The sequence below is a fragment of the Ochlerotatus camptorhynchus genome, unplaced genomic scaffold (genome assembly GCF_037179485.1).
Source record: "Ochlerotatus camptorhynchus isolate MF236.1 unplaced genomic scaffold, CSIRO-AGI_Acam_v1.1 ptg000276l, whole genome shotgun sequence".
In the NCBI taxonomy this organism is placed as follows: domain Eukaryota; kingdom Metazoa; phylum Arthropoda; class Insecta; order Diptera; family Culicidae; genus Ochlerotatus; species Ochlerotatus camptorhynchus.
In genome coordinates this window covers 95,450-239,628 of record NW_027040765.1, presented here as the reverse complement: position 1 = coordinate 239,628, position 144,179 = coordinate 95,450, and the positions used below count along the sequence as shown (strand labels likewise).

Here is a 144,179-nt window from a genome sequence, read left to right as displayed (position 1 = left end):
ATGTCGGCGCTGCGTTTATTCCGAACATCAAGAAGGCTCCGTCTCCATTTTCGGCTGATGCAGATGTGGTCGATCTGATTTTCGGTATGTCCATCACGGGAAACCCACGTGACTTTGTGCACTGGCCGATGGGGGAAGAGCGAGCCCCCGATCACCAAGTCGTTATTGCCACAAAATTCTGCAAACAGCTCACCGTTCTCGCTCATTTCGCCGAGACCATGGCGTCCCATGACACGCTCATAGTCCGTGTTGTCGGAGCCGATCTTCGCATTGAAGTCGCCAGTGTAGATCTTGATGTCACCCCGTTGTTTTGCGCTAAAAGTCGTTGCCGTTATATCAGTTCGATGTATTTCTCTGTTGGTTTCTGTAACAATTGAAATTTTCAGAGACAGTAGGTGGTTGGCCTAAGGTCTCCTATCCGCCGTGATGGGGCTGCCATCTTAGGTGTAGCTTCCGGGGAAGAGCATTTCTTATTCAGCCGCTGGATGCCAGTCAGACGCTGTTTGAGCCGCACCTCCATGATGAACAGACGCTCGGGTTGGCGAAGCATTTCTTCTATCACCGTGCTATGGTTACCGCGCCAGTGTTCGCGTCGCACCTCCTCACTCTGCTATTGTCGGATTGACAACATTGCCCAGGCTACGCCAACCAGCTGTGTCCATGTTTCAGCTGGCAGTCTTTTGTGATCATATGACTCGTGGAGGCGTGAGGTAGGAACTTGTGAGGACCGGAGCTAGGTATATCGCTCTTTTCAGATTGTCACTCACCATTTTGTAGCCCAAGAATAATATTACATTCTTGAAATTCTTTGCAGAAAAATCAACAAAAGTCTTGGGAATAGATTATTTTCGTAGTTCGAAATGCTTAATATCAAATAGGGGAATTTACGTATTCTCGGCAACCTAAGCAGCGACCTTCTTTCTATAGCCTTTTTCTCTAAGGAACGCACACATATGCAGTATTGGTTTGTTTACAATCTTTTGCTGCCAGCTGCTCTAACAATTTCAGTCGAAAGAATTGTCAAAAACTGTTTTGAAACGCTTTTACAAAGCTCCAAGTATTGTCGGCAACCAGTTTTTCTTCGGCAACCGTTCCATTTGAACTGCATGTAAATCTGCTGTTCTATTATCGGCAACTCGAAATCAGCTACAATTTGTTGTGCGCGTGTTGCATTTCAAGAAAACCTTACTAGATTGCTTTTTCTCAGTGGTAAAAATATAGTCAAATTGAAGCTGAAAGCATAAAGAATCGTTTGCATGCATTCAGCGAAGTGTTTTCGTAAGAAAATCCAGTGAAAATAGTGTTTCAATTTCTGTTGCCGAAAATAGTCTGTCATGCCGAAGCCGTCATTACCCCTATCAATTGAAGTGGACATTTTATACGATAGATGAGATGAAATAAAGAGCTGATAGTTCCGTTATAGTAAGGCAGTGTGAAATTTGTATATAGAAAGTAGAAAGCGAACAAAGGACAATTTTGAGGACGGTGCGAATCGAGTAGAACATCTCCTTTACCAAGCTCATCCGTTAATGAGGGGTGTGTTCTCCTGCCACCACTGGCAAAAGGGATGATCGCCGATTTGCTCATGTAACTCCGATGTGCGGAAACAGTTCTATCGTATAAAGAGAGAGAGAGAGAGAAAGATTAGTAATTTCCATTTAACTCCACTACCTTACTTGCTTATCCTTGACAGATACGCGTAGTTCTATCGATTGTTTCACACTCAAGTCGCCATCTGACGTAAACAACTACCCGAATCGTACCTTCCTCAAAATTGACCTTTGCTCGCTTTCTACTTTGTATATACAATTTTCACACTGCCGCACTATAACGGAGCTATCAACTCTATAATTTAATCTCCTCATCTATCGTATAAAATCTGCACTTCAAGTCTGATTTTTAAAGTTAAGCATCTCCGACTACGTAAATCGGTAAATTTACGCATGAAGTAATAACACATGATTAGTTAAAGTAGACTATTTTCGATTTTTTTTTTATTCTTCTAGGAACTCCCTGAAGGCTCCTTCCATAATTTATTTGAATTCTCCTTAGAATTTACATGCATTTAACCACAGAAATTTCATAAATTTCTGCTTAGAATAATCTTGGACTTCTCCCCAGCACACAATTGGAAGTTCAATTCGTATTCTCCTTAGAATTCCCATAGTATTTCCTCAGAATTCTCAAAACAAAAATCAATCACAGCATAACTTTGAAACTCTTCTCAGAATTCCTTTGAAATTGAACACTCATAATTCGATTCCATTGGAATTCTTCTCGGAATTTATTTCGAACTCTTTAAAATTCTCTTGGAAGTATCTTCAGAAATCACCCCAGAATTCTTTTAGAACTATCCGTAGAGACCATCTTTGGAGTTCACGGGATTTTTATGGAATTTTCAGATCTAATTTTGAATTCTTATTGGAATTGGACAATCATCATAGAATTCTTCTCAGAACTCTCGTTAAAATGCACTCTCAATTATATTGGAATTATTTCCAAAATTGTTTCGGAGCTGAATTTTGCATCTCTAATAATTTAAACAATAATCAAAAGTGACGCCCGTGTGTGTTAAGCCAAGTTTAACTATATAGGTAAACCTGGCTTAAGATTTAAGCGGAGATGAAGAAATCGGTTCTCAGAGTACTTAATTTTACATGAGAATTTCGTAGTCTGTACTTTGGTATTCTTCTCTGATATATCTTGGTGTCATCCCTAGAATCCTTTAAAATTCTCTTAAAATTTACTTTGCATTTTTAAAGTTCATAATCATCCTTGAAAGACTTTTGAAAATCTATCACAGATAAATACCTTAGGAAAGTTTCCAAGGTTTACAATTTATTTTCTGGGAAAGAAGGTATATTTTCCCAGATTTTTAATCCAAATTGAAGTCATTTTCCAATAGTTTTCCTGGTGTTTTAAAGTTTTGCGGTTCACTGGTCACGCTGGTTAAAATTTAAAATTTTTTAACAGATATGTATATTCTGTTAAAAATACTGTAGTGCCAAGTACTCAATTTAAACATTTTGTTCATGATTTTAAATTTCACTCTATTTTAGTAGTGAAAAAGTGACTTTAGTGACTATTTTTAGGGAAATTTTGGTGTAAAAAGTGACTTTTTAGTGACTGGCTGCAAAATAGTGACCAAGTCACTAAAAAGTGACTTGCTACCAGCCCTTCCAGGGTAAGTTGAAGGAACTTCTGAGAACTTCGTAAAACTTCAAGGACTTCTAAGACGTTCAGAGAACATCGTAGAAATTGAAGAAAAGTAGTAGAAATTCTGGGAACTTCATAGACCTTCAGAAAAAAAATATCGGAGAAACAAGGAACTTGGAAAAGTTCTGAAAACTGCGTAAAAGTGGAAAATTTAGTGAAGGAAACATTATTTTATTTAAAGAAGCCCATTATTGATCGAGAACCACTATATAATTTCAGAGAACTTTTTTGAAGCCTCATAGGCATGGAATAGTTGTGGAAAATAAGTACAAATTCAAGAAATTTCGTTTGTCAAACTTCGTGGAAATCAACAAGAAACGTAGAAGTGCAACAAACTTTGTAGATGGTTTGCGAATTTCGTAGCATTTTGAGGAGCTGCGTAAAACTTCATATAAGTGTAAGGGATTTTGTAAAAGTTCATGGAATTTTGTAGAAGATCTAAAAATAGTTCACTAAACTTCTAAGAACTTCAGGGATCCTCGCTTCAGTTTGGGAGCTTCGTTAGAGTTTGTCACAGATCTTACTTCAAAAACGCCCTATGAACTTCTTGGAGATTTTGGGAACTTCGTTAAATTTCAAGAAATTTTCCAGTTGTTCAAGAATATTTGTGGAGGTCCAAAGATGTTCAGAGATCTTCGTAGGATTACGAGTTATGGAACAAATATATAATTTGGAATAAATTCAGAAAACTTCGTAGAAGTTGAGGAACACTTGTAAAGGGAGTTTTATGCAAGTTCAGGAAACGTTGCATAAGTTACAGGATATAGAATTATGACAAGTGATCTAATTTAGTTACCCTTTATTTAAATTTGTATTCATTTCATTTTCATTTTGCAGCGTTTGGTGGGGCAATGGGAGCGCAAGTCAATCCAAAGCCGAGGATAAAGGAAGGGTAATGGCTGAATAGTCTATGCGGATCACTTGAACGCTATGGGAAAAGGAAGGGATTGAACAGGTCGGTTATTGTGGTGTTTTGAGGAAATGACACATAGTACTAAATTTGTGATTCAAAATGTAAAGAAACCGAAAATCTATCTCCCACTTATTCATCCTTTCACATATATACCAAATTGATATTTTAAAGCAACCATCAAAATAAACAGACAATATATGAAAAGGCTAGTTGCCAGTTGCTTCAAAGGCTGGTTGCCTCTCTAAGTGGACAACCCGCATCCTAACTCTTTTGTTAATCTACTTAATGTGATTAGACTGGCTAAATTTTCTTATTTAAGTTCGTTTGATGATTATGATATCTCATTAGTCTAATTTAATAAATAATTGAAATCTCTAATTTACCTAATCAATCATAACTCATGCTTTATTAAGTACCTAAACTGCTATGTAATCTAAAATTTAACGTGTTTCAAGTAATTTTGACTTTGATCTATATTTATTATATCTTAGATCCTAGATTTCAAAAATTTAAGCATGTCAAACGTAAGAAAATTCCATGAATTTCGAACTAGCATTTTTTTTTAGATTTTGAATATTTCATCATCACCTAAATCTCAGACATAAGGACCAAAACTTAAAATCTAGAATTTTGAATTTTATAATTTTATAAAATGTAGGCTTAGTAAATTTCATACATTAATGACTTAGGAAAATGTGCATTATATCGGATTATTTATATAATGCACATTTTCCTTAGTCATTAATGTATGAAATTTACTAAGCCTACATTTTATAAAATTATAAAATTCAAACTTCTAGAATTTAAGTTTTGGTCCTTATGTCTGAAATTTAGGTGATGATGAAATATTCAAAATCTAAAAAAAAAATGCTAGTTCGAAATTCATGGAATTTTCTTACGTTTGACATGCTTAAATTTTTGAGATCTGGACACTATGTGATTTCATTACAAAAAGCATGAACAAACGATCATTGCTTGTTCAAAATCAGTAAGCCTTAAAACTCTCACAATCGGGGTCCCAATCGTTGTCATGAAATAAATATAATCAAATTTGTTAAACCTTTTAAATAATAGTAAGCCTTGATGTCATCACAGATCACAGAAAAAATACCCAAAAATAAGCTGCCTTGACCCAATTTGTTTGAATAGCATCTTCGCGAAATTCTCTGTAAAAATCCATGGAACTTATCCTCTGATTCTCATGGAATTTTTAATGATTCTTCCAAGAATTTACTGAAACTTCCTGATTATTTAAATTTGATTTAATTTTCCTAACAATTCCCGTGCTCAGAATTAACTCTTCTCCAAATGCCATTGGGAATGATCCTTCAAAATTCGATAAACTGGAACTCTCTTTAGAAATCACTTCAAATTACACAGTTACCTTACCTTACCAACCTGGCTAAGGCCTTGTTGTCCTCTGCTGTCCGAAGAAGTCGTCTCCACTCTACTCGATCCATAGCCACACTTCGCCTTTTACTTGGTCGATCCACCTTGCCCGCTGCGCGCCTCTTCTTCTTGTTCCGGTTGGGTCGCTTTCTAGAACCATTTTCACTGGGTCGTCGTGCGGCATTCTTACGACATGCCCAGCCCACTGTAGTCGCTCAATTTTTGCAATGTGGACGATGGATGGTTCTCCCAGCAGCTGGTGCAACTCGTGGTTCATTCGCCTCCTCCACGTTCCGTCATCCATCTGCACTCCACCGTAGATGGCACCGTTCAAAAACACCAAGGGCGCGTTGGTCCTCCACTAGCATAGTCCAGGTCTCGTGGCCGTAGAGGACCACCGGTCTAATCAGCGTCTTGTAGACAGTCAACTTCGTGCGGGGGCGAATTTTATTCGACCGGAGCGTCCTCCGGAGTCCAAAGTAGGCACCAATCCCTGTCATAATGCGTCTTTGAATTGCTCTGCTGGTATCATTTTCGGCGGTCACCAGTGAGCCCAAATACACGAACTCATCGACCACCTCGATTTCGTATCCGTCAATCTGAACTCGGGGTGGGAGGCTAACATTGTCTTCCCTAGAACCTCTTCCTTTCATGTATTTTGTCTTTGATGCGTTGATGGCAAGTCCAATCCGCCTAGCTTCAGCCTTTAGTCTGATGTATGTTTCCGCCATCGTCTCAAAGTTCCGTGCCATGATGTCAATGTACCGCCCTAAAGACGTGTATGAGATCAGCGAGCTTACCACACGGAAGTGCTGTACTTTTCCAAACAATTCCCGAAAAATTTACCAAAAATTTTGTTGCCCGGGAAATTGCTATTTGTTTAGTCATATAAATTTCCACAAAAAAATGGATCACATCTTCCCAGGAAATCAAATCAGGAAGCCAAAAAATATTTTTGATGACGTTGGGAGAAACTTCTGAGGGTAGTAGAAGGAAACTTTCGAAAGATTTCTGGGTGAAGTTTGGATATTTTTCTGGGAAAAATCGAAGCCAGAAAGACTTCTGAAGGAACTTTCAAGACAGTTCCAGGCAAAATCGCAAAAATCTTCTGAGGGACGTGGAAAGAATCTTCCGGAAGTAGTAGTTGAAAAACAAATCTGCGAGATCAAAAAAAATGCTCATTATTAGATGCTAGATAAAAGCTTCTTTTATCGAGCTGTGTGCTAAACATACCTGGGAATGTCTTTACATTGCCGTGGAGATGCAAAGAGAAAGTCGACGAAGAGATTTTGTCAATGTTACTTAGGACCTAATGCAATGTTCAGCTTGAAATTTCCTGGGATAGATTAGAAAAAGCCTATGGAAAATATCAGCTAAACAATTCATTTCAACTGAACATTGCAATAAGTCCTAAGTAGCTTTCTCTTTGCATCCCCACGGCCATGTATTTTCAGCACACAGTACGATAAAAGAAGCTTTTATCTATAGCATCTAATATGACAAACACATCAAGAAACGGTTCTGTGCTCGAGTCATTAGCTAAAAAGAAAGTCGACGAAAAGCATCGATCAATGTTACTTAGAACCTAATGCAATGTTCAGCAGTCGGGTTATTCAGTTCGACAGTGAGCATGCATAAGGGCCTATACGCGATGGTCGATTCTCTTCGTCGATTTTCTCTTTTGTTAATAACTCGCTAGATTTCAAGTTTCTCGGTGCGTTTGCTATTGCTTTTGATAGCCAATACAACCTGTTACTACTCTGCATTGAACAAATTCTAGAAAATTGTTTCGCTTATCTGTAGCAATACAAAGAGAAAGTCGATGAAGAGAATCGATCATTGCGTATTTGCCCTTATGCATGCTCACTGTCGAGTTATTCGCGAAAGAGAAAATCGATCAACAATGATACACGCTAACTTCTGCTTCCTCACCAGGTGAGTCGGTCGTACTCACTTTCGTCCGATGTATCGAGTTGTCAAAAATTGAGTAAACGAGAAATGTCAAACTGAGTAAAAGCCACTCAGTCAGCAAAATCCTGGATGCCAGTGATGTCAAAGGAAACCTCATAGAAAATGTTACTCAAAACCGGCTGAAATGCCTTCAGGTAAGTACGAATTGCTTGAGGAAACGGTGTTGAACCATTTTCTGTTCCGGTAGAATGAATCCGGTGCAGGCAATTTCTATTTCCTTGAATAAAAATCAAAACAAACACCCTCCCGCAACTGAAAATACCGGCGAGTGGACTTGACTCGATGTCAATCATACAAGGTCTGGAACAACAGGCAGCTTGCTAGTGTTAGAAGCAAAAATGTTGTAAACATTGCTGAGCAAGCGAATGCCGATGTCACGGCAGCACAACATTCCATACTGCGATTAGCAGACGTGTCGTCACAGAAAACAGCTGTTTCGTGTAAAAAGATAAACATTGCCATGAAATACGACCACCACTAGACATTTTCATATTTCACTAATACCAATAAGCCTTGTATAATTGACATCGGACTTGACTCAGTGAGTCAACATAATGCTACTCAATTTTGAGTAGCCCTACTTGCCACTGAGATGAGTACATTTGACTCAATTTTGAGTTGATCAGAATAAGCGTGTAGTCTCTTTCCTCGAATTGAGCGAGAAAATCAAAGTTTGGTCGCTCTCGCTGCCGTGTAGACAAGAAAAAAGGCATAACAAGCTGAACATTGCATTACACGGTAAGCTCAAAATACCTAATAATGACTACAAAGTAAGCATTTTTGAAGGGAGACTGGGACTACCCATTAAATGAGTAAAAATATTACCCATTTATGAGTATTTGTTACTCAAAAATGAATACCTACTACGTGTTTTTGTAGTTGTTATTACTCATAAATGGGTAAAGTTTTACTCATTTAATGGGTAGTCATTATTGGGTATTTTGCGGTTACCGTGTAGGTCATTGATCGATTCTCTGTGTCGACATTCTCTTTCGTTAATAACTTGAGCGCAAGACCGTTTCTTGTAGTGTTTGCTAGATAAAAGCTTCTTTTACAGATCAGTGTGTGCTGAAAATACCTGGGAATGTATTTACTTGGTCGTGGAAATACAAGAAAAGTCAACGAAGAGAATCTGCAGGACCCTAATGCAATGTTCAGCTCGGTATAATTAATCAATAGCAAAACGGCTGCAGTAATCAAAATCTACATATTAACACAAATTCAGTTGAACAAATTGGTTCAACCTCCAAAAAATCTGCCTACATATAGTAGTGCTAGTATCACATGCTTTTCCCACAGTCAAATCAGCACTTTTAAAAACAGTTGGCTGTCTTGTTGAAGCGATTTATAAACGATTGAGTGGTCGTTGGGTCTAGGTCTGAGTGGTCGTTAGGTCAGGGTCTGGATTATTAGTACATTACCTGATACCCCGTACAGACTATGGCTTGTAATATAGGCTGTCTTGCAATGAGCACTCATACATCTAGTTTTCACTGGAAATCCTATGTATGAGTGCCAATTGCAAGACAGCCTATATTACATGATATAAGCCATATTGGCGTCTTGCAGTGAAATTTTTCCATGCTTTCGCCACCTACATTTCGAAGTGAGAACTACTAGAAGGAGGATAGTTTCCAAATTTTCCAAGTAAAACAGACGATTTTTGGGGCAAATCGGTCCATAAAGAAAAACTAATAATTTCTCGTGGAAAATTTTGCTTGAATCGTGTAAGAAAACGTGTTTGCAAACAAACTGTTATTATTTCAGTATGGATCGGAGAGGTTTTCATGGAAAATAATGCATAACAAGTTTGCACCCACAGCGAGAGGTTACCTCCTGCGCAGCTGCATTTTTTGGAAAATGGTGAATATGTGCGATTTTCACTAAGATGAAAGTGGAAATTAAGTTAATTTACTTATGAAAGGTTGTATCATGCTGGTGGTAATGGAGAATTGGTTGTATAGGACGCCAATATTCAATAAATGTTCATTTTGGCCTTTTTTTAAGCAAATATATTGATACTCACAATTTTTGACGAAAAACGCACCGGAACTTGATTTACTCAACACGCACCATACTATAAAATGGTGCTAGATGGTCTTCAAAGTGATAACAAGATGAAAAATCATCTTTATTTTGAGTAATTGAGCAATTTACTTCTGTTTACCATCATATTTACGATGCAGCATTGATGGAGCCGTGAAATGAAATGAATATATCTTATGAAAGTTCACCTGGAAAAGTCAAAGATGCACATCAGTCTGATCGTAAAAACGTTTTCTTCTTCAATTCGAATGTTATATTGGAAGGATTTCACGCAGGCTTGATGAAAATTATGATTTAATGCTAATTTTCACGAATTTTATATGCAGTCTGTCAACATTATCATCATCATGCAGTGGCGACATCTGCGTTGAGCTTTTGCGGCAATCTTCCAATAGCGAATTCGTTTATTATCGGGGTTGGAACCAGTTCCAACCCAGTGCGAAACCGAACTTTTTGCCAGTGCGAACCTCAACCTCAGCTGGGTTTTAAAAACAAACGATCGAACTGACGTTTGTCAGAAAACAAGCAGGCCCAATCTTGATACCCGATCCAGGTTGGAACTGAATAATTGGAAGATTGCCGTAAAAGCTCGACGCAGATGTCGCCACTGCATGATGATGATAATGTTGACAGACTGCATATAAAATTCGTGAAAATTTGCATTAAATCATAATTTTCATCAAGCCTGCGTGAAATCCTTCCAATATAACATTCGAATTGAAGAAGAAAATGTTTTTACGATCAGACTGATGTGCATCTTTGACGTTTCCAGATGAAATTTCATAAGATATATTCATTTTATTTCACGGCTCCATCAATGCTGCATCGTAAATATGATGGTAAACAGAAGTAAATTGCTCAATTACTCAAAATAAAGATGATTTGTCATCTTGTTATCACTTTGAATACCATCTAGCACCATTTTATAGTATGGTACGTGTTGAGTAAAGCAAGTTCCGGTGCGTTTTCCGTCGAAAATTGTGAGTATCAATATGTTTGCTTAAAAACGGCCAAAATGAACATTTATTGAATATTGGCGTCCTATACAACCAATTCTCTATTATCACCAGCATGATACAACCTTTCCTAAGTAAATTCACTTAATTTCCACTTTCATCTTAGTGGAAATCGCACATATTCGCCTTTTTTCGAAAAATGCAGCTGCGCAGGAGGTCACCTCTCCCTGTGGGTGCAAACTTGTTATGGATAATTTGCCATGAAAACATCTCCGATCCGTACCGAAATAATAACAAATAGTTTTCAAACACGTTTTCTTACACGATTCAAGCAAATGTTTCCACGGGAAATTATTAGTTTTTCTTTATGGACCGATTTGCCCCAAAAAGCATCTGTTTTACTTGGAAAATTTGGAAACTATCCTCCTTCTAGTAGTTCTCACTTCGAAATGTAGGTGGCGAAAGCTTGGAAAAGTTTCACTGCAAGACGCCAATTGAGCAATTTACTTCTGTTGACATCATATTTACGATGCAGCATTGTTGGAGCCGCGAAATGAAATGAATATATCTTATGAAAGTTCAGCTGGAAAAGTCAAAGTTGCACATCAGTCTGATCGTAAAAACGATTTCTTCTGCAATTCGAATGTTATATTGGAAGAATTTTACGCAGGCTTGATGAAAATTATGATTTAACGCTAATTTTCACGAATTTTATAAGCAGTCTGTCAACATTATCATCATCATGCAGTGGCGACATCTGCGTTGAGCTTTTACGGCAATCTTCCAATTGGCGTTCTATAGTGAAACTTTGGCGAGCTTTCGCCACCTACAATTCGAAGTGAGAACTGTTATATGGATGATGGTAGCAAAATTAATTATATTATTTGAGTAGTAGCTATACTGAAGATCCGAGAGATGTCGCCTCTTCAGTGGTAGGAAAATCTTTTTTGCAGTATAGAGAATATAAGAAAATCCACGATTTGTGACTAAACATGCTTTCACAGAAGGAAACAAATAAACGAGTGTTTACCTTATCACCATAGTAATGTACTCGTGCAATTTTTGTGCATCTAAAACTGCCCATAAAGACGATAATGAATAAAAACTGAAAATTTTCATGCATTTCCAAATGGTTTCCTACCATTCCCATACATTCGAAAGTGACTAGCCCTCTGGATGTGGATGATGTCAAAAACAACTAAATATGATTAATTCTACATTGAGGAAAATCACTCTACAACTCAGCGTCTGAATTCAAAGCAAAGCCAAAACTGGTCATGCAACACCTAGTTTTAAGATCCGCAATTGGAAGATTGCCGTAAAAGCTCGACGCAGATGTCGCCACTGCATGATGATGATAATGTTGACAGACTGCATATAAAATTCGTGAAAATTTGCATTAAATCATAATTTTCATCAAGCCTGCGTGAAATCCTTCCAATATAACATTCGAATTGAAGAAGAAAATGTTTTTACGATCAGACTGATGTGCATCTTTGACTTTTCCAGATGAACTTTCATAAGATATATTCATTTCATTTCACGGCTCCATCAATGCTGCATCGTACGTATGATGTAAACAGAAGTAAATTGCTAAATTACTCAAAATAAAGATGATTTGTCATCTTGTTAACACTTTATAAACCATCGAGCACCATTTTATAGTATGATGCGTGTTGAGTAAATCAAGTTCCATTGCGTTTTCCGTCGAAAATTGTGAGTATCAATATGTTTACCTTAAAAAGGTCAAAATGAACATTTATTGAAAATTGGCGTCCTATACAACCATTTCTACATTATCACTAGCATGATACAATCTTTCCTAAGTAAATTCACTTAATTTCCACTTTCATCCTAGTGGAAATCGCACAAATTCACCATTTTCCGAAAAATGCTGCTGCGCAGGAGGTAACCTCTACCTGTGGGTGTAAACTTGTTGTGCCTAATTTTCCATTAAAAAAAAACCCGATCCATACCGAAATAATAACAGTTAGTTTGCAAACACATTTTCTTACACGATTCAAGCAAAAGTTTCCACTGGAAATTATTAGTTTTTTATTTATGTACCGATTTGCCCCCAAAATCGTCTGTTTTACTTGGAGAATTTGGAAACTATCCTCCTTCTAGTAGTTCTCACTTCGAAATGTAGGTGGCGAAAGCTTGGAAAAGTTTCACTGCAAGACGCCAATTACAAAAATGATGATGTACTAAAAAAATGGCATGAAATTTGACAGATATCAAAACGTCAGTACCATTTTCACCCACTCGCCATCTGAGAGTTAATCGTCACTTTGATTCTTCAATGCAGTGGCGACATCTGCGTAGAACTTTTACGGCAATTCCCAATTGCTTAATGAATACGTTCCTAGCAAACACTTTCGATCGATTAAAAATCGCTCTAAAAGGACAGTGCAACATTTATAAATATGTTAATTAATTATGAAACTGGTACCTTATTTGGGATACTTACTTCACAGAAGTAATACTTGATTTTTTGTAAGTTGGGTTGAAGATTTCGTTCGGGATCTGACCCATCTACCCCACCGATAAAAGATTTCGTACTGAATAATTCTGGAGTATTTTTATTGGCGAATCAAAACAAAACAGTGTTTGGAAATCTGTCTACATGCCATGAACTTTGAGAGAGTTGCGTGGATTTTCCATTAGTTACCGGGACTTTAGATCAATATGCAGCTGTTCTTACTAACGTTTAGAAACCTTTTCCAATCAATTAGTTGAACAAAAGTTTGTTTCTTTGGAAAACTCGAACAGCTGGTACAATTTGAATCTTTTGCATCTTAAACGTAAGAGGGACAAATGGTACAATAAGTTTTGAAGATCTAATCATTGGAATAGGTAAACGATCACGCGTAATAAATATTCACAAGCGATAAAGAAAACTCGATGTGAATATATTCAGAGGAAAATTGATCTTTAGGCTGATCATGATGAAGCCTAGTAATTTTACATCGCGGTCCATAACTTTAGATAGCATATTAGATCAGTCAGAACCAGTAATCGCTGCTTAATGGTTATTTTGTGGAGAGAGTTTCACTGATCAATCAATCTATTGAACTGGTCGATGAACCAGATGAAATAAAACAGTCGATTAATAGTAACTGTAGATTTGATGGTTTTCACCCAACTACATTAGATGAACGTAAAAATATTTGCTTTTCTTTATGAAAAACGGCTGGAGTAGATAATGTTAATGCTAGAGTTATTCAAGATTGCTTTCATGTCATTCGACACACTTTGCTGTACCTTATTAATCAATCATTGCAATCTGGGTACGTGTCAAAAATTTGGAAAGAATCTTTACTTGTTCATATTAAAAAAGGAACGATTAAAGCCGAACATGTTTTTTTATCTAGTTCGTTTATTTTCAAGGCTCAATCGCATTAGCTTTACGGAGCCGATAATTCATTGTTCTTTGTTTGTAACAAAATTCACTTTATTCTATGTCTAGTAGGTTAGAGGGGTACATTGTCGAAGGATAGGAAAAGGGGAGGAGCCAGGGCTTCGTTGTCTCATCAGAGCGATGTCGCCAGTATGAACGGTAGTGTGGTTCTAGATTCGTCTGGAGTTCGACCGACTATTGTGACCAGTGGGCGACGATGAGACTCATCGAGACGGGGGACAAGACAAACAAAAACTAATAAAGAAATACAAAAGACAAACGAAAAAGACAAAACGTATACTAGACATTTGCAGAAACACATAAATCGACTGCATATAGCAGAGATGCGGGTACCCAACACGTCTCTGATAGGCCATCATGTTGCACACATTAAGAAATTTTTAGAACTGTTGGTGGGGGCGATATTTATATACGCCACCACTGCGACACCGACGATGAGTCGACAAACCAGTCGACGAACGAGAGAGAGGAGAAAGAGTAAGTAAAGAACAGAAACGACTTTCAGTTACTTTTGTACCGACCGCGAATAAAGATGTTTTCGTACCGAGCTCCGTGTTGCATTTTCTTTTCTGGCCTCGTTACGCGTTCACCCGAGTTTCTGCCTTGTGTCGGGTTCTTTTCGCTGTGATAACCTGCTGGTCACTCCCGTTTTCCCACAGGTTATGGGCCCAGGTGAGGCTGAAGAAAAGTGGTAGTGCGATTTTCCCCCGGAACTGAACATTTTCTGCGAAGTGAAAATTCGGCGTGGGGAAGCGGAGCGTTGAGTCGCTGGCGTTGGTTTCGATAGCGTCAGTGGCGTACGGTTGGTTGCCTGTGTGCGTGTGTTGCTCGGTTGTGAGACGGGTGGACAGCAGCAGCGAGAGTGAATTCGCGTGCGTTGGTTGAGGTTATAAACGAACGTGTTCGATCGTGTCGTGTTTTGAAGAAAAAACAGTTTTTCGTCAGTGAGTTCGAGCAAAATCGAAAATGGCTGAGAAACATGTGTTATTTCCACGCCTCAATAACCAGAATTACTCGACGTGGCAACTGCGGATGGAGATGCTGTTAAAGCGGGATGAATTGTGGTTCGCGGTGCATGACGCGAAGCCGACACCAGTCACTCCCGTTTGGACGACAGCAGACCAAAAGGCGTTGGCTAACATCGTGTTGTTTTGTGAGGATAGCCAGCTAAATTTGATCAAGAACGCCAAATCGGCCAAGGATGCGTGGGCGGTGCTGAAGAAGTTTCACAACAAAGCCACGATGACATCCCGTGTGTCGCTGCTCAGAAGGATCTGTAGCCTGAATATGACGGAAGGAGGAAACGTGGAGAAGCACCTCTTCGAGCTGGAGGAGTTATTTGACCGACTGGAGTGCGCCGGTCAGAAGCTGGAAACACCACTGAAAGTAGCGATGATTTATCGCAGCCTCCCGGAATCATATGGCGGATTGGTGACGGCGATGGAAAGCCGTCCGGACGCAGATCAGACGATCGAATTCGTCAAACAGCGGCTGGTCGACGAGTATTTGCGCAGAGTCGAGCGTTCCGGTGAGTGTAGTGAAACTGCGATGAAGCTGCAAAGCAAAGGGCGGAAGGAGAAGAAGTGCTACAATTGGGGTAAGCCCGGTCACTTTCGTCGTGATTGCCGGTTGTTGCAGCAGGATAAGAAAAAAGAAGAAGATTCCAGAAGTGACAAGAAGAGAAGTGCGCGTAAAGCCAAACAGGCTGTCGAAACGGAAAGCCCGATTTGCTTCACGGTTGGAAGCAATCGGTGCAGCGGTTCGTGGTACGCGGACAGTGGCAGCTCGAGCCACATGACGAACGAGAAAGCCTTTTTTCGGGAACTGAATGAAAATGTGAAGATCGATGTTGTGGTGGCCGATGGATCTGTGACCAGATCGGCCGGAATCGGCGAAGGTGTTGTGAAGTGTGTTGACAATGACGGCCGCGTGAGAGACATTACCTTTCAAGATGTTTTGTACATACCGAACCTGGACAGTAGTTTTTGTCGGTTCGGAAGTTAACACAAAAGGGACTGAAGGTTGAATTCGGCGCGTCAAGGTGCACAGTGGTGAATATGGAAAGAGAAGTGGTTGCAGTGGCAGTTCTTAGTGGAAACCTGTACGAGCTGAGCGTGGCACAGGATGCACGGCTGAGCAAGGAGGTTCGGCATTCGGAAAGCTGCCAGTACACCTGGCACCGGCGGTTTGGACACCGCGACCCTACGGTGCTGCAGCGCATCCAAGCGGAGGAACTCAGCGATGGCTTCCAGGTGACAGACTGTGGAATTAGGCAAGTCTGTGAACGCTGCCTGCAAGGTAAACTTTCTCGTATTCCCTTTCCCAAAATGAGTAGCAACAGAACAGGTCGCATTCTGGATCTGGTACACACAGATGTGTGCGGTCCTATGAAGTCGGTCACACCCGGAGATTGTCGTTATTTGATGACCATAATTGATGACTTCAGTCGCTATACGGTGGTCTGTCTTTTAAGGCAAAAGTCTGAGGCAGCCGGGTGCATCAAGAGATTTGTGGCACATGCGAGGACAAAATTCGGAAGAGCGCCTTGCGTCATTAGATCCGACGGCGGAAGCGAATATGTGAACCAAGAGCTTAACGAGTTCTATGCCTCGGAGGGAATTCAAGCTCAGTACACGGCTGCCTACTCCCCGCAGCAGAACGGAGTTGCGGAGCGGAAGAACCGCAGCCTCCAGGAAATGGCAACCTGCATGTTGCTCGACGCAGGTCTCGGGAAGCAGTACTGGGGGGAGGCAGTGATGACTGCCGGTTACATCCAGAATCGTATGCCGTCACGATCTGTGGACAAAACGCCGTTCGAGAGATGGATCGGACGGAAGCCATCGCTGAAGCATTTTCGAGTGTTCGGGAGTGCTGGATATGTGCACATCCCGGACGTTAAACGTAGTAAATTGGACGCTAAAGCTCAGAAACTGTTATTCGTAGGATACTGCGAAGACCGTAAGGCTTATAGATTCCTCGATCTGGAGACCAACAAGATTACCATAAGCCGAGACGCTCGTTTTGTGGAGTCGGTATGGCAAGCAGGATGAAGATTGTGTGGTGCTCGACTGGGGAATGAACGATGCCAAGGTTCAGGAGGAGCAGGAAGAACAGCAGCAGATTCAGGAGGAGAATTCGGAGTCCGAAGAAGAATTTTACGGTTTCGAAACCGAGGAAGAAGATCCCGTCGGCAGAGCCGTTCAAGGCCAGAACCAGCAAACAGTTTGGACCACAAGAGGCGTACTTCCGAAGCATCTGCGAGATTATGTGGTGGACGTAGCCATGGCTGTCGAGCAAGAACCTGTGAGCTACGAGGACGCAATCGGGAGCTCTGAGCAAATGTTGTGGAAGGTTGCTATGAAGGAGGAGTTCGACTCGCTCATCCAAAACGGGACCTGGAAACTTGTGGAGCTGCCCGCTGGACGAGAACCAATAGGCTGCAAATGGGTTTTTAAAAGGAAGGAAGACAGCGTTGGCAATGTAACCCGTTTTAAGGCACGCTTAGTGGCGCAGGGGTTTTCACAACGCCCTGGTATAGACTACGACACAGTTTTCGCGCCAGTGGCTTCGCAGAATACCTTGCGGGTTCTGCTTACCGTAGCGGGACATCATCGGATGAGCGTGCATCATATTGACGTAAAGTCAGCGTATCTTCACGGGCGGTTGCAGGAAGATATATACATGCAGCAACCAAAAGGATTCGTGCAGTCAGGCAAGGAGAATCTGGTCTGCAAGCTAGAGCGCAGTCTTTATGGGTTGAAGCAAGCGGCCAAAGTGTGGAATGAAACTATCAGCGCAATATTGAAGGAGTTGGGGTTTGAACAGTCACAGGCGGACCCATGTTTGTATGTCAAGGCTTTGAGAAGCAGCGTACGGGTCTATTTATTAATATATGTGGATGATATGCTGCTTGCGAGCACCGATGTCAACGAAATGAAGCAATCCGAGAAGGAACTGGCGAATAGGATGAAGCTTTCATCTCTAGGAGAAATCTCGTTCTTCTTGGGGATACGCGTCACCAAGGACTGTGAAGGATATTATAATCTGGATCAAGAGGTGTATGTGAAGAAGGTTGCAGACCGATACGGACTTAGCGAAGCAAAAGGATCAAAACTACCGCTGGATGTTGGCTATTATCAAAGCCGGAAAGACAGCAAGAGTTTGCCGGACAATAAGCGCTACCATAGCCTGGTTGGAGCGCTGCTCTACGTCTCGGTGAACACTCGGCCGGACATCGCAGCGAGCGTAGCGATTTTGGGAAGGTGTGTTAGCAGTCCGGTAGAAGCTGATTGGACTGAACTGAAGCGCGTCGTTCGATACCTTATGAGTACAAATTGCTATAAACTGAAGTTGTCGACGAACAGAGTGGAGCCTATTAAGTTGATCGGATATTGTGACGCGGACTGGGCTAGTGATAGCTCGGACAGGAAATCCAATACGGGATATCTGTATCAAGTTGGAGATGCAACAGTGTGCTGGGCCAGCAGGAAGCAGGGAAATGTTTCTCTGTCGAGCATGGAAGCTGAGTACATCGCTCTGTCCGAAGCTTGCAAGGAGGTTGTATGGCTGCGGCGATTGCTGGCAGAGATGAATGCGGAACAACGTGGGCCGACTGTCATCTACGAGGACAATACTAGCTGAATAAGTTTCGTGGAGGTCGAGCGCCAATCAAGATTATCCAAGCATATTGATACCAGAATGCACTATACGAAGGATTTGGTGCAGAAAGGAATCGTTATCCTGAAGTACTGTGCTTCGGAGACAATGGTAGCCGATGTACTGACCAAGCCTGACGGATGCGTGAAGCAGAAGCAGTTTGCAACTGCGCTGGGCTTGACCAACGGGGACGATCGAGTCGAACGTGGTGCGTAGCTCCAATATCGAGGAGGAGTGTTGGTGGGGGCGATATTTATATACGCCACCACTGCGACACCGACGATGAGTCGACAAACCAGTCGACGAACGAGAGAGAGGAGAAAGAGTAAGTAAAGAACAGAAACGACTTTCAGTTACTTTTGTACCGACCGCGAATAAAGATGTTTTCGTACCGAGCTCCGTGTTGCATTTTCTTTTCTGGCCTCGTTGCGCGTTCACCCGAGTTTCTGCCTTGTGTCGGGTTCTTTCCGCTGTGATAACCTGCTGGTCACTCCCGTTTTCCCACAAGAACTTGTTGTTAAAAGCCAGCTATTGGAGTATTTGAATAGCAACTCTTTGTTGAAACCAGAACAATCAGGATATCGGGAAGATCATTCTAGTGAAACGTGTTAGCAAAGTGGAAAGACAACTTGAAGCGTAAAGATACGACTGTTGCTGTTTTTTTTGGATCTGAAACGCGCTTTTGAAACAATTTCTAGGCCCTTGTTGCTAAGTATAATCAAGCGCTATGGAATCACGAGTACTGCATGTAAATGGTTATCTGCTTCAAGCCCCGTGGAGAATAACCTTGGAGTAACCCAGGGAAGGGTATTAGGGCCCCTTTTATATATTATGTATATTAATGACTTTCGGCGTGTTTTTTTTTGCGATTTTGCGATATTAATCTTTTTGCAGGTGATACTGTGTATTCATTGCAGCTAAGGATTTAGATGATGCCGTTTTACACTTGAATGAAGATTTGCGTTCTCTAAGTAGATGGTTGAAGTATAAGCAGTTTAAATTGAATACAAGTAAATCTAAATGCATGGTAATTTCGCGGAATCGAGTAAATGAGAACGTCTCTGTTGTAAATTGATGATGAAACTATTGATCGCGTTCAGGAGATTAAATATCTTGGCGTGATTATTGATGACGCACTTAAGTTTAGCTCTCACATTGACAATTTCATCAAGAAATTGCCGAGTAGTATGGAATTCTATGTCAATCGACGATTTAACCACAGACATTTAACTATTGCCAGTACAATACAGCTATACAAATCCATCATCTCTCCTCATCTAGACTTTTGCCCTTCCATTTTATTTCTGGCCAGTGCAACACAAATATCGAGATTACAGCGCTTGCAGAATAAAATAATGCGTTTGATTTTGAGATGAAATAGATTCACTTCCTCAAAAAATAATGCTAGACGCCTTACAATGGTTGTCGGTGAAGCTCTTTGAATTATTCAAAATAAATTTCCTCGGAATTATCTTTGAAATTTCTTTGGGATTGTCCTCACTATAAAACATCATCCCTAAAACACCAGCGCCATCTCTGGAGTACACTGCACAGTGGTCCAGAGCGGAAAAATACATGGAAATTGGGTGTTCCGCAAAATCTACTGGATTTAGCGTTTTGATGTTCACGAAAGAGTTGTTGGTGACTTCAAACATCTAACTCTTCAGGGATTTTTTTAGGATTTTTTTCCACCTCTTAAAAGTTGTAGAGGATGCAAAACCAAGCAACTTTGTTGAAGACGTCAAATTTTTATCTCATCATCTACGCATTCTACGACCTGAAACAACTTGAAGGTTAGGGTGATTCATGAAAAAACAGTTTTTTGACCATAATCTTTTTTGCTTTGTATTTAGAGAAAACTGTTCTTGAAAACACTTTTAGAGCTTTAAAAAACACACATTTTGATCACCAGTTATGACGTTTGGATCACTGAATCAAAAGATATAGTCAAGGTAATAAACAAGTATTTTTCGAACTAATATAACTTTAAAACGCGCAAGCCAATTTAAAATCTATTGGAAGTAATGGAAAGAAGATTTTTTTAAGGAAAAAAGCCATAGAACATGAATAAAAGTGGCAATAACCGGTCATTCCTCCCAACCATATAATTTACCGATCTAGCCCTTGTTTTGACAGTTCTTTTGCATTGACTGGAAGTTTGAAGATCGTTTCCCCTATGGAGTTCCTTAGTCAAAGATGAGTCTTGTAAACTGGCTTCTTATTTTTGCTGCATATAATCGTTTTCTTGTTCTTCTTCGCGATCGCATTGAATCACATAGGCTGGTTCGCGTTTGACAGATAAGTTGTTCATTTTCGCAGACGTATTGGCAGTTCTTGGTCTTAGAGTCAAAGTTCAGCTGTATTTAAAAAATGGCAGTCGCTCGATCTGAGTTTGTGAATCTCCCGATCGCCGGGAAGAAATCGAAAGTATTACTTGATTTTGTAATACAACGTAGATGTTGAGAAAGCCCGCAAAACGATACAATTATTCATCGCAAATTTCAGAGCGAAGTGGATCAGCAGCGGAAGAAAACGCGACGTGTTGCAGTTCCGTCATGCGGAATGGTTGAAAGAAGTGGAATTGTCTCCGACGATTAAAATTCTAAGCAAGAAATCATTCTCCGCAGCATGTATACGAGCCTCAGCCGAGTTAAAGAGCTCAGATCGAAGTTTTCGGCCGAGGAAGTTAATTTCGCCGCATTAGAAATGGACCTGAACTCACAATCAACATGGAATTTCCCCCAGAACTACCTAAAACATCTACTCTGAACTCACACCGTTGACTTGGAATGCTAATAAAAAAAAAGTTCTTCTCAAAATTCCCTTGGAATTTTTGGCTGAAATACCTTTCTGTTCCGTAGAATTCATTCTAAAATTTACTCAAAATTATCTTCATAGTTCTCTAAAGTCACCTTTTTCTACTACTCTAATCTAATCTACTCCAGTCAAAGGGTCTTAACATTTTTTCAAGGTACAGAAAGGGGACGAAGTATATTTTTACCGGTTTCAAAATTCAATGGTGATTTCACATTCCTTGCGTTTTCCTGGTTTTTCCGATTTCTCGGTTTACTGGATACGTTTAAGGATACAATTCCAACAGGAATTCAGAAAAGAGCATTAAATCGTTAAAGCCCAAGCTGTTTAACCTCCGAACAATGCGCAAATTTTCCAAGAATAACCCAAGGATTATTCTCACATTATTTGTAAACAAGATGTTATGGATATTGCAAGGATCATTCTAGTGATATTGAAAACATAATTTGCGTCCCCAATTTCTTTTAAGATATGATAAAAGGCACAAAAATTCTGATCTATAAATAGATCACTGTGCGTTAATGGGTTAAGGAAACTCCTAGGTTAATACAAAGACTCTTAGAGAAGAATCTCTAGAGAATTTAAATGATAATTTGGAGAGAATTTTCTAAAGAATTTAGACGAGATCTTCAAGATAGTGTCGAGCTGGTGAGAATGGTGAAATTTTAAGTCTCTGAACAGGGTGGCCACTGTCGGGAAAAATAAGGATATAACCGGGAATTTGATTTAAACCAAAAAAATATTTTTGTTTTTGCCATTATTAACCCTTTGCTTCCCAGAAGGTTTTCCGTTGTTTTAAGATACAAACGTGAGTTTCTGAAAAAAAAATCCCAGAACAAAAGATCTTCCAAAATTAGAGTAGGGCAGCGTGAAAATTGTATATAGAGAGTAGAAAGCGAGCAAGGACAAATTTTTAGGACGGTACAAATCGGTTTGATCATCTCTCTTTACCAAACTCCCCTGTTGGAGAGGGACCACTGGCAAAAAGAGATGATCGCTGACTCGCTCATGTACCGACGATGTGTTTGAAACAGTTCTATCGATTTTACCGCACTCAAGTTGTTGTCTGAATGAAGGCATCCAGTCGTAGGTTTTGAAATTGCAGCTATTGTTACCTCTACCACGGTATGTGCTCCTGTCATCGTCGACTTGACGATCTCGAGGAGACACGGGTAGGGTAGGTGCTACTATTGTACCTTTCGACCAACGACAGTAATTGATGGTAAGCTCCCATCCAGAGTTATGTACTTTAACTATATAAGGACTTGCTCGCTTTCTACTCTCTATTTACAGTTTTCACACTGCCGTACTCTAACGGAACTATCAGCTCTATACTTTCATCTCCTCATCTATCGTATAAAAATCACCACTTTAGTCTGTTATATGAAATTAGCATCTTCAACTATGTAAATCGTTGCCTTCACGCAGAAGTAAAGGGTGATACGGTCAAAATTTGGTCAAGGGAAAACGCGTGTAAATCGGTGAAATCGTTTATTTAAAAAATCAAATTACATTTCTTTTTCAAGTTCAATTAGTATAAAATTCAGGAAAAATATTCAGTTAGGCTTCCGCTTTTCCAAATCCGAATTGCCGGGCCTTACGCTTGACCCCTGCCATCAGATTTTGTACAGCCACCTTGTCCACCTTCTTCGCCGCAGAAAGCCAGTTTGCCTTGAACTGCTGCTCGCCCTTAGCAGTTTTTTTGGTCTTCTTTAGGTTCCGCTTGACAATAGCCCAGTATTTCTCAATTGGGCGGAGCTCTGGCGTGTTGGGAGGGTTCTTGTCCTTGGGAACCACCTGCACGTTGTTGGCGGCGTACCACTCCATGGCCTTTTTACCGTAATGGCAAGATGCCAAATCCGGCCAAAACAGTACGGAACAACCGTGTTTCTTCAGGAAAGGCAGCAGACGTTTATTCAAACACTCTTTCACGTAAATTTCTTGGTTGACAGTCCCGGAAGCTATGAAAATGCTGCTTTTCAAGCCACAGGTACAGATGGCTTGCCAAACCAGATATGCGAACTTTGACAGTTTCATGTGCTTGAAAACATCTGCTACCTTTCCCCTTCCTTTTGCCGTATAAAACTCCTGTCCCGGAAGCTGCTTGTAGTCGGCTTTGACGTAGGTTTCGTCGTCCATTACCACGCAGTCAAACTTCGTCAGCATCGTCGTGTACAGCCTCCGGGATCGCGCTTTGGTCGTCGTATTTTGTTTATCATCGCGATTTGGAGTCACTACCTTCTTGTAAGTCGATAGTCCGGCTCGTTTTTTGGCTCGATGCACGGTTGTAGACGATACACCCAGCTTATTTGTGGCATCTCGGAGAGAGAGGTTAGGGTTTCGCTTGAAACTACCGGCAACTCTCTTTGTCGTCTCAGCGGCTTCCGGTTTTCGATTTCCCCCCGATCCAGACTTCCTGGCTGTCGACAAACGTTCCCCAAACACTTTAATTACATTTGTAACGGTTGATTTGGCAACTTTTAGCGATTTTGCCAACTTTGCGTGCGAGTAGCTCGGAGTTTCGCGATGCGCGAGCAAAATTTCAAAATCAAAATAGGAGCAACATTCTACACACACACACCTTCAAAATGAGGGGTGTTCAGGTTTTTTAAATGCAAAATTGAAAGAAATACGTCAAGTTGATATTGACCAAATTTTGACCGTATCACCCTTTAATACAAAACATATGGTTAAGGTAAGTACTAGCTATTTAATGGTAGATTGACAAAAATTAGACGGACCGAATGTTCTGAATCTTTTGAAGTGCTTTTTTTCTGGTAGTGCAACAACTAGACCATATTGGCACAGTGTAAAGCATGGCCGGTCTAAAAACTTATTTAAATATTAGAAGATAATTCGTCAGAAAAAGTTTGGATTACCTGTTTATAAGAGGAAACATTTTTTTTATATATTTGACACATTTGGCTTGAATGCCCTCAATGTGATCTTTAAAAGTTAATTATTGGTCTAATACTTATCCAAGATATTTCACTTGGTTTGACCAAAAAATTGGAACTCCGTTCATAGTGACTATGTAACTACTACTAGGTTTCAAAAACGAAGCTCTAGGCTTATGTGGAAATATTATAAGTTGAGTTTTGGAAGCCTTGGGAGAAATCTTCTATTTTTGTAAATAAGAAGAGAAAGTATCTAAACTTTTCTGCAGTCTGCTGAAAATAACACGAAGACTTCTTCCTTTAGCAAAAATGCCTGTGTCATCAGCGAACACAGATTTGTGGCAGTACTGAGGCAAATCAGAGAGATCCGAAGTGAAAATGTTATACAATATAGGCCCAAGAATGCTACCCTGAGGAACTCCGGCTCTAACAGGTAGTCGTTCAGATTTGGAATTTTGATAATTTACCTGCAGAGGTCTGTCAGTTAAATAATTTTGAACTAATTTCATAATATAGAGTGGAAAATAAAACTTTTTCAATTTAGCAATCAAACCTTCATGCCAAACACTGTCGAATGCTTTTTCTATGTCTAGAAGAGCAACTCCAGTTGAGTGGCCTTCCGATTTGTTTGAACGAATTAAATTGGTAACTCTTACGAGTTAATGAGTAGTTGAATACCCATGGCGAAATCCAAACTGCTCATCTGCAAAAATTGAGTTCGTATTGATGTGAAACATCATTCTATTTAAAATTATCTTTTCAAAAAGTTTACTTATTGAATAGATCAAACTTATTGGACGGTAGCTAGAAGGTTCAGCTGGATTTTTATCCGGCTTCAAAATTGGAACAACTTTTGCATTTTTCCATTTATCAGGAAAGTATGCCAAATGAAAGTATTCGTTAAATAATTTTACCAACAAAGACAAGGTACTCTCTGGGAGTTTTTTGATGAGGATATATTCCATCATCACCTGGAGCTTTCATATTTTGAAACTTTTTAGTTATAGACCTTACTTCGTCCAAATCAGTCCCCCAGGAATCGTCAAAAATATTTTCCCGAGAGAAAATATTCAGATAATCCCGAGCAACCTGATTCTCAATAGGACTAGTAAGACCCAAACTGAAATTATGGGAACTCTCGAATTGCTTTGTAATCAAAATTTTACCACCTTCTTTAAGCACTGGAATAGGCTTTTGAGGTTTTTTCAAAATTTTTGTGAGTTTCCAAAAGGGTTTGGAACTCGGGTCTAATTTAGAAACATTATTTTCAAAAGTTTTGTTCCTCAGGGCAGAGAATCGTTTTTAATTTTTTTTTTTTTTTTTGCAAATCCCGCCAGATAACTTTCATGGCAGGATCGCGTGTTCTTTAAAATTGTCTCCTACGGACATTTTTAAGACGGATCAAGAGCTGAAGATCGTCGTCTATTATAATTGAATCGAATTTAACCTCGCATTTTGGTACTGAGGCAGCTCTTGCTTCAACTATAGAAGTAGTCAGAGATTCAAGAGCATAATTCATTTCATCTTTGGTTTGCAAAGGAATGTTTGGATCTAAGTTTTATTCCATAAATGTTCGATATTGCTCCCAATCAGCTCTATGGTAATTGAAAGTAGAGCTGTTGGGTTACAAATTATTTCTTGGGATATTTCAAATGTTACTGGAAGGTAATCAGAACCGAAGTCAGCATTGAGCATTATTCCATGAGCGGTGTTTTGCATTAAAATCACCAATAATGAAGAATTTAGACCTATGACGGGTAAGTTTCTGGAGGTCACCCTTGAGAAAATTCTTTTGCTGGCCTACGCATTGGAATGGCAAATAGGCAGCTATAAACGTAAGTTGTCCAAATTTAGTTTCAACAAAAACACCCAAAGTTTCAAAAACTTTAGTTTCATATGAAGAAAGAACTTTATGTTTGATTCGTCTATGAACAATGATGGCAACGCCACCACAGGGTCCATCAAGACGATCATTTCTATAAATCAAATAATTTGCGTCCTTCTTAACCTTATGGTCAGGTTTAAGGAACGTTTCAGTTATAACGGCAATATGCACGTTATGAGTTCTCAAAAAGTTAAATAGCTCGTCTTCATTATCTTTAAGAGATCGAGCATTCCAATTTAAAATATTTAATGCTTTAAAATCCATTACTGAATTTTAAAGTCATGACAATATTATTTGCAAATTTTACCCCAGTTTGAATAGCATCAAACATGGAGTTAGATTTAAGCATATCAGAAATCATGTCAATTAATGATTTCTGTAAAAATTCCATTTTAGGAGCAGTAATGCTTCCTAAGTCAAAATTGTCAAAATTTCCGTCAGAATTACGTTGGTTAGTATTTTGATTTCTACCCGTTGCAATAGCAGCATAGGTAGCTCCATTAACTCGCTGAACATTGTTAGCAGCGAGGGGAGTAGGTATAGATGAAAAATTTGAAGCAGGGGTGATATTTGTACCTACGGGTACGAATGTAGAATTTGTTCCTCGCTAACCATTGTTAACAGCAGATGAATTTGTACATGTTCTGGAACGTGGAACGTTTCTTACCTGTCGCTTAGAACGAGATTGTGGGATCGCTATGAGAGTCTACATTCCCAAAAAAAATGGATTTGTGGTTCTCACCACAATTTGAACATTTAAATTTCTTAGGATCTTCCTTCACAGGACAGTCGTCCTTTGCGTGAGAGGAATCACCACAATTCATGCATTTAGCTGGCATGTTGCAATTTTTAGTTCCGTGACCCCATCCCTGGCACTTACGGCACTGGGTGAGGTTTTGGAAATTTCTTCCAGTCTTCCTGAAGTGTTCCCACTTCACTCGGACATGGAGCATAAGGCTAGCTTTTTCCAAGGCCTAAAGGTTGTTTAGTTCACTAGACTTGAAGTGAACTAAATAAAAATCATTAGAAATCCCGTTGCGCGAATCGCCAGGACGGGATTTCATTTTCATTTTGATTACTTGGAGTGGCACAACTCCAAGTAATTTTGCCAGTTCATCTTTGATCTGATCCAGGGATTCACCACTGGGCAGTCCTTTCATGACAACCTAGAACACACGTTCAGTTTTGGTGTCGTAAGTAAAAATTGGTGCTGCTTCTCAGTAAGATACTTGAGAAGACATTTAAATCCGTCCAAGGTTTCAGCCAATACACGGCATTCATCCCGACGTCCAATTTGCAGTGAAAACTTAAATTTCATGAAGTTCAAAAGTTCCGTGTGAAGAGCATTGAAATCGGAAGTGGTTATCACAATAGGGGGAATATTTTGCTTCTTGACATTAAGCCTGGAAAGTTTACTAGAATTTTTCCTGGATGATGGATCATTCTCATCATCCGTAAGCAAATCAAATTGATTGCTCAAATTAATTTCATCAGAAGGGGGATCAAGAGATTGCCCCTTTTTTTTTTTTTTTTTAACTCTTTATTTGTTCCAAATTCAAAATAAATTACATTTCATTTTTAACCTAGGTGCTCCAGTTACTACAGTAGCTTACCAGCCTTAATTGTTATGATATATATCTAAATGTTTTTACATTGTTCCTGTCTTGGCAATTCAGTATTTTAAACAGGTTTTTTAAACCTGCATGTCAGTATAACAATTGATATCTTAAAACTAAACACTAAAACTAAATCTTATCTAAGTATAAAGGGAATTAATCGTTGCAATTGAGGATTGTAACGATTTTTGCCGGAAATTATTCATTATTTTGTTGGACATTTGTGCTAAAGTCTCAACATTCGAAATTCTATGTACTTCGGTAGTACTGTACCAGGGAGGCAACTTCAAAATCATCTTCAGAATTTTGTTCTGAATCCTTTGAAGTGCTTTTTTCCTGGTAGTGCAACAACTAGACCATATTGGCACAGCGTAAAGCATGGCCGGTCTAAAAACTTGTTTAAATATTAGAAGTTTATTCGTCAGGCAAAGTTTGGATTTCCTGTTAATAAGAGGATACAAACATTTAATATATTTGTTACATTTGGCTTGAATGCCCTCAATGTGATCTTTAAAAGTTAATTTTTGGTCAAGAACTAATCCAAGATATTTCACTTGGTTTGACCAGGAAATTGGAACTCCGTTCATAGTGACTATGTGACTACTACTAGGTTTCAAAAAGGAAGCCCTGGGCTTTTGTGGAAATATTATAAGTTGAGTTTTGGAAGCGTTGGGAGAAATCTTCCATTTTTGTAAATACGGAGATTGCCCTTTGATTTTGCGCTTAGGCGTTAGTAACTCGTTTATCCAAATCGACTTCCAAGCAGATTACTATAAGAATCTGAAGAATTGAAGAAGAATTTTCCAAATCGTTATCCAAGCAAGATTACCACGGGTAGGGTACAAACAATGATCGAAGAGAAATAAGAGTCGAACAAGGTGAAAAATTCACAGGTATATTGAGCACTGAAAAGTGCTGTTTAAATTTGTTGTAACTTTAGGTAGCAGTAACCCTTAATTCAGCAAAAAGGCAAATAGATCCGCACGGCATGTTGTTGTTGAACGTATTGTGTAGCGATCGAAGTCCTTTTTTGTTTATTATTTTGGCTGGTTTTCCTCTATCCCTCTTCCGCACTGTTGTCAAGGATGCCAGAATACGATGAACAGTAGAAATTGATACATTCCCTGATTTGAAATGATCCACCGTAAACTTTTTCCCACGATTTTCGTGTGTTTTGAAGAACTGCACAATGCGCTCATGAAGTGCTGGGTCAGTGACCACCGATGTCATGCATTAGCTTCAACAACCAGGGTAGCTGGAAGAGACTGGACTCGGGAAACGAACTCTGCATCTATTGAATGCAAGCTGACGCATTGCTGCTTTCTAGCGATCCAGTTGATTGAACCGTTTCCGAATTTGAAAACTACACGAGAATTGGAATCGCTATCCACCATGTTATCAGTTCATTATACATCAACTAATCCTAAGGCCAACGCTTCCAGCAAGCTTAAGTTTGAACTCAATTGTTACTTTAATGAACGTACCATAGAGTTCGGTTCAATTTGATCTAATCCGTTTTGGTGGATTAACTAACTTTTATAACTAACACCCCTCATAATTGTCGCTGCAGCTAAAATATCTGCCAGTATGAAAATACAAGTACAAAGACAAAAATTTTCTCCAACTTCCTCATGTTCACGCAGATATTTGAGAAATATCGAAAAAAAGAATCCTTAAATAGTATATGCCTGTAGACCTGCATTTTTCGAGTTTGAATTAATAGACTTCAAATTTGAGATGGATTCTGCGGCTATACAGCAATGCAACATGGAGCAATGCAGAAACAAGACTTTCACCCCTATTCTGTATTTCGTTTCGAACGAAATTCTCATACAAAAAAATATTTTTTTGTATGAGAATTTCGTTCGAAACGAAACACAGAATAGGGGTGTTTAGTAGCACTAGCTAGAAAGCTTGCCTTTCTTTTGCGTTAGCGTTGTTATGGTATGATATACTTCGTAGATTGGATACTAGCGCCACTCACGACCAAGGGGCAACTCACTCTGCCACCTTGTGTTTAACACTGCAAAAACACAATTCGACACAATCCAAACACACTTCCACCAAAATTTTCTATTAATTCTGGCACCACTTGCATGACTGTTTACATTCGATTTTTATGTTTATAAACAGTTGTTTAGCGTAGAAATACACAGATAAGCGGAAGGAATGTTTTGAGCCAAATGAATTGTCAAAATCTGAGCCAATCGAACATTCCCATTAGAATTTTTCCGAGGATTTCTTATTCTTACTAGATTAATTTAGAGAGTATTGCAATCGAACAGAAATTCAATCACCTTTACTGCCGCTCTTCCCATGTCGGTCCCAAAGCAATTTTTATCAAAACTGAGTTTTACAATGCAAATGGTAGCTGATGACCCATATTTTCATAATACTGGATGAACTCATAAACTTTGATCTGAAAAAGTTTTGAAAGACAGCCAAATTGGTTGTCTCATCACATAAGAAGCAATGGTACGAATCAAGCTTAAAATGCGATTTTCTTGGTTTGCTGATTTTTGCCATGGGACCGACATGCGAAGAGCGGCCAGTTTATGTTTCGTGTGCTTCTCGTGTGCAATCAATTATTATTTTGCACGTAAATCGAATCAAAAGTAAAAGTCATGTGAAATGCTAGCTTCTAGCAAGGGTTGCAAGATTATTTAGGTACAAATCCCTGCTGCCGAATTGTATTTTGTTTTCTCCGCCCATCTCTCCCTCTGAGTATTTCTAGTTTAGCGTCTACGACAAATGTTTTACCACAAACGAAGTGACAGACGACTAACTGGCGAAGAAATCCATTAAAATAATGTGGTTCACAGTAATAGAATTTTCTTGGAAGCTTGTGCCATCATCCACCAGATGGGTTAGTTTTTTTGTTTTGATTTGAACAAAGTTGATTTTGTGTACAATGATTCTTTGACAGTGTGCAAAGAGTGCGTATCATTTTGTCATTTTTTTATGCATTTCAGTTTTGAGTAGAGTGAAAGAGATAGAACCAAAACATTCTAATACATTTGGTGAAAATGCTAGTACAATCCAGTAGTAGTGTTGCCATGTGGTACAATCCAGTAGTAGTGGTGTTGCCATGTGGTACACTGAAAAATTGAAATAGCAGGTTAGTCACCAAAGTTTTCGAGCCGCTCCATCTGTCACTTCGTTTGTGGTTTTACTCTTTACTCTTATTGGCAAATCATATAAGCAACTGATATGCGTAAATCGTTGTGGATTGTTCCTTACCTTTTCACTCTAGTGGAAAAGCCTAAAAGCAATTTTTCTGCCCCAGGCTCTGTGCATGAAAATTGTATTTTTAATAATTTACAGTATGATTATAAAACCAGCGGACTGAATTATTTTACACCAGCAGAACCTTGAATAGAACAAAACCCGTTCGTCTGCGTCCGTCCATCTGCCTTGAGTTTTTTTTCTCGAAATGGAAGAGGTAAGCTTCGATTCAGGTGATATCTGTACATATGTGTAGACCTGCGGAAAAGGACACGGAGTTTACTACGACCGAAAATGTGGATGGTGCATTCAGCAGAGAAGAAGCCACGGAGCTGATGTGTCACCACGTTCCTGACGGTACTCCTTGCACCTTCCGCCTACAACTAAATGGAACATTGCTTAATATCAGAAAATCATACGTCCTCTGGTTGCTGTCATCGGGTAAACTCAAACGATCTAGTGATCGGCTACAGGCAGTATCTTATGGGAATTTTCGGTGCAGTGAAAGGATAGTACAAAGTCCCCCGTGTATCACGCACAGTCTGACGTTTGCTATTGGACTTTAACATAGGATTAAAAAGCTACAGAGACACCGTCAACGCCAATAAACAACTACGATCGCAAAGGGGATCTGTCATTTTCAGCGTTGTGGAGGTCATGGTTGCTAGAGTCGGTGTATAATGAGTCACGCCAAGAGTAAAGCCAAGTCTACCTATTGAACCGTCAAACCGGCTACCTATCGGGCAAAGTAAACAAACATTATGATGCTATGAAAGGTCCACGAAAGGTATTGCAATAAAATATAAAATATAATCGAAGAAATGAGCATAAACACGCAGTGTGCATTAAATTGTCATGGGATACGTTCGGTAATGATCAGTAATGAGAATTTCTACTATTTTTTGTTAAGATAATTTGACAAAATCACTGATATAATGATTTTCTACACCCGCATTTTTTTTTCTCTCGCTAGAAGTCATTTGAAGTTATTGTAGAAGTCCACTGTTGCCAAGTGTAAATAATGGGAATCTTTCGAAAACCGTGATGCGAGTTCAACTGTTTTTCTCTTGGCGTGACTCATTATACACCGACTCTAATGGTTGCCAGTAAACATTGTATGGTTACCGCTTAGATAAAGTTCTGACAGCTCGTTCGACACAGAAAGACTCTGAAACACAATCAGCACAGTCACAAGGTGGCAGAGTAGTTACCCCTTGCTCACGACTCTTTTGAAATTCTCAGTCAGACTACTTTCAGGAATAATGCTGGAGATCTAATAGCGAATTCGTTTATTATCGGGGTTAACACCAGTTCCAACCCAGTGCGAAACCGAACTTTTTGTCAGTGTGAACCTCAACCTGAGCTAGGTTTTAAAAACAAACGAGCAAACTGACGTTTGTCAAAAAACAAGCAGACCCAATCTTGATACCCGATCCAGGTTGGAACTAAATAATAAACGAATTCGCTATAAAAAAGAATACCAGAAACATGGTTGTCGCTATTCCCGGCCACGCCCAACTTTACCATAACTAGAGGTAGGGAAGGAAATGTTGATGTAATACTTACTTAACGATAGCCACCGACTTAGCGACACCCTCATAAGTGCTACGGAGTTGGAGGGTTGGGTAGAGTACTCGGTTAGGATTCGCCTCAAGTTGGCGATGCAATCAAAAGTATGTATTGTTTATGTGTTGCTCATTTAATCTCTCGATAGCCGACTATCGAAAGAACACATTGATTTTGTTTAGTGATCATTAGAGTGATGCAAAATTTGAAATTTTCGCTCCACAATACTTAAACGATTCCAAATCGGATCCTGACTAACCTCTCAAAATTTGAACCCATTTGGTGAGAAACTGAGATGGCACAAACCATTTGAAGTTTGTATGGGAATTACTATGGTAAAACCAAGATTTTTGTTCATGTCTATCTTATAATTCACCATATCGGTCTGCTTTAAAAACTTTCAACTGTACTTGTAGGAAATTTTCCCAGCTACAACTTTGCTGAAGACCACTTTTCGATTAAATGCAAAAGATCGAAAGTTATCAATGGTTCAATGCACTGATGTCTTATGATCATGCTCAATCAACTGCTCAGCAGGCAACATTGGTGTTTCTGGGGCGTTGAATAGGACACAAATATCATGGATTTGATGAGATTTCCCATAGTAATTTACATGTAAACTTCAAATGGCTTGTGCGAAGTCTGTTTCTAACCAAATGAATTGTAACTTTGGGAGGCTAATCAGGACCCGATTTGAAACCATTTAAGCACTGTGGAGCGAAAAAGTCAAATTTTGCATCAGTCTAGTGATCATGAATTTTAAGAGTCATGATGGAGAGCTTGGGGTTAAATCCATGATTTTCTGTTCAGTAAGCAAAAACGATCCCTCCGGGGTCATCGGGCATCATTTCACAATAAACAGCGCTTCGCGTCAAAGTACGATTAAGTCCTTTTTAGGTATGTAACGAACGATCAAGATACGCGATAATTCGTGTTCTTTTCTACGTTGGGTAGTTAATTTAAAATATACGAATTATACTGCCAACGACGACGATAATAGCAAATTTGGAGCTTACCTTTTGCATAGGATAACAACACATTGGCACCTCCACCTCTGGAGTTTCCGCCCTATTTATGAGAGCCCCCTCTGGAACTCATACTAGGGAAAATTTCCCAAACTTTCTGACTTGGGAGGCCTCCTTAAGGGGCTTCTGGAGGAGAACCAACCCCAGGCTGAAAGCACAAACGAAGTGACAGACGACTAACTGGCGAAGAAATCCATTTAAATAATGTGGTTCACTGTAATAGAATTTTCTTCGAAGCTTGTGCCATCATCCACCAGATGGGTTAGTTTTTTTGTTTTGATTTGAACAAAGTTGATTTTCTGTACAATGATTCTTTGACAGTGTGCAAAGAGTGCGTATCATTTTGTCATTTTTTCATGCATTTTAGTTTTGAGTAGAGTGAAAGAGATAGAACCAAAACATTCTAGTACATTTGGTGAAAATGCTAGTTCAATCTAGTAGTAGTGTTGCCATGTGGTACAATCCAGTAGTAGTGGTGTTGCCATGTGGTACACTGAAAAATTGCAATAGCAGGTTAGTCACCAAAGTTTTCGAGCCGCTCCGTCTGTCACTTCGTTTGTGCTGAAAGTATCCTTAATAAAGAAAACCTAACCTAATCTAACCTTGACACCTCCACTGGATGTTCATGTGCATCTAGTTCCAATTATTGTTCTTTGTTTTGCGCTAAAGGTCCTTGCCGTAAAATCAGTTCGTAATTTGTCTCTGTTGGTTTCTGTTCTCCGCAGCCCTTAGAACGTTTGCCTTTCTTTTGGCAGCACATTCGGATGCCTAGAGTCTATGGCAATTTAATATATAGCTTCGTTTGATCCACGAAATGACCGATATAAGTCGATTGGTTCAACAAGAGACTGCGGGAACATATTTTCTTGGCAAACATGATAGTATAGTAAACGCACCAATAGTGGAGGTACGTTAGTGCAATGTGTTCCTATAGTGGCTTATGGAGACTTCACTCTAACTCCAGACTAAAGTACCTCCACTATTGCTGCGTTTACCCTACTACAGTTGTATTCCTTTAATATATATTGAGGAATTAGATTCAACAAGAATCTCATTCAATGTACTAGATCTAAGTAGTACAACTGTAGTCCAATCATATCAGACGATGGTATTACGCTCAAAATAACAAAACAAGCTATAGTGAGTAATGGGACTGGTATGCGAGTACTTTTGCGCTAGACCCAAAATGTACTCGCATATGAGTCCTATCTGATTTCATTCAAAACATCCTAACGAAAGACAACTGCTATGCATGTATTCATGTTACCAACGATAAACTTATGCCGCAATGAAGCTATTTTGACCATAAGTACTGAATATTATGACTAGATGTAGCCGAAAAACAGCAAATTTTAGGTTAGGTTATTTTCTCAAAATAATTTTTTTTCCAAATTGGATTAATGTGCGAGTACCGGCAGTATAGGAGAGAAATATTAAAAACATTTGTTATTCGAAAAAAAAAACATTTTATTGCAGTGGAGAAACCTTATAAAAGCCACCCAAATAGACGTATGATTTTGAATTTTTTTTTGCTTAGTTTTCGTTTACTTTGATCTATAGATTTTAACTTTTCTAACCAAATTAATAAAAAATACTTTACTAAAAAAAATTATTCTCCCATACCTCGCCGTGGAAAATTATTAAGCCATCATTTCTCTAGCTCTCATATTTGGCACAAGCGCTGCTTTATGTTATCGTTGGATCGCCAATCTAAGCTGAACATTGCATTAGGTTCTAAGTAACATTGATCGATTCTCTTCGTCGACTTTCTCTTTCGTTAATAACTTGATCACAGAACCGTTTTCTTGATATATTTGTTGTATTAGATGCTAGATAAAAGCTTCTTTTATCGATCTGTGTGCGGAAGATACTTGGAAATGTCTTTACATGGCCGTAGGGATGCAAAGAGAAAGTCGACGAAGAGAATCTGTCACTGTTACTTAGAACCTAATGCAATGTTCAGCTTGAATTGTTGAAACCACGAGGTGCAGGGGTCTATTTTCCTTTTATTCCTTTTTCGATAGCCCGTATGACGTAGGGTGAGGTTTGAACTAGGATATCATTCGAAGAGCTAAGCGTATTGTTGACAGGATTATGTGAAATAATTAAATGTACTATTATTCTGAAAGAATTCCCCTTTAAACAACAGATTCATAATTTAATGAATTGATTTTTTCGTTATATATTTTAAAAGACTAGAGCTCATCGACCAATCGTGTAATATTTTATAATAACCATAAACGTTCAATCCAACAAGTAATCAAAAAAACATTCCTAATAAATCGATAATAATCAGACATATTCGAATGAGGATATAGAGAAAAAGGGCACTACCACCCCCAGTTACCCATATGATAATCACGTTTCCCCACCTAAGAAATCACCTCTCCCCAGGCGAAACCCCTCTGAAATGCAACTCACGAGACAGCAGCCATATCGGATAGCTGGAAACCATACACGCCTTACCGCCTACATCCACGCGCGAACTCACGTAACACATGCTGACCGAACCCCATTGGGGGTTTTGTTCTTCGAATCAACCCATACGGGCACGCTGGTAGCTATTAGGCTCGCGAAGAACAGAAGCAACGAAACACCACAAGTTTGAAACCTTTCAAGGACACCCATCGTCCGTCCGACCGTTAGCGAGTGCAATGCGACAGGATAATCTCATTAGTGAATTGACTTATAGTTAGTGGATGGACAGAAATCGAAAGAGTCAAAGGGAAAATCATATTTCGAACATTGTAGCTTTTGAATTATTTTAACTACCTGGAAATTACACTGTGCTTTGATGTTTAAAAAAGTTGTATTTCTCTGTACAAACTGGTTCTGCTTGCAATTAACATAAATATAAAACTACTGCTTTCAGTTTCAATAAATAGACACTACGATCTACATCAATGAGAATTGAGAAAAACGAGTTTAAAACGCGCACCTTTTGCGTTCGATTACATCTTCCCGAGATTTAAAAAAAAAAACAAAAAAAAACAAAAAAACATCGGAAACAAATTAAAAATGCTCCACGAAGATCTTCTTGTAGATCCCGAGCGAGTTAATTTTGTACGTATTGATCAGCTCCTTCTTCAGGTCGACGTAGTTGTTCAGGATCTCGACGGCAAAGTCCTCCATCAGCATCTGCACGTCGGAGATGAAATCGCACGAAAGGATCGGTTCGCTCTTCTCCTTCGTCATCCGGGTGGTGCAGATCTGGCTTCGCTGGATGAGGAAATCCACCTGCTTGCTGTAGGCTTCGTCGAAGACGCGCGTTTTTAGGGGAGCCTAGGGAAAAAAGGAAATGAGAATGATTATTACGGTCGGTTATGTTAATCGAGAAATAAAGAGAAAGAGCCCGTTGGGACTGACAATTTTCTTAATTTGATTAGATGTGTTCTTTGGACGTACCTGTTCCCTGTCGAGCTTTTCGTGATATTCATCAAATTCCTTTTGTAGAGCTCCATATCGCTCTAGGCCCGGGATGATGTCTTGAAGTAATCTGCATAATATAGCGAGTTTTTTTAAAATTATTATTGATTTAAGTAACAGTTGAAGATCCTGATAAATCCGGCATTAGTTATGCCAGAGAACGTTTCGACCAATTTCGCAGCAATGGAATCGATAAACGCTGAAATATCTTCAAAACTACAAGTTTTGCAGCCATAGTATGTTCGGACGAAAGTTGTATTTTATTGTCCCCTAAGACCCACTTTGCGTAGTTTTGTTATAAAAAATATTTTTGTATGGTTTTAGCCTCCGAATATGTTGAAACTTGCTTGTAAATTATGGTGCAAGGCGGGAAACTTGCTTTCTGAGTATCTACCTTCATCAGATAAGTTATTCTATAGATCTTACAGAATCTATTAAAATATATTTGAGGTAGTTATATAGCATATTGAGTGACTTATGAGCGATCAAATTAAAAAAAAATGGGCTGAAATCAATCTTAAAAGTTTGTTTCTGACTGCTTCCGAACTCAACCCTAGGGGCACAAATTCATCCAGATTTCCTCCAACTTCATGAGGACCAGCAAATCTCGATTAGCAATTTCCCGGGTTTTTCCCGTTTCTCTCCCGGAATTTTTGATTTTTTTTTTTTTTGAATTAAGCATGTGAGCCGAATGTTATATGGGTCATTTCTAAGAAAGCAGCACCTTTGCTGGATCTTCAATTTGGTTCTGCGACACGTTCGAAGTCTTCACAATTTGTAAATGAAAATTTCGCTCAAAACTTTGCTTATTTGATTGTTCCCAAGCATTTTCTTTAGACTAGTTTCCTTTCACAAAGTTCTTTTCAGAATTCTTTTAAAATAAATTTGAAATTCTCGCTGGAAGTCCCTTGAACAGTCCAGAAATTCTCTATATAAAACTCAATAAAATTGTAAAAATTCGTCTTTAGGTTTTCTTCGAGTTCTGACGTAAGACTACGTCTGTGATTTCTATATGGGGGTACACACTTTGTGAAAACCGAAAATGGAACATGTAACATAATTATGATAGATTTTGAACGTTAATAACTCAGCTGCCCCTGGATCAATTTCAACAATTTTACTACCAATCGATCAGAAATATTTCTACGCATCTCTAAGTTTTAAGACTCTATCATTTTTCAATATGTCACTATTTAAAATTTCACGAATGTGCAACTGTTGCTATGATAATTAAAATTATCACCGATTGCCTGCGAAAATTGGTTTCCCTAACGCAGATTTCAAAGTTGAATTCCATCCGGTCTCACCCTAAGAGGAAGAGGTGACAATTGGCTTCTTCCTCTTTTATTTCTATCTCTATCTCTATCTTTATCTATCTTTACCTCTATCTTACGCACATGAAATCGGCCAATCAGCTGGTTCACGTTTGACAGAAAAGTGGTTCATTTTCGCCCCCGTATTGTCACCTCTTCTCTTAGGTCTCACCAAACGGTGTTTATACAATCACGACGTGGTGAGTGGTGGTGTTCTCCATTACACAACGAAAAGCTCCCCGCAAGCAGCTAGCTATCAAGGCTGCCCTCAACCGCTGATCGGATTCAGTCCAATCACCGTTTGGTGTCCGGTCGTCGGCATCAGCAGCAGCAGCAGTGCTTTCGGCGCGTAGCGTTCAATATTGTTCTCCAGTACACAACGAAAGGCTGCCTGCAAGCAGCGAGCTGCAGCCCACATGAGCATCCATAGAAGGAGGAAAAAGCCGCACCGCTATTGATCAGAATCAGTAGCTCTTCGTGAATCACTGTAAGCCATCTATGCCAAGCGCGTCACCCTTATTCCAAACAACATACAGCTCACCAGCCACCAGCCTTTAACACCTTAATAGCTCAGGTTCAGCATTACTCAACCATCACGACAAAACGGTCCTTGTCAGCACCACCATAAATTTGAAAAAGAGTATTTTTTGGACATTTGTCAAGGTCATCAATCGAATGTCAGTTCCCATATCAAGATAGAGCTGTAATTAGGGCGTAACAGCTTTTGTAGACAATGACTTCTTTCTATGATGTCTTGAAAGTCAAGGCTCGCCCACGCAAATTAACATCACCATCAGGTAGGGTAAGACTTCCCCTACCCGACGGTAATGTTGGTTTGCGTGGGCGTGCCTTGAATTCCTAAAAATTATCGAGAGCAGTCATTGTTTACAAAAGCGCCTAATTCCTCTATCTAGATATGTTTAAATCTAACATAGCATGTTCTTGAAGGTAACACCCAAGTAACAATTTGGGTTTTATGAAGGTTGTGTAGACCATGATTTTGATGTGTACAATGCCTTAAAACCTTAATAAAACTTGCAATTTTACTTAGGCATTGGGGGTGCAATATCAATAACCAAAGTCGGTCGCCATCGGAAACAGAGGAAATTTTCTCACCGAGAATTGTCTTCAAATTTTGCTCAGTATTATCTTATAGTTCTCCTCTATTATGGCTCCTCTATTTTTTTCTGAAAATTGCATGGACTTCTCTAAATTGACAGATGAGCGTTTTAGTAGAATAATTGTATACCTTATTACGTTCGTTTTCCTTTTAGTTCTACTACTATTGTATCACTTTCACTTTCACTAATTCACTTTCACTGTTTACTTTCACTATCACTAAAAAAAACTATAACAGATAAGAATTTCGTTTTCTATTTGCAAACTTCTTCAGTGTCTTGGAAGTCTATGACTAGACACTGAAGAAGTTTGCAAGTAATAAACGAAATACGTACCTGTTATAGTTTTTTAAGTTATAATGAAAGTGAATAGTGAAAGTGAAAGTGATACAATAGTAGTAGAATTAAAACAACAGAATAAGGTATGGAATTCTCATTAAAATTCTACAGAAATTTCATTCGAAATGCGCTTGGAATTATCGTCGGACTTTCCTTATAGATCTTCGCAGAATTATTTTGGAATTGTACCCTCAAAATTGGCTTCCCTTGGTATTTACCACGAATCCTGGAATCCTCTTCACTCTTGGGAGTTCTAGGAAAAATTCTCTTAGATGTTTTTCTAAAGCTCCCTAGAAAATATTCTCTTAAATACCTTGACGTTATCTCTAGAATTCATTCTAAAATCTGTTCAAATGTCATCTAAATTCACGGGATTTTCCCGGTGATTTCAAATTCCCATTTTTTTCCGGCTGTCCCGGTTCACTGGTTACCCTTCATTTTACATATGATACACTTGTTTTTAATCTCATTATATTAATTTGTCAAGAGCACATTTTGAGACCCAGCTCTGCAAGAAAATTATTCCGGATAATACAAAAAATAATTCCGAATAAAGCTAATATTCGCGGGCGGATTCCTCCCGGTGAGCAATCGTAAAAACAGCACTTTCACCTCCAAAATGCTGTAAATTAATTCCATCTAGCAGCAACATTACGATACTAAAACTACACTGAGAAGCTAATTTTATGAGCTGACCAGGTTTACAATGAAGACCTAGAATACTCAATAAAGCCACTCTATGCGGTCAAAGCAATGCTTGTCTACGTACATTTGAATCATTATTCAATCATAAAAGTGATACACCAAGCAATCAAAAAAAAATCCTCCCAAGCAAGACCATTATCCTAAATTCTCATTCAGTTAGTTCTCTGAGCTAATCAAGCTGTAAAGAACACAATAAGGAACAATAGAAGAATTCAGAAAGATTCATCATCTTCTCTTAAAGCTGGGTTTAGACAAGGCAAGTCAATTTATCAACTCAATTGAATTCAACTGACTTGAACGTGTAAACCATGCCATTCAACTGACTTGATCGACTCACTCGAATTGCAAAAAAGTTGAACCAGACTCAACTTTTCATGGCTATTGAATTCAACTTAATTGATCGATGACTTGCCTTGTCTAAACCCAGCATAACTCCGGAGGACTTTGAGATTTGGGTGTAATTGCTTTTGTAAACAAACACATCAATTGCTGATTTCTCGCGAATAAAAGCACAATCTGAGTATGAGCATGAGAATGATTGACCGCCCACGGTTGCTACTCTGTTATTGTCAGATCAGCTATAATAACACAGAGAACCAATAGACGATGCTTGGGACTAGCAAGCATCCTCAATGTGTAAAAACTGGTGATCTCAAACTAGGCAATACCAGCGCCGGCCGCGCCCAAACACAGGTCAAGAAAGGAACGGGTAGGAATGTGTTGACATGACACTCGCTTTGATGGAAGCCGAGAAATCCTCTGCACTTCCACGAGGAATCACTGGGATGTTGGGTAAGAGGGTAGGGTTTGCAGCAGGGTTCGTTTTGGTAAACGATAAGCTGAATTGATGTCCTAACGATCATATAACGCGAAGGAGGTTGGGATTGAACCCACGATATTCTGCTCAGTAAGCAAAAGCATTTGCCACTAGGCAAACGAGCTCCTTTGTATTCACATTAACAAATAAAGCGATTAACGAATCTTGAATGTGAATGGGCTTGAGATTAAACTCATGATGTTATACTCAGTAAGCAAAAATAGTCACTCTAAGACCACCAAGCCCCTCATCGCGATCGCGATGTTATTTCAACGATTCAAAACCGGCCCCGACGGTGACGTTAAGGGGAAGTTTACCGGCCCGAAAATAAAAAAAAATATTTTCGGTTCGTTTTTATTTTAGATTTTTGTCAAAAATTACATGCAAAAATATATTTTCTATCTCATCATAAAAAAATGGACCCTCAGAAAAACCGAAAAGTCGATGTTTTGTAGTTTTTTGAGTCCAACTTTACACTATAATGACTTGCAAAAAAAAATTTTATGTAAATTTTCTTTGAAAAATTAGAAAATATGTGATTTTTCTAGATTTTTTATACCTTTTTTCAATATTTTTAGAAAAATCAAAACGTATTTTTTTCGGAGCGGTGAAGTCCCCCTTAATGACGATGTTAAGTTTCACAAAACACACGATAATCAAGCAGTGTGACTATAAGCTTCCTGGAATTTATTCAAACTCCAACTCGACGGCGGTGCCCTTTACACAAGAATAAGCCTTTATGACCGATGATCGTTTGAACCTGGAGACAAAAAGCTACAAAAAAGCACTTATGCCTTCATTAAATTCTACATTCGTTCTACATTCTACATGACGTTCGTTGTTTCGATTTGGTCCTTACGTAAGACAGGAACAAAATCCATAAAACTTTAACATTTTGTTTTTTTGGGCTACCACCAACTAAAACCACCGAACCACATAATTAAACACGACCCGCCGTGACTACCGTCAGTCTTCATCCAGCACCCTCATGATCGTGTTAAGGACACACCTAACGACACATCAAAAAATAATCGGGCAAATACCAAGCTTGCATGTTCGATCGTGACATTTATTTTCTCAACGAATCATGCTTCAGCACGGGCGAGTGAGCCACCAGCCACACCAAACCGACCATCAAACGCGCTACCCACAAAACCAAGACACGGTCCCTCGAAAATGCAGTCGAGAAATGTATAAGAACAATCTTTAACTGGAACTTTCTCACCAAACAATACATCCGGGAGCGCATTCCCGATGCTTCCACGCATATTTTCCACTAGTCAGCCACACAATAACTAAATATCACTTTTCTTCTTCAAATCACTCTGTGCACAAAAGCAATGCACATCGCAAAAACCTAACAATAGATCAGCGCGGTCGAGTCACACCGGCAACAAATGGAAGCGAGAGCACACCAGGCACCTAAGCAACAGGGGATAAAACATCAGCACAAACCATTCCAAATCAAATTATCACGCCCGGCTTGAGCTTGAGCTTGATTGACCGCCCACGGTTGCTACTCTGTTATTGCCAGATCAACTGTAATTACACAGAGAACCAATAGACGATGCTTGGGACTAGTAGTCATCCTCAATGTGTAAAAACTGGTGATCTTAAATTAGGCAATACCAGCGCCGGCCGCGCCCGAACACAGGTCAAGAAAGGAATGGGAAGGATTGTGTTGACATGACAATCGCTTTGATGGAAGCCGAGAACACCTCTGCACTTCCACGAGGATCACTGGGATGTTGGATAAGATGGTTGGGTTTGCAGCAGGGTTCGTTTTGGTAAACGATAAGCTGAATTGATGTCCTAACGATCATATAACGCGAAGGAGCTTGGGGCTAAACCCACGGTCTTCTGCTCAGTAAGCAAAAACGTTTGCCACTAGGCAGACGAGCACCTTTTTAATCACCGAGTTGCTGTTATTACCATGTAGTCATATTAACAAATAAAACGATTGACGAATCTTGAATGTGGATGGGCCTGAGATTAGACTCATGATGTTCTGCTCAGTAAGCAAAAACGGTTGCTCTAAGGCCACCGAGCCCCTCATATCACATAATACCGTTACTCAAATTTTTGTATCCTTTCAAACCCGGAACCAACGACAACAACGAGTTTCGCAAAATACACGATACACAAGCGATTTTACCATAAATCTCTTTGATATGTAAGAACCTGGGACCGCATTTTTCTGCTCAGTAAGCAGGCCACTGTAATCGACGATCTTTCAAATCCGAAAACTAAAAACTACGAAAAAGTACTTAGGCCTTCATTAAGTTCCACTTTCACGCAACGTTCAATGACAGGGTCCTATCCAGGATTACATCTGAAAAATCCAAATCTGGCCAACGCCCACCTAAACCTGTTCTAATCCACCTGAAATGACTAACGAATGGAAGACTTTGACTACCCAGCCATGCAATAGTCTCATTCCGTGCCTTATGGCAACTTGATGATTCTATTGCGCTCATCTTCTGGCACCACCCAGGGGAGACTTGGTCCTGTACCCAATGCTTAACTTATCTCCATTCTACTCAGCTACTCGCAATTTCTTGTGATATAGTGGGCGGAATATTATTATATGAGACAATTCAATGCAGACGTCTTTCCAAATTTGGCAGATCGACAGGTAATCGCTAGGGGCATCCCACTCTAAACTTCATACCTAATATCAGTAAAATATTTGTAAATCCCGTGTAAGTATTTTTAAGTATTTTTTAGTATTTTAAACCATGGCTATAAATTTCCATCAAAGTACCACTTATTTTTTGATGACCGGTTGCTAGTGCATGTGTTTGTTGTTGTCGGTCGTCTTGTATTTATACAAATAGGAGTGTTAAGTATTTTTATTATGTGTTTAAATTAGTATTATTTAATTTATATTTTTCAGCGATTCAGCTTGTAAGTATGCTTCCAGAGCTGGTTACAAAGAATGATATTTTCAGTACAAGTTGAACCGTGTTTACCAATCGACTGAACCCAAAGTGTGTATTGGCTCACATATACCCTCTCGGTGCACAAAGATCCTGCGATGATGAATATTGGTATATTCAGATATGAGCGTGCATTAGCTGACCCGAGCAAAAACTTGCGATGGCATGAGAGAGACAACTAGTCCTTTTCTCTTTCTCTCTCTCCCTCTCGTACCGTGGACCTACCTAGCAGCGAATCATCTGACTACGATTTTGTTTTTGCAGTATCGAGGAACTGTTGCCGTGAAAACGTGCAGGCCTGAGCAAATGCAGGATGAAAAGTTTGTTTATCTACCGGGTGTTGAATGGGAATGGCCGTGTTGACTCTCCTTTTGAATAAACTACTAAAATGTTTATTTTGAAAAATTAATGCAATTATTATATCACATTGAACACAACGTTTTACTTGTTTTAATTATACGTAGGAAAACAACGAAAACTAAATCCATTCGTTTAAATAATTCTGACTATGTTGCTTATACTGTGTCCAGTGGCCTTTATGGTTTATTAGGGGAAGGAGGGACATAGTGAACAGGTAGGGCATAGTGAGCATCCCACACTTTGGCTCTGGATCTTCAGCTGCATGAAACAAATCAACAGGTAGTAGGTTCAATATCACTATGATATTGATCCTACCACTAACCAATTTGTTCCGAACGGCCGGAAGTTCAAGCTGGTGCACGGGATGCTCACTATGCCCCTCTTACCCCGATCTACTGTAATAAACATGTTCTGCGTTTAGAAGGTGGAAAGCTAAGAGATTTGCATTTCCGCATATTCTCGTTTAACATACCGTCCGGACGTAAACGAAAATATAGGTGATAGTATGGTCATATGGTTTCGTACATCCAATTATTTTCTTATCAGGCATTGTCATAGTCACACAGCCAAGAACCGAGCGGAAAAAAAGAACAACACAAAATTCACTATTAGATTGGTTATACAAATTATGGAACTCGAACGAGTAACAACAAAGGTTCCAATGCCTATCAGAATTAATTCTTTCTGGTACATGGTGAACAGATTACACCGAAAATGGTTCGGAACACCTAAAGCTGTTCACGCTCTTAATCAAATGAATGTTAATTGTTTAACAAATTAACCAATATCCACACAAAACGCCTGACATTGGATAAACAAGCAAATTAAATTGACATAGCAACCAAGCAAATAAACTAACGCTAGATATTTCTTAAGTATTTTTAAGTATTTTTGGGTATCTTAGATATCACTAAGATCTTTATATGTCTATTAGGAAAAATACAAAGTTTAGAGTGGGATGCCCCTAGGGTAATCGGTGAGTTACCACGATAGTTGCTATTCAACAACTCGACAACGTCCCATCGTCAACGCCTGCTCTGAGAATTTCCCATTGCAGACGCCAACGAAATGACGTCATCGAGCTATCGATCAACTACCCTGGTTATCGCCTGGTACCTTATAGCACGATGCTAGGAGGCGAACCGGAAGAATCGATGAGCTACCTCTCCCCATTCCAAATCAAATTATCACGCCCGGGACACAAAACTATTCAAATTCGAACACCGAAAAACTCTACGCCAGCACAAAGACAGCAAAGAATTAAATAAAAGCACGCTGCAGAGCAAAAACACTCAACCGTTCTCGAATGTTTCTCAAAGCGAACTCTCTCGCGAATAAAAGCACAATCTGGCAAACAAACTATACCAAATAATAGAGGAATCATTCCTCTTGTTAGTTTTTTTGTTAGTGTTGTTAGTTTTTTTTACTGAGCTTTAATTCGCGAGAAATCTGCCAGTGACGTGTTTGCTTACAAAAGCAATTACGCCCTAATCTCTCAGTTCTCCGGAACGCCTAACCATTCTTGAATTTACTGAAAGGCGCTCCAATGCACTCAAGGAATTGTTTTTTGTTAAACACAGTTGGATCGAGCAGACGCACCAATCTACTCGAAGGTTAAATTTTGTCAGACGTAATTAGGTGTAACATCTATTAAGAGACGCACATACCCATTAGCAGCTTAAATGTTGCAACAACTAACAGCGTCTAGCGTGTACGGAAATGGATTTTTATCTCAGTTCATCTCAGGAATGTGCCAACACCCAATGGGAGCTGAATTTATAATAGGCTCAAAATCATCGAAATAACCTTTTATTTGAGTAACTTTTTCCAAAATCGCAACATCAAGCATTGAACAACCACAAGTTTGCAGCTCTATTTAAAATTTGAAATAAAAAAAAAAACATTCTAAAACTACACCGAGTAATTAAGTTGTTTGTCATCCATACTTATTAATAAGTTTCTGTTATAAAGAAATTATTTCCTGACTTTGAATGAAATTCCCTGATTTTCCAGGTTCAAAAATGAATTCCCTGAAATTCCCAGATTTTCCAGGTTTTTCCAGGTAGTCGACACCCTGTGCGAGAAAAGAACGAGCACCTTTTGGAAGAAGGAAAATTAATATGATTTTATTCGCCCTCGAGCCGGACGTGGTCTCTGGATCTCAGCAGACAGCAATGATATCATTCTGGCCCCATTTTTTTATCATTATGAATGTTAGCTCAGAATGAATGAGAAATAAACAAAATGCAGCTAGAAACACGTACATTGAACATAGGTACAGCCATTTGAAAAAGCAACTTTAAAAAGGTTGGGCAGCCTTTAGCCTGATGACCATTTGACCTAATGGCCGGACACCAATTTTACCCCGTCACTGAGCTAGATTCAGTGAGTGCTGTGTATGACGATAAGCTACAACTCGGAGTAACTTTTAACAATCCGAACACGATGCCTCCGGTTACACATTTTATGGCAAACTTGCAATGTTTAAAAAATCATACCTCAGCCATTTATTGACAAATTTCAAAGCTATTGACGCCATTTGAAACTACATTTCCACTAGATTTAAAATGTATAGAATAATTGCTGAGCAATGGTTTTTCAAACATTGCCAATTTCCCAGGCATCGTGTTGTGAGTGTTAATACCGGCAGTGCTGCAAAATTTCGAGAGTACATGGTGATATTGAAAATTCTGCTTTGGCCACTCATTTGAGCTAACATTCAGTGCTGTCAGTGACGAACATTTGTAGATTTTTATATTAACTAAATTTGTAACGAAATTGAATGACTTGAAAAACGCAATTACATGGAGCCGTTAAAGTGAACAAGCATCGACGTTCTGAACGGCTTGGATAACAATAATGTCACACCGTACATTCTGTTACCATGTGAATCTTTGTCATTGACGAAAAATGAATGAGATTTTGCCGAAGGGTTTTTTGATGATCAAGTCTGTCAGTGACTATGTGAAAAACAATTTTGTCAATATCGCGCGAAAGTCTGCCAATGACAATGACAAATCTCAGCACTGAATACCGGTTCTGACTGGAGAATCTACCAAATACTGAATCTATCGGTTGAAGCTTACCAACATTATTTTTGATGTTTTGAGGCGATTATGACGTTTTTACATTCATTATTTCAAGGTGATTCGATACTGCTTCCAAAAATCAACGGCAGGATGACTGCAAGTCAGCCACTTCCAATTTTTTAATAAGTGAATCTTGGACACTATTGCTTATTTCAAGCATTAAATTTACTTATCTATTATTGTTTTCTGGTAGCTGATATTTATACTCCAGAAGATGCGAAGTGGCATCAGAGCAAAGGCTCCCAGATCGTAACATGCAGAAATGGCTTCAAAAACATCACTATGTCTTTGAAAACGCCAAAATCGCCTGTAAAATACTGGATTAGCTCCAAAACGCTAAATCGAGAAAGAATACTTGAATCACGATTAAACACTAAATACTACCAACTTCTTCTTCTTCTTTGGCTTTATTACGTCCCTACTGGGACTTTACGCCAGATTTCAACTCAATTAAAACCGCTTAATTCCCTTAAAACTAATAAGGTCAAGACTTTTGACGTTTTCAATACGGTATTAAAATTTTTGAAATTGCTTTCTCATTTATGGTGAATCGCTGTGGAAATCTTATTTGTGATTAATCGCACTATCACATCGAAATTTTCAGAACACAAATATCGACTACAACAACAAAACTGGAACTTCTGCAGTGCAGCAAACAAGGAGATCCAATTTCATGAGCGTTGTTGCAATAATGTTCGAGATGTGTGCCCTGAAAAACATTTGTGGACTCTTCAATAAATCACCTTAAGGCCATTTAATTGTGTTGGCGATCATTGCGACTTTTGCGCATCCTATGGTTCCGGAGATATAATTCTAATGCCGTGAATCAGGACCTTCCGACGCTAAACACTCTTACCTTTCCATCGTCAGCAGGTTGATTTTGAGATCCTTGAAGCAGTTGATCGATTTCTTAATGTAGTCGTTGTGTTCCGAGTACACCGAATCCAAACTCTCGGCCGCCTTGTACGCCTCGAACGATCGGTTGAACTCCGACAGCAGCATGTAGGTGTTGCCCAAGGCCATCTGATTTTCCGGCTCGTTGGGTTCGTGATCCACGGCCGCCCGCAGTACAATCAGCGAGTCGTTCAGATACTGCGATCGCTGCAGTATGGTTCCCATACTGAGCAGGGCGATGTCTTTGTACTTTCGTGGTGCCAGCACCACCGCTCGCCGGGCACATTCGAGCGCTTCCCGAGCGTTCCCTTTCTTCCGCCAATAGTACGACGCAATCGTATGGTACTTCCAGGAGTTAGGATTCTTCCTCAAGTCCTCCGCCAGGGCTTGCGGAGATTTCACCGAAGGAATATAGAACTCTAGGGATTTGAACATGTCCTCGGGAATCATTTTTAGCTGGGTCCGATTGTGGACCCCATCCAGGTGGTCAAAGCTGCCCACACTGAAGCCCATCTTCATATAGTCACCACACTTGGGTGAAGGAGCTTTGCCCTTGGTCGTGATCGCCTTGGAACTGACAGCCCCGGCCGCAGCCGATCCCTTGTCCGGGATCGTAATCCTGTTGATGTAGTTCATGTTGATAATCGTACTCAGGATGTCCGATTCGTCGAGATAGAAGTTTGGTATGCAACCAATCTTGTTCGTCAGATCATTCGTGTATGCGTCCAGATTGTTCATCTTGGCGGTGAGATTCGACTTGATCGCCAACAGTTCGCTAATGATCAGATCTATTTTCTGCTTGTAGACATTCTGGTTGAGAAACGCAATCAAATCGTACGACCGGCGCAGATAGAAAGGCGACGTCAGCTGCAAGAGTGCATCGAATCGAAAAGATTGAAAGTTACATGATCGATGTGGCTAATTATAGCACACTTTGAAATAAGATTTGTAATGTTATGTATTCGTACCTGTGGAATGATCTGCCCGTTGGTGTTCAGCAGCCAATGCGTGCTGGCTTCGGTGTCCTGATAGTGAACGCTAAGAGCCAGCAACAGCAGGTACAGCAGCCTCGAAAGCATCTCTCTTATCGCTTTCAAGGGCACACACTGCAATCAAAATAATGCGTAGGAAAGGAGAAACCGGGACACGGTTGTTCAGATCATTGGAAATATAGTTCAGTCGGCCCACGCAGTGATCGGTGGTATATTAGGTTGGTTGAACTGTTATCAGTCACTTCTTGTTCTGTGGACGGTGCTTATCCACGGTGCAGCTAATCTCACAAAATAAACACACTCTGCCCATCCGCACACAACACTGTGGTGCTCTGCGAAGTCTGTTTTCTTTTTGCCTAGCATTGACAGCAGAGTACGAAGCGGCTGACGCTTTTGACACCAGTGGTGACGAGGGAATGGACAACGAGCACAAGTTGGATTGTGAACGGTTAAATGTAGGTAGGCTAACTGCCATATGGAATCGAAAACAGTTTGAAAATGAGATGAATTGATCAGCATATAAATTAAATGAAATATTACTGCTCAAATCTCAATGCATCGATGTATTTTTTTTTAATAAGAGTGAACGATAGACTAATGTTAAATTTTAAATTATCGCTATTAAGAGTCCAAAGATGGCCGTCATGATGGCGGAAATGCCCTATCACTTCAAGTTTTCTAGAACACATATCTCGGACACTGTTGCGACACCGGTCTTGAAATTGCAAGGCGTAAATGAGATTAATCAGAAATAAGGCTTCCACAGCGATTCACCAAACGGTTCCAAATCAGGTTCTGATTACCCAACAAACAATTTTAGCAGCAGATCAGCTTATACAGACAAAAATTAGCTGCATAAGGGAATTTTCTGCTGTATAAGCTAGTCTGCAGCTAAAATTATTAGTTGGGTAGCCTCCCAAAATTTGGACTTGTTGGGCAGAAACTGACTATGCACAAACCAATTGAAGTTTGTATGGAAATTACCGTATCGATACGATTTTGTCAGTCCCTCCCCGCATGAGACTTTAATCTTTCAATAATTTCACATAACCGTAATTTCAAATCTGTCGCATTCATGTTCAAGATAATAACAAAGTGACAAAATCCAGTCATTACTGCACTATAGAATATCCAAACTTTTTGTTTATTGGATTCTACTTTTTTCCTATATTACTCTGAGAGAAAGTTCGATTGCTATTCTTATAGGAAACTTGCCCAGCTACAACTCCACTGAAGCAGTTTTTTAGTCAACCGACCAATGAAATAGTTATTAATTTTTTAATAGATATGGTAATTTTATGAAATGATCTTATACTGTGTGGGCCACACTGTATTGTGCCGTGTGCCATATTTATGTGTTTTATTTAACGGGCCTGAAACACCAATGTTGCCTGCTGAGCAGTTGATTTAGCATAAACATTTGACATCGACATCTTGATCCATTAATAACGTTTGTTCCATTTTTTGTATAGAAATATGGTGAATTGTTAGAAATATATGATCAAACAGTTTGCTTTTCCCATAAAAAACTTCAAATAGTTTGTGCTTAGTCAAATATGTTCAAATTTTGGGAGGGTGATAATGTCTTGATTTGGAATTAGGAACTATTATTCTATTATTTTTAATTATTATTCTATAACCAATATTAACTGGGTGCAAAAATATCGATCTAAATGCCCTCCTCTCATAAAAGCACTAAAATGAAGAAGTACATTTATGGACACCCATCCATATTACTATGGGCTCATAAGAGCAAAATTGCCACCAACAAGAGAAATGTTCTGTCTTCATCCAGATTCAGTTTGCACCTTTGAATGAAAATATTCCAAACGCAAAAACATTCTGCTTACAAATGGGCCTTAAAATATGGGAGTGCATCAGGTATAATTTTTTTATATAGTTTGGTTTAATTAGGGCCGCCCTATGTGCATATGCGCTCAAATTTCCTATAGCTTCAGGACAGTTCCAAAGATTTCGGGAAAATCCATTTCAGTGAAGACCATCGAGTTTCAGGGAAGTTCCATTAGACGCATTTCGCGCCAAATCGTATTCGGAGCTGGCAGCACCCTCTCAGATTTCAATGAAACTTTCTGGATGTGTGGACCTTGACTAATACCTTGACTAAGTATGCAAAAGTGCTTATTTAGTCAAAGTCTACACATCCAGAAAATTTTATTGAAATCTGAGAGGGTGCTGCCAGCTTCGATTCGATTTGGCGCGAAATGCGTCATTAACTTCAGGAAAACGGCATGAACTTTTCAGTAAAGTTTGACTAGAAGTGTTGTTCTACGATTTAGATCAAACACACTTCAATCATTTCAGAAAAGTTAGCATTTTTGTTAAAGTTTGAAACATAAGATTAAAAATCATGAAAATGCACTGTTGTTCTTATTGAAGTTTGTAACAGTTTTTCCCATTTTTAACGAAACTTTTTTTTAATTTTTTTCAGTGTGTATTTTTTCTGAAAAGACAATCCCGCACAACTTTGCCTCGACATCATTTCGATTAGATAAGCCGTTTGTGTGCCATGATTTATTGAAACATATCAGGCATAACATTTGATAACGGCACAAAAGCATTTGCAAACAAACTTTCAAAGGCCCTTTACACGCGAACCAAAGTACGCCCACGCAAACCAATACCTCTTTCGGAAAGGTGATAGTTGCCCCTATCCGATGATGTTGTTGGTTTGCGTGGGCGTACTTTGGTTCGCGTGTAAAGGGCCTTAGAAAGTTTGTTTACAAATGCTTTTGTGCCGTTATCAAATGTTATGCCTGATATCCAATACGTCCTTTTGAAAAAATATGTGAAGTTTCATGGAATTCTGAGAGGTAAAATAAAAAAAAAATGTTAATTTTTTTCACTATTTGACCTGGAACTGCTCAATAGCAAGAGCTTCAGGGAAGGCTCGTGAATGTCAGGAATCATTAGAGGTGCTTAGGGTAGTTCCATAGAAGTAACTCTAAGACTAGTAGGTCCCGAAGAAAAGTGCTCAAGTTTTTGGCTCAGCTCTGGTACTATCTTCGGTCCCAAGCTAATCGATGCACCCCTCGAAACATAGGAAAATCCACGAACCCCTCATTTTATCTGCCAAACTTTCATGGCAAATGAAAACAAACATTGTGTAGTACTAGAATTTCGACTAGAATGGGGCACGTTAATCGATTTGCTTGGGACCAATAGGCTAGTCAAGTAGTGAGCCAATTTAAAATCGATAGTTTCGACATTAGCTTCACACGTTTTAGAGATGAACCAGCCTAAGGCTGAAAGTCTCGTTAATAAAGGAAAAAAAAAAAAACTTCACACAAATTGTAGGAACTTAAAAAAAAGTTCTGAGGAATGAAAGGAAATGCCGAGAGTTTTAGGAAGGTTTCATAAACAAACTGCGAGAACATAATGGAAGTTCCGAAAACTTCAAGGCGGTTCCATTAGCTTCAGGAAAACTGCAGAAACTTTTAAGAAGTTTTAAGAACTTCAGAGATATCCACAGAATTTAAGGGAAGTCAAGAGAACTTCGGAGAAGTAGAGTTAACATGAGGAAAATTGTTGAATCTTAAGCGTGATTGCCTCTCACCCCGAAGGGCTTGGGTCCAATCCCAGTCGGCGCCGCCAGGATTTTCTGAAGCACACAATCACTGATCACGCCTTCCTTCGGAAGGGAAGTAAAACCCTTGATCCCCGGTCCATGAGTTGATGGATCGATAGGTAGGGTTCAGGTCTGGGAGCTGCCTCCTTGGTGTCGGTAGCATTGATACTCAGTACGGAAAACAAATCAAGGAAAAAAAAGATGATTCAAGTAGTTCAGAGAACCTAGGTCAAAAGATCTTAAGGGTGGTTCCAATAATTTCAGGCAAGTTCCAATAATTTCAAGACAAATCCATAAATTTGTCAAAAAAATTCGAGAACCCTGAAAAAGTCGGGTATTTTAGGAATGTCCAGAACTCCAGAAAACTTAATAAAACATCTTTAATTGTTTTGAAACTTTACAGAGGTCCAGACAACTTCAGGGAAGTTTAAAGATTTTCCATGTATTTTAGAACCGTTCGATGAACTTTTGCGAAGCTCTGAGAACATTAGGACAGATCAGAGAACCTAAGGGCAGCTCAATTAATTTCAAGGAAATTGTTGGAACTTTGAAGGAGTTCCGGAATTTTCGAATACCTCCGCAAAGTTCAGGAAAATGTCCGATACATTTGGGAAGCTCTATGAACATCAAGACAATGTGAGAATGGTGAGAACATTTTAAGGGGTGTTCTGTGATCTTCATGGCAGTTTCAAGAACTAAAAAAAAAGCGAAGATGAGGGAACTTCAAGAAAAATGCGAGAACTTTTAAGATGTTCGCAAATCTTCTAGAAAGTGTAGAGAACTCCAATGAATATTAGAGGTTTTAAGGTAGTTTCATTATATTCAGGTGAATTTTGAGTACTGCGAAAATGCACTGAGAACTTGAGAGCAGGCCCATTAACTTCAGAAAAATTGCATGAATTTTCAAGGAGTTCCGAGGGAAATGAGATATTCCAAGAATTTCAGGAATGATCCGAAAACTTCAGGAACAGTGTAGGATCTTCAGGGAAGATTTATGAAAACAGTGCTTTCCCGCTTTTGTCAGCCCCTTCTCAAATTTTAGGCTGACAAAATCGGGAAAAAATTTCCCATTAGTTGTTTTGATCAAAACTATTACAGAATAATGAAATCCATATGGGGTACGGGATGGAATTTCACCCATAATAACTATAAGAGCTGCAGAACAGTCATCTGAGCAATTGTTTATATCAATTAGTCTTTTAATAGTACGATAAAAAACGCTGTTAGTTATATAACGCCAGGGTGCGTTTTACCCCACCTTGTCCTACATATGGCTATTATTTGTAAAAACTCTTCTAACCTATCAAATAATTAGAATTATTGAATCAATTTTCCTTTGACGATAATGAAATATGTATCAACTTTCAAAGCCGAGAAAATAGGGGGGGGGGGTAAAAAATCCAGACCTGTATTGAAGTTAGCACGGGGTGGTATCCACTAGTTGCCTAGTGTAGTTCCACTAAAGCCCATTCCTTACTCTCTCCTTTGCCTGGATCCCCCGGGGCCACGCTGAAGCGACTACTTCGAGGGAGCTGGCACTTCTCATACTCTCAGTGCTAGCTGGCGTTGCTAGATTGCTGCTCTTTTCTCCATTCCAAGTGCCTTCCTCTGGACACATTTCATCGACGATATTCTCCACGTTAAGGACAGGCATCTCCCTTCGCACTGTCTCGCACCTTGGACAGTCGAAAACCACATGCTCCGGCGTTTCATCCACGTTGCCACACTCCGGACAGAGGAGTGACGCTGCGTGTCCGTACCGATGCAGGTATTTCCTGAGGCAGCCGTGGCCAGAAAGAACTGCGTCCGGTGGTGGTTGACTTCTCCGTGTTTTCTGTTCACCTATGTCGAAAGAATCGGTAATAACCGATGTGTCCATCTACCGTTATTCACCGTGTTCCACTCCTATTGCCACTTTGCCAAAGAGTCCGCTTTCACCATTTTCCGTACTCTACCGGCTTCTCTTCGCCTGTAGCACTCGCTGTCCTCCGCCGGGTGATGCCGATAGGGATCATTCCGGCGATAGCGCATACTGCTTCCGATGAGATGGTTCTGTACGCACTCACGACTCGCATGGCTGGACCTCCATACCTCAGTATCGAGCCAGAAGACGCCTCTTGATATTGCTAGGAATAGAGTTGTTCAGCATGATTCTAGCTATTGTGTTGATGGCCTTCTAAGCATTCTCACAGACATATTCGACGTGGCTGTTGAAGTTTAGCCGGTCATCGATCATCACTCCCAGGTATTTCAACACGCGCTTCGAAGCGTGCGTTGGACCAAGGATGGAGGCTTGTGGAACTTCCGTTGTGATCTTAATCGATCTCTGTCCCATACCTGTCCGGTAGACCAGAACCAGGCTCTGGAAGTAACTCCTCAGAATCCTGCACAGGTAGTCAGGAACGCTCATTCTATGCAGTGCTTTGGCAATGGTTTTTCAGCTGCGCTGTTGAACGGATTCTTGACGTCGATCGTTATCACGGTGCATTATCGATCTCCTCTTCGTTTCTGGTTGGACGCCCGCTCGGCTCTCTCGACCATTGTCCGAATTGCACCCACCGTTCCGGAATTCAAACTGCCTCTACGACAATTCAAAACAAAAGCTGATAGGGCTGCTTAGGTTGAAGCATTGTCCCTTTCAATTGACGATGTTATTTATCTCCATTGAATTCGACAATTGGCGATGACGAAATCTCTTGAAAATTGAAAGTCAATCAAAACTATCAACGAAATTTGTAATGCTCTTTTTAATTTTCTAAGAATAAATGTTGCTGACAATGAAGCAGCATTTCAAATGAAGTGCCATAAGCTTCCCTTAGTTCAGTCGGTAAAGCCACCGCTACAAAGCAAGACCATGCTGGAGGTGGCTGGGTTCAATTCCCGGTCCGGTCTAGGTATTTTTCAGGTTGGAAAATTTCCCCACCTTCCGTGGGCATATTGAGTATGATTGTACTTGCCACACAATTATACTAATGCAAAAATGGTCCATTAATCGAAAGCTCTCAATTAATAACTGTGGAAGTGCATCTAGAACACTAAGTTGAGAGCACGCAATAAACTAATATGCGATGAGCAATAAGCTTGGAATGCGAAGAAGCAAGCAAGCCGTATGCTTCAGGACAGTTTCAAGAATTGGGGGAACTTCAGGGAAGATCATTGCAGTTCCATAAATTTCAGGAAAATTGTGGAAAATTTTGAGAGGTTCCCAAATTTTCAAGAAATTTAGAGAACTTTAGAGATGTCTCGAAATGTTCAGAAGTATTTTGAGAAACTCACAGAAATTCAGCGATTTTCAAGGACGTTAAGGGATTCTTAGGATAGTTTCATTAAATTCAGGACGGTACCAAGAGCTTACCAAAAAAGGAAGGATTTTAAAGAAGTTCTGAGTAGTTCAGGGAAGATATAAAACAAAACTCCAGAAAAGTTCCATTAACTTCAGAAAAAATTTAAAAATTTAGATTTTTCGTGAACTTCTGGGAAATTGTTTCGAAGTCCAGAGATGTATGTACATATATTTCAAGGAACGTTCAGTGAGTATCATGGTAGTTTTTAAAACTTAAAAAAAACTTCAAGGCAGTTCCATTAACTCCAAGAAAATTGTGGGAACTTTGAGAATAGAATTTCCAGAGAAATTTACGAAAGTTTAGAGATTTTTAAGAAAATTACGTCAAGTTCAGACTAGTTCCGAGAACTTAAGCAAAATTCTGGGATTTTCAGGACTGCTCTATGAACAGTTGGAAAATTGCAGGAACTCTATGACCTTTGTCTTTCTTTTAAATTATGACTGTAGCAAAAACAATCACGTTTAAACCGAAGTAACATTGTAAGTTTTATCGAGGTTTTAAAGCATTCTACAAGTCTAAATCGTCTATAGAACTCTCATAAAACCAAAATTGTTACCTGGGAAGTTATCCTGCTTACTGGTATCTGTTGGAGGTTAATATTCTCGCTTTGCCTAATCCTCTGTAAAGCTTATCATCGCTTCTTCTTCTAAGCTTTTTAGGCTTCTGTAGCGTCAGTAGACGTCTGAGATATCGATTGCTAACAAAACGAATTGATGTCATTTGATGAATGGCGCTCTACCCTGTTAGTATTTTTAAATTTATTGCGAGCTAATTGCAGACAAGTTCTTCCAATACACATGTACATGCAGTTATACATTCTTATAGGGGAAACAGTCCTATTATTGTGATGCGTTAGAAGCGTTAGAAGCCTATTGTTGTGTATGGAGGTCTCCATACACAACAATTGGCTTCTAACGCTTCTAACGTACCGCAACGATAGGACTGTTTCCCCTATCACAATTATGGGCGCTCTTGAAAGCGGGCACATGAATTTGAGAAAGGCGGAGCGCACTCATCTAAAAAAAATCAGGGAGCAACCAGCTCTATGTGGACCATGACAGCACTGTTTGAAGCCATTGGACTGTGGACATGCACTGTGGAGCAAAATTTTAAAATTTGGCATCAGTCTAGTGATTAAGTTGCTGGAAGAAAATGAGTCAAAAGGAGCCTTTTTCGTTATGAAGGATTTTTCGAACTGACGAAGTTTGGTACACAGCATTATCGGGATCGGTTGATTTCAGATGAATTTCATTTCGATTTTATAAATCGATGGTATTCTCAATATTGAGTTATGGAGAGTATGTTAAAGCAACAATCAATACGAAACTAACGATTTTAAATTGGCTCACCACTTTAGTAGCCTATTGGTCCCAAGCAAACGATTAACGTACCCTATTCTAGTCGAAATTCTAGTACTACGCAATGTTTGTTTTGATTCGCTATGAAAGTTTGACAGATAAAATGAGGGGTTATTGGTTTTTCTTATGTTTCGAGGGGTGAATCGATTAGTTTGGGACCGAAAAGAGTACCAGAGCTGAGCCAAAAAGTTGAGCACGTTATTTCGGGACCTTCTAGTCTTAGAGTTACCTCTATGGTTAAAGTGTGTTCCATTTGGAATTAAGAGGACTTCTAACGTTGATTTTAGTTCCTCCGGTTATCTTTCATGTGGTTAGCCTGTTTATCAGATATTTGTGAACAGGGTGTAATTTATTTACATAGGGGAAATGGATGTAATGTTGGTCTAAATGCCCCTAATTTGGGCCCATACATAAATTCAGCAATCGACTAAATTTTCAATAGCGACCAAATATATCCAAAAGTATCGTCCCAATGACGCATTCATCTAGATAAAATTGATAAATAGCAGATTTTTAGTGATGGGCCCAATCTTAGAACCATAGGCCAACATTAGAGCCATTTCCCCTATGTAAGTACATTTATTACGTCATCTTTGCAACATAATAAACATGTGTGATAATTCTGAAAGATGACGTAAGGTCATGCTAAAATGTACGTACTATTTTGACCATGGTGGGCATTGATAATCATTTGTTTGTGTCCGAATTTATAGACTAAATGTCCGGATTCCGGTGCATTATGTTTCTTAGGAAAATATATAGAAAATTCAAAAAATTCCATGGGATTTCAGAGAATTCCTGAGGAAATTTTGATTGAAAGTTCGAGAAAACTTGTCACCTGTCACCTGTCATAGCTTAGTACATGAGAGTTTACAACCTACCAATAGAAGTCCCGGATAGCGATCTAGCATCGATGCTAGGTAACTTCCTGCTCCAAGCGGAAGAAACGGGAGCAGCCATTACAGGAAGATGAAACCAAACAACGGAACGAAAAAGAAACCAGTGCCAGTTAAAGCCCTACAGTAAAAGTATGGACGTCTGTCAAAAGTTGTTCCAATCGAACCGTCAAAATGCACTGCTTTGCTCGATTGGAACAGCTTTTTTTCAGTTTTGTGGTGACAGTCGTCCATACTTTTACTGTAGGGCTTTAGTGCCAGTACGTACGCTGGTGTAGTGACTGGAGGTGCATCACCAAAGGAGGAAGCGGTTGAGGTCCTTGAAGATGAGGTGATTCCGAGAAGAATAGTGCAGAGGAATCAAGCGCTGCGGATAAACATGAAGCGAAATTACCTCTATGGTACTATTACTACAAATTCGGGATAGTGAACTATACCGAGAAAGAGCGGATAAAGGACGAAGAGGAGGTTGCTGAAGGAAAAACAATTGGAAGAAGCCAGGGAGTTGAGGGCACGGCTAAAAGCAGAAGCTAAGCTCAAGTCGCCTCCTAGAAAGAATAAAAAGAATGGATAAACATTATTCCTCATTAATATTATTATTAAAAAATCATTGGTTTCCGGCTCCGTGGAGTTCTTTGAGCATTTGAACCTAGCAAATAAACTAATTGGAAGGGTAGTTTTTGTAAGCTTAAGGAGTATACCTTAATAAGTCTGAGCAGAATTCGAAGGTGGCATGGTTTTTGATTGAATACGATGATATTAGAAAAGGAACACATACATATGTTGATAAAATCGAATTCTCCATGGCTCAGAGATCATAATGAATTTATAAAGTTTATCTTTTTAAATTTTTATAATAAGTTGGTGCAAAAAAACGCAATTATCAGTAGTAATAAAATTTTACATTCATACGAATTAAAACACAACCTATAATTGATGTGGCCATACATAATTTTCGTTATGTTCGTATTTCGTTTACTACTTGCAAACTTCTTCAGTATCTAGTCATAGTCTATAACTAGATTAAGTCTATGACTAGAGACTGAAGAAGTTTGCAAGTAGTAAACGAAATACGTATCTGGTATAGTTTAAAGTGATAGTGACAGAACACTTTAAGTCTGATATTTGTCGTTGAGCATCTTCAACTATGTTAACATTTTAGAACTTTAAAAAATATTGAGAGTTTGAGAACAAACATCTGAGACCTAGAAAATTTTTCCTATATATAGGTAAAATTTTTAAATTTGGAAAAAGCACAAGCTCATTTTTTTTCAAAATAACGTAGCTTGAAAACTTTTTCAATAGTCTTGGACTTTCGCGAAAATAGCAAAAACCTAAGCTTGCAAATTTTCGAGTTTTTTAACGAAGGAAAAATGTTGTTTGAAATTTTTAGAAATTTATCTTCACAATATTGGATTTCTGATTAATTAACAAAATCATGAAAAAACCTAGCTTCTTTCATTTGACTTCTACATTCTATTAATATAAAGTATATATTCGAATGAGAATCTATTTAGGTCAAATTATCCATTCAATTCACTGTCAGATTCCATTATAATCGTATATGAAAATTGTTTCTCATCATAACTAACTCCTTACATTCATTTGAATGTGTTTAAATATCCAATATTTCATCTTAATTCTTCATAATGAATCTATTATTGGTTGAAAGCTTTATTTCACCTTACCAACATCAAGTTCCATAGAAGGAGCACGGAGCATAATTTGTAAAACCAGTAAATTAGGCTTCTTTCAAAAGCTCAGCCAGCTTTCCCTTAAAGTAGGAAGTTCTCAGATCGTACACGACCAATGAGATCAACGCAAATTTGAGTTCAGTGTACTCATAAATCGCAAAAAAAAATGAAGGGACTCAGCGATGGGTAAATTTGTCTCATATTTTCCAGATTTTTCCAGGATAAAATTCCCGACTATGACAATAGCAAAGATTGGATTCTCTAAGTCTATTGGTACTACACCTAGACTGAGTAAAATTTTCGTCAATTTTTCTCATTTTCCAGCAGATTTTTTAGGTTTTCCACAGGAAAACATGAGACAAATTTACTCATCGCTGAGTTGCTGCACTTTTTGCGAATTATTAGTAAACTGAATTCAATTTTGGGTTGATCTCATTGGACTTGTACCATAGAAGACCTTTAAATCATCAAATGTATCCTTACTTTAAAAGAATGCTTTCCAGCTTCTTCTAGAATATCTCGGAATATAACCTAGAAGCAGAGCGTAAAACTATTAACTGCTTAGACTGAGTGTGAAAGCACTGCTCTATTCAATTCATTGTTCTATCCAGACCGTATGTACTTACCAAACGGTAAAGGACGAGGTAATGAAAGAGCCAACAGAAAACATTCAGTCACTCACGAACAGGCGACTCACACTGCTTGCCTTCGCTCACATAGCATGTAATTGAGGCATTCTTCCATAGAAAATGAACGCTCAGTCATTCCATCCAAACATGGATTGAGTACCATCATGGAAGAATAAACGTGCTGACTGAACTACTGACTGAGTGCTCTGCTGTCGGTGACTCGTTTACTTCTCAATCATTCAGACTCTCACGAGACAGTGATGACGCGGGTGCGAGATGTTTTTATGACAGGTGGGCAGGAACTCACGGTCTCCCAGTGTTGGTGAGTTCTTTGCCGTTAATGTTCACGAAAAGTTCACTATTTTGCCATAAAGAAATTCAAAACAAAATTTTTTATTGGCGGATTTGGACAGTTTTTGACCTGTTTCATACGACCGGAAGGTTTATGCTGGTCACAAATGCCGTACCGAACTGATTTCCTACGCAATTAATCAACCTTTGATGTGAATTTCGCTAATAAACACGAGGAGCATTTCTTATAGCAAAACTTGCCATAACAAAATGGGCATAGTTCATTTTAGTAAACAAACTAATACTTCTGTGTCACCTTTCATGCAGCTCCTAGACTACGGGTGGTTGTTCATATTCATAGAAGTCCTTAACATGTGAAGTGCTTTTCGAATCTTCTAACCTATGCATGACCAGAGCAATGAAAATGTGGTCCTTTTAACCCAGCTTGATCAATTGACTTGTCCTGTTTAAACCCAGCTTTAGCGTAGATTGATTCGATAACGTGAAATTTTCTGACCATCTAAAATTAAGAGTTGGATGTGTCGTACCCCCAGAACTTATTGATCTTTTTTGGAGCGAAAACAAATAACGAGGTTATATACTTTTGTTACATTACAGTTGATTAAGGACAATACAAACAAACAAAGTTTGGAAACGGGAAAAACGTAACTTTAGTGGCTTTTAGTTGAAAAAAGCGACTTTTAGGTGATTGGCTTGAAGAAAAAAGTGACCTTCGACCAGCGCTGTGATTAGCATGTCATCGATAGACGTTATGATCATGGATAAATGCTGCACAGTAAACAATGCAAAGTGTGCAACAATGGGCAAATTACCCTAAATCAAAATCGCAACAATTTAGCACCATTTGCAATTTAAATAGTCATTCTTTTGACCGACATCCCGCTAACGACGTCAACGAACTCGTTCTTCGCAAAAAAAAAACCATCAAAACAGCGCGCCATGAGTCGCAAATCGCATCAACTAAAACAAAAACCAAGTTGGCTAGAACGAATCAGGTATGCTCCCCATCGCCACCACACACGTTCAAATACTCACCACAGCCGTATGCTGTGTGGATACCAAAACACAAACTACCTGTTCTATTTGCGACATACACTGATTCACCTGATGTGCACTTGGTATGCGTGCAAAATTCGCCCCAATTGCTCCGAACAGCAAGGGAAAAAAAAAACTTTTTTGACATTTTCCATTTTTCCTTATTTTGGCAGTCGTCTCCTGTGCTTCATTCCGTGTACACACGAATTACTACGGTTGCCGTCGGCCAGTAGACCTGAACCAGGAGATCCGCCGTCGCAACGAAAGAACAATCCCGAAAAAGGAATTGTGTCCACTTCGTCGCTAGTCACACCTCGACGAAAAATTCCTCCAACTCTGGAATTTCGCATAATTTTCGCTTCGAAAGCCTCGGGAAGAATACGAAGAAAATTTGCATATTCGCGTGAGTGAATCGTGTCACTGTCGTTTTGAAAATCGGGAGTCGCCGAAAAATCTCCCCATATATTCTGTGTTTGGTAACCAACGAGTCTAAAAAAGAGTGTGTGAATCACGACTACGACCAAGACGGCGACGACAACGACGGAAAAAGAGTAGTCGACATTTTTTTCAAGTTCAAATTTTCACTTGCGACCGACCGTCTATTATAACACCATCAGTGCTGGGGTATTAGATAGCCCATGTGTATACATATATAGCCGAAAGTGAGTGAGAGTGAGTGTGATTTCGTGCGAATTTTTTGCGGTGTTTCGACTGAAAGCAAGGTAGAGCTTTAGTGCGTGATTAGAGCAGCTGCCTGGTGGGAACCGTCGAGCGAGAGACTCGTCGCGGTTGGTCCGTGTGTTCAAGGCCTACTTGGAGTGTTGTGTTGCACCTCACAAACAGCAGACGAGCTACCAGGATCTTTGAACGCCTACTCGCAGTTCTACTGTGTGTACTATGATCGTTCTAAATTCAGACAGGTTGGTAGATGAGCCGATGAGCGTGTGTGACCATTACAATTTATGCGAAAAATTCGCTGCAGGTGCAATTCTCGTTACGGACGGTCGTCGCTGTTTATACGAACTATTGATTTCGAGTTTTTTTTTGGTTGTTCGTTGGTTCATTCGTTTGCTCGCTCGCTCGCTACACCGTCACGACTCACGACTCTAATGGCGTGTCACGTACCGCTCGTGAAGAAAAACAAGCGCAGCAACAACGGCAGCAGCGGTGCGGGGAAAAAAGAAGAAGAAAACAGTAGAAAAACAGTTTCGTGTCTCTCTAATTTTATATCGATTTTCGCGTGATCGTGTGCGCTACTGAGCAGCAGAGCTGCTGCGAACCACGATGACGATTTCGCTCTGCGAAGATGATTTAGATGAGAGGCAATGTGCGAGAGCTAAAATTTCGCATCGCATACATTTCAATTATCATTTTTTTCGTCAAACTCCCTCCGCCAATTATTAAGGGTTCAACTGCAGTTTAAAAGCGTGCAATTTTCACTTTTCACACACGTCCACCACCCACTGACTGCCACCCACTCTGGAGTAGCTTTTGATGGAAGAAAGAAGAGTGGTACGGACAAGGGAAAGAAAAAGAGAAAGAGAGAGAGTACGCGCGAGAACAAGAGAAACGGAGCGAGCGCGAGGGGACGAAGCAAGGTGATTGCTGATAATCGACGAAACCTATCATAATTTGGGATACCGACCACCTTCCAAGAAAAAGGATTTCCCTTCAGGGGACTGCTTCCCTTTCCTCAATGATTGCCCTTCCCATTTCCCCCCAGTTCCGCGAGCACGGCCGCCATGTGCATGGATATGGATGACGATGTTTGTCGAGTTCATCATATCGTGATATAATTCAAATCGGTTCAATAAAACGGGCAACTAAAAATAAATCCCAGTCCGCGTCCGAGACGGCAAATACACGTCAAGGAAAATATCTATGCTTTGCCACTGTTTAGAGCTGACGATGACTGCTCTGCTGCTGTTCATGGCCGTGAGTAAAGCGAGTGCGATAAATTACTGAAATTCTCGCACCGCTGACGATCCCCCGACTGTGCGACTGCGGGATCATCACAAGATGCCGAGGAAGAGGAGTAGGATGGGGGGAGTAAACGACGGGAGATGCATATTGGGGAGAAAAACACGGTCGCCAATATGTGCGAATATCGTAAATATACAACACGCCGCAGCACGGGGTGGAGAAACCGTAAAGGTTTCCTAATTGTTGACACCTGAATGACGCAATTACACGGGGACGACGATGGGGAGCGCATCTCGTTTAACCTTTTCCTCTGTTATCTTTTTGGTGCACTGCCTTGCATTCAGCTGCACGTGCAGGGCTGGTAGTGCATAGTGCGCAAAATAGTAGTGACTTTAGTGACCAAATAGTTTAAAAACGTGGTTAAAATGTGACGAAAAATTGCAACAAAAGTGACTGGCAAATTGAAAATGTTTGCAGGGGAAAACGGGGTAAAACGGCCACCCTTTAGATTATTGAAAAAAAATAACTCTTTTAAAAAAAAATAGTAATAGTATAGCTGGAGTTGATAAACACATTATAGCTTGATAACAAGTGAAACGCCAACATAAACGACAAAAACAAACTTTGTGAATGGCGGTGGGCTGCCTTTGTTAATTTGTGTTTAAGGCATTTATTGTTTTAGAGCTATTATATAATTTATCATGCAAAAGTAACGTTATTATACGGAAAATACAAATCTGTTCGATGTGCTTGAGCGTGATTGATCGCCCAAGATTGCTACTCTGTTCTTGCGAGATTAGCTGTAATTACACGGCGAACCAATAGACGATGCTTACCCTAATACACGTGTACCATATACTGACGATATCTTAGATGGTGCGACCATACCACATAAAATTGGGATGATATCCCGAATTGGTGGTTAGGCGCTTCTTATGGTTATTGTTTATGCGGGTAGGACTAGCAATCATCCTCAATGTGTAAAAACTGGTGATCTCAAACTTGGCATTACCATCACCGGCCGCGCCCGAACGCAGGTCAAGACAGGAATGGGTAGGAATGTGTTGACGTGACACTCGCTTTGATGGAAGCCGAGGAGTCCTCTGCACTTCCACGAGGAATCACTGGGATGTTGAGTAAGAGGGTTGGGTTTGCAGCAGGGTTCGTTTTGGTAAACGATGAGCTAAATTGATATTCTAACGATCATATAACGCGAAGGAGCTTGGGTTTGAACCCACGGTCTTCTGCGCAGTAAGCAAAAACGTTTGCCACTAGGCAAACGAGCTCCTTTTTAATAATCGAGTGGCTGTTATTACCATGTAGTCATATTAAAATATAAAACGATTAGCGAATCTTGCATGTGGATGGGCCTTTTTTTTTCTTTGATTTGTTTTCTGTCGATCTTGTTTTCCGTGCTGAGCACCAATGCTACCGACGCCAGGGAGGGACACCTGGACTCTACCTATCGACCCATCAACTCATTAACCGGGGACCAAAGGCTCTTCCAGGCCTCCTGGGGTGAGAGGTAATCACGCTTACCACTAAACCACCGGCGCCGCTATACTCATGATCTTCTGCTCAGTAAATCAATTGAAAGTTTCAAATCCTATTCTACCTAGGATCAAAGGTTTACCAAAGATTCACAAACCAGGAAACGAAATGAGGGAGATTATCTCGGCTGTAGGATCCCCCACTCATAAGCTTGCCAAATGGCTAGTAAAGGAATTTCAAAATATGCCTAAACCCTTTACCACTCGCTCAGTTATCAGCACACAGGAATTCGGAAATCAACTTCAGGCATCAGGAGAGATTCGGGAAGATGAAGTCATGGTTTCATTTGATGTCACAGCACTTTTTCCGAGTGTACCAGTAAAGAAAGCCATCAGCCTTTTAGAGGACTGGCTTCTGAAGCAACGTGAGGATTCTACTTGGAAAAACAAAGTTCGATAATATCTCAAGCTTACTCGTCTTTGTATGAAAGAAAATTATTTCATTTTCAGAGAAAATTTTTATAAACAAACTAAAGGCGCTCCTATGGACAATCCACTTTCTACATTTTTATGTGAATTGTTCATGGCTAACCTACAAAATATTCTGGAGGATAGAAATTTGTTGCCCAAATGTTGGTATAGGTACGTGGATGACATTTTTACCATTGTCAAAAGGGAAGATTTATCAAAAACTTTGGAGGCCATAAGCAACGTTCTCAAGGATATCAAATTTACTCACGAAGATGAGAGAGACGGCAAACTCCCCTTCTTAGACGTTTTAAATCGCTAGACTTAATGGATATCAAGAAAAAACAATTCAAGCAGTAATCGATAAAAGAACAAGGGATCATTTTAGGCGTATTTCGACAACTCTTACACCAGTAACTGAGGGTTTAAAACGGGTAGCGGTGAATTTCGACAAAAACATTACCAAACCATTGATTTCGAAGTTTAGAAGTGTTGGCCTAGATTTAGTATTCAGCAGCAGGACAAATCAGCTGAAGTCACTGTTAGGATCAACAAAAGATTCAATAAATGTCTTAAGGAAAGCCGGAGTTTAAAAAAAATCTTGTGTGCTTTACTTTTTGGCTCAGCTCTGGTACTATCTTCGGTCCCAAGCTAATCGATGCACCCCTCGAAACATAGGAAAATCTACGAACCCCTCATTTTATCTGTCAAACTTTCACAGCGAATCAAAACAAACATAGTGTAGTACTAGAATTTCGACTAGAATAGGGTGCACTAATAGATGTTTTTGGAACCAAAAGAAGCTATCAAAGTTCGGTAGCAAACTAAAATGTCATATGATAGTCATTGCCATACGACATTGTCGTCGAAGACCGTCACGTATTTATGTATTTTAGATTTTCTCAAAATAAGAGCTGCTAATGTTGTACGTGTGTGAATTCTGAAAATAGCAAGCAGTGATGTTCTAATAACATCAGTGTTGTGTGAGAAAGATGACGGTAGAGCATGAGTGTACGAATACAGAGTTTCGCGCACGATAACGAAGCGAGTGTAGTAAAAAACGTCAACTGTTTCATCCCCTGGTCACCTGAACAACTTTCCCGAAGACGGAAACTTTCTGAATAGTAAAGATTTATAAAGGAAATGTACATGCACATTAGCGCCAAAAAATATGTACTACTGTTCTCTAACAAATTCACTGTGCAATGTTGCCGAAGATAGTAACCTTTTATATGGTCAGGACCATGGATATTCCATGTGGCCGTCTTACCCCTAGGGATGGCTAACCTTACCCCGCATGATTTATTTATTTCATTATTTAGTTTGAATTTGCTTCGTGATAAAACATCATCAAATGAAAAGAGAATTTTCTGAAAATCAATGTAATTAGAGAAAGTACTCTAAAGATCAATATGCCGTAATTTTATCGCGGGAATTTTTTTCAGTTTCGGTTCAATTTTACTTCATGTCCATTCATAGTGACTATGTGACTTCTACTAGGATTTAAAAAAGGAAGATCTAGGCTCTTATGTGGCCATATTATAAGTTGACTTTTGGAAGCGTTGGGAAAATCTTCTTTTTTTTGTAAAAGAGAAAATATACAAACTTTTCTGCAGTCTGCTGCATTATTTTTAGAAAATCAAAACGTAATTATTGTTTTCGGAGCGGTCAACTTTTTTTATCTAGTTCGTAGGCTCAATCGCGTTAGCTTTACGGAGCCGATAATTCATTGCTCTTTGTTTGTAACTAAATTCACTTAATTCTATATCTAGTAGGAGTTAGGCCGAATACTCGCGCCTTACCCGAAGTTAGAGGGGTACATTGTCGAATGATAGGAAAAGGGGAGGAGCTTGAGCGGTCAACTTCCCATTAGCATAGCTAATATAGTTTAAAGGTAGGAAGCAAATGCAGGGCTGGTAGCAATGACTTCTGTTAAAAATAGTGATTTTAGTAACCATATTTATGAAATAAGTGACTAAATAGTGACTTATAGTTGTAAAAATAGTGACTAACAAGTGACCTAAGAGTAGAAAAGTATTCGTTATGATGGCACACCAAATACATGATTGACGTTTTAGACTTATTCAATTAGTATCTCATAAACACTTATGTACGATATGAACCTTTAAAGCGAAAGTTTATGGCCAAACCCACGGTATTAGTCAGGGTGTCTACTAACTGCAAAAACCGGGAATCCCCAAGAAATTTTATTTTTGCTTAAAATACCTTTAAATCTCTTCAAATAAGTCTCAGAGAATTTAATAATTTTCTTACTAAGGATATTTTAAAGAAAATAATGAATTTTAAAATATCAGCATTTATTTCTTCTCGTTATTTTCATTCACAATTTGAACTTTATAGATGCAAAGTGGATTAATCTTCAGTAACAAATAAATTAAAAAAAAAACAGAGGCTTTTTTTTTTGGTTTTTTAACATGCATATTGTTTAGAAATTTTCAAGAATCTGGAGTAAAATTCCATGCACAGTTTCAAAGGCTCGTGGAATTTTATTATAATTTCTAAGGACCTCATTTGTTTGGGAAGAAAAATCTTGGAGAAAAACAACAAGTGCAATCTGATTTCAAGGTAGTTCTGAGGAATTTTAGATTTCAATTGAAGCCCGATAGTTTTGAGTAGAGTTTCAAGAAACCCTGAATTGAATTAAAAGCAAATTTTAATGAAAGCTCTTAGGAATTTCTGAGGAGCACAACTCCTGTGAACCTCAGAGGAAAGTTTCAAGGGCATTCTGAGCATAATTTCATAAAGTTTGTGGGAAAAAACGAATCCGGAGCATAAGTCATTGGAATTTTTTTGAAATCTTCAAAGGAATTCGGAAACTCAATTCAGAAGAGCAGTGTGCAAAATATCATGATAATCACTCGACACTCGCATCAACCGACTATCGCTGACAGAACGTTTTGTCACGCAGTGAGAGGTAGAGCCATGACAAATAACAATCACTAGCAAGGGTCGCTGCTCACAGGCAAAACGTAACAGTGAAGACTTCTGCAGTACGATCATGAGAAAAAGCGAAACGACAGAAGAAAATGAAAACAATGCCTACGCATTCCAAGCTCATCTCGGCACGCGAGACTGTGTGAGTTACAAACAAAGCTGGCAAAATTAAACGGAAGCTGTTGGGTTCACTCACCAACACACTCACATAAGCAAGCAAAGCAGGAACTGCTTCAAAACGAGCACAGATGAGTGTCTGATCGGTGAAGGATCACCACCGAAGACGACATTCACCAGTTGCTTTTTACGTCTTTCGTCAATTTGATGGATGGTCATGGAGAGTGCTTCGACAAGCACATTGATAGGAATGTACCAAGTGTTACAACCGTTAGCTGTTTGACGATCGTGATTGTGATCGGTCGCAACTCTACCAAACAAATTATGAGAAGAAATCTAAGGAATTTGTGGGGAGAAATGCCAATGAATTCTTAGGAGACTTTCAATGTGAGTAGAATTCCAAGGGAAGGAGTGAGATTGAAAATGAAATCTGAAATGAATTCAATGAATATTGGGAGAATCTTTCGAAAGGGTATCTTATTGCGGAGAATTTCAAGGTACATAATTCCAAGGAAAACTAATAGAAAATTGAATTCGGAGGATAGCTTCATCAAATTTTTATAGGAATATTTCAATGGAAATCTCCGTTGAATATGGAATGGACTATTCTGAGGTTTTCAGAACTACTTGAAAGTTCCCAATTTTTTCCTGAAGGTAATGAAACTGCCTTGAAGTTCTTTTGTTTTTTTTTTTAACTAGTTCGTTTATTTACTAGGCTCAGTCGTGTGTGACACTTTGCGGAGCCAAAATCAGTAATGTTTGATTTACATTTTAAATAGCAGTATTTCTAGATTAGTATTGGGTACCAATTACTCGTGGCGGGCTCGAGGTTAATGGGTAACAATTTCAATTGGAAGGATCTAGGTAGGAAACTGGTTTCTGAAGCCTCCTTCAGATACTACTCTCGGACGGTTGACTAGGTTCTTTTGTAGTTTGAGAAACTTCCCTGAACTTTTTAGGACTTCCTAAAGTTTCCTAAATTTTACTAATGATCATGGATCTCTTCTAAAGGTTTAAAAATTCGCTGAAGTTCTCTAGACTTCTTTAAAAAATGTTGTGACTTATCTAATGTTAACGGAACTGCTCTGAGGTTCTTTGTACTTTTCTGAAATTCTCAAAACTTCTCTAAAGTTTTTTAAGTTCTTATGAATTGAATTTAATTGAACCGTCCTAAAAATGTTTAAGCTTCAGTGAACTTCTGAACTTATGCGAAGACCTCAATTAACTTTTTAACGTATCTGAAGTTATCTGAAAGTCTGGGAACTGCTTTAAATGTCCTACAAATTTTCAGAAACTAATGGAACTGAACTTCCCCCGAAATTCCTCCAATGTTCGGAGCTTACTTAACTTCTCTTTGAAATGCTCCCGCATTTTGCTAATGTTCATACAAATTCCTTAAGTTCGCGGATCTCCCCTTAAGCTCCATAGATTTTTATGAAGTTCTCGAAATGTTTTTGAAGACCACTCTTCTGTGAAATTTTCGAAGTTTTTCTAAATTTATGGAACTTTTATGCTCCCGCAATTTTTATGGAACTAGAACGAAATAATTAATATAGTTCTATGATTTTCACTGACGTTCTCAAGATTTTTCAGAAGTTCATGAAACTTCCCTTAAATTATCGACACTAATTTAAAACTTCTTCAATAATCTAGACTTCCCTGGTGTTATTAAAACTGCCTAAACGATAACTGATTTTTTTTTTTAATTCTCTAGACTGCCCTGAATTTATCAGTATTTTTAAAGAACCCACTTACTTGAAGTTCTTTAAATATGTATAATAATCAAAAAAAATTCTGATATATTCATAATTCCCTGACGTTTTTGGATCCATCATAGAATTCTTGAAATACCCCAAAATTCCGCGGAACTCCTTTTAAGTCGCTGCAAATTTGCTTAAGTAAATGGGATTATTCTGAAGCTATCTGATCGTCCTTGAAGTACTAGGAACTTCGCTGAATATCATGAAACTATCTAAAAATATTTAAATTTATTGGAAGTTCTCTGGAATTTCTTGAGCATATCGCTGCTTGCTAAAAGTTCTCGCTTTTTTTAAATGGAACTTCGTTGATGTTCTCTAATCAACTTAGCTAAATTTTCGTATTTTTTAAGTTCTTAAAATCTCTATGATATCCAATCTAATCTAATCTTACACCAACACAGCCAGTTCTTGAAAGCATCCTGGAAAATGAAATATATACCTACATCATTTCTCTTGTCTATTTGATATATGTTTCACATCGTAGATGGGTCATACATATCAAAACGGCCAGGCATACTCAGGGCTGGTAGTGCTGATGCGATATAATAGTAGTGACTTTAGTGACGGAAATAGTGACCAAATAGTGACTTTGACATGTCATGGAACTTAAAATCAAATTTCATAAATTCCTCTAATTTAATCGAATCTCACAACGGAATTTCCTGTGAAGAGCATTTGAAGTGATTTGAATAATTTACTTTTGCTTAAGTTGTACATGATGACTAGCAAATAATAATTCCCATTTTTTATGATCTTGAATTTTATTCTGCGTTCGAAATCTTTTAATATTTGATATATCTAGGTAGATAGCTTTGCTAAGAACTTTTCATTCAGAATGATCTCAAGAACTTTTTTAGAATAATTCCCCTTCCCTTAAACTTAGAGGCACATAAGCTTTTACAAACATAATATTGCATTCTTGAAATTCTTTGCAGAACAATCAACAATATTCTTGGAAATAGATTATTTTCGGAGTTGGGAATGCTTAACATCAAATATCAGAATTAAAGTGGACATTTTATATGTACGATAGATGAGGAGATGAAAGTAAAGAGCTTATAGTTCCGTTATAGTGTGGCAGTGTGAAATTTGTATACAGAAAGTAGAAAGCGAACAAGGGACAATTTTGAGGAAGGTACGAATAGGGTAGAGCATCTACTTTACCAAGCTCATCCGTTAATGAGGGATGGTGAGGGGTGTTTCCTCCTGCCACCACTGGCAAAAGGGATGATCGGCGATTTGCTCATGGCCCTCTGATGTTTCACACTCAAGTCGCCATCTGACGTAAACAACTACCCGATTCGTACCTTCCTCAAAATTGTCCTTTGCTCGCATTCTTCTTTGTATATACAATTTTCACTCTGCCGTACTATAACGGAACTATCAACTCTATAATTGAATCTCCTAATCGATAGTATAAAATTTTCACTTTAAGTCTGATATTTGACGTTAAGCATCTCCGACTATGTAAATCGTTAAATTCACGCATGAAGTAATAACACATGATTAGTTAAAGCAGATTTTCGATTTTTAATTGATTCTTCTAATATAATCTTCTCCCTGAAGGCTCCTTCCATAGATACATGCTTACAATTTCCATGCAATTAACCTCAGATATTTCATAAATTTCTGCTTAGAATAATCTTGGACTTCTCCCCAATTCGTATTCTCCTCAGAATCCCCATAGTATTTCCTCAGAATTCTCAAAACAAACATCCTTCACAAACTTTGAAACTCTTCTCAGAATTCCTTTGGGATTGAATCCTCCAAATTTGATACCTTTGGCATTCTTCTCGGAATTTATTTCAAACTCTTTAGAATTCTCTTGGAAGTATCGTCAGAAATCACCCCAGAATTCTTTTAGAACTATCCGCAGAGACCATCTTTGGAGTGCACGGGATTTTCATGGAATTTTCATCAGAGCCCCCTTAAGCAAAATTCCAGAGCTAATTTTGAATTCTTATTAGAATTGGACCTAGAATCCTCATCCAATCATCATAGAATTCTTCTCAGAACTCTCGTTAAAATGCACTCTCAATTATATTAGAATTATTTCCAAAATTGTTTCGGAGCTGACTTTTGCGTCTCTAATAATTTAAACAATAATTAAAAGCGACGCTCGTATGTGTTAAGCCAAGTTTAACTATATAGGTAAACCTGGCTTAATATTTAAGCGGAGAAGAAGAAATCGGTCCTCAGAGCACTTAATTTTACATAAGACTTTCGTAGTCTGTACTTTGGTATTCTTCTCTGTATACCTTGGTGTCATCCCTAGAATCCTTTAAAATTATCTTAAAATTTACTTTGGATTTTTTAAAGTTCTTAATCATCCTTGAAAGACTTTTGAAAATCTATCACAGACAAATACCTTCGGAAAGTTTCCAAGGTTTACAATATATTTTTTGGGAAAGGAGGTATATTTTTCCCGATTTTTAATCGAAATTATAGGCATTTCCCAATAGGGGGAGAGGTAGCTCATCGATTCTTCCGGTTCGCCTCCTAGCATCGTGCTATAAGGTACCAGGCGATAACCAGGGTAGTTGATCGATAGCTCGATGACGTCATTTCGTTGGCGTCTGCAATGGGAAATTCTCATAGCAGGCGTTGACGATGGGACGTTGTCGAGTTGTTGAATAGCAACTATAGTGGTAACTCACCGATTACCTGTCGATCTGCCAAATTTGGAAAGACGTCTGCATTGAATTGTCTCATATAATAATATTCCGCCCACTATATCACAAGAAATTGCGAGTAGCTGAGTGGAATGGAGATAAGTTAAGCATTGGGTACAGGACCAAGTCTCCTTTGGGTGGTGCCAAAAGATGAGCGCAATAGAATCATCAAGTTGCCATAAGGCATGGAATGAGACTATTCCATGGCTGCGTAGTCAAAGTCTTCCATTCGTTAGTCATTTCAGGTGGATTAGAACAGGTTTAGGTGGGCGTTGGCCAGATTTGGATTTTTCAGATGTAATCCTGGATAAGACCCTGTCATTGAACGTCGCGTGAAAGTGGAACTTAATGAAGGCCTAAGTACTTTTTTGTAGTTTTTAGTTTTCGGATTTGAAAGATCGTCGGTTACAGTGGCCTGCTTACTGAGCAGAAAAACGCGGTCCCAGGTCCTTACATATCAAAGAGATTTATGGTAAAATCGCTTGTGTATCGTGTATTTTGCAAAACTTGTTGTTGTCGTTGGTTCCGGGTTTGAATGGATACACAAATTTGAGCAACGGTATTATGTGATATGAGGGGCTCGGTGGCCTTAGAGCAACCGTTTTTGCTTACTGAGCAGAACATCATGAGTCAAATCTCAGGCCCATCCACATTCAAAATTCTTCAATCGTTTTATTTGTTAATATGACTACATGGTAATAACAGCAACTCGGTGATTAAAAAGGTGCTCGTCTGCCTAGTGGCAAACGTTTTTGCTTACTGAGCAGAAGACCGTGGGTTTAGTCCCAAGCTCCTTCGCGTTACATGATCGTTAGGACATCAATGCAGCTTATCGTTTTCCAAAACGAACCCTGCTGCAAACCCCACCCTCTTATCCAACATCCCAGTGATTCCTCGTGGAAGTGCAGAGGTGTTCTCGGCTTCCATCAAAGCGAGTGTCATGTCAACACAATCCTTCCCATTCCTTTCTTGACCTGTGTTCGGGCGCGGCCGGCGCTGGTATTGCCTAATTTAAGATCACCAGTTTTTACACATTGAGGCTTCAAAATAGTGACCAAGTCACTAAAAAGTGACCTGCTACCAGCCCTGCCTTCTGTGCAGCATTTAAGGGGCAAGACGTACGGTACGAGATGTCCACGTTTCCTCCATTTATTGGATTCTGGAGCATCGTGTTCAAATCTTTGATTTAAACAGGCCCGATATTTACTGAATCAAAAGTGATTCAGTAAATATCGGGCCTGTTTAAATCAAAGATTTGAACACGATGCTCCAGAATCCAATAAATGGAGGAAACGTGGACATCTCGTACCGTACGTTCCGATTTTGGTAATTATATGATTGGTTGGTCGTTGGAAGCATTAAAGCTAGAAAGGTTAAGTGATGCTCAATTTTCTTCTGACGGTAGGGGCATGAGCACTACCCAAGTAACAATTTCGGTTTTATAAGGGTTCTGTAGACCATGATTTAGACTTGTAGCATGCTTTAAAACCTCCCTAAAACTTGCAATGTTACTTGGGTAGCTCTTGTTCTAGCCTTTTATGACTTATGGCTATAGCGCCATTGCTCGCTTTCTGAAAAGAGAAAGGAGAAGGACAAAGCGAAAAGGATTATGTGAAATCTATGAACATAAACAATATTTTTGATTTGAAATATACAATATAGAAATGCAGAACGGCGCGGTGTCTACTCGAGTCTTGTCACTATTATCAAATCATAAAAAGTAACAGACACTAAAATGTGATAGGTTGATAACTGGAAAATCCTGATTCCCTAGTTTGAAGTTGTCACGACTAGGGTTCGATGGTAGATCTTAAACCAGTAACGCACCACAAAAAGGTGATCTCCCAACGTTACTGGTTTGAAAAGATAAAAATTTACAAAATGGAACGAACTCACCAAGTTTAGCCAATTGAACCTGAAGGCTGCCTGACATGTGTTGATGTAGAAGTTCAAATTGTAGACGAAGCTTGGCGAAGATCAACATGAACTAGTCCGGTTTATCGTAGTTGCTCGGAATGTCTTCCTTCACATCCCGTAACCCTATTGGTTTTATTATATCCTGAAATTCGAATAAGTTTAAGTCTCAGAATCGTTCTAAAAGCTAAAAAATTCGTTTCGTTGCGTTTGCAACGGAGTAATTTGTAGATTACATACTGGCAACTGTCATGTATCTACTTTAACGTTCTTATTCTAATTTTTTAAGGAAAACTATTTGAAAGCGAAAAGCTTTCCATTGAGAATTCATAGCCGGAAATTGATGACAATAGCCATTGCCTTCTCCGTTACAAGGAAAGCAAGGATATTGTTGGTGTACCATCTACTTAACGAAAGGCCAGCGACTCACCGACGCCCCCATATATGCTACGGCCACCAAGCTAGCCGAGCTCCTCAATTTAAAAGTTTGGCTCCTTGGTCAATTTGGTAAAGTTTTTATGAATACTAATGAATTATAATGCAAACAAATGAAATAAAAAGGAAGGATCTCACCCGAATGATCTGCAACTAGCCCGCCTCTTCGTGATTCTTAAGATCAATTGTTCTCGCAAATGGAGCTCCAAGGAAATGGATAATCCTGACAATAACAAAATCAGGTTTCCTTTGCTCTGGTCTCGGGAAGATGTGCATCGGAATAAACGCACCGTCATTGCAGCATTGTCGATGAACCTGCAGATGTTGGCTCACTATTCCCGTTCCGATAGCTGTTCCACTTTCAGATTCAGACATTCAAATACGCAAAAACACATGTTCGCAAGAAACTTCATACTTTGTTAAACACGGGAGCAAAATTCAAACACGTCACTTCTTCCCAAACGGCAGTTATTGCAATATGACCATTATGCCAAATGGCATTATGTCAAACAGCCTACTTAACACTTTATATTTATCTTGCAGAAATGTTGTAGTTAGGTGGAAGTATTAACTTGAACGAAATAATAAGTTTTGAACTCATTATAAAAATTACCGATAACAACCGATTTGTTCAAACTTGTGTGAATTAAAGGGAATTTACGAATTCTCGTCAATCTAACCAGCGTCCAAGCTTCTATAAAAAAAATTCCTCAGCGTCACGTCACGCATACATATGACGTGTTTCTTTGTTGCTTGCTTCTCTGTCCATTCCAATCGACAGAATTATCCAATACTGTTTGAAAACGTTTGCACAATGTTCCAAACTTCTCAGGTGAGTGTGACTATTGTGGGCAGCCTCTTTTTCTTCGGCAACATTTCCATTTGAACTGCGTGTTGACCAGCTATTCTATTATGAGCAACTCACAATCCGCCGCATTATGTAGTGCCCATATTTCATTTAAATAAAAATATGGCATAACGGGATTGCTCAGTCGTAAAACTGAAATCAGATTGAAGCTGCAACTCTAAGGCATCGTGTGAATACATTTAGCGAAGTATTTTGATGGCAAAATACAAATCAACGTTTACATTTTGGTTGCCAAAAACAGTCAATGGGTGCCGAAGCCGACATATATCCTATATTATTTTCCTGGAAGATTTTCAAATTCCAGACTTTTGCGCGTTTTGTTTCCTGGAGAAACTAAAAATCCCGACTTTTTCCCTTTTGTTTGTTTGACATTTGTTTCTATTGTTGTATGAAACCCATGCGTTTTTTCAGTGGTCTTACTGCATCAAACGATACCTTAAGCATCCATCTTGATGATGAATAAGAAATATTTTGAATTACGGTTAAGTGAAATTAACCGAGAGAGATAAAAGTCAGATGACAAAAACGGGTCATTACTGTATTCATATTTCTGCACACAACGAAAAACTCCTGAAAATGCACCCTTTTTGACGTACAATTGACATAAGAAAATAAGCGAAATTCAAATCAATCCAATGTACATATCAAATAACATATTCTTCTTCCTCGGAGCACTGAATTTAACATGAAATGATTGTTTACGTTCCATCTTGTATGTTAGTTATTTTTAAGTGTGTGGTGTGGTAAATTGTTGAAAACCCCGAAGGCAAGCTTCACCAGTTTAATTTGAATTAATGTAAATTAAACTTCACTAAAAATTCCCCTGTCTCACGTTATTCCACGATGGATGCAACATGCACACCTCACGCTCGTTATACGATCGAAACGATGATGGTACAGTGCCAGTCGTGACGTCGCCATATCCCACCCCGTTCCCATTCGTTCGTGCACGCGCGCCCTTACATATCGTTGTTTGTATCCATTTAGAACCTATTCTTACACCCACATGCACTTGCAACACTAGAGAAAGAAGCCATCACAAAAACAAACCCTAACCGCGAGCCTGGTGGTTGCTAGCGAAGCGAACGAATGCCTCAACACAAAAGATAACGACGTCGACGACGGTGGAGTTGTCACGTTTATGTTGAATCGATAATTTTTATTTTCTTCGCGCTTTCGAGTTTTCACAAGCCATAACAAACAATAAGAAATATTTATTGCGCTCTGGAAAGTTCCTAAAGAAAGTGATTGTTTGTTTGTCCGTTGTTTCAGATTGTTTCATCGTGCGGGACTAGAAGAAGTTTAATATGCCGGTGATATCAGCATATTCGACCAGTGGCAGTAGTTACATCTCTCCGTCGTCATACCGCTACAAGTCTAGCCTGACCGATCGGAGCTATACCACTAGCACCAGCAGCAGCAGTATCTATCGGAGAAGTTCATACCGCTATGATCTACCGAGCTCCTCGTCAATCTATTCATCGTCCTATCGAACAACAGCAGCAGATCGCAGAGCAGAAGCAGATCTATCGGCTTCACTATCTACCGTGAGCGTATCGAAGAATTCCGGTGACAGCACCTCAAACGGAACAAACACTACAGTTAACAACAAAGACACCACCAGCACCAGTAGACCTAGTCGTTACTCGACAGCCTATAGTTATAGTTCACTAAGTTCCGCACCAAAGCGAGACTACAGTTCTCGACTCAGTTCGCGATCGTCTGACACGCGGTTCAAGGACAGGGACAACAATTGCCTGTGTTCAGGATCCTCCAGTTACGTCTCGAATCTGCGAAGCACTGCGCTTAGCGGAGCAGAACTCTACCAGAAGTACAGCGTCTCGACCTACAAGCCGAACAGTTTCGAGCGGATAATCGCCTCGAGGTCACCGTCGGAAACTCCGAAGCCAAGTAGTATCCTGAAGAGCACTTCGCCTTCGTCGTCGGCGGACACTAGCAAGGTAAAGAACATTCCCGGTAAAGATAGAAACAGTAATTTTGACGCAGTTGTCGTCGCCGCCAACAATAATAACAATTGCCCTACTAACACTAACCATGGCACCACCAGTGTTGCTAATAATCCACTACTAGAAACTAACAGCAAGCTTACGGCGGCTAACAATACCGGCGCCAAACCGGCTAGCGCAGCATGCTTTCTCAGTGTCCGTTCCGACAACTCCACTAGTTGCAATAGCGCTACTGCTACCACAGTTACAACTTCCACCACCACCACCACTACAATTACTACCACTACCTCCTCTACTACATCCGTTCTACTGTCATCATCGTCATCATCTTCGGTGCTGCACGATACGACCACAACTACCACCACCGCTACCAGCAATGCGACGCTCGATGCTGCTACACGCCTGTGCAGGCCCGTGGCGGCCCCAGCAACTCAATTTCGGTCTACGCTGAGCAAACTACGGCCCCATAGGCCTCCTCTACCGAAAAGTGCATTAAACTGCAGCTCCAGCGACCTATCACCATCCGGTAGACGCAAGGAGCTACTCGGTCTCTCCAGTTACCGCAATCATAACTTTCTCAAGCACGAGTGTGATCTGGTGAAGCGAGAACTCAGCAAAAGTGCCACGGAAATTGCCTTCAAGAACGGTTCGACCGGCACCAAACCACTTGAGATCGGTTCTGCAAGTAACTTGCTGGAAGCGCCCGCCAAATTGGACGTGACCAAGGTTAAACAATTTCTGCCGCCCGTACCGACGACCCCAAAAACCGGTCACCAGCCCAAAGATCATGAGGATGATGACAAAAACCATCTCCATCACCACATTCACCAACGGTATCAAAACAGCAACAACAACTACAACAACAACAACAACAACCAATCAACCGGCATCTCATCATCACCATCGCCATCTAGCGCAGTGCAGTTTGGTGTCGAACTACTAAAACCAATAGATAGGCCTACCACGACCACCATTCTCGATTGTACTCAAAAAAATGATAATTCTCTTTTCAAACCATCTCCATCATCGTCCACGACCACGAAAACAACTACAACTTCAACAACATCACCTCCGTCAACTGCAACTACAGAGTCGCTAACAACTGCTTCCTCTCGTTCATCAACTTGTACCGTAAACCGTACTTATACTACCAATTCTCGTTCTGCCATCGCCTGCGCCACCGCCGACACGATGAAATCGCTGCACTACACGTCTGAAATCGAGGAACCGGTCGCGCAGGTGACTATCAAGCTGCGGCCGGCGTTGAACGGAACGAACGGTCTCGCGAACGGCGGCGGAGCCCCGGTTCTCGCCACCGCTTCGACCACCACGGACGACATCCACGATGGCGACAACCACGTGTCGACTACCATACGAATCAAACCAAAGTCTAGCATAAGTCACAGCACAAGTAGCAGTAGCAGTAACAGCACCAATGGCAGCACTACCAGCATCAACAACAACAACAACAACAACAATGCAAACGACGGTAACAGCAGCAGCGACGATCACGAGATCCCCAACGGCAGCAGTAGCAGGTACGGCAGCAACCTGAACAACAACAACAACAATGGCATTGCGGTCAACGGCAGGGAAGAGAAGAAGCAGAATGATAGACGCATCAACGGTAGCAGCAGTGGCAGCAGCAGCAGCGACGACAACGAAGTTGACAGTGAAGAATCGCCAGCCGTCGCTAGCGCCAATTCGGTAGACAAAGAGCCGAAAACCAATGACGATGATAGAGTCTCTTATGTAAGTAGCTTCTCAGTCTTCCCGAATCTTTCACGCGCGCTTTCTCTCTCTCTCTCTATCCCTGCTTAAAAATGTCTTTCTTCTGCTTTACGGCAATCGGAAATCTTTATTTTGCAAAAAAAAAACATCCACCTTACCTTGCCCGCCTACACGTACATATAAATAGCTACATATGTCCTTCTTACATGCCTCGAAACCCCGAAGCCAGCCAAAACAGAAACGCGTACTAATTCGATTAACAAAGAACTCCTCTCTCTCTCTCTCTCGCTATCTATCTTCACGTATTTGCGTTACAAAGAGTTCCTTTGCCACCCCCTTGTTGTTCGTCTTACCCATTGCGGATAATCGGCTTCTGTAAGATGGTTACTTAAGACTGTCCTTCACTTTACGATTATCAGTACTCCCTTCCTTTGGATGTTACATCTCCCCGTGTATGTAACGCGCTCGATAACAGCTGTGATGCGTTGCTTGTTACGGCAGCAGCTTGTAAGCTTTTTCATAGAGATTACACAAGTTAGACACATACAGACAAAGGGCGCGGTGAAGTCAGCAGTTCGGTCGTGTTAGCGACTCTGTACAGCTTCCATACTTCAATCGATATCAGGTAGATCGCTAGATGAATTTAGATTAACAGACAGACACATGCAGCAGGTTCCCAAGAAAGCCTTCAGCTAGATACCTCCATCTCTAACGAACCGGTCCTGTGTATTCTTCAGCTTCGTACGGGCACGGCATCCAAGAGCATCCACTCGACCAGTCCGGTCGGTTATCGAAGCCGGGACTACGACTCGGGCATCAGCAGCTACCGTTCCGGGTTAGGCAGTTCCTCGTCAGTACAAAAATCCAGCTATGATCGAACGAATGACGACTCTAACGATACGCTTACGCGGAGTAGTGGCAGTCGGAAAGAAGGTAAGCTTTCATGTCGCACCGCCGCAAATCACGCAGAATTTCAAACTTGTCTGCTTCCGATTTCAGGACTTTGCGGCCTGTGGAACATAGGCAACACGTGCTTCATGAACTCGATAATACAGTGCCTCAGCCATACCAGGGAGCTAACAAGCTACCTACGCCAGCAATCAACCACGGAGCGAGGAACGAGCAAGGATCACAAGATTCTTGCCGGTAAGCTATGATCGAATGCAAGCGAATATCCAAAACCTAATGACAATTATCCGATTCCAGAATACACCAAGCTGATCAAAGACATGTGGAGCGGAACGACCCGTAGTGTTAACCCGTCGGAGATGAAGTATGCCTTCTCCAGCAAGCACCGGATGTACTCCGGATCGGCCCAGCAGGACGCGCAGGAATTCCTGCGGTTCTTCATCGATTCGCTGCACGGTGCGTTGAACATTTCCGTCAAGCGGGAGCCCATTGATCGATCGATCGAAGACGACGATATGAAGTAGGTCCAGCTCCATTAGCTTGTGGTAGACGACCGACGGTACTGATCCGATTGAATTTCAGAAATAGCGTCAAGGCCAAAATGATGTGGGACTGGTACTCGAGGGTGGAGAATTCCATGATCAAGGACCTGTTTGTAGGGCTGCTGCGGAGCACGCTCAAGTGTACGTACTGCAATGGCGCAAGCGTGACTTTCGATCCATTCTGGGATCTTAGGTAGGGTTGAGAATGGCTTTCGTCGTGCGCAAACTTCTTTAGTTCGAGTGTTATTTTCTCGGCAGTTTACCCCTTCCATCAACCAACTCCCGGTGCAAACTGGATGAATGCATGGACATGTTCGTCAAGGAGGAAGTCATGGACGGAATCGATCAACCGACGTGCTCCCGGTGCAAAACCCGGCGGAAGTGCACCAAGAGCCTTGCGATCGAACGGTTCCCCAAATACCTGGTGATACGTGAGTTTCACACTGTGTTCCTATATGAGAATAAGCGAGTTTCATTTGAATAACTTTACTTCCAACGCAGATCTCAAGCGATTCTCCGAGACGCGATGGAGCAACAAGCTAACCAATGTGATCGACTTCCCGACCGGAGAGCGTGGACTCAACCTGCAGTCGTACGCTTCCGAAGACAACAAAGGACCGGTATACTACTCGCTGTACGGGATTTCGAACCACATGGGTGAGTTTTGGTGGGGATTGAATTCTGCTGGGACAAAGTTTGATGCGGGGTGAAGATTGTTTCTTGATGGGTGAACATCGATTACGTCCCAAGTAACATTCCAAGTTTTAAGGCCTGTACTCGAAAAAATGCACCAGACAAAAGTGTTCGCCAAAAATTTATTTTAAGTCGAATTTTCTTGAAACTTTCAGGGAATGAACTAATACATATGGATTATGTTTCAGCATAATTACTTTATTCAATTTCCTTTCCATCGCTGAAAGCCCGCACCTTTCCCTTAAGACCCCTCATTACATTTTGTGCAATGGTGGAGCCGACCTTTTTGGTCACTTTCATCCATTCTTTCTTCAACTCCAGCTCGTTCTTAAACACCTTGGACGATTTTCGAACTTTGGCCTTCATTATGGCCCAAAATCCTTCCACCGGACGAATCTCTGGTGAATTTGGGGGGTTGGCGGTTTTTGGTACAAAAACAACGTTATTGTCTCTGTACCAATCCGTGGGACCGCAGGAAGGGCAACAGACGCTTCTAGAGGCACTCGGTGCGGTAAATTTCGCTGTTGATGGTACCCATTGTGATGTACGGTTTACTCAGTTTACCGCATTGGCATATGGCCTGCCAGAGCAAGCAGTTTTTGGCGAATTTATCCACTTTCTTCTTCCTTATGTCTTCCGGAACATCAAACCGTGATTTGGCAACGTAGAACTCCAGCCCCGGTATCTGCTTTGTGTCTGCCTTGATGTAGGTTTCGTCATCCATAACCACACACATCGGTTTCGTTTACCACTCTCGATACAGCTTCCTTGCGCGGGATTTGGCCGCCGTGTTTTGTTGATCACGTTGGTTCGGTGCCTTCCGGACCTTGAATACACGAGGCCCAGCTCGTTTCATGGTTTGCTGAACGAACCAGGTGGAACACTTTGTCTTCAGCGCCGCGTCGCGAATCGAAAGGTTCGGATTACGCTTGAAATAATCCAACACCTTCCGGGCCTTCACAGGGTCAGGTGTCTTCGACTTTCTTCCACTTCCAGCCCACCGCTCGGTCGTCTGAGACTCCTTAAACGATTTTACCACCCGAGACACAGTTGTATGGGTGATTCCCAGTTGTCTTCCGATCCATCTCATGGTCGCAGTCGGATTTTCCATGACGGTGCGCAAAATTCTCCGGCGATTTTCTTCTTGTTTCGATGACATCTCAATAACCACTGAACCGATTTTTATGAAATTTTGCACATGTAAACAATTCACTCCAAACTAGTTATACTCAGGTTTTCATCAATTTTTACCCACGGATAAAAATGGTGTATTTTTTCGAGTACAAGCCTTATGAGAGTTCTGTAAACCATGAATTAGACTTGAAGAATGCCTTAAAGCCTTAATAAAACATGCTACGTTTCTTGGGCACCTTCCCTTGTTCCTTTTCCGGCATCCATGCTGAAAGTTCAGTCCACCATTTAGGCGTTACATTTCAAATGAAATATATCACTTTTTTAGAAATGTTTAAACTTCCGTGAACTTATGTGAAGATCTCAATAATATTCTTAACATCTCTGAAGTTCTCTGAAATTCTTAAAATTTCCCGCTCATTTTCTGAAACTAATGGAACTGAAAACCCTCTGCAATTTCCCCCACATTTGGAGCATAGTAGCTTCTTTGAAGTGCTCCCGCATTTCGCCAATGTTCAGGAATGTTCTCGGATCGTTCCTTAAGTTTTCGAAGTTTTTCTGAACTTGCTGGAACTTTTTTAAAGCTCCGACAATTTTCTTTGAATCAAAACGAAATAACACGGTGTTAACAAGACAAAACAAACTTTCAAATAATCTTTTCTAGATTGCTAGCTTAGTCGAGCACACCATGAAATCACATTTGAAATTGTGATATGATGAAATATGATTTTAACACAAAAAAATAAAAATTTTCAAACTTTAGACGCCATTAAAGGGTGTCACACATAAAATTCTTCTTCTTCTTCCTCGCATTTCAAGCTTATTGCGTATGGCATATTAGCTTATTGCGTGCTCACAACTTAGTGTTCTAGATGCACTTCCACAGTTATTATTTGAGAGCCATCGATGCCTGTACCATTTGATTGTGTGGCAAGCACAATCATACTCTATGCCCAGGGAAGTCGAGAAATTTTCCAACCCGAAAAATTCCTAGACCGGACCGGGAATCGAACCCAGCCACCTCCAGCATGGTCTTGCTTTGTAGCTGTGCCTTTACCGACTGAGCTAAGGAAGTCCTCAAAGTCCATAAAATTGCATCACGGAAAAAAACGCTGTAGAAAATTACCCATTGGGTATTTTCTCTTGGAAATTTGGGCAGAAATAGTTTAGAGTGTATTGTTTACACTGTATTTTTATCGCTGTCAGTTTTTCGAAAGTTGTAAAAATTGGCGTCACCCGAAAAGCAACGTCGCGAATTGATTTGCGTACCCACCTGAAAAATCCAAAAACTCTCTCATCGGGACATCGGAAAACAACTCGAAATCGTGTCGTCAACGGTGAGTCGTGTGATTAAACGTTACTACTAAACTCTGAGCATCGAACGGGAGGAGAAATGCGGTCAGAATAAATGATCTATTAGTGATCAGGATCTCAAGTGTGTCGTAAAAGCGTTTAAACGGAATCTCAATGCTTCGGTCAGGAATGTGGTCAAAAAGTTGAATCTGTCTTAGTCTTTCGTTAAGAGAGCCAAAGACCGGGAGAGACTGCATACGTACAAAGTGCTGAAGGCTCCAAATCATGACAAACGGCAAAATACGGTGGGAATGTCACGGGCCCGGAAACTGTGCACCCCGATGCTGACGAAGCCTCATTGTCTGAGCATGGATGATGAGACTTACGTCTAGGTCTTCCTCCCCTCGGCGCCGGCTGGGGTTACCCCCTTAGAGAAGATCGGGTAACCAACCCCGGTGGGAACTTTGGTCGTATGCTGACAGGGAAGGGGGAGCTGCATCCATTTCGGAGAATGTGGCTTACAAAACCCGAGCGTCTGTTCTCCACGTTAGGGGCGGCTCAAACAGCGTCTGACTGGCATCCAGCGGTTGAATACGAAATGCTTCTCCCCGAAAGCTATACCCAAGATGACATTCCCATCACGGCGGATAGGAGACCTTAGGCCAACCACCCACTGTCTCCGAAACCTTCAAATTGTTACAGAAACCTATAGTGAAAGATTACGAACTGATTTGGAACATGGAATGTACTGACACTAGCCCAACAGGATAAACTGGCACAACTCGCCAGTGAGGCCCGTCGTATGAAGCTAGAAATCCTGGGACTTAGTGAAGTCCACTGGCCGAACTTTGGAGAACACAAGCTGCCTTCGAGACAGGTACTTTTATATTCTGGTATGCGAGGTGAAAACGCTCCGCGACATCGTGGAGTTGACTTTCTGCTTAGCACCCAAGCACAGGCTGCGCTCATCAAGTGGGAACCTATCAATGAGAGAATAATCGTTACCAGATTCAGAACACGGGTCCGAAACCTTACCATAATCCAATGTTATGCGCCAACCGATGCTGCCGAATTGCAGGACAAAGAGAACTTTTACAGTCAAATGAATGCTGTCGTGGATAAGACTCCAAGAGGTGATATCAAGATCTACACAGGCGACTTCAATGCGAAGATCGGTTCCGACAAATCGGACTATGAGCGCATTATGGGACGCCATGGTCTCGGAGATATAAGCGAGAATGGCGAGCTGCTTGCAGAGTTTTGTGGCAACAACGACATCGTGATCGGGGGTTCGCTCTTCCCCCATCGCCCAGTGCATAAAGTCACATGGGTCTGCCGTGATGGATATACAGAGAACCAAATCGACCAGATCTGCATCAGCCGAAAATGGACACGGAGCCTTCTTGATGTTCGGAATAAACGCAGCGCTGACATCGCGTCTGACCATGGACCTGGTAGGTGAGATCCGCCTACGCATTGCGCGGGTTCAACGGCGGGAGGAGAGACTCGTGCGGCGATTCAATACACGCCGACTGGAAGACCCAGCAGTGAAGAAATCGTTCGTCGAAGAACTCGAGGCTCGCGCAGCTAATATTCCGAAAGGTGGCTGCGTCGAACAGTTGACGAGCATCAAGAATGCCTTTATTGGAACAAGCGAGAACAACCTGGATGAGCTGCGCACTCAGAGGAAGGAGTGGATCACCGATGAAACCTGGAGGAAGATCGAGGAGCGGAGAGAAGCAAAAGCCGCGATAGAGCGAGTAAGGACCCGAGGAGCCAAGAGCGTTCCTGTATACGGCACAAGCGAGCGTGGGTGGACTCCCTGGCTGATGAAGGGGAGAAAGCCGCAGCAACTGGCGATATCCGCCTCCTCTATGATGATTCACGACGCCTGAGCGGGGCAAGGATGAACCCAAGGATGCCTGTGAAAGACGCGACTGGACAGTTGCTCACCGACCCCACTGACCAGTTGAAACGTTGGTTTGAGTACTTTGAACAACTTTTCGAAGTTGCAACGGTCAACCAACCATCAACATCTCGGCATGATCCGCCAAGGGTGAGGCGTGTTACTCGCGTCAACACTGAAGCTCCATCATTGCAGGAGATATAAGCAGCCATCCGAAGTATGAAGTCCAACAAAGCCCCGGAGGTCGAACGCATATCAGCAGAGATGCTCAAAGCTGATCCCATGTTATCCTCACAAATGTTGCATCAACTATTCGTCAATATCTGGGACACCGCGACTTTTCCGGCCGACTGGATGCAGGGCGTCTTGGTAAAAGTCCCCAAGAAGGGGGATCCAACTGTATGCGGCAACTGGCGAGGCATCATGTTACTGTGTATTGTTCTCAAAGTTCTGTGTAAAGTTATCCTCAATCGGATACAGGAGAAGATCGACGCGACTCTCCGACGACAGCGGGCAGGATTTCGTGTTGGAAGATCCTGTGTGGACCATCTTGGAGCAGGTCAATGAGTTCCAAGAGTCCTTGGTACTTGGTATTCATTGACTACGAAAAAGCTTTCGACCGACTAAACCACGAAAACTTGTGGGGCGCTCTGAGACGCAAGGGAGTCCCTGATAAGATCGTCAGCCTCATCGAAGCGCAGTACGAGGCTTTTTCATGCAGAGTGTTGCACAACGGAGCTTTGTCTGACTCGAATCGGGTAATCGCGGGTGTGAGGCAAGGATGTATATTATCACCGATACTGTTCCTCATCGTAATCGAAGAGATCATGGTTGGAGCCGTTGACCGTGTACCGAACCGTTGGTTGCTGTGGCAGCCTATTACCAACAATCAATACGAAACTAACGATTTTAAATTGGCTCACCACTTTAGTAGCCTATTGGTCCCAAGCAAACGATTAACGTACCCTATTCTAGTCGAAATTCTAGTACTACGCAATGTTTGTTTTGATTCGCTATGAAATTTTGACAGATAAAATGAGGGGTTATTGGTTTTTCCTATGTTTCGAGGGGTGATTCGACAAGCTTGGGACCGAAGATAGTACCAGAGGTGAGCCAAAAAGTTGAGCACGTTTCTTCGGGACCTACTTGTCTTAGAGTTACCTCTATGCTATTACTATGGAGCATATTGCGTTATTAGAACAACGACGCTCTGACATGCAGAGTAAGCTTGACGACCTTGTGGAACGCTCCTCTGAAGCAGGTCTAACCATCAACGTCAATAAGACTAAATCGTTGGATGTCAACACGGAAAACCGTTCCAATTTCACGGTAGCTGGGCAGGCAGTGGAGAAAGTCGAAAGCTTCCAATATCTTGGCAGCCAGATAGCGTCGCACGGCGGCAAGAAGAGCGACATAGGTGCACGGATTAAGAAGGCGAGGGCTGCTTTTGCCAGTTTGCGAAATGTATGGAGAGCGAATCAGATCAGTTTACGCACCAAAATCCGAATTTTTAACTCGAACGTGAAGTCTGTGCTGTTATACGCCAGTGAAACATGGTGTGCATTAGCGGAGAACACTCAGAAGCTGCAGGTGTTTATCAACCGATGCCTGCGGTACATAATTCGTGCCTGGTGGCCCCACAATTGGATCTCAAATTCCGAGCTTCATCGTTTGTGCCATCAGAAGCCGATAGAGACAGAAATTCGTGAACGGAAGTGGAGGTGGGTCGGCCACACACTACGACGGAGCGGCAACGAAATCTGCAAGCAAGCACTGGACTGGAATCCAGCAGGACATTGCAGCAGAGGCAGACCCAGAGGCAGACCCAGAGGCTCGTGGCGGCGGAGCCTAAACAGTGAAATTAAGAACGTTGACCGAAATTTGACTTGGGCACAGGTCAAGGCCAAAGCTAGTAATCGCCCAGCATGGAAATCTTTCACAAAGGCCCTTTGCACCCCATGGAGGCGCGCAGGATCGTTAATTAAGTAAGTATTATGAAGCAGACACTACGGAAGCATCCCAAGGAGGTCAAATCTGAGGAGCACATGAAGAAAAAGTGGATTTCCGTACAGAAGAAGCTGCAGCCAGATGTTGTACAGAACCTAATGAGTGGAGTTAAGCGTAAGGTGCGAGCGTATGGTTATGATATTGAAGTCGAATGAAATAAATATGCCAAAAGCTTACTAATGGGTTATATTTTATTGTCTGAAAGTTTGCAAAGGATCGGTAAACTAGGTAATTTTCAACAGCGTTTTTCCCGTGATGCAATTTTATGTGGGACACCCTTTAGTAGCAGGGCTAGAATGGTCAGCAGGGCTAAATACGTATCAAAAATAACATAACTCTTCCTCAGCGTGTTAATCACTAAACTAATCAATAACACGAGTAAATTAAATCATAAAACAAGAAATACAGGTATTGCAAACATTGTCCTCTGTACGTTTACTTTTCAACTTTTACTATTACTACTGTTACTCCGACTATCTCCTACTTGAAACACTATTCCTCCCTATCCGGCACTTGATCCCTGTGATTATTATTCTGTGGTGCCAAATCTTTACCTCTACCCTTGTGCAGCATGGACAGTAATGTTTCACTGGAGATCTGGCCCTATAACCCCCTTATGTGCTTGAAAATGAAAATGAAAGTACTTTGGAGCGCTCCATATAATTAACTTTCAGCGTTTCAGCTCTCCTTCTTCTTTTTCTACTTCGCATTTCAAGCTTATTGCTTATCGAATATTAGCTTATTTAGTGCCTACAACTTAATGTTCTAGATGCGATGTCAATTATACAAGCTTTGGTATTAGTGAAATGTGGAAATGTTTGGTGATGTGCGTATTTCATCGCAATGTTTATTAGTGTTATTAGTGTTTGCTGTCCACAATATGGAATGTTGTGCTAATGTTTACAACATTTTTGCTTCTAACACCAGCAAACTGACTGTTGTTACAGACCTAGTAAACATTGTCATTGTTCTAGATGCGCTTCCACAGTTACTAATTGAGAGCTTTCGATGCCTGTACAATTTTTTCATTGCTATAATTGTGTGGCAAGTACAATCATACTCGATGTCCAGGGAAGTCGAGAAATTTTCCAACTCGAAAAATTCCTAGACCGGACCGGGAATGGAACCCAACCACATCCAGCATGTTCTTGCTTTGTAGCTGCATCTCTACCGAATGAGCTAGGGGATTAGCCCTATTGTTGCGGTACGTTAGCAGCGTTAGAAGTCTATTCATTGTTGTGTATGGAGACCTCCGCAACAATAGGACTGTTTCCTCTAAGAGAGACCCATGTTCTCCTTACAAATCTCCTAAAAATGTTACCTCAAAAGTACTATGCAGCTTTAGTCAGAATTCTCTTTGGAATTGCCTTGGAATGCTCCACAAAATTCTATTGTAAATTTACGTTGAATCCTACTCATGATTCTCTTGAAATTCTACTCAGAACTACCCTGGGATTCTTCTCACGATTCACCTGGAGACATTTAAGTAACCACATCTTAGAAATACTTAACTCACGTTCTCATATTTTTCTCGTAGGATCCACCGCTGGCGGTCACTACGTTGCCGTATGCAAGCATCCGGTCTCGAAAGAATGGAACGAATTCAATGATAACTTGTAAGTATCATCAGCATTAATTTCCTCGAAAAAAAAACTAATCAACACTAACCTTTTTCTTTCCACCAGTGTGAGCGAAACGTCTGAGAGGAGTTTGATCACATCCAGTGCCTACGTATTGTTCTACGAGCGATCGTGAAGAAACTTACCTAGAAATTGAATAAAGAAAAAGCAGCATGATTATGAAAGAGACACTTGCAAGAAACAAACAAAAAAAAAACAATAACGCAAACAAACAAACAAACAGAAACAGAAAACAATATTAACAATTGAAACAACAGTTAGATTTAAGATTGTTAGGAGCCTACTCTTGCGAAAAGACGCATAAGTTTTAAAACTAATACAGAATTAACTGGCCGAAAAAACGAGAAAGAGCTATAGACAGAGAAGAAACTAGATTTGTAATATTTATTTTCCTATTTATTGAAAGCAAACGCAAAGAAAACTAATATTTATACATGCATAGAGAGTAACTAAATGCCTAATCCGAATTTTTAGTTTTTTTTTTTTTTTATTGTTGACGACCTGGTTCATTTCCCGGGAAATTTTTTTGTTTGATTTTATTTACACACACCCAAAAATAGTCTCCGGTAGAGAAAAAAACGGAATTCTTTATGAGTTTGTTATTAATTGTAGCTTCCCCAAAACCATAAACCAAACCCCACTAGCCTAAAGTAATCTCAAAGAAATGAATACCAAACCCAAGTGAACGAAAAGAATCTAGATCAATTAGAGTCAAGTTGTTACAAAAAAATATGATAACTCAAGAACGAAAGCGACAACACTTGCGCGAGAAAAACTGATAAGCCGTTCCAAGTACTAGTAGTTTCAAGCTCTAAGAGAATGCAAAGGTACACAAACTGGAACGAGTTCCAGGTGTCTCTGATGTCCCAGATTAACCATTGTTGCGTTGTGTTGAAAATTAATAAAAAAAAAAAGTCAAATTACTTAAGCAGGAAGTATTAGTAAATGTGATTCGAAAATCCATACATAGCTTTAATCACAGATGAATTAACATTATGAACAGACTCTCGGCACACTGAAGCAGGACTTGAAAAACTCGTCTAAATTCCTAAGTCTCACTCTGGAGATCCCTGTACAACTCTGTAATTCATGAAAGTTGTTTGATCATCTTTCTAGAGTTCCTTGAAATTTTATCTAATGTTGGTAGAAAGGCTCTCAGGAGTTCCTTGAACTCGTAACTCAAGTTCGCTTTCTTTAAATTTTCTTCAACTTCCTCGTGTTCGCATCAGTTTGAAAAAAAAAACAATTATTTCTATCCTTCTTCATTCTTCCAGAAATTCTTTATGCAACATTAAAGTTAACAATGTAGGAGTTACTCGAACTTCTATGCAATGCTGTAAATTTGTTTTCTGAATTTGATTAATTTTCAATCTTCAATTCTTCGCCTGATATACGTTCGAGTTACAGCACAATGTTAGCCTCATGGAGCCACCTAAACCTCTCAACGCAGTCGCCCTATAGTTGAGACCGGTGAAGGGGTCTTCCAACCTTCGATTGCAGGCAAAGGATGCGTTTACTGAATTCTTCGCCTGTTCAGCCTCTATGTTTCAGCGTAACATCACGCTCCTTACAACCGACCGCACCTCGTCTTTCTGATTGCCAACTTACGTTATCTGAGGGTCTTGTGGTATATTATCAAAACGTTCGTGACCTGTGGACAAAGATATTCTTCGTATTCGCAGTGATCGTGCCCAGTTTCGTAACGAATGAACTATTGCCTCGATCCTGCTCCGGTCAACACTTCTCTTGAGCAACTGTGGTTCAAAATTATGAGATCACATAGAATTGTAAGCATCGGCGTTATGGACCAACCTCCTGAAACATACATTGGTGCTGTACTGTCCCGATTACCGCACAACGACAGAGCTCTGAGGTCTGGAGTATCTGAAGTGGCTTCGGCCATGATCGTATCTGTGTAGTGGTTTCGGCCACGGAAGTAATGATATTAGCGGAGAGTTGCTCGTCTTCAAACACACTAGCAAATTTGGCTGAGAACAGGTTGCAAATGTCTTGTTGATTTCCAGCAGTTTCACCATTAAAAATCATGGAAGAGGGTAAGCCGACTTCCCTGCGTTGCTCATTTACGAAGTTCCAGAAGGATTTCGGGTGTGATTTTAACCTCCGTTGAATCCTCCTTTGATAGCGTTGAAAACAGAGACGACTTAACCGCTTATACTCGTGGTTGAGTCTGACATAGTAGCATTTCAGCGGCAGTGTGCGGAGTTTAGTAAATTTTCTGAGAGGAGCCTTCTTAGTTCTTTTCAACGAGCGAAGATCTTTCGTCATCCACGGGACGCGAGAGTCGATATAATTGATCTTTTTGGAAACGTGTCTGTCAATGACATATGCCAAGACGTGAGAAAAGGTTTGTGCAGCAATGTTGACGTCTACAGGATCTAGAATATGCTCCCAATCTAGGTTAGACAACACATAGACGATACTGCGATGGTCAGCTCTACGGAAGTCATATGACACAGCGTTTGGAGTGCTGGTGAAATCATGGACAATATTATTTTCGATCACGATAACTAAAGCAGGGTGATGATGCACTACCTTGACTAAAGGTTCGGGTGCCGTGGAGAGGAAAGGAGCTGTATCACGAGCACTCACAAAGCAGAGATCCAGGGTGCGGTTGTTTTCATTTAACAGGCCATTGATTTGTGACAGAATTGCGGTACTATAACTGTCCAGGAGCTGGATGGTTCCTACGTGGAAAGATGAACGCTCGTGATCAGGACAAAAGAAACCACTATGAGTTGGAGTCTATGCAATGTCCGGTAGGTTAAAATCGCCAAGAACAATAACTTCGTCAGAAGGGCCTGCTCTGTCTGAGGCGGCCAAGACGGATCGACAATGTGCGTCAATAAGCTCCAAGTCACGGGTTCGATCTGGAGGAATGTACACTGCACAGAGAAGCAATTGACGATCACCAAGTTGAATAGCCACCCACATTTGTTCAACCCTGTTCCAGGAATCGTCCTCGATAACTTCTGCTTTCAGCTTGGAATTAACTGCGATAAGGACGCCTCCCCCAGTAGTTTTCTTACTATTATTCGTGTTTCGATCACAGCGAAATATTTCGTAGCCAGCACCAAAGACATAGTTTGAAATGGTTCGATAATTGAGCCATGTTTTGGTCAAAACTAAAATGTCGTAGCAGTGATCCATGACGGCAAGATGTGGGCATTCCAATTAAGGATTTGGTGGTGAATATTGAAGTTCATGAAGAAATGCATCATCTGCATAATCATTTGTTGCAGCTCGTTGTACGACCTTGTGCGACACGGAATCCGTTGGGTGGTCCACGTTTGGCCATAAATCAGGCTGGTTTGCTTCTGGAAATCACAGGTTTGGGCTGGGATAAGGCTGATACTAAAGAGGCTGTATTTATAAAGAGACGACATGTCAAAATTGGAACAATCGATTGTCTGTCAAAGTCATAGGAAAAGTCATTTCAATCGAGCAGAAGACCTGTCAAATTGATAATATGTCGCCTCTTTATAAATTCAGGCTCTTTAGCTGATACCAACTGAAGCCGGGAGGAGCTCCGTCTGGTGAAACTCTTCACGTTTGGTGCACGGCTTGTCCGTTGACAAATGGTTTCCACCAAAATTTACACATGCTAGAAAGCACAAGGTCCTTCGACGATGCAGTTTTCAGTGCGATGCTGTTGGGAGCAAAAGTTACACTTTGGACTTCAAGTTGCAGTTCCTGCTTTGACATTTATGCGAGGGGCACAAAGAACCTCGCAAAAAAAACGGTGCGTTGAAGTTAAAATGCAATCAAAAGTACTTAAAGTAATTAATGCGTTTTGAAGTAGTACCAACAATCAATAGGAAACTAACGATTTTAAATTGGCTCACTACTTGACTAGCCTATTGGTCCCAAGCAAATGATTAACGTATCCCATTCTAGTTGAAATTCTAGTACTATGCAATGTTTGTTTTGATTAGCTATGAAAGTTTGACAGATAAAATGAGGGGTTCATGGATTTTCTTATGTTTCGAGGGGTGCATCGAATAGCTTGGGACCGAAGATAGTACCAGAGCTGAGCCAAAAAGTTGAGAACGTTATTTCGGGACCTTCTACACGGATAGAAATCTCCTTATACCTTTTGGCAAATTTCTATTGCTGATTATTCATAAAATGTATAAGTCAACTAATAAGCAGACGCCTTGCAAAAAGTTAATGAAGCTCATGTGTCAAATGAAATGTATAAGCGGTCACACATACCTTTTATGCATTCTTGTAGGACCTATGTGGTTTGTCTTATGGAATGTATAAGGCTGATGCTTTGGCAAAAATGTATAAGGGAAACACATGAATAAAATAATTGATTTTCGTTTCGTGTAGTCTTAGAGTTACCTCTATGGTAGTACTGACGGTAATTAAAATTATCTATCCGGAATTAATGTAATTAAAAGTATTGAAAATGTAATTAATGTAATTTAATTACGAAATTTCAACTGTAATTAATGGAGTTAAAAAGTAGTTAATGTTCTACATTGTGTAATTAATATAATTGAAGCAGTAGTTAATGGAATTAATTCAATTACAGCCGTTGCCTGCGTTGAAGTTAAAGGTTATTGCGTGTCCCGAGCCTAATTCTTCAACTTATTAATGCCACAGAGAACAGACGTACAAAATTTCTCTAAAAACTAGTATAAAGAGTCCTATTCGACTTAAGCGGCACTAACGGCGACTTCCCCATTAAAAACCCTCTTTGACAATCTGATGGCGCTGGCGTTGCACAACTTACACTAGACACTAAGTGCTGGTAGCGCCAAGTGGCAATTTTTAACAGAAAATTTATCGATACTAGCGCCAAATTGGTCGAAAGTGGAAAATTTATAGAGGCAATCAGGAGATGCTAGCGCCACGTAACGGCGTCACAAGATAACACAAGTCTGTTATCTGTGCTAATGCGCACACCGTCAACCCGTAGCAGTATTTTTGATCACATTTCTCTCAAATTTCAAGTTTCGTATTGATTGTTGGTAGTATTAGCAACAGGTGGAAACTAACGATTTAAAATTGGCTCACTACTTGACTAGCCTATTGGTCCCAAATAAATCGATTAACATACATGTTTCGAGGGGTGCATCGATTAGCTTGGGACCGAAGGCCAAAAAGTTGAGCACTTTTCTTCGGGACCTGCTGGTCTTATAGTTACCTCTATGGTATTAGCACCGGTTGGAAACTAACGATTTAAAATTGGCTCACTACTTGACTAGCCTATTGGTCCCAAGCAAATCGATTAACGTGCCCCATTCTAGTCGAAATTCTAGTACTACAGGATGTTTGTTTTGATTTGCTATGAAAGTTTGACAGATAAAATGAGGGGTTCGTGGACTTTCCTATGTTTCGAGGGGTGCATCGATTAGCTTGGAACCGAAGATAGTACCAGAGCTGAGCCAAAAACTTTAGCACTTTTCGTCGGGACCTACTACACAGCAAAAAAAAATGTAATATCGATCAATGTAATTCAAGCTGATGTATGAAATAATGATGTAATAGCAAAAAGCAGATACAATATTACATCAATAGATGTAATTTTGTTCGCAAAATCGATGTACATCGCACAACGTTATATTACACAACCGATGGATTGACCTGGTTGCAGCAGTTTGGATGTAATATTCAACAACTTTTTTTTCTGTGTAGTCTTAGAGTTACCTATATGATACTACTGCAGAAATTCGTCATCGGGAGATCACGAACAAATAAATTGATTTAATTTCTTTCATTACCCTAATCGAGACCCTAATCAAATTGTTATGGTTATTTTGCTTAACGACGTGTTCCGGGTATCATTCAAACCATTTTTGGAATATTCCTATCATTTGGGTTATCATTAGTTTATGGCATTTTATTAGAGTATGCATCAAATTAAAAGAAATGACGAATAAGGGGATCCAAACAAACCACAAAGTGTTGCGAGCTTTTTGACATTTAATCGTCTTTTTCTATCTAGCATACATGGATGAATGGATGGTTTGTTTTCCCACTAATCTGTTTCCCTCTTGGTAGCACTCCTTCACTAATAGAATTCCACACATTTTTATTGACGAATTTCCATGTAAAATTCCAGATGATTTTCATATGACCACATTGGAGGCGAACCAGCCTAAGGCTGAAAGCCTCCTAAATAAAGCTAAATTAATTAATTAATCATATGACCACACATAAACAGAATCCACTCAGAAGCACACATGAAATTTATGAATCAAGTGAATAGTAGGGGAAACGCTTCAATAGTTGCGGTACGTTAGAAGCGTTAGGTTCCTTTAGTTGTGCATGGATACTCAATACACAACTATAGGAATCTAACGCTTCTAACGCTAAGCCCGTGCGTGAAAGAAGTGTTTCATTTATCCGTCTCGTTATCAGGTTACAAGCTAATGAGTTTTCTATCAGATCCAGATGCACTGAACCAAAACATCCGCAATACTTCGAATGATTATTGCATTGCTCGAGCCCTTTAACAATATATATTCGAATTTCGGATGATTTTCTTATGGTTGAATTCGTCGTCAGATGATGAACATCCATATGACTGTCATCCAAATACAGGATGATTTTGGTTTGAAAATTAGCTATAAAACATACGGCACTCAGAGGACAAACATTTAAGAATAGTGTGACATGCTAGTGCTTTTAATTAGATTTATAATTTTATTATCTACAATTCATACTGAATAGCCATAATAAGCTATTCCATTATGGACACAAAAAATTTTCGTGGTGGAGAAAACCTCCTCCACCACGAATTAGCCAAACATTGGTTTTCATCCTTTACCTATGTTCGTAACAGCTCTGATAGCGATGCATATCCTTCCACCTCGTTTGTCAGCTCCGATCAGCAAATGACGCTCGATAGAATTATTTACATCATCGTTTTGAATGATTTTCGTTATGGGGCTGAACCAATAACATATGCATTTCCATTTAGTATGACAGTCATTCTGCAGAGAGCATTACGCATTTCAACTGAAGGCCCGGTTTCTTCTTATAACAATTTTCATCCTGTAGTCGATAGGAAAATCATCTGATTTCAAATCAACCGTCATCCGGTAGCAGCTATCATTCGAAAAAGCGATTTTGGTGTTTTGTTTTGAATGGTCTGAGGTTTCATTCGATCAGAGGATGATGTTTGTGTACAGTGTGGGTGCTAAACGTGAGAACACCTTGGTAGTAGACTTTAGTGTGCTGCCGAAGCGACCAGATGCATCTGCCGTACAGAAATTCATGTACGGTAAGTTGAAACTGGACATAGTGGACACCTTAAACATCCAGTTTCACAATGTTAGAAACTGTGTCTACGTAGAGATGGTAGATGCAGCAACAGCCAAGCGCTACTTTGCATCACACCATCTACAACATAGGGGAATTTACGTATTCTCGGCAACCTAAGCAGCGACCTTCTTCCTATAGCCTTTTTCTATAAGGAACGCACACATATGCAGTATTGGTTTGTTTACAATCTTTTGCTGCCAGCTGCTCTAACAATTTCAGTCGAAAGAATTGTCAAAAACTGTTTTGAAACGCTTTTACAAAGCTCCAATCTTCTTTAGTGAGAGCGAGCATTGTCGGCAACCAGTTTTTCTTCGGCAACCGTTCCATTTGAACTGCATGTAAATCTGCTGTTCTATTATCGGCAACTCGAAATCAGCTACAATTTGTAGTGCGTGTGTTTCATTTCAAGAAAACCCTGCTAGATTGCTTTTTCTCAGTGGTAAAAATATAGTCAAATTGAAACTGAAAGCATAAAGAATCGTTTGCATGCATTCAGCGAAGTGTTTTTGTAAGAAAATGCAGTGAAAATAGTGTTTCAATTTGGGTTGCCGAAAATAGTCTGTCATGCCGAAGCCGTCATTTCCCCTACTATGCAGTGCGAGAAAAAAGCTTACAAAATTCCCGTGTTCGTGGAAGACGAAGCCGTTAACGTGAGAATCCATGATCTCCCTCCGAAAACACCTAACACGGTGATTTTAGAAAGTATGCGACCATACGGTACTATTCTTTCCATCAGCAGAGAAATGTGGAAGAATTATTTTCCCGGCATTTACAATGGAGTACGTGTAGTACGGATGAAGTTCAAACAACTCATCCCTTCCTATCTAACGATCGACGGTGAGACAACATTGATTACATATCGCAATCAAGCAAAAACCTGTAGGTTCGGTGGACAAAAGGCTCATCCCCGACAAAAGTGTAATAGCTCTACATCACGCATTACTGTAAATGACCCTACAGCACAAGAATCGAGTGAATCGGATGAATTTCTAACCGTCACCAACAAACGACGGCTGTCAACGAAACAAAAACACAACAATGCGAAACAATATATTACGAACCAGGGTTGCCAGAATGATGAATCAGCAGGAAATGAAAATTCGATGGAAGAAAAAGAAGACGAATTGTCAGTTCCGGACTCACCAGTCAAGACGAGGAGCAAAAATAAGCAGCTAGGAAGAAAGTGAAAAAAAAAAGGAATTTGAATCAACTGTATTTTCATATATTATTTTTCAGAGACGAACCAGCCTACGGCTGAAAGTCTCTTTAATAAAGAAATCAATCAATCAATCTAACGCTTCTAACGTACCGCAACTATAGGAGCGTTTACACACATGGCTTTTATTTGTACACATCAAGACCAACAATTGAAATGGCCTTAACTCCATTTTGTAAACAAACCTTGTAAGGCCATTTTCTCGCGAACCGAAACCTTCATTCGCAAACCTAACCCACAATCAGGTAGAGGATAATTTCCCCTACCTGTTAATTATGCTGGTTAGCCTTTGCGGACTTCGGTTCGCGAGAAAATGGCCTTAAAAGGTTTGTCTACAAAATGGAGTTAAGGCCATTTCAATTGTTGGTCTTTACATAACATATTAAGTATGTGTCCGACATATAGATATCATTTGTTGATCACATTTATGTGTTGGACACATAAAAACAATCTTTGAAATAATGTTTTCAATGTTCGATTTAAATGGTGCAGTAGTGTGCGCCGATTAAACGTCAAAAAGCTGTATAAGCTGTGAAAGTGAAGACACAGACAAACAGACATAACACATTGAACATTTTTCAATATAAAACATCGTCACTGCCATCTTTTGAGCATACTATGATGGGAAGTACGATGAACAGATGGCGGTAGTGTGTAAACGTCAAACGCAAGGGTTATTGACTATGCGGGTCACAGGTGGTGGTGCTACCAACTAAAAACATTTAAATTTACCGATAAATGCGTGTTCGATGGAAAAATTGCCAGTGTTATGTCTGTTTGTCTGTGGTGAAGATATAGCTTATTTGAGCGAAATTTTCCCGTTGGTGCCATTGAATTCCCGGTGTTAAGTTCCCGGATCCTGGTGGGTGGCCACCTGGGATGTTGTCTATTTGCCTACTCGTCACTCCCAACTTTACTCATTTTAGTAGGTAGCTTCTTTTGATCGATGAGTAGATCCTACACAAATTTAGGTAGTTTTGAAGTAGCGTGCACACAACAAGCCCTCTTCCCTTTCCCGGATCAAACCAAACACGGGACTGCATCAGATTAATTTGCAAGATCACCCTATAACTGATAACACTTGATGAAAAATTACCACGTTTCATAATTTCTCTACTTATAACCGCAAATTCGCGAGTTTTCTGCACATTTTCGGGCAAAATTTTGATTTTTCACACGCGAGAAACTCGGCAAACTTTAACAGCGAGCGAATGGAACGAGCGGAAACTGAGTTGGAAAACTTTTTCCAGTGACATTACAGCGGCTTTCACTTCGCGCATAAGAAAATGTACAGCGGCACCAAGTTTAATGAAGCAGTGATGGCACTTCTGCTAATTTGAAAAGATTTAGGTACACAGAAAAAAAAGTTGTTGAATATTACATCCAAACAGCTGCACAGAGGTCATTCCGCCGGGTGTGTAATATTACGTTGTACGATGTACATACTGAACCACCGATTACCATTTTTCGGAAACCAAATCAACAGCCGGAAGAGCCTAGAAGCCTACAAAAAAATTGAATCGGGTTATGTTAGTTCGGTTGAAGGACTTCTTGTTGGCGATCTGTTTGTTGTCCGAGGAAAGGTGAGCTTTTAACTAAAAATAATATTAATAATTTCGAGCTCTTTAATTTGCACATTGTAAACATTTTGTAGGTTAAACGTTCCATGAGATTGTCGGAACGACCACATATTCCATGGATCATCATTGAAAATTACACGAGCCTCGTGGTAAAGACTACGTTAAAGCACTGTATAAGTGTCACGAAAATGCGTCAGTTAAAGATTGTGGCGCAACGATGCCATATATACACTCAAAAAATTCCACACGTTTGATCGAAGTGTGATTTTTTAAATGCACAATCACATTTACGTTAAGTGTATTTAACCTTGGTTCAATGTGTTGTACACGTTAATTTCCAGTGTTTCAAAATTATGTTGAAAATCTTTCACTATCTATTCAAGTGTATTGCACATTGAATCACACTACTGTTCAAAACAGATGGATTTAAAATGTTTTGCATTTCAATACGATGTGAATTGCTTGCTCAGAAAGGTAAACATCGAAAACAAGAGTTGTGACTTTATCCTATCAACCCGCCTCATATATGAGAACAATCGTGGCACAGTGAGATCGAACGAAGGCTCCGGCAGCAGCACACCCCAACAGTCCATGATCGAATCCCAAATCAGACCCATTAAAAAGATATGTTAAAGCTCTAGCCTCTTGAAGTTTTGTTTATATTTTTGTTGTTTCATTTTTAGAATCGGTAAAGTAGAATATTGAACTATGATGTGTAAAGCTATTGATATCACCATATGAGGCACATAGAATCCAAGTGTGTCACAATTTAAATCCATAGTGTTCAGGCATGATTCAAAGCATAAGATTCACACATGAAATGGATGTGTTTCACAATAAGCGCAAAATTAAGTGCGAGACACATGATGATGATGACCACCATCAAGATAGCGCTATAACATGTTATAACTCTGTAGTCTGAACGTACTATAAGTGCATGTGTGGCAAAAATGACACGTTATAACGGTTGTCAAATAATTGCAACATAAAAACTGCCATCAAGATAGCGCTATATCATTTTATAACTCTGTAGTCTGAACGTACTATTAAAACCGTGGCTCATAACCGTCGACAAGAAGAGCCCAGGGCTGGATTTCAATATGGTAGACCTTAGGCTATAATATATTCATTCGCACCAATAGCAAGTAAACATTATTCACTTTGTTTTCCAATCAATAGTTATAAATATGGTGTAACTTATCAGTGCTACTAGTAGAAGCCAAACAGTACTTGACGGGACAACGCAACCTAAAAATAGCATTTTTCTACATTCAAAGTGTGTTTTATGTTACTTCATACGTGAAGTTTACGAGTTTCAGAGTTGGTTGGAAATGCCATCTAACATGAAGCTTAAGTGTGGTAAATTATTAGCTAGAGAAAGGTCTGACGAGGGTAGGTTGGTAGTTCCGATAGAGTACGGCAGTATGAAAACTGAATAGAAGTTGAAAATGAGTGAAGGGCCATTAATGCGACAGTACTAGCACAGACAAACAGACATAACACGTTGAATATTTTTCAATATAAAACATCGTCGCTAAAACACTACCGTCATCTGTTGAGTATACTGCGATGGATAATACGCTGATCAGGTGGCGGTAGTTTGTAAATGTCAAACGCAAGGGTTATGGGTTATGTGCGCCACAGGTGGCGGTACTAACAAATAAAAAACATTTAAATTTTCCGTTAAATGTGTGTTTGTTGAACAAATTACCAGTGTTATGTCTGTTTGTCTGCGGTACTAGTCAAACGCACACTTCTTTGCCTAACTCATACATTAATGGATGTGGAGACTTGAAGTATTTTTCGGATGAGGATACTTAAAGCATTTTTCGACTTTTTTTTTAATTCGATATTACTCGAATAATTTCAAACATGTTTTTCAAGCCTTGTCTAAAGTAATCCTCAATTTAAAGCAATAACACATAAAATAACTGCAGTTGAAAAGTCGCGACGAAGAACTTCATGGAATGGGTCAACTAATGGACAAGACACAACCATTCATAATTCATACATTTTCATTTATTTGAATGCTGGCGACCAGCTCTGCCACCATCGCCAAACATCTGTTAAGATACAATTTCAGCTACATTCTGAACCATTTCATTATACATCCATTTGATTAATGCTTCACAATTACAGCAATCAATTATATTAACATATTAGTATTTATATGAAATGAAAACACTACACAACCGGCACACGAGTCAAGCGTATGCTTCACAACAAACCTACGCAGCTACGTATAATAATAGAATCGAACACATAAACAATCATCCTTAGTCCTTAGGATTCTTCTTGTCCTTCTTCTTCCGCTTTTTCTGCTTCTCGTCGCCGTGCGATTCCTGCTTCCGGCCGATGCACACCCGGCAGTACCAGTCCTCGTTGGAATCCGGCGGCACCTGGATGCCCACGCACACCCAATGGTACCACGCGTCGCACCCATCGCAGCCGATCATGGGCGTTCCGTCGTCAACCCGGCCGCAGGCGGGACATATCCAAACCACATTGCCGTCTGCGTCCTCCACGTTGATTGGGGTGTTCAGCGGGGCCGGGATCGTCACGCCGAGACTGGCCGAAGCCGAACAGCTGCTGTGCGATTTGGACGACTTCGGTTCCTTCGGGGGTTTCTTGGAGGAATGTGGAGTCGAGTGTGGGTCCGTAGCGACAGCGGAAGATGTCGTGGGTGGAACCAGCGGGGATGGCTTCGGTTGTGCTGTGTGCGAAGGAGTAGGAGTAACTGAGAACAAGTCGATTGAATCCGGCAGTGCCTGTATGCCACGTGGTCTTGGCTTGGCTGGTTGATCCGAGGCGACAAAGTCAAGCTTCCCGGCAGCTTTGCTTGAATGGTCAGCGGAGAGCTTGGGTGGCTTACTGGAGTCGTCCTCTTTGCTTTTGCCTTTGCTGCCAGGGGTTTTCAGCTTCGGAGGTCTGGTAACTAGGGCTGATATTCGGGCCAGTTCGGGAGAGGCTTCCCGCTTGACTTCGGACGGTTTTCCACCAGAACCGGTTTCCGACGACGAAGGCGGATTATCCGGGGTCCCCGATCGGGGCGAAGGAGTATTGGTCGAACTGAGCTTGAGCATCAGCTTCGGTACGGACGTTGTTGTTCCATCGGGGCTATCGCGACGCTCCGAAAGGCCAAAGGACGATAAGGAAGCACCAGCCGTGGTCGTTGGATCCGCAATGCCGGATAGATTAAAAGCGCTCCGTTGGGTGTCCGGGAAAGATGAATCCAGGGCAGCAGCTGCGGCCCGTTCCTTCACTTTCCGTTTCTCCTTCTTGAGTTTCTCTTTCTTCTTTTCCTTCTTCTCTTTCCGGCGGACCTGGTCGAACAGCATGGGTTCTTCGACGGCGGGGGCGGTCACCGTCGTGCACAGTGGTTCCAAAGTGCCATCGGAGAGGTCCTGATTCATGGAGACGGACGATCTGTGGAAATAGACGGGAAGACAACGGATGAGTGTATGTAAACCAAGGACAACAATGAGTTCAAATTTCGGGAGGTTAGTTAGGAACAGATATGGCGCAGCAAATTAAGCAAAAAACGACACTAAAAGGTGTAAAATGATAAGTTTAAAAAGTCTGTATTTATCGCAGGATTTGAAAACATTTCTTTCTATACATTCGTTCTGAAAGTAAAAAAAAAGCACTCACTTTGGTCGTTCCCGGTCGCGGTCCTTGCTCTTGTTCTTATCCTTCTTGTCCTTCTTTTTCTTGATCTTGCCGCCCTCCTTCAGTTTCTTGTCTTTCTTGTGCTCCTTGCTTTTGCGTTTTTCGGATTTTTCCTTCTTGGAGGACGACCCACCGGATGACTGGGGCGGCGAAATGCCCATCGCTGCCATCGTCACCGTCGACTGGCTGTTGGTGTCCGAATCGGACCCAATGACGATGGTTTCCCCCGGGGTGATGGGCGGCACGGTTGGCGATGCGGCTGCCAGGGTCGGCAGATTTGAGGGCCCTGCGACGATTGTGGTAGCGGTGGTGACCATCGGCAGAGCCGGTTGTTGGAGCTCAAGGGTTTTGATCGGTTCCGGGGGCACTTTTATCGGTTGATGAACTACCGGAGGTTGCGGGACGATCGATGACGGGATGGTCGGGTTTGGGTGGATGACCGATTTGGTCGAGAGGTTTAGCGATTGTTCCTGCGGAGGGGGTGGTGCGTGAGCTTCCTTGACGGCTGGGGAAATTTGCTTCTTGCGATTTCCAGTGCCACCGGATGATACTGATGGCGAGGGAATGACGGGATCAATTTGCAGCGTTGGTGGTACTAAGGGAGCAACGTTGCAGGTACTCTTCTGAAGATCCAGTGGAGTGTGGGCCAGTTTCGTTTCCGGATCTAGGTTGTCAAAATTTTCAAGCGAGGGTGCTTTGGTGGGTGGCCGAGGGCCGCGTAGGAAATTACTGATGTCGAAGCGCGGTGGCATCGGGGGCATTCCGAACGGTCCGTGTGGCAAAAATGACTGAGCAGGATTGAACGGGTTGAATAGGGGATTATCCGGAATAAGACCCGGTCCGGATGGCAGTGGGAACATCCCAAACATGGGATTGCGAATTTGGGACGCGAGAAAGCCTGGAGGCATGCCAGGATTAAGCAGTTTGCTGTAGGTGGCCATAACATCCTGCATGGGTTTCTTGTCTATGGATGACCCGGGAGTGGTGGGAAATTGCTGCTGTTGCTGTTGTTGTTGTTGTTGCTGCTGCTGAAATTGCTGAAGAAGGTTGAGCTCTTCGATGAGTTGAGCGTTTTTCGCCTTCTTCGAAGCGGCCGTTTCCTTCGGTTGCTTTTGTCTTGGCTTCTTCTTCTTTTCTTCCTTGGCCGGGGGGAGGCCAAAGTTGGGGAAATCGCCAAACAGGGGACCCGGTCCAGCGGAGAGTTTTCCCGAATCGCTCATCCAGGACGCCGATGAACTGGAGCTGGATGGCATTTTGATATCGGGGGTTTTGGGTAGATTGGAGGGAGTTTTCGGAGGGGAGAACTCCCGGAACGATCCGGATGGGCCCATGCCGGAATGGTCACTCGGCGTCATGCCCATGTTGAAGCCCATATCAGGCGAGGACAGCGTGTCCTGAAAGGAGAAACCGCCCGAGTTTGACGGTTTGGGAGCCCGTTTCTTGGCCATCGGCGTTGTCGGGAACTGCGGTTGATGGGGAGGGCTTTTGTCGTCGTCGATAACGATAATCGGTCCTTGGGTGGTTGTCCCCGGGGGAGGTTCCTTCTTCGCTACCTTCTTGAAAATGTTCAGTTTATGCTTCTCCGGAGAGGATCCGTGAATTGAAGGCCCTCCAGTAGGACCAGGAGATGGTGTGATTTCCAAACTAGGGTGAAGCTTCTGTAAAATGTCCAACTGGGACTGACCGGCATTTTCCGGGAATTTCGGTTGCTGTCCAGGTAGCTGCTTCTGGGAAGGGAAAAGGGGCGATTGAAACAGTCCCGGGAGAGGCTTCTTGCCCGGGGGAGAAAACATGTCCAGGATGTTATGTGCATTGAGAGGACCTTGAAACTGTTGAAGCTGCTCCATGTACTGCCGCTGAATCTCCTTCTTGGTGAGCTTGGTACGTTTGGGCTTCGGAGGTTTCGGCGGAGTTATCCGGTTAACAAGCGGCGAGGAAAGAGGAACCTGTGGGATCGGTTGCTGCGGCGGAAATATCGAGTTCGCGTCCATTCCTGCATTGGGCAACATCCGCGGCTGTTGAGACTTTAGCTTCGGTTCCTGTTGCTTCTTCCTGCGGGGTTTCTCCTTTTTTGGTTTAGCGACTGGTGTTGTTACGGGAACAGGAACCGGAAGGGGTGGTTTCTCCGGTTCAATCGGAACTGGTAACGGTGGTTTGATATCCGGTCCCGGCGTCGGTGGCTTCGGAGGCAGTTCCAACATCGCAGGAAGCGGCTTGATGTCCTCAGCTATCGACGAAGCCGGTGCAGCAGAAGCGGCCTCCACCGGTGGCACAATCGTCGGAGTCGCTGGTCTACTTTTTGCCTCCTTTTCCTTTTCCGAACTGTCCTTCTTCTTGTCCACTTTCTTCTCTTTTTTATCCTTTTTCTCCTTCTCGACCGGTTTCTTCTTACCTTTCTTGCCAAATTTGTCATCTATTTTCGCCACCGGCAATACACTAGACACCGGCGCCGGTGGTGGCGGTGGCGGAGGCTTCGGCTTCTCTTCCGGAATAACTGGCGGTTTCGAATCCGGTAGCCTCCCCTCCCGGGCCGGTGATATAAAACCCGACGTGGTCATAATTACACTACTTATTTCCCTGGTCGGTCGTCTCTCGTCCGAAAGCGTCTTGGGCTTCTTCACGTCCACCATCCCGTCCCCCAATGGACCATCCGATGGTCGCTTGAACGTCACCACTTCTTCACTCTGACTAGCATCCATTACTGCAATCTCTTCCGCTCCCACTTCTTCCATCTTCTCGATCACTTCCCCAATGTCCGGCTTCACATCTTCCACCACATCGTCTTCCGCTTCCGCCATCATCTGCATCTGCATCTGTCGGCGCCGTTCTTCCTCTTCCTGCTCCTCCTCCGAATCCACCAACATCGGTGGCATATGCTCCGGAATGTGCACCGGTCTCGTCAGCACCTCCTTACTTCCCGGCTTCATAAAGTTCAAATGACTGTCCTTGGGAAGTGGATACTTCGGGACCTCGAACGGCCTCTCGATCGGATCCACATACTGCAGATACTCCTGCAGCTCGGTCAGATTCATCCCTATTTCCCGGTAAGCCAGCGCCACATCGTCCAAGTTCGGATCGGTCCGGTTGTACAACTCAGAATAGCGATGCGTCACCCGGGTAATGTCCCGCAAATACTGATCTAAAATATCGATCATCAACTCCATTGGAGTCGACTGGATCGAGTGCCATCCGATTGTCTGACATATCTGGGCCACAACCACCTTCAACAGCTGATGTGTGTAACGCTCCGACATCTGAAAGCACGAAATTAAATTATAACTATTTGCAACAAATATTTCCCCCAAAAACATCATACCTTTCAAAATTGTACTCTTTTTGTTTTTGTTTACCGCCTGAAATAATAATATTGTCACTGATGAAAAACTAGCGGTACTCGCGCGGGAGTCCGCGCCTCTCACCACCTACACGCACGCGAGCTTTTCTTCCCCGCTTCTCTTATCGACTTGATGGGAGCGGGATTGGATTGGAACGGAAACAAGCCAGATTGGCAAGATTTTCAATTCAATTTTTCACCGCCATTCCGCGCCGTTCCGCATTGGATTCCATTCGATTCCGGTCCGGTGAACGCACCACTACACGACGGAACCGTTTTCCGGTGGTTTCAATCGAAAACTCGAGATGATATTCGCGAAAAACTTTTATCACTGGACGTAATCCGCTCACTTGTACTCGTTGGGTCGCCGAGATACGCTCGCTGATGATTCGCCGTTTTCCCTTTTTTGTTGCCCTTTTCTTTCGATGGTTTTCTTTTGTGTTGTTTTTTTTTTCGCAAAGTGAGGTTTGACGTTTTCTTGTCGCGTCCCACGAGTGAGCGGGGGATAGGAATAAGGCGATCTAGTACTGCTTTATCGTATTTCTACACTGAGATAAATGTTTCGGAATCTATACACGGATAGAAATCTCCTTATACTTTTTGGCAAATTTCCATTGCTGATTATTCATAAAATGTATAAGTCAACTAATAAGCAGACGCCTTGCAAAAAGTTAATAAAGATCATGTGTCAAATGAAATGTATAAGCGGTCACACATACCTTTTATGCATTCTAATAGGACCTATGTGGTTTGTCTTATGGAATGTATAAGCATAAAGATAACTCTAAGACCACTGGGTCCCGAAGAAAATCATTATTATTTTTGGCTCACTCAGTACCAAAACAACGGTCCCAAGCAGTCCCAAGCTATTTCACTCACCCCTGCATGTTCTGCATGAATCCACACACCCCTGATGTTATCTGTCAAACTTTCATAGCGAATCAAAACAAACATAGTGTAGTAATAGAATTTCAACTAGAATAGGGTACGTTAATCGTTTGCTTGGGACCAATAGGCTACTAAAGTGGTGAGCCAATTTAAAATCGTTAGTTTCGTATTGATTGTTGGTAGTTCCATAGAGGTAACTCTAAGACCACTGGGTCCCGAAGAAAATCATTATTATTTTTGGCTCACTCAGTACCAGAACAACGGTCCCAAGCAGTCCCAAGCTATTTCACTCACCCCTGCATGTTCTGCATGAATCCATACACCCCTGATGTTATCTGTCAAACTTTCATAGCGAATCAAAACAAACATAGTGTAGTAATAGAATTTCAACTATAGAATAGGGTACGTTAATCGTTTGCTTGGGACCAATAGGCTACTAAAGTGGTGAGCCAATTTAAAATCGTTAGTTTCGTATTGATTGTTGGTAGTTCCATAGAGGTAACTCTAAGACCACTGGGTCCCGAAGAAAATCATTATTATTTTTGGCTCACTCAGTACCAGAACAACGGTCCCAAGCAGTCCCAAGCTATTTCACTCACCCCTGCATGTTCTGCATGAATCCACACACCCCTGATGTTATCTGTCAAACTTTCATAGCGAATCAAAACAAACATAGTGTAGTAATAGAATTTCAACTAGAATAGGGTACGTTAATCGTTTGCTTGGGACCAATAGACTACTAAAGTGGTGAGCCAATTTAAAATCGTTAGTTTCGTATTGATTGTTGGTATAAGCATAGAGGTAACTCTAAGACCACTGGGTCCCGAAGAAAATCATTATTATTTTTGGCTCACTCAGTACCAGAACAACGGTCCCAAGCAGTCCCAAGCTATTTCACTCACCCCTGCATGTTCTGCATGAATCCACACACCCCTGATGTTATCTGTCAAACTTTCATAGCGAATCAAAACAAACATAGTGTAGTAATAGAATTTCAACTAGAATAGGGCACGTTAATCGTTTGCTTAGGACCAATAGGCTACTAAAGTGGTGAGCCAATTTAAAATCGTTAGTTTCGTATTGATTGTTGGTATAAGGCTGATGCTTTGGCAAAAATGTATAAGTGAAACACATGAATTAAAAAATTGATTTTCGTTTCGTGTAGATTATATAGATATAGATAACCGAAGTCGATTTGCTTCTACCTAGTGTTCAATCCAATAAAGACACACAAAGAAAAATCGTTCATAAAATTAAAAAAAAGCATCGTGGAATTAAAAGTTTGCGTTGGTTCTTTTTGGTAGAAAGCGGTTAACTTTTAAATTGAAAGTTAACCAACTGTGAGTTCAAAAGTTGCCTGCTCACGGCTTTTAAAAGTAGAAACTTTCGAAACAAATTGTTCTACCACAGACAAACAGACGTAACTCTTCATTGTGTATCTTCGTTCATGCATTTAACGGTTGATTTGAATATAATCAGTTCCGCGAACTACTCGCCGCAGCGCTGGCATCGGATCACTTTGACGTTTCTATATATTCTATAGAACTTTTATGCAATATTGTTTACGAGTTAGCGAGCAAGCTTGTTTTCCGCGAGAAGCCAGAGAGATGTCGTTACTGAGGTTATATGTTTTGAGATACCATGTTTTCAAGAACAAGTTTTTCAAAGAGTTACGTCTGTTTGTCTTTGGTTCTACCATAGAGGTAACTCTAAGACCAGAAGGTCCCGAAGAAACGAGCTCAACTTTTTGCTTCAGTTCTGGTACTCTCTAAAAATATAAAATTCATTTATTTCTCTTTTTTTTTGTTATCTGGTTACGGACTGCATATTCGTCAGATTGGATTGGCAGTTTTTTAGAAATTTTCCACTTCAAGAACAACATGTGAAAAGGGCATACAAACTTTTTGTAAACAAACAAAGGTTTACTTGCTTATTTATTTATTTAAAAATTCAACTGACAATTATTGTCTAAATGAATAAAACTTAAACTAAATAGTTACGGTCAACGGTACGGAAAATTCCAAGTAGCCGATGACGAAACACGTCAGCTGATACATTGAAGTCGAACATATAAAAAAAGTTGTTGCTGATTGCTCGAATTGGCTCCGTGGTTCCAAAAACAGAAAGTCGCGTTGACGAAGAGACCTCTCAGTCTATAAGCTCATGTTCCCTCTCAGTTATTAACCCCTTCCTCTTAGTTCTTCTAAAAACGTTCATAGTATATAAAACTTCGGGTCTTTTTACTATATGGATTTCTTCTCAGATCATATGCAATATAAGAATCAACGATACAGTGGTTCTTTTTTCTCACATGTATTTAACCATTTATTACTTATACTCTCTTTATTTCTCCTACTTTTTAGAACCCTCCTCTCAATCATACCTGTATCTAGCAAGCCACAATTCTTGCCATAACTTGTATGCAACTCCTCTCTCTCTCTATGAGTACTCTCATGCTCTCAGCGAACCAAACCGCCTCTCTTAGGTTACCTGAACCCGCCTGCTAATAGAACTTTCCATGTGGCTGATATTTTCTCCCTCTTAATTCTTAGTACATAGTGTTCATTCATTAATTCATTAGCATATATTCTTGTCTCTCTCATGAGTCATATCCCTTGTTCGAACGTAGCGATATACTCTGGCGTCTTCATTTGTTTATTTTGGTTTTTAATTTTGCTACTCTGCATGGCTCTGTGCTTTGTTGCCGTTTAACTTCCTTGTTTAGAAGGTCACTATGAACGCTACACTGCCCTTCAATGTTTATTCGTTTACATAACCGAATGAAAACATTCTCATCTGTTTGGCGTGTGGTGGTTATTCATTTGCTAATCTTTTCTATATTCACAAGACGCGACGCGAGACAAGACATTCACAAGACGCGACGCGAGACAAGACACAACACTTATCGTTCTTACAACTTTAAAATAAATTAAAATTTACCTTACTGTCGACCGGTTTCGGGCGTGATGCTGCCCATCTACGGGACAATGTCCGACTGATTACTTGGATTTTCATACGTTGTTCCGTACACGTCCAAAAAGAAGAGAAGAGAAGCTACTGGATTCTCAGATTTGTCAGGTTGAAAAGGCAGGATGTAATGGGGGGGTTCATCTTCATTCATTAATGGTTCAGCAGCATTGGTGATAAATGATGATTCCCAGGCGAGTTCCCAGGCGTTTAGATGTGTAGTTTTTCTGACGGATTTAATGAGTTTTGCACCTTTCCAGTCAATGTTATGGTTTAAGCTAATTGTGTGTACTGCCACAGCTGATTCATTTGATTTTCTGTTGTCTACAGCATGTTTATGTTCCTTTAGGCGGACCTTTACTTTGCGGCGCGTTTGTACAATATAGACTGAAGGACAATCCTTGCATGGAATTTGATAAATTCCAGACTGTTCATCCGGCGGAACTTTATCTTTCAAATTACACAACAGGTCACGCAAAGTGTTGTCGCTCTTGTGTACTACCTGTAGTTCTTGTCGCTTGAGTGTGGATTTGATTGGATTCGTAATTTTGGGATAGAACGGCAGACTGATTCTTCTTGTCGGTGCTTCTTTCGTTTTTGTTTTCGGAGAATTTTGTCCACGAACTCCTTTTCGTACCCATTCACTTCAGCCGCTTTGTAGATTTGAATTCTTTCCTCTGCAAACTCGTCATCCTCCATGGGTACATTGTAAACATGGTGTGTCATGGAGTGAAAAGCGGCTTGCTTTTGAGCTCCAAAGTGGTTGGAATCGGAAGTAATGTAGCGATCGGTGGACGTCGGTTTGCGATAAATACCAAATTTCAGGGTGTCGTCCTCCTTTCTGGTTATCATTAGATCCAGAAAGGGCAATTTCTCATCCACCTCTTTTTCTACCGTGAATTTTATTGAACTGTGCTGGGAGTTAAGTAGACTTACAGTTTGTTCTAAGTAGCCGTTCTTTCACTGGTGCAAAAACATCATCTACATAGCGCCTCCAAACACGTGGGAAAAACTTGTGTTTTTCAGCATCGGCTTCAAAGTCACTCATGAAGATGTTCGCCAGGAGAGGCGAAAGTTTGCTGCCCATGCTTAGACCAAACGTTTGGTTGTAAAATTTCCCTCTGAAAGTGAAAAAAATCTGGTTCATGCATACCTTAGCCACAAGCAGATAAGCCTGGATGTGATTGTGTGGCGCTCGACTGCGTTCTAGATGTTGACGCAGGCTTCTTAAAGCGTCGGCGATTGGTACGCTAGGGAATAGTGCTGCAACATCAAACAATACCAAAATCTCACCTTGAACCCTTCTAGCTGCTCAACCAAATCTACCGAATTTTTAACACTTTTTCCATGCGTTACGGGGTAGTTCCATAGAGGTAACTCTAAGAGCACTGGGTCCCGAAGAAAATCATTATTATTTTTGGCTCACTCAGTACCAGAACAACGGTCCCAAGCAGTCCCAAGCTATTTCACTCACCCCTGCATGTTCTGCATGAATCCACACACCCCTGATGTTATCTGTCAAACTTTCATAGCGAATCAAAACAAACATAGTGTAGTAATAGAATTTCAACTAGAATAGGGTACGTTAATCGTTTGCTTGGGACCAATAGGCTACTAAAGTGGTGAGCCAATTTAAAATCGTTAGTTTCGTATTGATTGTTGATAGAATGTCAAGTGGCCCCTGGCTTCCTCGTACGTCTCTTCGATCGGCACCTCCATAGTCGGCCACTGGTCTTCGGGCTGGTGTAGGAACGGTGCACCAGTGAAACATACTCCATCGCTTTCCAGATCGTTACCTCGATGCCATTTCGTCAAGACGTCCGCCATATTCTGCTTCGTTGAAACCCATCGCCAATCCGTCGTTCGTGTCAACTCCAGTATTTCTCCCATCCTGAACGCAACAAACTGTTTGTATTTATGTTGGTCAGACCGGATCCAACTCCAAACCGTTCGTGAATCTGTCCACAGTACGCATTGATCGATTTTCAGTGAATGCGTGGCGATCATCGTTTGACTCATCCGCGCTCCAAGTACAGCCAATTTCAACTCCAGTCGCGGGATTGACTGGCGCTTCAACGGTGCCCCTTTCGATCAAGACATAGCGTATCTGCGAGTAGTCATCGACGGAGCATGTTCGCTGGCATCCGTGAAGATGTGAACTTCGATTGACTCAACCTCAGACGACAAGAAATCTGCAAGAAAGCAGAAAGCACCCCTCGAAACATAAGAAAATCCAAAAACCTCTCATTTTATCTGTCAAACTTTCATGGCGAATCAAAACAAACATTGTGTAGTAGTAGAATTTAGACTAGAATAGGGTACGTTAATCGTTTGCTTGGGACCAATAGGCTAGTCAATGCCTCCCTAATAAAGATAAATAATAATAATAATAGGCTAGTCAAGTAGAATAGGGTACGTTAAGCGTTTGCTTGGGACCAATAGGCTACTAAAGTGGTGAGCCAATTTAAAATCGTTAGTTTCGAATTGATTGTTGGTTGTACCATAGAGGTAACTCTAAGACCACTGGGTCCCGAAGAAAATCATTATTATTTTTGGCTCACTCAGTACCAGAACAACGGTCCCAAGCAGTCCCAAGCTATTTCACTCACCCCTGCATGTTCTGCATGAATCCACACACCCCTGATGTTATCTGTCAAACTTTCATAGTGAATCAAAACAAACATAGTGTAGTAATAGAATTTCAACTAGAATAGGGTACGTTAATCGTTTGCTTGGGACCAATAGGCTACTAAAGTGGTGAGCCAATTTAAAATCGTTAGTTTCGTATTGATTGTTGGTTGTACTGTTGTTTGTACGATGTACATCGATTTTGCGAGTAAAATTACATCCATTGACGTTATATTGTATCTGCTTTTTGCTATGACATCATTATTTCATACATCAGCTTGAATTACATTGATCGATATTAAATTTTTTTGCTGTGCAATATTGAATCCCGAGCAAGGCCAGGCACACTCAGCTAGTAATAAAAGAAAACCATAGCTCTACTACTTCACTGCCATACGATCCTACCCCTCAGCATTCCCTGGAGTACGTACCTGCATTATCCATTCTGCTCAACTGTCATTGCCATTTCTCTTTCGACTTTGAGTTTCTTCCACCGTTCGGCGGCCATCTTCCTGGCACCCGGAGAGGAGAGCCGACGAGCCGAGTGCGAGAGCTTTTTCATTCATCTTGCAGCATTCGTTCGAGTGAGTCGAGTTCGCGGTGGTTTGTGCTTTTGGTGCGTGCGGTGTGCGATTTTTTGCGATTACGGGGCGTTTGAGCGAGTCGACGAGAGTATTGAGTCCGAGAGGTTCCCGTTTTCTTTTCCCTGGCCAGCATCATCGGATTATGTGCGTCCGCGTTTTGTGGTTCGTTACGTAAGAAGTACTGCTGAGAATTTGTTCGGAAATCCGAGGAATCGGGGACGGTTTGAGTGCGCGGCGCGAGCGAGAGAGTGTCCTGTTGAAGCAACCTATATAATTATATTTACCTGAAAGGGAATTTTCGGTCCGCGAAATTTTTGACTGTGAAAAAAGAAGGCGAACTTGCAGCAGAGTGGAATCCGCAGTGTACAAAACAGGAAGAAGAAGAAAATTTTCTCGAGTGATTTTCTACGGCCAATATGCTAAAGGTATAAAAAAGGAAACGTCCGAAAGTGGTTTCCGGTGTTTGAGGTGTAAAGTGCGTGCCTGAGTGCGAGATTGTGGCTTGGTCGGATTTCAATTTTCTGACGACGACGACGACTGTGGCTACAGCGACGAACGAGAGTGTGGTTCCTCCATCTTGATTTTCACTCCGTGTGCGCGATTGGGAGCAGTTTTTTTTCCGTTCCTCCTCTACTACTACGTCTTGTCTCTACCTACCACCACCCACCTTCCCTGTCTCTACCCCTAAATTAAAAAAAAAAAACGTAAACGGCAGCATCAGTGGTGGAAAGATACCTAGCCTACTATAGTGTACTAGAGGGGTAGAAAATAGGTCATCGACGAGACCTCCTTTGATTGTCACTCCCGGGGAACAATCGAAGAGTAGTTAACACATTTTTGTAAATATAAACAGAAAATCGATTTCGAAATCGAATTATTTGCTGCGAGCCCGAGTGTGTGAGAGTGCGTATTCTAGAGGGGGCTCTGCCACCGCCACCCGGATAGTGAAAAGCGACGACAGCAGCAGCAGCAGGAGCGGCGACAGCGAGAGAAAGAGCTGAAAATTTGTGTTCGGTAGAACGAGTTTAGAGTGAGTTCTTTTTACCCTGTACACTGACCAATATTTTCCTATTATTCAGCTGAGCGAGTCCCCGAAGCGTGTACGTGAAGGAATAACATTGATCTTTTTTTTTGCTGCTGTGGCATGGGTTCTTATGAAATAAGGGGAGGGAAACACACGGCGACCTTTGCATAAAATTTGTATATTTTTTCGGCGATGCACACTGCGCCGCTGTGTTGTGCCGTGCACGAAGTTTATTTTTAGGGGTCGACTGTGTACTCTGCTTTCCTCGAGCGAACGAGAGGCCGGCTAGGCAACGTTGATACGAAGTAACTAGGCCAGGAAGAATCGAGGGACCGCATGGTGCTGCTACCAATTTCGGAATGGTAAGCATGCCATTTCGTTGACAAAAGTTTCAATCGCGACTTGACCATAATTGGCGACGAAGGCATCCGGAACGTAACTAGTTGACAACATTATGGGAAGTTGGAGAGTTCATTGGAGGTCCTAACTTGGTGTTGAATTACGCTCAATAGTGTAATTGGAGTCAGCTTTACTATAGAATGCACACATTCTGAAAAGCTAGCCAAGTTGTTCCAGAGGTGAACCAGCTCGAGATTGAAAATCTTTTTAAAAAAGTAACCTCTCTTTCTAAGAGAAAATCTCCAAGCTAGTTGTTGGACGAACTCCAAGGCAATTGTGTGCAGTGCTCCTGGTGAATTTAAAAGAGGGTACTGGGAAGAATGTTAAGGGTAATCTGAGGATGATTCCTTAACGATTGCGAGGAGGATTCCTGCTCCAAATTCAATGAATGTTCCAAATTAGTTCTGAGAAAAACACCATGAAAATTCTGAGGATAATTCCAAGCGCGTTTTAAAAAGGATTGCAAAGTTCTGAGGAACTCCAGATTCACTGTGAATCCTAAGGAGAATACCAAGATAGATTTGAGTAGAAATTAAGGAATAGGGATTCTGACAAAATTTGGAATAGAATTCTTAGGATTATTTCATGATAATGCTGTGGCAAACTCCAAGGTAATTCAAAGAAGAAACCCGAGGAAATACTGAGGATAATTTAAAAAAAAATCTATGCTAATTAACTACAATTAAATCTGAGAATAATTCCTGGAGAACCTCAAAGGAATTTAATGTAATATATGGACTAGTCGGATGTGCAGACAGGCAAATACACAGCCGTAACAACTACAACTACCGTTTATGAGGTTCTAAATGTGCTCTTCACAGCTTGGGAGCTAGTTTGGGAATGCCAGCTTTTGATCGTCCACAAGTGCTTGGCAACTTTTCAAAGCCTACTTTTTCACCCCCCCTCTAGATTGTGGAGTCCAATAGTCTGGCGTAGATTTTCGAATCTTCCATCGTCCAAAGCTTTCGTGATAATAATTGTTCGTCTGTTCTAACAAGTTCACCCCGTACACGTCCGGCTGCGATGCGGTCACGAATAAAATGATGCTTTATGTCGATGTGTTTTGCTCGTTTGCACTCCAGGTTTTGGGCCATCCTTATACAGCCACGGTTTTCTTCATAGATGGTCAGAGGTTTTGATGTTTTCACACCCAGGTCGCACAAGAGTCCAGATAGCCAAATTGATTCTGCCACAACAGCGCTCAATGCTCAGAGTAGAAGGTGGCCACCGTCGTTTGCTTCTTGCTTGACCACGAGGCTGTGTTTCCATAAACCTGGAATAAGAATCTACTCAGCGACTTTCGATCCATGGTATCCGTTGCCCAGTCTGCGTCAGCAAATCCAAATAATGGCTCCGAGAATATTCCATTTCAAAGCAGTCCAATGTGGTTGTTCTGGTTGGTGCTGAAATCGTTCGAGATATTCTAACGGGAAACAAATGTCCGGTCGGGTCGACATCATAATATACATTAGACTGTCCAGAACTTCGGTATGGTTCATCAACGATTCCAGTTCATCATGGACAGCTGCCAGCCAGTGGTTCCGATCGTCACGTCCATCAATCTCCTCGTAGGATGATGGTGGATCTGGTGAATCAGAAATTCCAACAGCAGAGGTTGCTCTAAATACGGTTAGAAAATCTAGCAACTTACCTGGGAGCCTGCGCGCTCCCGTTCGCTGCGCCTAGTGGTTGACTCCTGACAGGCGGCACTTCTTTGTTGCGAGGATTTACTTTCTCTTTCAATTCCTCGTAAGAAGCTTCATCAACGGACTTATCAACAGGACCTTCAACGCGTGGTAGATCTTCAACAGGGTTGTTTGATCCCTCCCTCTCTGGCTCGTGCAGTGTGGAGATCATCAAGGGAAGTTGAGATGCTTCATCAAGTTGCTCTGCATATGGAAAACATTCTTCATTGAACTTCACATCTCTTGCGATCACTATTTTTCTTGCTTCTCTGTCCCAGAGCCATGCGGAGCGTATCGCGTATCGAATCGCGACTCTTGGGGTCCAACTTTTTCCTCTGCTTTCTGGGGATCCATGTCATAGCCTTACACCCAAAAGTTCTTATCTTGTTGGCGTCCATCCATTTCTCGGCCGGGGTTACATGTCCAGCCAATGCCACCGTAGGACAACGGTTCAAGAGGTACGTTGCTGTTAGAGCCACCTCTGACCACATGGTCCTCGGAACCGGCGAGTCAATCAATACTGATTTTACCTTTTCAACCAGGGTCCGGCTTAAACGTTTAGCTACCCCGTTTTGCTGAGGGAAATAAGCTACCGTTGGTTGAACTTGAATGCCTCGCTTCTTGTAGTAATTGCGTTGTGCATTCGAGAAGAATTCCCGGTCTTGATCCACGGTGAGCTTTCAGATTTTTGTCTGCCATTGAGTTGTAGCCAGAGCTTCATACTCCCGAAACAACGGAACACCTCTGATTTGCGCTTGATTGGGTAGATTACTTCAACTTATGTGTGGCACGTTCTCTGACACCGTCAACTCGTTCCCGACACTGCTTGTCCATCACACACGTATCGCAAAAACCAATTGAATTGAGCTTCTCCACAAAACCTGTAGCCCTTTTCGTGCTTCACAAGATTGTTCAAAGCTTGTTGACTTTCATGGCCCAAGCGAAGATGGCACAATTTGCTTGTCTCGGTCACGCTGTCCCATAGTACCGATATCCAATTTCCAGCTGGTACAAATTTCAACGCAGCAACACTAAAGGGTGATACGGTCAAAATTTGGTCAAGGGAAAACGCGTGTAAATCGGTGAAATCGTTTATTTAAAAAATCAAATTAAATTTCTTTTTCAAGTTCAATTAGTATAAAATTCAGGAAAAATATTCAGTTAGGCTTCCGCTTTTCCAAATCCGAATTGCCGGGCCTTACGCTTGACCGCTGCCATCAGATTTTGTACAGCCACCTTGTCCACCTTCTTCGCCGCAGAAAGCCAGTTTGCCTTGAACTGCTGCTCGCCCTTAGCAGTTTTTTTGGTCTTCTTTAGGTTCCGCTTGACAATAGCCCAGTATTTCTCAATTGGGCGGAGCTCTGGCGTGTTGGGAGGGTTCTTGTCCTTGGGAACCACCTGCACGTTGTTGGCGGCGTACCACTCCATGGCCTTTTTACCGTAATGGCAAGATGCCAAATCCGGCCAAAACAGTACGGAACAACCGTGTTTCTTCAGGAAAGGCAGCAGACGTTTATTCAAACACTCTTTCACGTAAATTTCTTGGTTGACAGCTCCCGGAAGCTATGAAAATGCTGCTTTTCAAGCCACAGATACAGATGGCTTGCCAAACCAGATATTTCTTTGCGAACTTTGACAGTTTCATGTGCTTGAAAACATCTGCTACCTTTCCCCTTCCTTTTGCCGTATAAAACTCCTGTCCCGGAAGCTGCTTGTAGTCGGCTTTGACGTAGGTTTCGTCGTCCATTACCACGCAGTCAAACTTCGTCAGCATCGTCGTGTACAGCCTCCGGGATCGCGCTTTGGCCGTCGTATTTTGTTTATCATCGCGATTTGGAGTCACTACCTTCTTGTAAGTCGATAGTCCGGCTCGTTTTTTGGCTCGATGCACGGTTGTAGACGATACACCCAGCTTATTTGCGGCATCTCGGAGAGAGAGGTTAGGGTTTCGCTTGAAACTACCGGCAACTCTCTTTGTCGTCTCAGCGGCTTCCGGTTTTCGATTTCCCCCCGATCCAGACTTCCTGGCTGTCGACAAACGTTCCCCAAACACTTTAATTACATTTGTAACGGTTGATTTGGCCACTTTTAGCGATTTTGCCAACTTTGCATGCGAGTAGCTCGGATTTTCGCGATGCGCGAGCAAAATTTTGATACGCTGCTCTTCTTGCTTGGACGGCATTTTGACAACTGAAGAGTGAATTCCAAAATCAAAATAGGAGCAACATTCTACACACACACACCTTCAAAATGAGGGGTGTTCAGGTTTTTTAAATGCAAAATTGAAAGAAATACGTCAAGTTGATATTGACCAAATTTTGACCGTATCACCCTTTACACCGATCAGTTCTCCATCCTTCTGGAATTCCGCACGATCTTGACCTCCACGACTTGTGAATAACACGTTGATTTCAACCTGCGAGAGCTTCTGAACCGAAAGCAGGTTTCCTCGTAGGTCCGGCAATAGCACTACGTTCTGTATGTTAGACATATGTACCTTTGGTTTCAAAGCCTACTTCTTCACCCCCCTATCAATTGTGGAGTCCAATAGGTAGTCCAGGTTTTTCACAGTGAAGATTTTATGAGATATGTGGAATCTCATCATGGTATTTGTTTGTGAAAATATTTTGAAGTCGTGTGTAGTTCGGTTGTTGCGATTAGATGCGTATGTTGAGTTTGGAATTTTTGGAAAGGGTGTTTGCTAAATTGGATTGAAAAAAAAAACATTGTTCAACTGCTTTCGGAGACGTCACTTCATTTGAATAGCTTTTTGTTAAGTCGGTCGTAGATTGTGGTAATGCAGGGGGCACGGTGGCTATAGAACAACTTTTTTTTATTGAGCAGAAGATCATGGGTTAGAACCCAAGCCTCGTTAAATTACGGAGTTGATTTATCCCAGGCAATCGTGAATAATAGAACTTGCTTGATCTGGTTCGGAAGACATTGTTAACTGCTTTCGGGGATGTCATTTCATTTTGATAGCTTCTTGTAACCGATGATGAACGATCGTCGGTCGTAGCTTGTTGTGATATATGGGGCACGGTGACCTTAGAGCGACCGTTTTTGCTTACTGAGTAGAAGATCGTGGATTAGAACCCAAGCCCCTATATATTACTTAGTTGATGGGGTCGCGTCATTTGTTTACTAGGCCTTAAAATATCGCATCACTTTCCAATGGGAAACCAGATCTAACGTCCTTCCCGTGACAACCGTGGAGATGCAGAGGTATACTCGGTCTCTAGTAACAACGGGTGTCGAAATAACATTCATCTCCCTCCCCGATGACCGTAAGGACGTGGCCGGCGCCGTTATTGACTTCAAAAATAAGGATTCACCGGTTTTTCTATGGGGCGAAGTTCTGGCGAGTTTGGTGGATTTGCCTCCTTCGGCACAAAAAACAACATCGTTGGCTTCGTACCACTCCATCACCGGTTTCGCGTAATGGCACGATGCCAGATCCAGCCAAAACAGAGTGTCACCTCCGGGGGACCGGAGGAAGGAAAGCAGGCGCTTCTGGTGGCATTCTTCTTTATATATTTGACCGTTCATGGTACCGGTCGTGATGTACGGCTTGCTGAATTTGCCGCACCAGTAGATCGCCTGCCACACTAAGTACTTCTCGGCAAATTTGTCGACCTTCTTCTTCCGGAATATCCAGGCGGGACTTGCCGATGAAGAACTCCAGGCCGGGGATCTGCTTGGCGTCCGCTTTAATGTACGTCTCGTCGTCCATTACGATGCATTTCGGCTGCACCAACCACTCGTGGTACAGCTGCCTGGCGCGGGATTTGGCCACCGTATTCTGTTTATCGGTTCGGTTCCTTACCTTGAATACATGAAGTCCGACCCCATTCATTGTCTGCTGGACGAACCAGACGGAAGAATTGACCTTCTTGGCCACGTTCCTAATCGAAAGGTTCGGATTGCGCTTGAAGTAATCCCTCATCCTTCCTTGCGTTCACGAGGTCGGCCGTCTTCGCTTTTCTTCCGCTGCCAGTTCGCCGCTGGGTCGTTTGGGTTTCTTTGACTTTGTGAAAACCGAAAATGGAACATGTAACAAAATTATGAAAGATTTTGAACGTTAATAACTCAGTTGCCCCTGGACCAATTTCAATAATTTAATTACCAATCGATCAGAAATATTTCTACGCATCTGTGAAATTCAAGACTTTATCATTTTTCAAATTGCGCGAATGTTCAACTGTTGCTATGATAATTAAAATTATCACCGATTGCCTGCGAAAAGCAATTTCCCTAACACAGATTTCAAAGTTGAATTCCATCCGGTCTCAATCACCGCGTAGTGAGGCTCCCCGCAAGCAGCTGGCTATCAAGGCTGCCTAGAGAATTCCAGGGAAGTTTAAAGGTGTTCACGAGAATTCCACTTATTTTAAAGCAGAACCGAGATCTTCATTAGAATTGAGAGCTTTTAGCGAAGACAACATATCAAGAAGACTGGCAACTCTTCCATTTTCTCATACGATCGGTATGAGACAGTCAAAATCGCGCCATCTGTTGCTCAAAGGTAAAAACTTCGAACGAATTTGATAGGAAAGATTTCAACCTCAGAAGAACGGTTTGTGTATTTGCCTATATTTCTATGCGCTGCTTCCACCTTCGCCCAAGTGCAGCACTACTGTATCTATCGCCTGGATTTAGGGAAAGTTGCCAGTCTTCTTGATATGATGTCTTCGGCTTTAGGGAAACTCCGAGAACATTAAGACAGATCATAGAATTAAAGGGCAGTTAAAAAATTTCAAGGAAATTGCAGAAACCTTTAAGAGAAGAGAAAAGAAGTTTCAAGAATGTGAGAGTATTGTTATATCATGGCAATTTAAAGATCTAAAAAATTTCGAAAATTTAGCTTAGTTGATTAGATAACATCAACGAAGTTCCATTAATAAAAAAAACGAGAACTTTTAGCAAGCACCGATATGTTCAAGAAATTCCAGAGAACTTCTAAGAAATTTAGATATTTTAAGATTGTGTTGTTGTATTCAGTACAGTTCAGAGTACTTCCCATCCCATTGACTTAAGGAAATTTGCAGCGACTAACAAGGAGTTCCTTGGAATTATGGGATATTTCGAGAATTCTATGATTGATCTGAAAACTTGAGAAGATTCAGGGAATTATAAATATATATCAGAAAATTTACCGGAACATTTGATAAATTTTGAGAAATTAAGGTTAGCATAGAAAACTTCAGGGCTGGACTTTCCAGGGAGGATTAATGATTTAAGGCAAAGTTCTGTGAGCGTTTATAAACTTTATAAAACTTAAGGAAAATTGTAGAACTCAAAGGCAATTCAATCAATTCCAGTAAAATTGTGGGTTCTTAAAAAAAAATATTATGATATTCAGGGCAGTCTAGAGAATTTTAAGGAAATTGAGAAATATTTTGGGCAGGTTTAAAAACATCAGGAAAGCTTAGACTATTGAAGAAGCTTTGAATTAGTTTAGAAAATTGACAAATTTTGAGAACTTCAGTGAAAATCATAGAACTATATTAATTGTTTCATTGCGGGAGCTTAAAGAAGTTCCTGAAATTTCAGAATAACTTCGAAATCTTCAAAGAAGTACAGAGATCTTCAGAAACATTTCGAGAACCTCATAAAAGTCTATGGAACTTAAGGGAAGATCCGAGAACTTAAGGAACTTATATGGACATTTCGGAAGCATTTCAAATAAGTTTAGTAAACCTCCAAAAACAAGGGGAATTTAAGGGGATTTCAGTTCCTTTAGTTTCACTAAATTAGCGGAAAATTTCAAGAAGTTCGAACATTTTCAAAGAACTTAAAAGATGTTAAGAAAATTATTGAGGTTTTCACATAAGTTCAGAAGTTCACGGAAGCTTAAACATTTTTAGAATTAAGTTCAATTAAATGCAGGGTAATACAACAAGCGTCATGAGAAGTGAAAACACTTTAGAGAAGTTTCGAGAACTTTAAGAAAGATAATGATCTCGCTAAAAAGCTAAAGAAACTTCAAGAAAGAACAGATATCCTCAGAGCAGAGATATTCCAGAGCAGCGAAATTACATAAATTCTAAAGAAGTTTAGAGAAATTCAGTGAATTGTTAAAACTTTAGAGAAGATTCGTTAGGAAAATTGTGGAAACTGTAGGAAGTCGGAAAAAGTTCAGAGAAGTTAAAAACAATGATGAGAAGCTAAGTTGTAGTTAAATGTTCAATCGTAGTAGTGGAGACGAACTAGCCCAGGGCTGAAATTCTCCTTAATAAAGATATAAAAACAATGTTCAATCGCTTGTCTCTCTTTCTCCCGTTGCTCCATTGGTCTTTCTTTCAAGCTTCGGTGAAACGAAAGACCAATCAAAACGAAAGAGCGAACACATCAAAAGAGGTTTCATGACGTATATGACGAAAAATGAAAATATATATTTAAAGCATTTCTCACGTGAAAACACTTGAAGTAATATGTTTAATTTTTCTTTGATCCACATATTTATCTAAAAACAAATAACGAAAACGGGACATAACGCATTTTAAACAAATTTAAAGAGCAGTATTCGTGAAAGGATTTGAAAGCCATAATGAGGTTTCGTTTAACTAGAAAATCGACGTTACTTACATTGAAAGCGATGAGCAAAGCAACGGCGAGAAGATCCACAGCCAGCCTTACCTTCTAAGCGTGATTCTTTTTCATTTTCGTTTCTTGTTGATAGTCTTGTTGAACACGTTTTATGAGAGAAACAAAACACGAGTTCATTTTAGAGCTTCGAAAATGTAGAGCCCTGGTTGCTGCTATTGCAATTTAGATGGAATTAACTTACACAATTTTGGAGGTGAAAGCGATGTTTTTACGATTTCCCACTGGAGGAATCCGCCCGCGAATTAGCCTTTGGCTAAGCGTATTATCCGGAATAATTTTCTTGCGGAGCTGGGTCTCAAAACGTGCTCAAGGTAAAACAAATATAATGGAATTAAAATAAAGTGTTTCATATGTAAAACGCAGAGTGACCAGTAGTGAACCAGGAAAACCAGAAGTCACCGGGAAAAAAAAACAATAAGATTTCAAGACCCTTGGACTGGGCAAGATTTTCAGGATACAGTCACAACTATTAAGAAAATTTTGAATTTTTTTTCAAAATAAAGTTAGCAAATTTTAGAATGAATTCTAGAGATAACACCAAGGTATTTCAGAGAATACTTGCTAGAGAGCTTTAGGAAAATCTCAGAGTTTTTAATAGAACTCCCAAGAGTGAAGAGAGGATTCCGGAAATTGTGAAAAATACCAAGGGAAGCAAATTTTGAGGGTACAGTTCCAAAATAACTCTGCGAAGATCTATAAGGAAGTTCCGAGGTTAATTCCAAGTGCATTTCGAATGGAATTTCTAGAGAATTTCAATAAAAATTCCATGCAATTTCCAGAAGAATTTAGAAAGAAGTGCAAGATAATTCTGAACAAAATTTGAGGACAATTCTCGGCCACAAAATTTCCCCTTTTCAATTGTTGGTCGAGAGTATGAAATTCGAAATGAATCCATGGACGAGTTTTAAGAATTTTTTGAAGTGTTTTACTGGGAATTTCTGGACTGTTCTAAAGACATTTTCAAGGGACATTTATTATATAAGGATTCTTTAAAGAACTCTCAATCAAACAAAAGCCTGTGAAGCTTTGAGCGAAGACTTCGGACACGTTTGCAGAACCAAATTCAAGATCCAGAAAAGGTGCTGTTGTCTTAAGGGCTGAATTCAATGACAGTGACATAGCGGTACAGCGGCAAACGCGCAATGTACTAACATTGCGCTAACCGCTGCAGCTTTGCCGCATTCCTACCCACAATGCATGTGCGCAAAATCTATTGATTTATCCTCTTCCGATGTCACGAAACCACGAAAACGGGATAATTTTGATTGATGAATTTACGTTACGGTCGACCAGCAGATGGAAATGATAATGACGTTATCTTACCTGTCAAATCGTATGGAATATTTTTTAGTACGTCACTTTTGTGGTTTTGGATATCAAACCTAGGTGTCGCCTGCACTGGTGCTTGTATTACATACTTTTAATCATGGAGCTGTGTGATATCTTTGAAAAGTATACGTTTATCGGAAATTGTACACTTTATCATGATTTTCGTATGGTTTTGTTGATAAGTAGAGTCGTTTCTTGCACTTGCAATCAGTTGAAGATCTTCAAACTAGCTAACCGTCATGAAGTCGTCCGGTTATTTGAATCATCTCTGATTCAGCTGACATAGTGAAGAAATATATGAGGGATTATCTGATTGATTCTTTAAAGTTCAGTGATCGTCTCTGAAATTACATTAACTTCAAAACATTTGGGAGTATTTTTAAGAAGTACCATGAACCGTGGGGAAATATCGAGAGCTCCCTAATATTTTTTATGGTTATTTTGCTTAACGACGTGTTCCGGGTATCATACAAACCATTTGTGGAATAGTTCTATCATTTGGGTTATCCTGTTTTTTTTATTAGGGCTTCGCAGAAGAATTCTGGATCAACAATAGAAAAGGGTCCATCAGCATTTGTAAATAAACCATTCCAAAGCCCTTTACTCACGAAACGAAGGCCACCCACGCAAACCAACACCATCATCAGATAGGGGAAACTTCTACCTACACGATGATGGTGTTGGTTTGTGTGAGCGGCCTTCGATTTATGAGGAATGGGCTTTGGAACGGTTTGTTTACAAATGCTGATGGGCCCTTTTCTATTGTTGATCCAGAATTATGAATATTAGGTAAACAAACTTCGAGAGCTTAAGGAAGTTCCATCAATTTTTGGGAAGTCCTGAAAACTCTAATTGATTGAGAAGTTTAAAGCATTTCGGGGAGTAACGATATCTTTAGAGAAGTCCCGAATATCAGGAAAGTTCAAAGATCTTCAAGAGAATATTCAGACAACTTCGTACATTTCAGGAAAAGGTTGAAAATTTCATCGAAGATCTAGAGTAGTTTTAGGAGAACTTCAGAGCAGTTCTGAGGAGAACTTCAGAGTAGTTCTGAAGAGAATTTCAGGGAATTTCTGAGAACTCCAGAGAACTTCCATTACACACTGGGCCAGAAATGCAATCTAGCGGAGCAAAATTAATGACTACGAAACTAAGCATTTCCGCGACTTAATGTCTTCGGTACAGTTTCTTATCATAATAAAGACCATATATTGACATAAACAAATAGCTCAAAACTCTTCCGCAAAGATGGCGCCACAATCTAACTTCTTTCTCTGAAGTTTTGGAGACTTGATGTCTTTGGCAAAATTGTTAACCTTGACAGAATAAACAATTCTTTTGAAGACATAAATTTGAGAGAATAACTTTTTTCAATGCATTTAAATGGCGTTTTGAAGACTTGACGACCTAGGCAAAAGTTGTTTAACTTGATAAAATAAACAACTCTTCTGGAGAAGTCAAAACTCCGTAGCCTACTGTTTTCGAAGACATCAAGTCTCCAAAACGTCAGAGAAAGAAGTTAGATTGTGGCACCATCTTTGCGAAAGAGTTTTGAACTATTTGTTCATGTCAATAGATGGTCCTTATTATGATGAGAAACTTTGCCGAAGACATTAAGTCACGGGAATAATTCGTTTCAGAATTATTAATTTTGCTCCGCTAGATTGCATTCCTGGCCCAGTGTGCATTGGCCTCAGGAAAATTTTGGGAAATTTATGAAACTCCCCGGGAGCACCCGGAACATGTCTGGCCAACGTGTTCTTCAGTACTTAATATGGCCAAAAATGGTAATATTTTTTAATTCTCATGTAATTTGATGTGTCGCATGAGGGCGTTGGTACAAGAAGAATCTAACCACTTCTCCGGGAGTACCCGGAACATGTCCGGATGTGGCCAACGTGGTCCTGAGTACTTAATATAACCACCAATGATCTTATTTTTGAATTCTGATGTAATTTGAGGTGCGTATGAGGGTGTTGGTTCGAGAAAATACTGACCGGGGGTACCCAGAACATGTCCGGATGCGGCCAACAGTTTTTCTGACTACTTACTTACTACCTTTGATGATTATTTGGTTCACGTTTTGAAGTTTCTGGTTAATTCAAAATTACAAAAAATACATCTGAAAACATTGAGCACTTCTCAGGTTCAGGCTCAACCGCACCGCGTTTTTTCAAAATGTAGAAAAAACGAGTTTTAGTACAATGCCGCTTTTGCCGCAACGCGCTCATTATGGGTTGTCAAACGGATTTCAGTGTATTGGAAAATATGCGCTTGCCGCTATGCCGCTATCATTGTGTTCAGCCCTTCACAAATTACCCATTTTTAACCTTCGGCTCAATCGCATTTAGTTTTATGCTTCATTCAAATGTATATCGCTAAACCGGGAAAATTTCGAAAATTCCGGGAAATTGCTAATCGAGATTTGCTGGTCACCATGAAGATGGAGGAGATGAAGGACCTCTTCTCGTATCAGTGAGTAAATCGAGGTAAGCAACGGATCATGAACTAGTTGAAAACTTTAAGCGATTAAGCAAGCCTTTTCTGTAGATTTATATCGAGTTGGTTGCAGTTTCCTTCACACGTCGCTTTCAATCATAGTAACATCCCGTTTACTGCTTGAACTACATACCTGGTGTTTACCACGTTTAAAATGTGTGAATCTTAAAAAAATACGGTTCCTTCCCGTTTTTGACAAACAGCTTTTCTGTCTTTTTTGCATTCCTCCAAACTTAAAGAATCAGATTAATTCTAAATCATGTGTGTTTAAAAGTCACATTATAAATATAAACCTAAGAATGAACCAATTGCATAATATACCTAGGAAAAATTAATGGAAATGCGATTTTCTTCTACCTTCGCCATACAAAAATGTATGGGAAATTGGTAATTTTCGATGCATGATTTAGCATGTCATCAATTATTGCGGCTGCAAATTAATCAAAGAGTTAGTTCCAATGATTATAAATCTCGATTTATGCCAAATTTTAAGCATATCCAATCGGTAGAAGTTCTCAAAATTCACAAAAATCATTGGTTGATCATCGATGATCGCAAAAACTTGCCCAGGAAACGCCTAAATGTATGCATTTCCTATGTGATCCCCATAAAGAACGGTTCACATATCAATGAAAATTATATGCTAGCAAATGTGTGTCTTCAGCAAACTTTATAGAAAAGCCGGGTCGTTTGTAAGTTCTCCGAAATAATTTTAAGGTTGTTAAAACTTCTTTGAATTTGCCCCCAAATTTGGTGGGCTTTTGTTGTCGTGCGGTTAGCAGCGTCACCCATCGATCAGTCGTATTTTAAGAAGCACGAAAACGTCTCATCTAATCGAAATGACGTCTGAAACAAAGGTGCACGGCGAATGAGAACGACTCAAATTTGAGTTTAGTTCACTCATAATCGCCAAAAGTGCAGGAACCTCAGCGATGAGTTAATTTGTCTCATGTTTTCCCAGGTTTTTCCAGGATTTTCCAGGGAAAAATTCCCGAATTTGAGAAAAGTAAAGATTGGATTCACTCAGTCTATTGGTACTACTCCGAGACTGAATAAAATTTTCGTCAATTTCCTCATTTTCCGGCAGATTTTTTAGGTTTTCCACAGGAAACCATGGGACAAATTTTACTCATCGCTGGGTTCCTGCACTTTTGGCGATTATGATTTAAAAAAAGAAGTAGGGTAGACGTACCAGTTATGGCTATACGTTCCCATTATGGTGTGTTCCAAATATGGCCTATGGAATTCCATAGGCCATAATTGGAACACACCATAATGGGAACGTATAGCCATAACTGGTACGTCTACCCTATACAATTTAAGTTAAATTTGTAGCATTACACTTCAAGTGACTTGACTTACAGAAACAGCAGCCTAGTGCCGGCGATAGCCGTTATCATCGTTCTGCGGTAAAAGATCAATGTTATTCCTACCACGCTGCTTCGGGGTTTCCCAGACTCTCACCAAACATGCAATTTGTTATTCCCTCTCAAATCTAACGCATTTTTCCCCTCATCCCACTCGGGTCCAATTTTGCAATCTCCCCTCCCGCCTTTGGACCATTCTACACCGGATCTGCCCGGTTATCTTCTCTAGGCAACGCAACACGCTGTTTGCGTCAACGGATTACCACCCGTTCGGACCAGGTAGTCGGCTAGGAACGACGATGGATACGGAGCACGGTGGCGATCCCATGGGTATGATCCCCGGAGGTGTCCTGGTCGTCGAGGAGGAAGGCGATGAAGCGGTCGAGCTGCCGCTGGAGGACGACGGTACCCTGTCGCTGTCGACGCTGCAGGCCCAGTTCTACGGTGCCTGTGGGCTCAAGTACCGGAATCCGGACAATAAGGCCATCCGCGGGGTGCGGTTGAACGATAACAAGTTGCACCCGTTCTCGCCGGAGCAGGGCTGGGGTAACCACATCTACATCTGTGTGTTCCCCAAGGAGAACAAACGCAAGAGCGATGACAAGCTGGAGAATTCCACGCCCAAGACCAAGCGCATCGAGAACCGTAACCGGACGACGACGGATTTGATCGTACTGGGATTGCCTTGGAAGACGACCGAAGAAGGTCTACGTGAGTACTTTGATACGTTCGGAGATCTGCTGGTGGTACAGATCAAGAAGGATCCCAAAACGGGACAATCCAAGGGCTACGGATTCATTCGGTTCGCCAAATTTGAGTCGCAGATGAAAGCACTGTCCAAGAGACATCTCATCGATGGTCGTTGGTGCGATGTGAAGGTTCCGAGTAGCAAGGACCAGATGCAGCACCAGATGCCGAGCAAGATTTTCTTGGGTCGCGTGACGGAGGAAATGACCTCGGACGACATCCGGGAGTACTTCAGCAAGTACGGAGAAGTTACGGATGTGTTCATTCCGAAGCCGTTCCGAGCGTTCGCTTTTGTAACGTTTATTGATCCACATGTGGCGCAGAGCCTGTGCGGTGAGGATCACCTGATCAAGGGCGCGTCCGTTTACGTATCGACGGCTTCGCCGCGTCCGGAACACAATCGTAACCAGCAGAAGAACCAGATGGGAGGAAACTTTTCTAACTACGATGAGCGTGGGCGCGGCGGAGGATCTTCCGGATCGGATTACGGAAGCCAGCAGTCTCATTCGAACATGAATTCGAACTATCACCACGGAGGTGGAGGTGGTGGCGGAGTCGGTGGTGGCGGCGGCGGCGGCGGTGGATACAACAATCTGCCGCAGAACCAACCGATCTGGAACTACAACGAGTACTCGCAGCAGAATCGTCAGAACAACAGCAACATTGACAGTATGCCCAACCTACAGGCGCTGGGTTTAAACTCGACGGGCCCTGGCCCGAACGGAGGTGGCCAGGGAAACGCAGCGGGTCTTCATGGGGGTCATCACGGGTCGGCAGCGGGGATGGGTGGGAATCATCTGAGTGGGGGTGGAGCATCGAGCGGAGCGGCGGGAGCTGGTGGCAATAGCGGTGCCCCCGGTGTCATCGGGAACCATGGTGGTCCAACCGGAGGGAACATGAACCTCAATCAGATGCCGATCAATCCGGCCATCATCGCCGCTGCCCTCAGTCAGTGGAGCCTAATTGGAAACCAGATGCATAACAATCCGCAGGGATCGGGTGGCCCCGGAGGACCGGGCGCACCGGGACAAAGTGGCAGCGGTGCCGGGCCGGGCAATCCGGCTGGACCGGGTTCGGGCGGTCCCGGCTCCGGACAGGAGTATCTACCGTGGAACGGATCAGGTAATGGAAATGCCGCTGCCGGAGGTCCTACCGGAAGAGGAGAACAGAATCGACCATAGACACTGACCGGTTTTCCTCTTCGGCTTTGTAGTAGTTGAAAAGAAACGCTTACACATTTATCCCCTAGTAGAAAAAAAACTCACAGAACCATACACACCCACACTTTAACAGTTTGATTACATTTCACACTCACCCAATACACAGACAAACACACACACACACACACAGGGAGATAGTTGAGAACGAAGGGACTTTCTTGATTTTCTTGAAAATGAGGAAAATGTTTTAACTTAATCCTAACTCTAGAACAAAATGAAAGAGATACAGTATAAGCTAAGAAAGCGAGAAAGAGAGAGAGAGCGAGAGTAAGAGAGAAAGAGCGAGAGATAGAGGACGCGTTGCATCTCCCTTCGGATTGTTTTTTTTTTTCGTTCGATGCGAGAGCAAATAGAAGTGCTAGCTTTTAAGTGGATGAAAGTGGATCACAAGAATAAGGATTGTTCCTTTTATTTTCTCAAGCCCCGCCTTCCTTTTAACCCAATTTCGGTTTTAAGTTTTAACTCACATATGCGCGCATGTAGTTTTTTTTTTATAAGAGTTTGGTTCCTGAGATTGAGAGTAAAATATACCTTTACGAAACCGAAGAAAGCAGAAAGAGAGATAGAGAGAGAGATTTGTTACGAAGAATTTATATTTAATCGGTGTGTTTGAGGGTTCGATTCCGCTGGTCGTGCGGTTGTTAAAGAAACTCTTCTTTACCGACCCGCTCGCGGCGAGGGATGGCAACACGGTTTTCTATTCGGTTTGATTTTCGTTTTGGATATAGGCTTCTTCAGTCGTCAGCAATGCAGGAGAAGAGAGAACGTGCGGAAGAGAGAGCTCATTCAGGGCCCCAGTGCTGCCGGTATAGCAGCTAAGAAAAATCCTCGCTTTGAGTTTTCGCGGCAGCAGCAGCGGGCGATGGTCGCTGCTAGCTGGTATGGGCAGGATCGTGCAGTTTGTGTTACCGACGAGCTTCGACCGTTGCTAAGCTATGGTGGCACCTGTAGCAGCAGCTGTTGCAGCACTACCACCAACAGCAGCACTACCACCGCCAGCACCAGCAGCAGCGGCACCATCGACGCCGGTGGCATTCATGAGAACTAATGCGAGCGGTGTTCATTGCAGGCGATAAAGTAGATCCTCTACTGCGAGTAAATTATCTTTAACCAATAAATATGAACATAATTTCGGATTGATTGTTGTGAGCGTTTGTTTTTTTTTTGTTTTTTTGGAGTGTTTCGTTTGAATTATTTTATCTGATAAAAAAAGAAAGTTTCTTATTTTGCAAGAAAGTAGAGAGGAAAACCGCACGGGAGAATTTTCGCTATGAGGAGCGCAGTGAAAGCTATATTTGAATTACTAGACAAACATGCAAACTACTTTTCGCAGTAGGACTTAAGCAAGGAAATCGAATTAAATTCACGATGAATACTACTATATGCTATTGATTATAACAATTGAAATGAGAGAAAAATTACAAACTATATTATAAAAATGGAAATAAATGGTAAAAAGCAGAGAATGCATTCAGTTAATGATTACGATGATGAAGAAGATAAAGCTGGTGGTGTACGATGGAGTATGATTATTATTATTATTATTACTACTACTACCATATATTCTGCTAGTGTTACGCATGATGAAAACAACAATATGTACGCAAGTAAGCAAGCGCAAGATTTATGAATGAGTTTCGCTAACAAAACATGAAAAATAGCAATTTGTAATAGGATTGTGAGTGTGCATTTCCCCCTCTATTGTAGAAGAGCGCATGCGCAAGTACGGCTGCGTCACTACCACCCTTTCCCTCCCCCCAGCAATTAGAGAGCAAGAGAGAAGTGAATTTCGAGAAGAATACCTATGATCAAAAGTGGAGAGTAAAAATGAAGAAAATTAAACAAAAAACACGTATAAAAATTAATCGATCTTGTTTGTTTTAGTGTGTTGCGATTGGTTTTCGTTGTTGATTAATTCGAGGAAGAAAAGAAATGCCGGTTCAAGAGATGAAGGTGGAATGCGAAAAGCGAAGAGATTTGTGATGTGCAGCAATGACAATTTTCAGTATGTTCTGGTTTGAAAGTATTCTGCTGTCGAGAGCAGTGTTGGCAAAATCAGCAATCAAATGATATTTTTCCGCTCTCATACGCTCTCAAGATCCCGCGTGATTGATTTTACAAGCTCCTTCGAGATTGAGCGACTATTCACTACATGTGAAAATTAAGCTGAGGAGAGTTGACTTGACACAAAAATGATTCCGTTTCACATCGTTTTCTTAGAAAGAGAAAGTGTGGTTTGCTATCCCTCTTTATCCTTTACCGATGGCAGACACGAAACTACTGCTGACAGCAGTGGCATCTACTTTGTCAAAATTACTGATCTTCTTTTAGTGTTCGTGTACTTCAATTTCAATTCCAATTTACAGAGCCTTCCCTATTTTGGCCTCACATATTGTTTGTTGTATAATCAGATATATCAAATGCTAAATTCAATTTGTGACTATACTTGAACATTCTGATATCTAAGAGTCGAATAGTATACTACGAACATATGTCTATTTATCATTAGTCCAAAATTGAGGAAATTAGTAGGAAATGAAGTCGTGTTGCAAAAAAATGGGAAGGCACTGTGTTACAAATTGTTTTGATGCACGCATATGTTTACCACGTACAGCATTTCTCAATCTATGGATCATGATCCACCGGTGACCCATAATTTTGTGTCTACCTTACTATTCTGAACAGGGCTGGCAAATGTCATTTTCAATAAAAGATCTCGAGCGATATTTACAGAGATACTACCATAGAGGTAACTCTAAGACCAGAAGGTCCCGAAGAAACGTGCTCAACTTTTTGGCTCAGCTCTGGTACTTTCTTCGGTCCCAAGCTAATCGATGCACCCCTCTAAACATAGGAAAATCCACGAACCCCTCATTTTATCTGCCAAACTTTCATAGCGAAGCAAAACAAACATAGTGTAGTACTGGAATTTATACTAGAATGGGGTACGTTAATCGATTTGCTTGGGACCAATAGGCTAGTCAATTTTAAATCGTTAGTTTCGTATTGATTGTTGGTACTACTGTCACTATCATCGAATGAGAAAACGATGATAGAGAATCTCTTCAAAATCTCATAGAATTTTTTGTCATGACAGAACTCGACAGTGTTGTGATCATCGTAATTACTAGATCATTTATTGCTATTAAAGTTACTTGTACCGGGCAAATATTAAGAATATATTCACTTTACCGATTACATACGGTTGGTTGCTTAAATTCATCTAAAGCAGTTAGAAATGCTGATGTCAAAACCGCATATAAATTATTCTCATGAGTGCTTGATCTTTGGAAAAATTATAGCAAATGATAGGTAGTTTCGTCTCGTGATAGTGAGAGGACCTGTTTTCTCATTGTCACATGACGGGCGTGATATTTACCAGCTCTGATTCTGAATATAAGTCCATTTTGACCTTTCTAAGGCCGGTTTTAGGGTCATCTTGCCGTTGACTACTACTGCAAACTTCAAACTGTTTTTCGCGTTTTGGCATGTTTTGGATACATTCAGTGCTAACATTTGAAAACGGCACAAAAGCCATTTGTAAACAAATGGTTTGTGGGCCCTTTACTCACTACTTGAAGTACACCCACGCGACACAACAGCAACATCGGGTAGGGGAAATTTTCCCCTTCCTGACGATGCTGTTGGTTTGCGTGGGCGTTCTTCGGGTAGCGAGTAAAGGGCCCACAAACCATTTGTTTACAAATGGCTTTTGCGCCGTTTTCAAATGTTAGCACTGCATTGGCCTTTTCTTGACGTTGAACTATGTGCGTCTTTGTGGAATATACACTCAAAAAATTTCACACGTCTGATCGAAGTGTGCACTTGATTTTTCATATGCACAATCGCCTTTATTTTAAGTGTATTTCACCATGGTTCAATGTGTTCTACACGTTGATTTCTAGTGTTTCAAACTTTGAAATGTTGATAATCATTCTCTGTCAATTTGATTGATTTGAAGTGTTTTCATTTCAATGCTATGTGAATTGCTTGTTCTGCAAGGTAAACATCGAAAACATGAGTGTTGTGACTTCATCTTTATCAATCAGCCTCGTATATAAGAACAACCGTGACCCAGTGAGATCGAACGAAGACAATGGCAGCAGCACACGACCCCAAAAGTCCAGGATCAATTTCCAAATTAATTCCAAATTATATTATATATTTGTCGATTCAATTTTGGAGGCGGTAAAGTAGAAGTCGATAAAGTAGAATATTGTAGAACATTGAACTATGATGTGCAAAGCTATTGATATCGCCGTGTGAGGCACATAGACTCCAAGTGTGTCACAATTCGAACCAATAGTGTTTAGGCATGGTTCACAGCATAAGATTCACACATGAAATGGATGTGTTACACAATAAGTGTAAAATTAAGTGTGATACACTGGTGAGCAAATCAAAAATCTCATGAAGAGATAGTGTCAGGTTGTGAACGCTTATAACTTGGCCATTTATGGATGAATTCTTATTGTCAGAGGCACTGATGAAGTATACAGTAGACGATCAAAATATAAGGAATTTATAACGGAATTAAAAGGAAATTAAACAACACGCTCAAAAAGAGATTCCGTTAAGAGGTTCGACAAAATTAAAAGAATTACTTATCAATAGTAAACTATTGTAAACTTATTAAACTTCTTTCCCAAAATCAACCAATAACGGGCTTGCTTGCCAAGACTATCGAGTGAAGACAGACGAGTAGATAGCGAATCCCTGATACGGACATCAGTTAAGATACCAAAACTAGCAAACAGGGTTACTTCCACTCACTTGCTATAAAAAATGTTTTGCGGAATCATGAAATCATGACATGGTATAATGATAATAAGTATTTGTATGCTTCAAGAAAAGGTTGTAAAGTACGTGTTTGACACATCAAATCTGTCAAACTTGCTTTTAGTGCGTCGCAATAAGCGATTTTACGACTCGTGAGCGCTCACTCTGAGTGAACGCTCACGAATCATAAGATCGCTGATTGTGACGCCCAGAAAACGAAATTGACAGGTTTTATGAATCAAACACATACTTTACACGCTCTTCTTATAACTATTACAAGTACAACATATCATTATATCATCTAATGATTGCATAATTCCGAAAAATATTTTTTTATAGCAAGTGAGTGGAAGCAACCCTGCTAGCAAATTCAACCATTGATCAAATTTCAAATGAGCCTGGAATGCCAAACTGTGTATAAATTGCACGGACCTGAAATTATTCGTTCAATCTCTCGCAGATTATCGATGAACAGTTCAGTACATAATTTTATCACACCACGGCGCTAGTGTGCCACTTGACTTTCAGTTGCTTGCTTAACTAGACTTCTCAAATAGATAGAAAGGTTGCTGTCTTTAGCATTGCCTTGGAAGACGACCGAAGAAGGTCTACGTGAGTACTTTGATACGTTCGGAGATCTGCTGGTGGTACAGATCAAGAAGATTGGACTACGGATTCATTTGGTTCACCAAATTTGAGTCGCAGATGAAAGCACTGTCCAAGAGACATCTCATCGATGGTCGTTGGTGCGATGTGAAGGTTCCGAGTAGCAAGGACCAGATGCCGAGCAAAATCTTCTTGGGTCGCGTGACGGAGGAAATGACCTCGGGCGACATCCGGGAGTACTTCAGCAAGTACGGAGAAGTTACGGATGTGTTCATTCCGAAGCCGTTCCGAGCGTTCGCTTTTGTAACGTTTATTGGTCCACATGTGGCGCAGAGCCTGTGCGGTGAGAATCACCTGATCAAGGGAGACTTCTCGTATTGCTGTATCTAGCAAAGTTGTTCAGATAGACAAGATCTACTGGCTGGTGAACAATTCAGTTGCGAATTTCACCAACACGCGACGCTAGAGCTTCTTGTTGCTTCCTGATGAATGTGGGCGAAACCTGGGTAAAGCGAGAGAGAGAGAGAGAGAGAGAAGGATTAGTCATTTCTGTTTAATTCCACTACCTTATTTGCTTATCCATGACAGACACGCGTATTTCGTCTACAATATGCAGACTTCTTCAGTGTCTTGTACAAGACACTGAAGAAGTCTGCACATTGTAGACGAAATACGCGTATCTGTCAAGGATAAGCAAATAAGGTAGTGGAATTAAATGGAAATTACTGATCCTTCTCTCTCTATCTTTACTATAGTTGCTTGCTTAACTTGACTGCTCGACTAGTAAGAACGTTGCTATTTTCTGCCAATTTGTTCAGATAAACTTGACCTACTGGATGGTGGACAATTCGGGTCAGAATTCCACCATCACGTGGCACTAGTGCACACTTGGAAATTACTACCGACTTCGGTAATCATTTCAAAAGCTGTTCCACTAAATTTTAATTTCAAAACACCGTCAGCCTTATTTAAATAATCGAGACTTGCCATTGTGGTGATGTTTTTCTTAAGCCTAAAAACTAATGATTTAAAATGCCTGATTTTTACCAAACAGTTCAGCTTTTGAATGTTTGGTAAAAATTACCGAAGTCGGTAATAATTCCTAAGTGTGTGCGTCACTTATCTTCAAGTTGTTTGCCTAACTGGACTGGAGAAGGTTGCTGTCGTCAGCCAAGTTATTCAGATGGACAAGTCTTATTGGATGTGGGAGAGTTCAGTTCAGGATTCCACCAATACCTGGCGCTAGTGTACAATTTACTTTCAATTTGCTTGCCTTACTTAAAACTAGACAAAAAATTGCTATCTTCAGCAACGTTAGGGCCTCCCAGAGCTCAGCCGGTAAAGGCGCAGCTACGAAGCAAGACCATGCTGTAGGTGGCTGGGTTCGATTCCCTGTTGAAAACTTCCTCGACTTTCCTGGGCAATCATACACTTGCCACACAATTATACAGGCACCGAAAGCTCTCAATTAATAACTGTGGAATTGCATCTAGAACATTAAGTTGAGAGAACGTAATAAGCTAATATGGGATAAGCAAAAAGCTTGAAATGCGAAGAAGAAAAAGAAGAAGATCTTCAGCAAAGTTATCCTAATGAACAAATCTTATTTGCTGGTGGACTATTCAGTTCTGAATTTCACCACCACGTGGCGCTAGTGTACTATTTATCTGCAAGTTGCTTGCCTATCTTGATTGCTCGAATAGATAGAAGGTTGCTGTCTCCAGATGGACAAGATCCATTGGATGAAATACAGCTCAGTTGAGAATTTCACCACTACGAGGCGCTAGTGTTTCATTTGACCTCTAGTTGCTCGCCTTAACTGGACTTCTCGAATAGATAGAAGGTTGCTGTCTTAAGCAAAGTTTTTCAGATGGACAAGACCTATAGTATTTGTTGTTCGGAATATGTAAAAAATGAGAGACTTACAATGAATCTAATGGTATAAATTGAGGTACCGTCCGGATTTTTCAGAGCTAGGTACTGATGTCTGAAATCTGTGACAGAGAAATCATTTTTTCCCCACCATGATAAATGTGCCCACAAAACGCACGAAATCTAAAATAAAGCAATATTTAGCAGTCTTGCTTTGCTCAATCGGTAGATATTTTTTTCCTAGCGTCCTGAAGAAAACCCTACCTTTAGGTTTTTCTTCAGGATGCCAGAAAAATGGGTGCATAATTCTGCATCTATTTTCTTCGAAATTTGGCAATTAATATCGAATATCTCGCGATCGAGTCTGAGTTCCGGGAAATCCCACCAATCAAACATTTCTTATTTAGCGATTAAACCCAAACCACTAGCATAAAGCTATTTTTCTGAGAAAAAAATGGTTCATTTCCTGCTCGTGTATCCATCATGGAGCATCCCGCATAATTATTCATCATTTCCCATGAAGTTTAACGATTGTTCGATCATTAATTTAATGGTTACCAATACACGATATATTCCATATAAAGTTGACCGACATTACAAAACCGTATATTGACCTTAATGATAGCCATTACCTTTAATATTACATTTCGTGGACCATAGAAAACAAGTTTTATTAAAGTTCTCGTTCTGAAATTTTTGAATGCTAATAGAACCATTATGTTTAGTTAAAAAAAAAGATTCACTCGAAGTTCATATCCTAATCTGTGGAAGATAAAACTTTTTTGGTTAAGTCAAGTTATGGTTCATGATTATGCGGGATACGAAAGCAATATTGATTTCCCTCTCACAGACTTCAAACCGGAGTAGCTGGTACTGAAAAGGTTGCCGGCGAGGTTGCCGGTACCCTTCTTTGAGCATTTAGATTCACATTGTTTGCCTAGATTGCTTGCTAAGCCCCGCCCAATAGAAATGTCATACCTTTCTTTGTTTAGGGTGGGGCTTAGTAAGCGATATTTGTGTTAAGATTGCTTAAAAGGCGGGGCAATATTGTTCAGTGGCAGCTGTTCTATTTTGAAGTCTGTGACAGGGAAATCACATTTTCCTGCAAGCATGAAACGTCTTACTTTCTTATGCTGGATGATGGACGTTACGGGATGTAAGACCTACCATATCGAGGCCCGAAGCTCTTCTTGTTGACGGCTGTGAACCTCGATTTTGAGATTGAATACAAGAGAAAATTCGGACCAGGGTTCCGATGCATGGTCAAATATCAGTATCATCACTTGTTTTTCTCACTTTGAAGACCTATTTCGATTGCTGAGTACTTGCATATTTGAAGAGATCCCAGAATGATGCCGAACATCTCAATTGAATGAGGATTCATGTAAGACCTATTTTGATTGATGAGAGGGCGTCGAATATTGTAAAACATCACAATTAAATGAAGCTTCTTGTGAGAAGAGCAAGTATGTATGTTTTACCTGTATCGAAAATGAATATCTTATTACTTTTCCATAGTAATCAGGTACTACGACATGAACTAAACAAAGGGCACGGACATATCCCAAAAGATCAATGCATTGGTCGCAGTCAGTACGACCCGATCAGAGGGCAAACAAAGCCTGGTTTCAAAATAGCCAGAGTTTTCTCTAAGAGTCATTTTGGCATTATTAAGATCTTATTACCGCCAACATGACTCTAGAACGCCAACACAGGCCTTAAAACGCTGAAATGGCTAAATAATTTGTTTAAAATCACCAGAATAGCATTAATAACAAAATGGCTAAGAAGTCAAAATGACCTCCAAAAGGGCTAAAATAGCATTGAACTCTACAAAAATGGCAAGCATTGCATTTTAAAAATGACTTGACGCAATGACATTGTGAAAAATGAATGCTAAAATGATAAAAAGCTATAACATGGCTAAACAATATCAAAGATAAGGAAGTGGTCAGATTAGTTGTCTATTCAATTTCAGGTTCGCTAGCATGGACTAACGTAGCGCTTTCAACTGTTTCAATTGTTGTTTCTCGTAACGGATTGCTACGCTTATTCTCAAATTCAATTGAAAATATGGATCATCTTCAATAGTCATTTAACTGAGTGTAACCTACGACCAAATTGGAGCTCTGGTCGACATTTCAACAAAATACCCATGCCAACTCGACATTAGTCCGACACTACTTCAATTCAGTAATTCAAAAAAATAGCAGCACCGCAATCGCATTATTGTCGATCAAAACAAAATCGTAGTTAAGTTCTAGAAACGCTTAGAAAAAAATCTATACAGTGTCAGTGATAAAGAAATTTCCTGTCAGTTGACTGCACATCACATCCTCTCACTGCCTTCCCCATTTGCATAGTGGAAGATTCTTCCTGCCCTGATAAAGTGTAACCCATTGATTCTTATAGTGTGAATAAATATCTCCCCCCCTCCCCGTCTGCTTGGTTGGTATGTGTTGCTCCGCCCTTCCCCCTCCGCTCAAACCACCCCACCGCATTCTTCGCGCATTCCCGGTTTCTTTTCAAGTACTCAGGCACCCCGCCGTGAGTGCCTGCCTCCTCATATGTGATGCGATGTGATGAGAACCAACGCGAACAAGTGAACGATGATTATGATGTTGATGATAATGATGATGATGATGATGATGCGCGCTAGTGATGTGATATACTGATGATGATGATGATGACTACCTGCGATGCGATGAGCGAACATGAGCGATGAGATACTGCGAGGGATGAACGAACGTATTTATGCGCGTTAAAAGTGGATGGAGTGTGTTGATTTTTGGACGAGCGAGATGTAAGTAAATGCTAGAGCAAAAACTTAACCAAAGTACACTTTTTTAACAATTATTCTTATAGTTTTCTTAACTTTCCCCTTCCGGTGTGCAAACTTTTCTTCTGAATTCCCTTCCTCCCTTTTGTATCACGGCAAATTAAATCCGAGCCGAGTTTGAGTTTTCCTTCTTCTTCTTTTTTTTTTCGTTTTTGAGATCCCAACATATCCGTTCTTGGCTATCCGTGTGTCGCCGCCAACCCCCGAATGAACTTTGCTGGTACGCGCGCGTGCGGTTTGTGGAAAGTCAAGATGGAACAGCAACTACTACCACCACCGCCAAAAGATTGCGAGTGTGAATCTCCTTTGTCGTGTTTGGTTGTGTTGTTGTTGTTGTTGCTTGTGTGCTACAATTGTTTTAGCTTTTAATTTTGTCTTTCAACTTTCGCAATTTGCGGCCCCCTGTACTCAGAATTCAAACCACCCATTTCTCTCCCACTATTTCTGCAGAACGCGGTAGCTCTGGTGACTGGTGGCGCCTCCGGCCTGGGTCGCGCAACGGTGGAACGATTCGCCCGGACTGGAAGTAAGGTGGTGCTGTGCGATCTACCCACGTCCAAGGGCGGTGATGTGGCGAAGGAAATCGGCGACAATGTTATCTTTGTGCCCATTGATGTAAGTGTTAAACTCCAGAAAAGTCTCATTCAATATTCTAACCCACGTTTTAAACCCTTCCAGGTTCTCTCCGAGCAGGACGTCACCGGTGCATTGGATGCCGCCAAAAGCAAATTCGGTCGACTGGATGTCGCCGTCAACTGTGCCGGTATAGCCGTAGCCGTCAAAACCTACAACTTCAACAAAAAGGTGCCACATAAGCTGGAGGATTTCCAAAAGGTCTTGCTGGTCAACACGGTCGGAACGTTCAACGTCATCCGCCTTTCGGCTGGCCTAATGGGTGAGAACGAACCGAATAAGGACGGCCAACGAGGTGTGATTGTAAATACGGCATCGGTGGCCGCATTCGATGGGCAGATTGGCCAGGCTGCGTACGCTGCCTCCAAGGCCGCTGTCGTCGGAATGACCCTTCCTATCGCACGTGACCTTAGCACCCAGGGAATCCGCATCTGCACGATTGCTCCGGGACTGTTCAACACCCCGATGCTGCAGGCACTCCCGGAGAAGGTGCGTGCCTTCCTGGCCAAAACGGTTCCCTTCCCGCAGCGTCTTGGAGAACCGTCCGAGTATGCCCAGCTGGTGGAATCGATCGTCGAGAATCCCTTACTCAATGGCGAGGTGATCCGACTGGATGGTGCCTTGAGAATGATGCCTTAGAAAACCAGTGAAGGTACAAATCTTCCACCTTCCCCGAAACGCAATAAGACGGATAGATGCATTTATTAGGTCCTAAGATTACACCTGTGCCAATGCTTGGCGCGGTTAATTTTTTTTCCTAACTGCTAAGCAGCTGTTGTTTGCCTGTCGTAGCTATTCATAGTGGAATAAAGTTTTTTGCTCAGGAGTGCATTTTGTTAACCCTCTGGTGCGTTCTGTTTGAGATGGCTTGTCAAGAGTGAACATTTCCCAGCATCCGAAAAGAGTCCCTCCAATCGCGAAATCTCTCAACGCTTCAAGTATGAAGGTAAGTGCAACTGAACTTGGAATTTAGAGGGTAACCATACATTATTTGAGGCCTACTTAAAAATCCAAATGGTTGCTGAACAGTAAACCATATTTTGTAACGTCGCATCAAAAACTGTGCACATCATCAGTGCCGAAAAATTCGTGTAATTGTGGGTGACGAAACCGTCTCTGGCTGATAAGTAAATTGGCATTCTTTGTTAGAAGATCCTTATTTACTACGAGTGACGCTAATCTAAACTGTAAACCATAAATCAGTGAAGGAAAATTCTACTTCTCGGTCACTTTCATAAATCGATCAGCAACGAACTACCGAGCAGACCATTATGCATGAAGTACTACACTGGACGATTATTACCGTGAAGTATTTCTATGGTCGATTTTTATCAATATGTACTTAGTAATTTTATGAGAGATGAAAACTATGCCTAAGTAATGTGCAGTTAAATGATGATTCAGTATTGGCCCTTATTACGGGTGTCACTTCACGGTGAAAACGAAGTGAAGTGACCAGTTGTCACTCACGGTGAAGTGATTGCCATGTAAATCAAATGGGAATCACTTCACCGTGAGTGACAAGTTATCACTTCACCGTGAAGTG

General features: G+C 40.9%; 6 protein-coding genes across 8 annotated transcripts; 4 read left to right on the top strand and 2 right to left on the bottom strand.

Moving 5' to 3' along the window:
• Positions 1-36,406: 36,406 nt before the first annotated feature.
• On the bottom strand, positions 36,407-49,916 carry LOC135706270 (tetratricopeptide repeat protein 17). Its single transcript, XM_065227835.1, has 4 exons — positions 49,565-49,916; positions 48,559-49,463; positions 37,002-37,092; positions 36,407-36,878 (listed from the first exon to the last, which is right to left on the bottom strand). Exons 1-4 carry the CDS (start codon positions 49,673-49,675, stop codon positions 36,609-36,611), a joined length of 1,377 nt encoding a protein of 458 aa, XP_065083907.1. The 5' UTR covers positions 49,676-49,916; the 3' UTR covers positions 36,407-36,608.
• Positions 49,917-62,620: 12,704 nt separating this feature from the next.
• On the top strand, positions 62,621-91,791 carry Usp2 (Ubiquitin specific protease 2). Of its 3 annotated transcripts, XM_065227787.1 has the most exons (11): positions 62,621-63,362; positions 78,317-79,005; positions 80,251-80,763; positions 81,480-81,675; positions 81,742-81,888; positions 81,949-82,171; positions 82,234-82,386; positions 82,452-82,624; positions 82,695-82,850; positions 90,761-90,839; positions 90,909-91,791. In XM_065227787.1, exons 2-11 carry the CDS (start codon positions 78,352-78,354, stop codon positions 90,976-90,978), a joined length of 2,364 nt encoding a protein of 787 aa, XP_065083859.1. In that variant the 5' UTR covers positions 62,621-63,362; positions 78,317-78,351; the 3' UTR covers positions 90,979-91,791. The 3 variants fall into 3 exon arrangements, with proteins under 3 accessions (XP_065083859.1, XP_065083860.1, XP_065083858.1); XM_065227788.1 differs by lacking the exon at positions 80,251-80,763; XM_065227786.1 differs by having other exon boundaries at positions 78,317-80,763.
• A 1,823-nt stretch (positions 91,792-93,614) lies between these two features.
• On the top strand, positions 93,615-99,417 carry LOC135706214 (uncharacterized). The gene is made up of 5 exons (XM_065227779.1): positions 93,615-93,640; positions 97,254-97,268; positions 98,027-98,258; positions 98,756-99,285; positions 99,396-99,417. The coding sequence occupies exons 1-5, from the start codon at positions 93,615-93,617 to the stop codon at positions 99,415-99,417; spliced, it is 825 nt and encodes a 274-aa protein (XP_065083851.1).
• Positions 99,418-103,006: 3,589 nt separating this feature from the next.
• On the bottom strand, positions 103,007-108,321 carry LOC135706215 (transcription initiation factor TFIID subunit 3-like). The gene is made up of 3 exons (XM_065227780.1): positions 107,941-108,321; positions 104,607-107,878; positions 103,007-104,381 (listed from the first exon to the last, which is right to left on the bottom strand). Exons 2-3 carry the CDS (start codon positions 107,876-107,878, stop codon positions 103,232-103,234), a joined length of 4,422 nt encoding a protein of 1,473 aa, XP_065083852.1. The 5' UTR covers positions 107,941-108,321; the 3' UTR covers positions 103,007-103,231.
• A 6,671-nt stretch (positions 108,322-114,992) lies between these two features.
• LOC135706246 (3-hydroxyacyl-CoA dehydrogenase type-2-like) lies at positions 114,993-143,473 on the top strand. The gene is made up of 3 exons (XM_065227815.1): positions 114,993-115,450; positions 142,451-142,615; positions 142,679-143,473. Exons 1-3 carry the CDS (start codon positions 115,442-115,444, stop codon positions 143,270-143,272), a joined length of 768 nt encoding a protein of 255 aa, XP_065083887.1. The 5' UTR covers positions 114,993-115,441; the 3' UTR covers positions 143,273-143,473.
• On the top strand, positions 115,878-133,769 carry LOC135706235 (TAR DNA-binding protein 43-like). The gene is made up of 2 exons (XM_065227802.1): positions 115,878-116,055; positions 130,167-133,769. The coding sequence occupies exon 2, from the start codon at positions 130,237-130,239 to the stop codon at positions 131,863-131,865; it is 1,629 nt and encodes a 542-aa protein (XP_065083874.1). The 5' UTR covers positions 115,878-116,055; positions 130,167-130,236; the 3' UTR covers positions 131,866-133,769.
• Positions 143,474-144,179: the final 706 nt, after the last annotated feature.

Excerpts from the sequence above, each read along its gene's own strand:
- LOC135706270 (XM_065227835.1), bottom strand. The coding sequence starts at position 49,675 with ATGCTTTCGAGGCTGCTGTACCTGCTGTTGCTGGCTCTTAGCGTTCAC. Across the intron at positions 49,464-49,564 it reads ACGGGCAGATCATTCCACAG|CTGACGTCGCCTTTCTATCT; the intron begins GTACGAATACAT and ends GCACTCTTGCAG. Across the intron at positions 37,093-48,558 it reads AACCTGCTGACGATGGAAAG|ATTACTTCAAGACATCATCC; the intron begins GTAAGAGTGTTT and ends TATATTATGCAG.
- Usp2 (XM_065227786.1), top strand. The coding sequence starts at position 78,352 with ATGCCGGTGATATCAGCATATTCGACCAGTGGCAGTAGTTACATCTCT. Across the intron at positions 82,625-82,694 it reads CCCCAAATACCTGGTGATAC|ATCTCAAGCGATTCTCCGAG; the intron begins GTGAGTTTCACA and ends CTTCCAACGCAG. Across the intron at positions 82,851-90,760 it reads CGGGATTTCGAACCACATGG|GATCCACCGCTGGCGGTCAC; the intron begins GTGAGTTTTGGT and ends TTTTTCTCGTAG.
- LOC135706214 (XM_065227779.1), top strand. The coding sequence starts at position 93,615 with ATGAGTTGGAGTCTATGCAATGTCCG. Across the intron at positions 98,259-98,755 it reads TACAACATAGGGGAATTTAC|TGCGAGAAAAAAGCTTACAA; the intron begins GTATTCTCGGCA and ends CCTACTATGCAG. Across the intron at positions 99,286-99,395 it reads GAAGAAAAAGAAGACGAATT|AGACGAACCAGCCTACGGCT; the intron begins GTCAGTTCCGGA and ends ATTATTTTTCAG.
- LOC135706215 (XM_065227780.1), bottom strand. The coding sequence starts at position 107,878 with ATGTCGGAGCGTTACACACATCAGCTGTTGAAGGTGGTTGTGGCCCAG. Across the intron at positions 104,382-104,606 it reads CGCGACCGGGAACGACCAAA|ATCGTCCGTCTCCATGAATC; the intron begins GTGAGTGCTTTT and ends CTATTTCCACAG.
- LOC135706246 (XM_065227815.1), top strand. Across the intron at positions 142,616-142,678 it reads TTATCTTTGTGCCCATTGAT|GTTCTCTCCGAGCAGGACGT; the intron begins GTAAGTGTTAAA and ends AAACCCTTCCAG.
- LOC135706235 (XM_065227802.1), top strand. The coding sequence starts at position 130,237 with ATGGATACGGAGCACGGTGGCGATCCCATGGGTATGATCCCCGGAGGT.